General features: G+C 55.5%; 6 protein-coding genes across 18 annotated transcripts in view; 4 read left to right on the top strand and 2 right to left on the bottom strand.

Moving 5' to 3' along the window:
- Positions 1–1,663: 1,663 nt before the first annotated feature.
- Positions 1,664–12,424, top strand: Rapgefl1 (Rap guanine nucleotide exchange factor like 1). Its single transcript, XM_087202183.1, has 15 exons — positions 1,664–2,496; positions 4,945–5,023; positions 5,875–6,010; positions 6,198–6,295; positions 7,258–7,370; positions 7,462–7,629; positions 8,075–8,172; positions 8,378–8,500; positions 8,987–9,165; positions 9,256–9,346; positions 9,888–9,938; positions 10,157–10,244; positions 10,371–10,435; positions 10,734–10,788; positions 10,880–12,424. The coding sequence occupies exons 1-15, from the start codon at positions 2,007–2,009 to the stop codon at positions 11,002–11,004; spliced, it is 1,959 nt and encodes a 652-aa protein (XP_087058309.1). The 5' UTR covers positions 1,664–2,006; the 3' UTR covers positions 11,005–12,424.
- Positions 12,425–15,591: 3,167 nt separating this feature from the next.
- On the top strand, positions 15,592–51,715 carry Wipf2 (WAS/WASL interacting protein family member 2). Of its 5 annotated transcripts, none has more exons than XM_021239886.2 (8): positions 15,592–16,113; positions 33,168–33,296; positions 37,774–37,906; positions 38,448–38,564; positions 39,442–40,110; positions 46,806–47,009; positions 48,288–48,389; positions 48,712–51,715. In XM_021239886.2, the coding sequence occupies exons 2-8, from the start codon at positions 33,237–33,239 to the stop codon at positions 48,750–48,752; spliced, it is 1,326 nt and encodes a 441-aa protein (XP_021095545.2). In that variant the 5' UTR covers positions 15,592–16,113; positions 33,168–33,236; the 3' UTR covers positions 48,753–51,715. The 5 variants fall into 5 exon arrangements, with proteins under 5 accessions (XP_021095545.2, XP_021095544.2, XP_021095547.2 ...); XM_021239885.2 differs by having other exon boundaries at positions 15,594–16,074; XM_021239888.2 differs by having other exon boundaries at positions 15,599–16,074; positions 39,454–40,110.
- Positions 51,716–55,102: 3,387 nt separating this feature from the next.
- Cdc6 (cell division cycle 6) lies at positions 55,103–67,127 on the top strand. 2 transcript variants are annotated; one of them, XM_004859450.4, is made up of 12 exons: positions 55,103–55,254; positions 56,126–56,334; positions 57,652–57,933; positions 58,048–58,247; positions 58,443–58,618; positions 59,255–59,361; positions 60,543–60,682; positions 61,948–62,048; positions 62,986–63,050; positions 65,195–65,400; positions 65,701–65,841; positions 66,468–67,127. In XM_004859450.4, the coding sequence occupies exons 2-12, from the start codon at positions 56,163–56,165 to the stop codon at positions 66,555–66,557; spliced, it is 1,680 nt and encodes a 559-aa protein (XP_004859507.1). In that variant the 5' UTR covers positions 55,103–55,254; positions 56,126–56,162; the 3' UTR covers positions 66,558–67,127. The 2 variants fall into 2 exon arrangements, with proteins under 2 accessions (XP_004859507.1, XP_021095541.1); XM_021239882.2 differs by having other exon boundaries at positions 55,153–55,254; positions 56,147–56,334.
- Positions 67,128–72,201: 5,074 nt separating this feature from the next.
- Positions 72,202–111,993, top strand: Rara (retinoic acid receptor alpha). Of its 5 annotated transcripts, none has more exons than XM_013077738.3 (9): positions 72,202–72,300; positions 93,423–93,959; positions 105,476–105,624; positions 106,797–106,938; positions 108,652–108,812; positions 108,900–109,076; positions 109,691–109,895; positions 110,770–110,928; positions 111,328–111,993. In XM_013077738.3, exons 2-9 carry the CDS (start codon positions 93,782–93,784, stop codon positions 111,543–111,545), a joined length of 1,389 nt encoding a protein of 462 aa, XP_012933192.1. In that variant the 5' UTR covers positions 72,202–72,300; positions 93,423–93,781; the 3' UTR covers positions 111,546–111,993. The 5 variants fall into 5 exon arrangements, with proteins under 5 accessions (XP_012933192.1, XP_004859504.1, XP_087058312.1 ...); XM_004859447.4 differs by lacking the exon at positions 72,202–72,300 and adding an exon at positions 81,229–81,392; XM_087202186.1 differs by lacking the exon at positions 72,202–72,300 and adding an exon at positions 91,468–91,491.
- A 727-nt stretch (positions 111,994–112,720) lies between these two features.
- Positions 112,721–116,855, bottom strand: Gjd3 (gap junction protein delta 3). Its single transcript, XM_004859441.3, has 2 exons — positions 116,756–116,855; positions 112,721–116,514 (listed from the first exon to the last, which is right to left on the bottom strand). The coding sequence occupies exon 2, from the start codon at positions 116,508–116,510 to the stop codon at positions 115,668–115,670; it is 843 nt and encodes a 280-aa protein (XP_004859498.2). The 5' UTR covers positions 116,511–116,514; positions 116,756–116,855; the 3' UTR covers positions 112,721–115,667.
- Positions 116,856–120,403: 3,548 nt separating this feature from the next.
- The window catches only part of Top2a (DNA topoisomerase II alpha), a 29,185-nt gene continuing 14,129 nt past the window's right edge, over positions 120,404–135,459 (bottom strand). Inside the window, exons 18-36 of one of the 4 annotated variants that reach the window (XM_087202181.1) lie at positions 135,222–135,336; positions 135,000–135,121; positions 133,396–133,544; positions 131,747–131,978; positions 130,959–131,093; positions 130,654–130,854; positions 130,219–130,414; positions 127,809–127,900; positions 127,559–127,723; positions 127,359–127,442; positions 126,890–127,072; positions 126,454–126,544; positions 124,022–124,174; positions 123,581–123,704; positions 123,420–123,463; positions 122,940–123,062; positions 122,238–122,437; positions 121,373–121,507; positions 120,404–120,905 (exon numbers count right to left, since the gene is read on the bottom strand). In XM_087202181.1, coding sequence (XP_087058307.1) covers positions 121,379–121,507; positions 122,238–122,437; positions 122,940–123,062; positions 123,420–123,463; positions 123,581–123,704; positions 124,022–124,174; positions 126,454–126,544; positions 126,890–127,072; positions 127,359–127,442; positions 127,559–127,723; positions 127,809–127,900; positions 130,219–130,414; positions 130,654–130,854; positions 130,959–131,093; positions 131,747–131,978; positions 133,396–133,544; positions 135,000–135,121; positions 135,222–135,336 — 2,538 coding nt within the window. In that variant the 3' untranslated portion in view covers positions 120,404–120,905; positions 121,373–121,378. Of the gene's footprint in view, positions 121,508–122,237; positions 122,438–122,939; positions 123,063–123,419; positions 123,464–123,580; positions 123,705–124,021; positions 124,175–126,453; positions 126,545–126,889; positions 127,073–127,358; positions 127,443–127,558; positions 127,724–127,808; positions 127,901–130,218; positions 130,415–130,653; positions 130,855–130,958; positions 131,094–131,746; positions 131,979–133,395; positions 133,545–134,999; positions 135,122–135,221; positions 135,337–135,459 lie in introns of all 4 variants that reach the window. The other 3 variants (XM_087202180.1, XM_087202179.1, XM_087202182.1) reach the window with 3 other exon arrangements.

Here is a 135,459-nt window from a genome sequence, read left to right on the forward strand (position 1 = left end):
CACCCTCCAGGCTGGCACACAGGCCTCCTATCTTTGGGCAACTCAGAACAGCAAGGACTTGGAATCTCCCAGCATCTGCACCCTACTTGGCCTGGGCCGCTCCCCCAGGGCAGTGGTGTTCAACGCTGGCCATTGGAGCCACCTGGGAAGCTGTTCAAAATACCTAAGCCTTGGGCCTGCCTTGGATGCCTCATCTCACTGATCTGGGATGGGGCCTGGGCATCAGGGTTTCTGGAAAGCTTCCCTTCGATTCCAGGGCACAGGAGGACATGCTGGTTCCCCCTGATGAAAGCTCTCAAACTCAGTGACCGCCTGCTGCCCTTGAGTAGTTAGAGGGGTCCTCGAGTCCTGTACCCAAAGCTTTTAGTTTCCAGAAGTCTCAGTCCCTTTTATTTCCAGCTCGCACTGCCCCCACACTCCCCAATTCTTCCCCCTCCCTAATGACAATCCCAAATCCTGCCCAGAGAGGAGGTTACCAAGGCAACAAGCTTAATCTGGTAGCTGTGGCATGTGCTGGTTGAGAAGCCCTCCCCTCTTCCTGTTCGGTTCACAAAATGCTACCTGGGCAGCTCCAAGCCACTCCAGCCAGCATCACCCTTCAACTCCAGGAACACTGGGGTGTCCCGTAAAGGCAGCCCAGGAAGCTGACCTCAGATCTACCTTGTTAGCCATGATTGGCTGGAGCTCTCTGTTGTCCCCTCTCCAAATCCACAGATGGGTGTGCAAAGCTTCGTTTGTGAACACTTGCTCTAGCACACATGGGTCCAGAGAAGCACACATACGAGTCACAGGGTAGTGCACACCCTGTCAGTTCTGCAGCCACTCCCAGCAATTAGCGTTCCCGTCCGCACCTGGCTGGTGCACCATGACCGGGCGGGGCTCCGAAGGAGCCTCAACCCACCTCGGGCCTGGGTGTGTTCACCCCATGTCTCCATCCCCTCCTCCTGGGCAGAGCACCCTTAGGGACACACTGCTGTGGGCATGGGCATCAGAGGGTGGCTTGGAATCCCAACTCGGCACCGTTTTTCCCACACTAGGGTGGTGTGCACCGGCTCTGATTGGTGATGTCCAGTGGCAGTTCCGGGGCACTTGTCACCCATCTTGTGGCCCTGCTTCCCCCTGCTCAGTCTCCTCCCCTCTGCGTACTATCTCTTCTCACCCCAAGACCTGCCACAACCTGCTTCTCTCTACCTGCCAGTACCTGCTTCACAGGCCAGCCCTGCACCACCTACTCTGCCCTGCTGGAGAGGGCAGATGGGCACCGCCCCCGGTGCCAATGTCCGTCCCTGAGAGGCCTCGCAGCCCTCACGGAAGGAAGAGAAAGGCCACATATTCCCGCGTGGTTAGTGAAGGTGCAGGGGGGCAGCCTCACCGGGGCACAGATGAGCCCCCTGCAGGCCACAGACCTGCCCCGGCTCTTGGAAACAACGCTAAGCACCCCCGTCATCCCCTAAGTCATCCTTTTCCATTGCTAAGCAGCTCCCTCGCCTTTGCCCTTCATTTCTGCGCCAGCCCTGAACCCAAGCCCCAAACAGCGACCCTCGCAGGTCCGTCCTGCCGCCCAACTTCAAGTCTGGCGCGATCCGGGGGCGGAGCCACGACGGGGCGTGGTTTCCCTAAAGGGCGGGGCCTCGGGAAGGGGGCGCGGTCTGGGCTCTGCCACCTTCCTGGGGCCGGGAGCGCAGCCGCCGCCGCGTCCTCCCACGCTGCGCTCCTCCCGCTCCTTCGCTGCCGCAGCTCGGCCCGAAGCGCAGAGCCGGCGCCGGCCCTGCAGCCCGCGCGCCCTCGGCATGGGGGCTCGCTGAGAGCGCGCGTCCTTTGGCACCTGCGGCCCCGGCCCCGGGCTCTGGCCAGCGAGCCTCGGCCACCCTGCCCCGCTCCGGTGCCTGGCGCAGCCCTGCGCCCTGCGCCTCCGGCCCGGAACACCGGGTCCCCGCCCCCCCCCCCCGCCCGCGCCCGGAACACCTGGGTCCCCCGGCGGCCCCCGGGAGAGGGGCGGGGGGGGCATGAAGCCGCTGGAGAAATTCCTGAAGAAGCAGACGTCGCAGCTGGCGGGGCGCGCGGTGGCCGAGGGGCCCGGCGGGGGTCCAGGTGGGGGGCCCGGCGGGGGCGGGGGTCCGGGCGGGGGCGGGGGTCCCCCCGGGGGGCTGCGGGCGCTGCAGAGGCGTCAGAGCGTGTCCCGCCTGCTGCTCCCCGCTTTCCTGCGCGAGCCCCCCGCCGAGCCGGGGCTGGAGCCGCCCGCGGAGGAAGACGGGGCCGAGCTGGCGGGGGTGGCAGAGGACCCGGGCGGCGGGGGGCCCTGCTGGCTGCAGCTGGAGGAAGTGCCGGGCCCCCTGCGCTCCCCATCCTCCTATTCCTCCGACGAGCTGTCCCCGGGTGAGCTCCTGACTTCACCCCCCTGGGCCCCCCTGGGTGCCCCCGAGCGGCCCGAGCACCTTCTGGACCGGGTCCTGGAGCGCCTGGCTGGCGGGGCCACCAGGGACAGCGGCACCTCAGGTAAGGTGTGTCGGCCGAACACAGAGGGGCCCTTCATGCCCCCTTCATGCCCTTGGAGAGGGGGTGGCGCCAGTGCTGGAGCCTGGGGTGGGGTTGAGGGGTCCCCACAGTGTGGTAGGGGCCGAGCAGGGCCACAGACCCCCCAGGGGAGGAGCGACAGTGCCCACTGCCCCTCCAAGGAGGAAACTCGGCCTCCTTCCTCTCCTTTAGCCGCCCTTGCTCTCCGCTGAACATTTTAGCCATAGTCCCCAGTGAGTCTCTGACGCCTGTGCCCCAAAGTCAGGTCCTGACACGCTGAAATGGAAGTGTGCAAAGCACCTCGTGCCACCCTCAGACGAGCTCAAGGCCGCAGGCCTGACCCAAGCCCCGGCTGTGTGGAGGCGGAGGGCCCAGGCCAGGCTGCTTGGGGGACAGCATGGACAGGCAAAGAGCCCAGGCAGAGGGATTCGCTGTCCTTGGGTGGGGGAGGGCGCTCGTGAGGAAGGGAGGATGGCATCAGGGCTGCGCAGCATCAGGGGGGTCTGGGCCTTTCCATCTCCTCCCTTGCAGCACCGGCCTCTTTAGAAAGTAGAACCACACCCTGAGAGGTGTTTTCCTAAACAATGCTATTTCTCCCCTCCCACGGCACCCTGCCAAGGGGGCTGTAAGGCAACCCAGGCCCCAAGTTGCTTAGCACTAATGTAGAGACCCGGGGATCTCTAGGTCTAGTTCAAGGCATTGCAGTAACCCAGGAGGCTTTGAGCTTGGGGGACCCTCGTTGAAACCCTGATGATGAGGGGTTTTAGCCTTTGCTCTTAGCCCTCTGCATGGAACCCCCACTTAGGTGTTCAGGTAGGGCACCACTCCCAAAGATTTTTCTCAAGGAAAGTCTGGGTCCTTTCCTTTGGCGGAGGCTGTAGTTGCCCTGGGGAGCTGACACCTTTCAGATTTAATTAGAAAAATATCAGACACACACAGCTCTCCTAACCGTAACTTCCCGCCTACACCACACACCCTCTGTCTCTATGACACATTCCCCGGAGAGGCTGTGCCTTGGACCAAAGCCTGCTTTGGAAGAGACAGACGCCAAACCATAGCCCCCATATCAGCATCTCCCCACTTCTGCCCTTCGTCCCTCTTCCCTCGCTCTGCCTCTGCTCTCCCACCCGTGAATTTGCATTGGGGAAGAGGTTTTGAAGGGTGTCAGGCTCCCTGCTGCCCAAGGAGCTGGGGCCTGTTCTGGGCACACAGGGAAAGGGATCTGTCTTCCCTTCCTTCAAGGCCTGGTGCCAGGGATTCTCAGTGTCCCCGGGGAGGACAGAAGACTCCTGTATTGATTATCCCCACATATTATCAGGCTTGGGAGCTGGAACCTCAAAGAAACTAGTTTGGTAAACCCCGAACCAGTCCCAGAGGGAGTGAGAAGCTAATCGCCATTCTGGGGGTCCCGGTGTCACTCATGCTCTGTTGGTTTCCTTGGGTGTGTGGGAAGAGGGACTTCCAGAAGGTCGGAGCCTCCCAGAGGTCTGGGCAGGCCCCCTGACCCTCTGCTTGCTTTGGGCACACTGAGGAAAGAACAGACTCAGATGTCTCAGTTCTTCCACCTTGAAGCCTCGGTTTCTCCTTTGTGACATGAGATAGTTGATGGAGACGATCGCCAGTTGGTTCTCCTCTACCTCCACAGCTAGAATTGGTTGGCCATGGGGTGGCAGAAGCCTGGGTTGTGCCTGGAGCAGCACCTGGGGACCTGGCCCTAACCTGTCCTAGCAGAGACACCTGGCTCCGTCCCTGTGCCCTGCCTGCCTGCGAGTGCCAGGCGGCCCTGCCCCACCCTGGGGCTGGCTGCAAGTCAGGGCGACCTTGTACCTGGCTGACTGGCTGAGCCAGGCCCAGACAGGGGTGCTGAGGGGAAGGGAGGTGAGGAGAGCCCCTCCCGCCACCTGCCATCCTTAAAGGCCTTCGAGCCTGGCTCTGAGATCAAAGAGGGCAGTCACTCCTTTTCCCTTTACTGGGGCTGGTTCCCACCTGCTCTGTCCAAAGGCAAGGCTGGGAGATGGGGAGTAGGGAGGGAGGATGCACGCACATACAGGTGCACCGCTGACCCTAGTGTCTGTGCATGTGTCTAGAGACACTTGGGCTCCTCCTGTATTCAGGGGCAGTGTCCAGCTCCCGCCACCCTGCAGAGGAAAGTGCCTGGCCATCAAAGACGCCCCCTTCCCCCAGCTGCCTGGCAGCTGCCAGCCCCACCCCCGCAGCGGCTGCCCAGAACCTTCACCCTCCCGTTCTCCAGTGTGTGTGTGTGTGTGTGTGTGTGTGTGTGTGTGTGCGCCCGCACACACGCACATGTGTTCAGATCATGACGGGGCAGGTGGCCACGGCTCCAGCCTGGCTGAAGAGAACTTGGCCTTGGTGGCAAGAAAGGGGTACTGGGTGGCCCCCGACATCTGCAGCACCCACTAATCTCCACAGATATCCTGCTCGATGACATTGTCCTCACCCACTCCCTCTTCCTCCCGACGGAGAAATTCCTGCAGGCACTGCACCAGTAATATCCTTTCCTGGAGCTTCGAAAAGGGGAGGCCGGGAGAGGGTCCACCCTGCACCCTACAGGTGATGCCAGGCCCATGTGCACCCGTAGAAAACACACCCAACTTTCCTACTCACAGGGTGTGTGGGGTCCCAGCTTCTCCTATAAAAGGGCCCATGCCGTGCTGCCCCTGTGCTGCCAGCCATAAGGTCAGCGCTGTGGCAGGTGCGAGTCCTTAGGCCCTGTGACACCTAGGCCTGTATACATGGGAGGGGGTGCTGTTGCACACTGAGGTACTGTGGTAAACATCTGCATGCCAGCTGAGCTATCACAGGGCACAACACCCACACCAGGGTGTGGCTGTGCCTCATAGGGTCTGCCCGAGCCACACCACTCACTGGCCTGGTCCTGGGGACCCTTGCAAGCATAAAGCCTCACACTGAGTTTATTTAGTTAGTAATTTTTCATTTTTTTATTGAGACAGAGTCTCACTATGTAGCCCAGGCTGGCCTCAAACTCTCGGTGATCCCTCCGCCTCAGCCTGTAGCGTGCTGGGATTACAGGCGGGCATCACCACACCCGGCTTCGCTGAGTTATTTTAGAACCTAGTTGTAAACACAAGGCCACTGAGTAAGAATATCACAGACCGTCTTAGCAATGTCAGGCCCCACTCGAGGTAAAGTTGGGTTCATGGGCTGCACAGTGAGCTCCATGCCCTGGGCTGCCCAAGGTTGGATGGGCCCCGGCAGTGTATTCTCAGATGCAGCTTTACCAGGCATGAGCTGGCTGTGGCCAGAGCTGCCTGTTGCCTCCCGTCCCAGCTTCCTCCGGTCTGCCACCTGCCTAGGGCTTTTTCTTAACTTCAGGGTCAGCTTTGTTCGGGCAGGGGGTCTAGAGGACCCTGAAGGGCTGGGCCGGAAGCAGGCCTGCCTAGCCATGCTCCTCCACTTCCTGGACACCTACCAGGGGCTGCTGCAGGAGGAAGAGGGCGCTGGCCACATTATCAAGGTGGGCCTGGGGAAGGGGCCGTGATGGGCAGGCTGTGCAGCCAGAAGGGGCCCCTTGGGAGGAGCCACTGTCCTTGAGCTTGGTACCTGCAAGCAAAAGACAACTGCCGCAGCTTCTCTGGGTTTCTGTGCCCTGCCCGGCCCTGGGACGAGACCCCACCCTCACCTCTGCTGTGGTCCTCTCCCAGGAGCTGTACCTGCTAATTATGAAGGATGAATCCCTCTACCAGGACCTGCGGGAGGACACGCTGAGGCTGCACCAGCTGGTGGAGACGGTGGAGCTGAAGTGAGAGCGGTGGGGGCTTAGGGCTTCCATGTGGAGTTTTGGGTTGTGTTTTGAGACAGGGTCTTGCTATGTAGTTCAGGCTGGCCTAGAACTTGTCACACTGCGCGACACCCTTCCCTTTCTGCCTGCAACATCGCCCACGTCGCTATGCACGCCACGCCATGTACAGCCACTGCCCTCTCACCTCTGTGCTCCCCAACTTCGTGTGTTCCCCCAGACACCCTCCTCCCACCCCTTTCTCTTCCTCTTGTCCCTCAAGATCCACCTCCTCCATGAAAGTGTCCCAGATCTTCCCCGAACAGCGGGCTCTGTCCCCGATGCCAGGATCACTGTCCTGTACCCTGGTCACATCACCAACACCTCCTGCCTGGTGCTGGAAGGAGCCGTGTGCTGGAATCCGTCTGCCTCCCAGACTGCGAAGCCCTTGGTGGCAAATGTTACTAACATGTGACAGCCCTCGACCTACCTCGTGCTCAGCAGTGTCCTAGCCCCTGAAGGATGAAATAAAACTTCAGTCAGAACCAGTCACAGTCCTCAAAAGCTTTCCGTCTCACAGGAGAGATAGGCATGCAGCCAGCCATGGTGGTGCATACCTGTAATCCCAGCACTTGGGAGGCTGAGGCAGGAAGATTCCAGGATTGACCTCAGCCTAGGCAATTTAGTGACTCAGTGAGATCTTGTTTCAAAATAAAAAATACAAATGGGCTGAGAATGTAGCTCAGTGCAAGGGGCCTGGGTTCAACCTCAAGTACCACCAAAAGAGACAAAGGTCAGGGAAGATTCGTGGCACTGGACTAGGGTCGCCGGGGCGGCTGTCCCACACTGGGTCACCATCCTGAATTCTGACCCTCTGAAATGAGCTGGGGCATCCTTACCCACTTCCAACATGCCCACTTCCTGTCACCTGCCTGGCACTGCCTGTGCCCGGCAGCACTCAGTGATGCCCTCTGTGTCTGTCCCAGGATCCCAGAGGAGAGCCAGCCACCCAGCAGGCAGGTGAAGCCGCTCTTCCGCCACTTCCGACGCATCGACTCCTGCTTGCAGACCCGCGTGGCCTTCCGGGGGTCGGATGAGAGTGAGCATGGGCATCGGAGGCCTGGGCAGGGCGGGCGGAAGTGGACTCCCCCTGGGGCCTGGCCCACTGCCACGCTGTCCTGTCTCTGCAGTCTTCTGCCGGGTCTACATGCCCGACCACTCCTACGTGACCATCCGCAGCCGTCTCTCCGCATCTGTGCAGGACATCCTGGGCTCCGTGACTGAGAAGCTTCAGTACTCCGAGGAGCCCGCGGGCCGAGAGGAGGCCCTCATCCTGGTAGCTGTGGCCTCCTCAGGAGGTGAGGGCACCGGGGCCAGGGCCCCCTGGGCAGAGATAGAAACTGGCTTCTTTTTTCTTTCTTTTTTTTGGTACTGGGGATTGAACTCGGGTCCTTGCACTTGAGAGGCAGGTGGCAGAACTACTGAGCTAAATCCCCGGCCCAAGACTGGCTTCTAAATTTTGTGTGGTGATGTACACCTGTAATCCCAGCACTCAGGAGGCTGAGGCAGGAGGATCTCTGAATGTGAGGCCAGCCTGGCCTACACAGTGAGCTCAAAGCCAGCCTGGATATATAGCGAGACCTTGTCTCAAAAAACAAAACCAAACAAACAAAGGTAAATAATGAGTCTCATTAGTCTAGAATGCCAGTGTGGGGTTAGGAGCTTCTGCATGGGGATGGAGCTAACAGCCTGAGTGTGCGGGTACAGAGGGCCAGGGCCAGCCTGAATCCCGTTCTCCTGCAGAGAAGGTCCTGTTGCAGCCCAACGAGGACTGCGTCTTCACCACGCTGGGCATCAACAGCCACCTGTTTGCCTGTACCCGGGACAGCTATGAGGCCCTGGTAAGAACACCTTCCCTTCTGGGCATGGTGGGCACACCTGTAATCCTAGCACTCGTGAGGCTGAGGCAGGAGGATTTCTGATTCGAAGCCAGCCTAGGCTGCAGAGTGAGACTGTCTCAAAACAAAAGCTCTTTCACAAGGTCTTGGCTGGGAGCAGGGCCGAGGGGACCACAAGCAGCCCTTCACCCTGCCTTGCCGCCCCCAGGTGCCCCTCCCTGAGGAGATCCAGGTGTCTCCGGGAGACACGGAGATCCACCGTGTGGAGCCTGAGGATGTTGCCAACCACCTGACCGCCTTCCACTGGGAGCTGTTCCGCTGTGTGCACGAGGTGACTGAGGCAGCTTGGTAGGGAGCTGGTCCCGGAGGCCTGCATCCTGGCCTTCGTCCCCACATGCAAAGAGGTCCAGAGGGGGCTCCGGCAGGGTGGTTCAGGGCCCCATGCTGCTTACACAGAACCTCACTCAGGGTTAGTGTTTTTCAAATGGTCACTATTAGCCCGGTGTGGTGGGGTGCGTCTGTAATCCCACCACTCAGGAGGCTGAGGCAGGAGGATCACTGTGAGTTTGAGGCCAGCCTGGGCGACATAGTGAGACCTTTTCTCAAAAAAAAGAAAAAAATACTCACTATTGCCTAGCGTGGTGGCGCACACCTGTGATCCCAGCACTTGGGAGGCTGAGGCAGGAGGGTCATGGCAAGTTCGAGGCCAGCCCGGATGATGTAGGAGACAAATAATAACACAAAGATGGTGGCACCGCACTAACCTTGGTCCTTTCTGCTGCGCCCCGTCCCTCCCCCGCGTCGGCACCCGGCGCAGCTGGAGTTCGTGGACTACGTGTTCCACGGGGAGCGCGGCCGGCGCGAGACAGCCAACTTGGAGCTGCTGCTGCAGCGCTGCAGCGAGGTCACCCACTGGGTGGCCACTGAGGTGCTGCTGTGCGAGGCCCCGGGCAAGCGCGCCCAGCTGCTCAAGAAGTTCATCAAGATCGCGGCCATGTGAGGGGCGGGGCGGGACGGGGCGGGCGGGCGGGGGGGGAGGGGAGGGGGCGGCGCCTGACGAGCCCACCCGCGCCCCGCACCCCGCAGCTGCAAGCAGAACCAGGACCTGCTGTCCTTCTACGCCGTGGTCATGGGGCTGGACAACGCCGCTGTCAGCCGCCTTCGGCTCACCTGGGAGGTGAGAAGCCCCCCCCCCCCAACTGGGCGCTGGCCTCCTGGGTGACGGGGGGGGGGGGGGGTGGCGCTGGCTGCATTCCCTGGGCTGCCGCGAGGTCCTCGGCGTCCTTTCGCCGCCGCCGAGTGGGCTAGCGCTGTCTTCTGGCTGCACAGGCCCAGAGCACGCAGCTCTGCTCAGATCTGCAAAGTAAAAAAGCCGGACGTGGTGCCGGGCGGGTGTAATCCCAGCACTCAGGAGGCTGAGGCACGAAGATCGCCGGGAGTTGGAGGCCAGCCCCAACTGCATAAGCGAGGCTGTCTCAAAAAACAAAACAAAACAGGGCCAGGGATTTAGCTCAGTGGTTCCACTGCCTGCCTTGCAAGCACAGGGTCCTGAGTTTGATCCCCGGTACCAAAACAAAACAAAAAGCATGAATCCCAGTCTCAGTGGGGATGGTGGGGTTCCAGGGGTGACCTGCCCCTCTGCTCCTCTAATGCTGAGCATTGCCAGCCCGGTGCTCAGAACGGCTCTAATGGCCTTCTTCTTCCTCTGAATGCTGCAGAAGCTGCCAGGGAAATTCAAGAACTTGTTCCGCAAATTTGAGAACCTGACGGTGAGTGGGTTTGCCCCTGTCCTCGGCCCTGGGTCTTGCACCCCTGTTCCTGCCGGCTTTCTGCTTCCCTCGCCCGCTTCCCAAGCAGGGAGGGGGAGGGAGGGGCAGCATTTAGCTCCTCCCAGCTACACACCATCCACCCTGTCTGTCCAGGCAGGGCAGGGGTGGGGACATCTTGGAGCCTGGGTGTCCTTGACCCCTCTTCCATGGAACCCTAGGACCCCTGCCGGAACCACAAAAGCTACCGGGAAGTTATCTCCAAGATGAAGCCCCCCATGATCCCCTTCGTGCCACTGATCCTCAAAGGTGAGCAAGTCCCTCCCCCCCCCCGACACGCTGTCCCTCCCCCCGGGACGCGCTGTCCCCCCCATCTCCGGGCTCCAGGCTCCCCTGTGACGCTGCAAGTCCTGGTGCCTGATTGTCCCTCCCCAGACCTGACGTTCCTGCATGAGGGCAGCAAGACCCTGGTGGACGGCTTGGTGAATGTGGAGAAGCTGGTGAGTATGGTGCTGCCAATCCCAGGGTCTCTGGGGAGGGGCAAGCCGCCCCCTCCCATCGCCTCCCTGTGCTCGGCTTGCCTGGTACCCTACCCGCTGCCTTCCCGGTGGCACCTCGGTGGCAACCCCCATGTGTGGCCATGCTGACAGTCAGGGGGGCCAGTGCTGCCTCGCTGTCACCTGGTACCCTGCCCCCCGTTCTCAGAGAGCCCCCCAGAGTGGGGGCGCAGAGCAGAGTGTGGTACGGGGGGGCACGCCCTGGGTCCTTCTCAGGGGGGTGTCTCCTGTCGCCTTGCAGCACTCAGTGGCCGAGAAAGTGAGGACAATCCGCAAGTACCGCAGCCGGCCCCTCTGTGAGTCCCCGGGGCTACAGCTGGGGGGATTCGGGTTGGGGGCACCCTGCCTGACACTTGTCCCACGGCCTCTCCTCTGCCCCCCCCCCAGGCCTGGACATGGAGGCCTCGCCTCACCATTTGCAGACCAAGGCCTATGTGCGACAGTTCCAGGTCATCGACAACCAGAACCTCCTCTTCGAGCTGTCCTACAAGCTAGAGGCCAACAGCCAGTGAGGGGCAGCCCGCACGGGGGTCCTGGGACCCAGCACTCAAGCACTTTGTACCATGTCCCACCACCATGTTGGGCATTTCCCACAAGCAGAGGAAGAGTGGGATGGACTTCTAGGGAGGGACTCCTCATCATCCTACTGGAGCCCTCTCCCCCACGCCCTCTCAGCCCAAGCCACAGGAGGCAAACAGCTCATTCCTCTGTGCTCTCCCAGCCAGCGCTGTTCAGAGAGGGCTTCCAGCCTCCTCTCCCAGGCAGGAAGGAGCAGCCCTCCCGCTCCCAAAGTGAATTCCCATTCCCTCAGCTGTCTGGCCTCCCTCACTGGCCCTGTTCAGGGCTGGAGCCCCAATGTTGTGCCCTCCGAACATTGCCGTGGGTGCATGTGTGTGTGCGCGCACGCATGCGTGTAAGGAGGGGTCCCTTCTGTTTGGTGCTACCCTTGTCTGCACTGGCCCCTGGGTGCCTCCACTTCCTGCCCATCCAGGCCTGTGGGCCCAGGCCCCTGAGGGTCACTGTGAGCCCTTTGAGCCCCCACCCCCAGCCTCCCTGGGGCTCCCAGGAGAGGGTATGCTCAGGGAACACAGGCCCAGCTGCCTGTCGGACCCTCTCTCTGCTCTACAGTTGGCGGGGTGCCTGCTCCCCACTTCCCTGCTCCCTGAGGTCTCTCTGCTGAGGGGGCATCGTCATCCCGAGTCTGACACCACGGACAACAGCTCTTTGTTCCTCTCCCCCTTTGGCTCCCCTTCCTCCTCCTTGCAGTGCTGAGGTGGGGGGGCAGGCAGCCCCCCAAAACTAGGGAAGCAGGGCAGACTGTGAAGGTGAAACTGGACTCTGGAGAGCCCCGGGGACCTCTCTGTCTCCCTTCCCAGGCTGCGGATGGAGGGGTGCAGGGGCCCCTGGCAGCTACCGGGTGAGGCTTCTGGGTGCCGCCCCCCCTCTTCCTGGCACCCCCCCTTTCCCTTCTGAAGGGGCAGCGGCGGCAGCGGCAGCCGATGCAGCTCCCGCTCCCACTTCTGCTCTGGGGTGTATATATTTTTTACCCAAAGCTCTGGAATTGTAAATTTATTTTTTAAAACTCAAAAGAGGGAAAGAGCCTTGTATCATATGTAAACACTGTATCATAGGTCACGTGTACAGTCCCTTTTCTATGGTGTCCCTCTCATTGCCCGTCCCCTCTCGTGGCCATGGGTGTAAAAGATGTGCAAGGGCGACCCCGGGCCCCGCCCACCCCCGTCGCCCGGATGCCCCCCAACCTGCAGGCCCCCTCCTCCCTCCAGGCCCTCAGCCCGCCTGAACCCCGCCACCCAGTCCTGCCCCGAAGCTCAAGCCGCGTGAAGCTCGCTCCCGTGTTGTGGAGACCCGCTTGTCCTTGTCCTTGCAGACACCCCTGGGTGGAGAAAAAGCTGATAAAGTCTAAGAACCGCCTGCCGGCTGTGTCCTCTGTGTCGCTGAGGGTGGGGGACGGAGGGAGGGACAGGGAGGCTGGAGACGCCACAGGCTCAGAGAAGCTGCGATCTCAACCTTGGGCCTCGGAGCGAGCAAGAGCTCTCGAGCGAGCCCGCAGATCGGACTCTGCAGACCCAGGATCTGAGCGTCTGTACCGGTCCCCGAGCCCTGGCTGTGGGCGCAGAGTGCCTCGAGTCCCGCGCCAGAAACCGCCCTGCGGGGTGGGCAGAGGAACGGGGCAGCATTCTTGCCGTCCGCTAGGTGTCACCACCAGGAGTACGTATAGGGCGCCAGGCGGCAGGACGAAGGGGTGGAGAGCGGGTCCTGAAGGACCTCGGTCCCTCTGCCGGGTCTGTCCCCAGGGATAGCTCATGCGACCGGAAGAATGTCTTTCCTCAGTCTCTCCCACTCTGCTAGACCCGTCGCATTTAGCATCCAAATCCTCTCAAATCCCTAAGGTCTCATCAAGAGATCCTGCTGCCTCTGCTCCCTTAGGAACCAGACTGTTGCATTTTATTTGATCAATTGATTGTATTTATTTATTTTTGAGACAGGGCCTCACTATGTAGTCCACGCTGGTCTTGAACTCTGTGTGTAGCCCAGGCTGGCCCCAAACTCCAGTGGATCTTCCTGCCTCAGCCTCCCAAGTACTGGGATTACAGGCATGCAGTACTACACCTGGCATTTTTTTTTTTTTTTTTAGTACCAGACCAGGAATTGAACTCAGGTCCTTGCGCTTGCGCAGCAGGCGCCAAAACCGCTGAGCTAAATCCCCGGCCCTTGGCATTTTTTTTTAACAGTCTCTCTGCTACCTCACACTTGCTGGTCTCTGAACTCATAACATTACCATCTTTCTGCCTTAGCCTCCCAAGTGATAGGATTGCAGGTGTTTGATAACTATCTGAAAGTCGGTTGCAAACATTATCATTTCATTCCTTTTAAAGCCTTATCAACAATCTCCTAGGGAGAGTTTGATCCCCGGTACCAAAAACCAAAATCTCCTAAAAATGTCATTCTCCTAGGTACTTATATACAATTACCACACGTAAGGAAATCCACAATGGTTCTGTGATCTCGTGCAGTACCCAGTACCCACTTAGGCTTCCATGGTTTAGCAAACGTTAAAAAAATAAACAACATGTCGGAGCCAGGTGCAGTGCCGCACACCTGTAATCTCAGCCCTTGAGAGGCTGAGGCAGGAGGATCGCTTGAGTTTGAGGCCAGCCTGGGCTACATAGTGAGTTCAGAGCCAGCCTGAACTACAAAGCAAGACCCTGTCTCAAAAACAAAACAAAACAATCAAAAAAACATTCGGAGTGCAGTAGTGCATGCCCATAATCCCAGCACTCAGGAGGCTGAGGCAAGAGGATCACCATAAATTCGAGGATAAATAGTGAGTTTAAGGTCAGCCAGCCTGGACTGCACAGTGAGGCCCTGTCTCAGAAGACCAAGGAAACATTTAAAAATGGACATAATCCAACCAAGGTTCATACATTGTATTTGTTTTTTTGTTTTTGGTAAGGGAACAAACTTGGGACCTTGCACTTGTGAGGCAGACAGCAGAACCACTGAGCTAAATCCCCGGCCCTCTAGATATTTTATGTATAGGTACAAATTCTCTATGATGAATGTGATCGTTATGTATATCAAAAGTGTACCAATTTTAAAATTAATTTTAACCCCCAAAGAAAAAAGTTTAAAGGCCAACACAATGAGCATGACACCTCCACCACCTTAGGGCTGAAGCCCCTGGGACCCCCTCCTCAGCCACATCTTGTCTCCTGAGATGACTGCTCTCCCACGTTTCTGGACACACTGCACACATAATGAGCACGTCTCAAACAGTGTTTCCCAGTTTGGAGGTTATCATCGTATTGAGATGTAACTCACACACCATATAATTCATCTTTTTTTTATATATATACAACTGTTTTATACAAGTTTTATAGAACTGTATATATACAGTTCTATGTAGTTCAGATTGGCCTTGAATTCACTGCAATCCTCCTGCCTCAGCCTCCCCAAGAGCTGGGATTCTGGGTGTGTGACACCACACAAGGCTTCTATGAATCCACTTGAACGAAGTGTCTAGAACAGGCAGATTCACCGTGACATAAAAATGGATCAATGATTATCAGGGCCTGGGAGGAGGTGGAGAGGAGGGTTTAGGAAAAATATTCTGGGGCCAGGGATTTAGCTCAGTGGTTCCGCCACCTGCCTTGAAAGCACAAGGTCCCTAGTTCGATCTCCGGTACCCGCGCCCCCCCCCCCAATTTTTTAAACTATTTTATCCTGGGATTACAGGCATGCACCACCACGCCCAGTCCTCTCATTCCTTAGCAGGAATTAATCATGCCTTGCCCTGACACCCCATAGTGCACCTCTTCCCAGGGCACTAGCCACCTGCTGACGTATTCCTCAGGTAGCTGCTGACATGCCAGTCTGCCCACCAAGACATTAAGTCTCCTGAGGGCTGAGGCCGAGCCCAGTGTCTGGCCCACACCAGGGTCACATTGTGACATCTACTTGATCTGTGGGTGAGATCCGGGACTACTCACGGTGCAACGGAAGGAAAACAAGAATAATGATGTGTGGCTTATCACGCGCCTTGCCCTTTATGCCTTGATCCTTCTAACAACCCTATGACACAGAAGGGACAGGCCCAGTAGCTCTCCCTGTATAGACAGTGACCAGGGTCCTGCCCACTCCTGTCCCCTTCCTTCGGGCTCAGTGCGAGGAACGGAGCTGACCCAGAGCATTCGGAGAAGAGAAATCCATGCAGCTGGCCATAGTGATAAAGCGTTTTAATGTACGGACTGGGAACAGATCCTGAGGTGCCGCTAGCTGAGCAGGTGGGCCAGGGCGGGTACAGGAGTCTTGATCCTGCCCCAAGCAGCATCACTCATTCCAGGAAGCTGGGGAACCTAAGCTCACTAAAGAAGAGAAACGTTCTGACCGGGTGACTAAGACGACCTAAAGGACGGCAGTAGCTGGGCCCAGCCTCTCCGTTGCTATGACAACCACAGTTTGCCGGCTGGGCCCTTGCAGGGTTGGCTGACGCGTGATTCTTACCTCGAGATCTGGGAGACACTTAAGGGACAGGGTGTGTGTGAGCGCGGTCAGGGTAAAGACAAAAAAAGTATATCCAAGAAACTGGTGTTTATTCACCTCGGCGACACGTTAGAATCACCTGCGCAATTTTAAAAAGTCGCAACGCCTACGCTGCACTGGCCCCATTCAATCAGAGTCTCTAGAGGATGGAACTCTGGCATCCCTAGTCATTTAAAGATCCCCAGGTGGTTCCAATTGCAGCCAAAGACCCAAACCCCACTTCCTGCGACCTTCCAAAGATGGCGGAAGATCTGGCCGCTTCCGCTTTTAGGTGCGCCGCCAGGGGGCGGGCTTCCCGCGCGCGTGCGGCTTCCGTCTTTTCGTCCCCTGTTCCCTCCTCCGGTTTCCCCCGCCTCCATTTTGTTCGCGGACGCTGGGGACGGTGGGAGCAGATCCATTTCCGGGTTGGCAAAAAGGGAGGCGGCGGTGAGAAAGAGAGGCCGCCCGGGGGCTAGCGGGATAAGACGAGAGCAGAGCAGAGGTGGTGGAGGATTCGCTCCCGGAGCAGCTGTGACCAGGTCGGAAGGAGGCTGGGGCGGCTGGGGTCCGGCGCTGAGGTGATCTGCGGCGCTAAGTGGGAGGGAGAGCGGGGAGGGGGTTGGGGGCGGGGCCTGCTGGTAGAGAGGGGACGCTGGGGGAGGGGCCTGCGGAGAGGGGCCTGCGGAGAGGGGGCCTGTGGGCGGGGCCTGTGGGCGGGGGCGGGGAATCCGAGCTGGAAGAGGGGTCCGGGCTGGTATCCGGCGGGCGCGCCCCGTGGACCGGGGAGCGAGGTTTTGGGGAAGGCTGGGCCAGGGCAGGAGACGGCGACGAGGGGCGAGCAGCGAGGTCACCTGCGCAGGAAGGTACTGGGCGGGGAGGACCTGTTGGGAGCGAGTCCTGAGCAGGATGCTCGGGTCGGGGAGGCCAGTGTGACATTTTGGAGATCGGTTTCGGTGACGTTCTCGGGAGAGGCAGAACCGGGTTAGAGGTTCGACTGAGGGATGCTGAGATGCGCCGCCGCGGGGCGCCCAGGGTTGAGGGGTCTCGATGGAGGGAAGTGCGCGGAGGTGGGGATCTTAACGTGCAGTCTTAACATGCGCACAACGTGTGCTCCAGTCACGATCTGGAAGGAGAATCCGGAAAAGGTAACATCGGATGAGGAGTTGGAAGAACCTGGTGTGTACTGGCTTTTTCTCCTTGTCTTTCTTTTCCTTGGTGGCACTGGGGATTGACCCTAGCCCCTTCACACTGAGCTACGTCCCCGGCCTTTTAAAAGTTAATTTTTTTTCAGACAGGGTCTCAAGTCGCTAAATTACCCAGGCTGAGTTTGAACTTTACATATTCCTGCCTCAGCCTCTCAGAGTGTTAATGTAACAGATGTCTGCCACCTCCCCTGCTTTTCTTTTCTTCCAGTACTGGAGATTGAACCCAGGGCCATCACACTGAGCTTCCTTCTGAGCCCATTTAAAAAATTTTTTATATTGAGGCAGGGTCTCGCTGAGTTGCCCAGGCTGGGCTGGAACTTGAGATCCTCTTGCTTCAGCCTCCCAAGTAGCTGAGATTGCAGGTGTGTGCCGCCACACCTGGTTCTAGTGTTTTCTCTTTTCTTTTCTTTTTTTTTGGTACGGGGGATCGAACTCAGGACCTTGCTTTTGCCAGGCAGGCGAAGTGCCACTGAGCTAAATCTCCAGCCCTAGTGTTTTATTTTCTACCCACTTGAGGTTTTTTTTGTTTTTTTTTCCCCCTGTACTGAGGATCAAACTCAGGACCTTGGGCTTGTGAGGCAGGCACGGTGACACTGAGCTAAATCCCTGGCCCTCGCCTGAGTTTTGTTTTGTTTTGTTTTTTGGTACCGGGGATTGAACTCAGGTTCTTGCGCTTGTGCAGCGGGCAGCAAAACCACTGAGCTAAATCCCTGGTTATAATACCTGAGTTTTTAAATCTTGACAGATTGGGACTTTCTTTGTGAACTCTTGAGAATTCACTGAAGACTTTTTTTACAGTTGAGCCTTACTTGTTGGGTTGGTCCAGTCATGGCCTGTGGCCTTGTCATTTGGTGGAGACCAGTGTGCTTTGGATGATTTTAGCTGCTTTATTGTTAATTCTTCATCAGGAGTAAAATCCTGACTCTTAAGTTTTTACTGAGCCCTGATACCCTCAACACTTGTCCCTAGGTCAGTCTGTCACCTAAAAGCAGCGTTCCTGAGAGTCTCAGCATTTCTGGGTGCCAATGTGGACTTGTTGGCGCGAGGGTTCCCATTCATGGTGTTTACCCACAGTGCTGATTAGTTCCGTAGTGTTGGCACAAAGGTGAAATGCAGGTGAGGCTGCAAACGAAGCTTTAGGTTTTTCCGATGCGTTCGAAGGAGACCAGAGAAAGTTACCAAGTGTTCTCTCTGACTTGGCCTCTCAGACTGGCTTTCTAGTACACTAGAGTATGCTTTGCATTGCTCTAAAGTGATCCTGAAACTTGCAGCTGTTTGTTCAGGCCCTTTGAGCAAACCACAGTCTTCATAGCAAGTGCAGGAAGAGTTGCAAAGCATGTACACTTATTTGGGGTAAAAATCATGGGCAGTAATAGGCCGATATTTTAATGTACACAGCACTTGTTTTTTTTCTCTTCATCGCAGGGATTGGAACCCCTGGTCTTGCTAGGCAAGTGCTCCACCCCCAGCCCACCTTGGCTTTTTTTTTTTTCTGAGACAGGGTCTCACTATGTAGCCCAGGCTGGCCTGGAACTCAAACTCCTGGCTGTCCTCCTGCCTCAGTCTCCTGAGTGCTGGGATTAGAGACATGTGCCACCATGCCTGGCTCCACCTTAGCTCATTTTTAAGGGGTTTGGTGATACTATGGAGGCTCAGAGCTCCCAGGTAGGCTGTTGGTATAGCCTGTTTCTTTACCGGAATGATTTTCCATTTTCCTCTCCTGTCACTGTTTCCCATTGTCCAGCTTATTCTGGTCCTGTGTGGAAAATGAATGGCAAATCACAGTTCCCCCCTTCCCTCTTAGTCTCTGGTGGACATCTTGTCGGTGTCACCCTTTGCTGCCACCAACTTGAAGGCTTCTCAACTGCTTCTGTTGCGAGGGCCACAGAAGCTGAGCTGGGTTTTCTGGGGCAGCGAATAACCTCTGTCAGAGCGAAGAACAGTTGCTGAGACAGAAGAACAGTTGCTGAGACACGGACCCGGACCTTGAAGCTGTGACTAACATTTTGGCAGCTCGCATCCCTCTGCCGAATGACTCCTTTTCTTCTGGAGTGTGATTGTTGATCTCCTTCTCAAAGTGGCTCTTGTTGCCACTGCTCTTCACCCAATTCCAGGCAGAAGCTGGCAGGCGTCTAGCTGGCTCCTGGCTGTGTCCTGAGGACTGTGGCCCGGAGTGGGGGTGCTGGGGTCCCAGCAGACCCTACGGTCTGCTCTGCAAGAGACAGGGGCAGTACGCTCCTCCTCAACGCTGACCGTGCTGGCAAGCCTTGACCTTTTTCCTGAATTCCAGTCTGTTTCTTATTCATGTGGTGATTAAACACAGAGTCTTTGCCTCTGCCTACCCTTGCAAGTCCAGAAAGAGAAACAGTATTTCTGGCTCTTCCCCTACCCTCACTCCTAAGCCCCAGAGCCGGAGGAGCCTTGCAGGTTAAGCTTGAAAGCTTGTCTTGTCTTCCTTTCCTTTTGTTTTTTCGTTATTGGGGATTGAACTCGGGACCTTGTGCTTGCGCAGCAGGCGCCAGAACCACTGAGCTAAATCCCAGGTCCTTTCCTTTCTATTTTATTTTTCGGTGGTGGTAGGAATGAAACCCAGCATGACCATGTTGGGAGAGTGCTCTGCCATGGACCTCCGCCTCTAGCTTGAGAGGCAAGCGCCGGAACCACTGAGCTAAATGCCTGGCTAGTCAAAGGTTCTTGATAGCATGCATGGAGGGGGATTGGAAATTGATATATAGTTTTGTGATGTTAGCAGTCCTTTTTATGTTTTGAGACAGAATCTTCCTAAGTCAGTTGCCCAGGCTGGGCTTGAATTTCCTGTCCTCTTCAGTCTCCCAGAGTTCTGGGATTTCAGGGGGACACCAATTAGGTCTTCAACCTTAAATTATGTTATTTATTATTATTATTATTAATTTTTTTTTTTTTTTTCTGGAGACAGGGTCTCACTATGTAGCCTAGGCTGGCCTGGAACTGAAAGCAATCCTCCTGCCTCAGCCTCCCAAGTGCTGGGATTACAGATGTGCACAACTATGCCTCGCTCAAACCTTAAGTAATTTAAAATTTGGTTTGGAGATTAAGATTATTTGGGAAGATTTTTTAGATTATGGGGGATGATGGGATTGTTAGTTTACAAGGTTTGTTATCAGGAAATAGAAAATCTGTTTACTTCTGGGGAATATTGACTCTCTTTTGCGGTCCTCATGGGGCTGGGAGAGAGCGCAGATGTTCTTGTGAGCATGCCATCACACCTATCACCTGGGTCATGTGTCCTAACGCGATGTGTAAGTCTTTATTATTATTATTTATTTATTTATTTGCACCGGGGATCGAACTCAGGTCCTTGCACTTGCGCAGCAGGAGGCAAAACCACTGAGCTAAATCCCCGGCCCCAATCTTTATTATTTTTTGAGACAGGGTCTCGCTATGTAGTCCAGGCTGGCCTCAATCTCTTGGCAATCTTCCTGCCTCAGCTTCCCAAGGCTGGGATTACAGGCCTGTGCCCCCACGCCCGGCACTGTGCCAAAGTCTTGGTGGACATGAGGGGGAATCAGTAACTCAAGGGTTATTCAGACTGCATATATGAAAGCGCTTTTACCTGGGCCGTGAGCTCTGGCTGAACGCAAACATTTCAGTCCGCAGGTGTGTGCTGACTTTTGTTTGCAAAGCCCAGCTTTTGAGGCTCAGATGGTCCTGTTGACATAGGTCCTTTCTTCAGTAGTAATTGGAGCAGCCTGCCTGCTTTAGCAGCCCATCACTAGTAGTCAAGGACCAACAGTGTCCACATCCCACTAACATTTCAGTGGGAGACACCTGTGTTTCTGAGTGCTTGTGGTGTTAGGATGAAAGTGTTCAGGGGAAATAAATGTCACTCCCAACCTGCTGGATGTCAGGTATGCCGAAGTTGTGTTCCCCGAAATCGAAGGATTAACTCTAAGGAACAACGGAGGTTAAGAGTAGGAAAAATTTACTGAGAGAGAGCAAGAGCGCTCCTGAGAGACAGAAGGGGACCTGAAAGTGGGTTGCCAGCAAGCCCACTTTCTGAAGTTTTATAGAGCAAAATCGCAAGGTGGGTACAACGTGGGTCAAAACTATGATCAACCAGTGAGGTTACAAGTATAGCGGCTTAGGTAATACTGATCCAAGGGGGGAAGCACGTCTTGAGGCAGCTGTACATGAAAGAACAAGACCTTTTTGGAGGAGCTGGATCAGGAGGTTCTGGTCATCCCCTGGGTGACTGACTGATGTCTAGCTAGACTGTTGGACCAGGTGATACCAATTATAGTGTAATCTTCAGTTTATTGCTTATCCTTAGTGAGGCAAGTGGGCCAGGTCATTCTGTCTGTATTTTGAGCCTGGCCTTTGACAGATGCGCCTCCAGCTGCAGTTGTGATGTGTTCTCACCCTCTGCACTGACTCTTTCAAGGGTCCAGCCCTGTCTGCCTAGAATATTTCTACCTAATTTAGCTGTTTTGTCTGTAAAAGGAGAGACTTTTCCACCAGGGAAGTCCCCTCTTTGCTCCTTGCTCCCTCTGACGAGTGGGACTTTGTACATTGTCTTTGATGTCTGGTTGGCATCTGAGGAGCCACTTCTACTGGAGACTGTGGTCCTGGGAGTGTCCTCGTCCCCGACTGCTCTGTGCCTCTCCACTCTGATTGGGGGTGGGGGGTGGGGTGGGCAGGCTGTCCACAGAGCTGGGGCTGCCTTAGGGTGAGAGGAGCCCTTTTGTTATTAATATGCTTTGTAGCAGCCTTTTAATCTGTCCTTAGAACTTCAAAGATGTTTTGACAACAAATGTTGATTGTTTTTAGCAGTTGGTAGCATTAAATTAAAAGCAATAGGGCCGGGGATTTAGCTCAGTGGTTCCAAGCTGCCTGCCTGGCAAGGGCAAGGTCCCCAGTTTGATCCCCACCACCCCCCGCCACCAAAAAAAAAAAAAAAAAAAAAAAAGCAAGATCTAAAAAGGGTAACGTAGTGATTTTAAGAGTCATCCTTCTGTTTTGTGCTTATCTTAAGAAACAGTCTGGCTAGATTGCCCAGGCTAAGCACAAACTCCTGGGCTCACGTGATCCTCTTGCCTCAGCCTCCCAAGTGGCTGGGACTGCAGGCGTGAGCTCCATGCCTGGCTTGTTCTTGATTTCTTAAGTGGCCTGGAATTTGCTCAGGTCTCCACCCCCTGTTAGCACTCAGGTTAGTGATCCTGGTGCGGCCACTGCCTGTGGCAGTTTCGGGCCCCATCAGGCTGCCTGCCTCCATTAAGTTAAGACACAGGCTCTATCTAGCATAGGAGGTATTGCTTTGTTTAAATGTTCTACTCTCACTGGCTGTGGTGGCACACGTCTGTCATCTTAGCACTCAGGAGGCTGAGGCAGGAGGATAGATGCAAGTTCCAGGTCAGCCTGGGCTATGTAGTGAGTTCAAGGCCCGTCTGAACTACATAGTGAGAAGCTGTCTCAAAAGACCAAAAAATAAAAATAAATAAATAAGTGAATTTTCTATTGTCTTTATCTGTTTTGGTAGCAGATCCAGAATTGACCTTATTTTTTGAAATTTTGGTCATTTTGGTCATCTAGTGATTTTTCTTATACAGAGTTAGATTTTTTTTTTTTTTTTTGGTCAAAATACTAAGAATACATAAAGAGTCAAATGGTACTACAAGGCTTGTAAAATTTACTTTTTTTTTTTTTTTTTTTTGGTACCAGGGATGGAACTCGGGACCTTGCGCTTGCAAGGCAGGTGCTGGAACCACTGAAATAAATCCCTGGCCCAGGACTTATAATATTTTAAAAAGCTGCTCCATTCCTTCTAGTATATTCACTCAGTTTTTTGTTTGTTTGTTTTGGGGTTTTTGGTACTGGGGATCGAACTCAGGTCCTTGCACTTGCGAGGCAGGCAGCAGAACCACTGAGCTAAATCCCCGGCCCACCTAGCTACATTTTTAAGATACCCTTTTTTTTTTTTTTTTTTGGTACCGGGGATCAAACTTGGGACCTTGAGCATGCAAGGCAGGGCAGGTGGCGAAACTACTGAGCTAAATCCCTGGGCCCACATCACAAGCACAAGGTCCCAAGTTTGGTCCCTGGTGCCGAAAAAAAAAAAGTGAAACTTTTTACTTTAAGCTTAAAATTCCATATTATATAAATATAATAAAAATAATATATGTATTTTTACAATTTTGAAATAAACCTATTCTTGGAAAAATTTTAAAAAAGAAAAAGAAATACAGGCCTTTCTTGGTATCTTGGAGGATATTAGACACGCACAGAATCATTGGGAGGCCAAGAGAGCTTGTCTGGGAAAGCCATGTTGCAAGGATTTCAAGAAACTCTTGCCGTTAATAATCTCAGCTGCCATAAGCATCAGAGCAGGGCATTTGCAGGAGAACAGTGGATGCTGCTGCACACACCCAGTCTGCCATCAATCCGCTCCTTGCTGCTGGAAGTGGCATGTGCTTTTCTCCCCTCCTATAACTCTTGGTGGAATGTAAGCCACAGCCCCATTGGCAGAGGATTCTGGGAAATGTAGTTCCAGGGCCTGCAGCCTGTCCCTAGCTCAGAGGAGTCTAGAAGGGAGTAGAGGTGTTACTGTAAGAGTGTGAGAGTGTGTGTGTATTTTATTTTTTTGTTTTTTGTGGGGTTTTTTGGTACTGGGGATCGAACTCAGGACCTTGCCCTTTTGAGGCAGGCGCCAGAACCACTGAGCTAAATCCCCAGCCCTGTGTGTGTATTTTAAATAAGCACCCTACGGTGCCTCTGTTTAGGCCACTTTGAATGCTAGACCATTAGTGCCATCTTCTACCTCCATGCAGACTCCTTGGGCCAGTCCAGTGTTGGTGCTATTCAGACTGTTTAGTCTGCCTGGCTTCAGTCTGGATTTCTAAATTAGTGTCTTTCATCTGGTTAACGCCTCTCCCTAGGATTAAATCCAGCTGACGGTAATAACGTTGGCCTTGTGTGACTCCCATTTTTCTAGCCAAATCTCGAAGCCTCCTTGTTCCTGTGATGTGGGAGGGGAGGAAATTTTAATTATGAACATGGAGCCACTCTGTATCATTTCACTGTCTAAATTCAGGAATCTGTTCATGTTTTTGGTAAAATGGAAAACTGGCGCAGGCTGTGAAAACATGTACCCATCATCTGCCTTGGCTTGGGGCAGCGTCTCCGTGGAGATGTTAACACCCAGTGATTGGAAGTCAGGTGCTGACTTTGACAGTGAGAAGGGCACGTTCTCTTCTTTCTGTATTCGGATTGCCAGGCCTAGAGAAAGGAAACAGTGCAGCCTTTTATTGCCAGTCCATAGAGTGTCTAGGAGAGTGTGTGCCTCTGTTCCTTGGCTGCAGTGCACTGCTCAGTCAGGCGTGGGGCAGTCTTGGTGGTGTTGCCGAGGGCCAGCCGGTAGGTAGCCTGGTTCTTGGAACTTGGAGATCCAGAGGCTGGTGATAAAGCGCGAGGTGCTGTGTGGCTGACAGATGCAGAGGGGCATTCTGAGATCGGGGGCCCTATGGAAATAGCTCTCATTAAATTTTGGGGTGCCAGGGATTGAACTCAAGGCTTTGTGCATGCTAAGCACACAGTCTACCACTGTGCCACACCACCAGCCACTTCCCTATATGTGTGTGTGTGTGTGTGTGTGTGTGTGTGTGTGTGTGTGTGTGCTTACATATATACAGTACTGGGGGTTGAACTCAGAGCCTTCTCACTGAGCTACAGCCCCAGCCCTTGTACGTTTTTTTGGAGGGGAGTGGGGGGACAGCATCTTACTAAGTTGCCTAGGTGGAACTTGAACTTGTAGTCCTCCTGCCTCAGCCTCCCAAGTGCTGAGATTACAGTTGTGCCCACTGTGCCTGGTTTACTTTTTTACAACTTCCGTTGAAACAGTTTTGGTGAACAGTCACACAAACAGCACTCAATGAAAGGTAGGCCTGTCTTGGGCTGGGGATGTAGCTCAGTGAGTGGTGGAGTGGTTGCTTTGCATGCACAAGGCACTGAGTTCAATTCGCAGCACCAGGAAAGAAAGGAAAACTGTTATGTTATTGACTGTCACTCATTGAGGGTTTTAAGGCACGCCTTCAAAATGTCCCTGTCTGCTGCTGCTCGCTGCAGTATTTTGTGTCCATGTCTGTGCTTTCAGGATGACAGGGTTTTCTTTTCTTGCCTTGAAGAGGAGTTGGGTGGGAGTGGAGGTGTTTGGTGAGGTCATCTCCTGATCACTTTTGGATGCTTTTCAGGTCCTTAATTTATAGCAGCTCTTATGTTATTATCTTTAGTAATCCTTTTATGAAGCCATTCTTTATAGCTGTGGTTATTTAATTGACATGAGAGTAGACTCCTCATTGATTTGTCGTCATTTTAGATAGGAGGACTTGGCCCTGCGTTGCCCTGTATCTGGGAACTACCTGTGGTGTCTGATCCTTGCCACATGGAGTAGGATGTGAATGAGCACTCTGCAAGCGTGCATTTTGAGGGCTTTTGAGAAAGATCTGTCAGGCTCAGTAGTGCACCCTTCTCATCCCAGCCACTAGGAAGGATGAGGCAAGGATCAGAAGTTTGAGGCCAGCCTGGGCAAAGACCTTCTCAAAACAACATTACAAAGGACTGGGTGGGCGTGATGGTGCACACCTGTCATCCCAGCACTCTGGAGGCTGAGGCAGGAGGATCCCTGCAAGTTTGAGGCGACCCCGGACTACCCAGTGAGTTCAAGGCCAGCCTAGACTGCACAGCTGGCCCTGTTTCAAAACAAAACAAAACAGAATTTAAAAAGGGATAAGGATGGGGCCAGGGATTTAGCTCAGTGGTTCCACTGCCTGCCTTGAAAGCGCAAGGACCCAAGTTCGATCTCCAGTACAAAAAAAAAGTAAAACATCCAGATTTCATTTATTTATTTATGTTTTTTGGCACTGGGGATAGAACTCAGGGCCGTGCGCTTGTGAGCCAGGCACGGCGCCACTGAACTAAATCACCAGCCCAGGTTCAGTTTATTTTAAGAAGTCTAGGGTTTTCTATTTATGGTGGGCATGTGATTTTTTAAAATTACTTGTTGGTTCTTTCAGATTTGCTGCATAGTTGAATTTCTATGATGAAAAAAATGCCTGTAGCTGGAAAAAAATTTCCTTCATCAAATAACCATGGAATTGTAATGAATTCCATCTCTGCGTGGTGGGGTCCGTTTTACCAGAAGCATGCCTGGTTGGGCTTCAGGGAGAGGTGGCCCCTTTGCCACTGAGAAGTCTTTGGACCACAGAAGCCTTTTACATACTTTCCTTGAATTCTAGAGCAACCAGAAAGGGTCAGTGGAAACCCACTGATGCATCCTAGAACACAGGGCAGCATTTTTTCTTGTCCTGAGGGTTGAACCTGGGTGCTCTTAGGTCTGAACTACATCTTCAGGTCTTTTTTTTGGTACTAGGGATGAGACCTTGCACTTGCAAGGCAGGTGGTGGAACCACTGAGCTAAATCCCCGACCCTTCTTTTCAGCTCTTTTTTGACAGAGGGTTTCACTAAGTTTCCCAGTCTTGGACTTGAATTTGAAATCCTCCTATCTCAGCCTCCCGAGTAGCCAGGGTTGTGGGCACAACTACCATGCCTGGCACAGAGGAGCCATGTTTGTGATTGGGTGTGGAGCCCTGTGGGCCCATGCTATCAGCTTGTCCCCTGGTGTGGTGTGGCGTGGCATGCTCTCCGGCAGCTCCAGGCCTTCCCCAGCTTGGGTTCTCTGCCTGGGGACTGGATTCTACCTGTGGCAAGGAGCTCCTGCCTCCTGGTGTCCAGGATCCAGGGTGACGGCAGTGAGGGGACAGAGTCCTAGCAGGTGACTTTAGCCCTGGGAGGGCTCTGGTTAGCGCTGGAGAAATGACTTGGGATCCCTGGGCTGCAGAGGTGACTGAGCTCTGGCTGGCTGTGGTGAAGCTCTTGGCTCAGGGACTCTTTGGTGCTTTGGCCCCTGGTGGGCAGTGACCGTGCGACATCTCCTCCCTACTGGCCACCCCACTCCTGCCTGCTCACTGGCTCCTTGCCACCCAGCGAGCTCCCACGATGAGCACTCCTGTCCCTTTGGGTTGATGGCCCCATATCTCGCAGACCCATCTGAAATGATGCTCCAACGCTCTGTGCCAGCTCCTGCGCCTTTCCATTCCTTCCACAGGAATGGGAATACCCAGATGATGCTTGTTTCCTTGTCCTTCCACTGTGATGGAAGCTGCAGTATCATAGAAACTCGGCTCCCTGAGCTTCTAGGGCAGGGTTTATCAGCCTTGCCCGATGAGTGCTGTGGGCTCTCCTCTGGGGCATGGGTGACAGTGGCCTCCTTCATCCACTGGGTGCCAGCCAGAACCCTGCTTTAGTTTTGGTGATCGATCCATTGAGGGTCTTCACGGTGCCACACATCTCTGGGGACCAGAAGCCATCCCCAGTGGGCACTGTCATCCCACAGCAATCCTCATCATCCAGGGACACTTGAGTACTATGGATGACACTGCGAAGTGGGGGCGATGGGTGGACAGTGGTGAATGAATGGAGTTTGAAAATGAGAAGTGTCTTGAATTCTGCTGAGCACACAGTGCTTGTGCCCTCTTTCCTCTTCCCACAGATGTCCCCACTCTCCGTCCTTTCTCTGTGGGCTGTCAATCCTTCCTGCGCTGCGCTCCCTCTACTCAGGCTCGATGGATCGTTAGACACCCCCCCACCCCCACTCCCACCCCCACCCCCCACTAGCCACACCCACCCTGGACTTTGCTACTCTAGGATTTCCTGTCGTTTTCTTCGGCAAGTGACTATTGACCACCTACTGTGTGCTTAAGAGTTTATTAGGTGTAGCCTGGTGTGCTGATGTATGCCAGCGACCCCAGCACTGGGGAAGCTGAGGCAGGCCTGGGCTACATAGTGAGTTCAAAGCCAGCTACAGAGTGAAACCCTGTCTCCAAAAAAAGAAAAAGAAAGAAGAAAAGAGCTTATTGAGTAAAATAGACAAAGATAGAGATGTTGCTGCAGAATTTACTTTTCATTTCAAAATAATGTGTAACCTGGCACCAAATGGGCCATCATAGGGGTATTAAGAATCAAAAGTTAGGGCTGGGGATTTAGCTCAGTGGTTCTGCCGCCTGCCTCGCAAGCGCAAGGTCCTGAGTTCGATCCCTGGTACCAAAAAAAAAAAGTTAAGTACTTATCAGACTGGGGTGAAATTGTTCTTGAATTTAGACTCCAGTTTAACAACTATCCATTCAGTTTATCTTTGGTTTCTTGCTAAAGTAACTAAACTTGGTTGAGAAATTATACAAAGTAGGCCTGGCCTTTGCTTTTTTTAATTTATTTTTTTCCAGACAGTCTCACTATATGATTCAGACTGGCTCTGAACACTTGTAGCTTAGGCTGGCCTTGAACTCATGATCCCCCTGCCTCAGGCTCCCTCTCCCCCAGTGCTGGGATCACAGGCCTGTGCCACCACGACCAGCAGACATGGTCGTTTTGAATTTGTTCAGTGTGAATGAATTCTAGAGACAGTTGTGTAGAAAGATTATGAATGGCTGATTCATCCATCAGTGGGTTTTAATATCCATGCTCAAAGTTCTATCACCCATCTGGTTTGGTTTTGTTTGGTGATACAAAGGATGGAACCCAGGACCTTGTATATGTTAGGCAAGTGCTCCACCACTGAGCTGTAGCCCCAGCCCTTTTCCTTTTTTTTATTTTGAGACTGTCTCACTAAATTGCCTAGGGTAGCCTCGCCCTTGCCACCTTCCTCCCTCAGGCCTCCCCAGAAGCTGGGATTATAGTTGTGTGGAACCACACCCAGCTCTTACTGAGTTATTGAAGCCCTGTTCAACAAGATTGCAGTTCCTTCTGGGCGAGATTAAAATACACAGAACAAAAACTCCATTCTCTATTAAGATGGGACTTTGTTTGTCACAGAGGAACTGGCTTTCTCTTTCCACCAACTGTTTGTCTTCCATCTTTGTGCTGTGCGGAGAGAGCTCATCACTGAACAGCGGGGTGGAAGAACACGGTTCTGGGGGGTGTCTGGAACCCCATCCACTGCAGACACAGCTTTCTCTTCCTCAGGTTATTTAGAGACCATTGCGATCTTTCAGAGATCCTGGATGTGTTTCACCTTCATCTGTGTGTGTGTGTGTGTGTGTGTGTGTGTGTGTGTGTGTGTGTGTGTGTACTGGGAAAAGACCTAAGAGGATGTTAAATACTTGAATCTGTATTGAGATGATTCTCTTGTCGAGATCCGAACTTTCTGTTAGTGTGGCTCAGTCTCCCAAGGCACAGCAAGGCCTTTAAGACTTTGAGGAACAGGGGCCGGGGATTTAGCTCAGTGGTTCCGCTGTCTGCCTCGCAAGTGGACGGACCCGAGTTCGATCCCTGGTACCAAAAAAAAAAAAAGACTTTGAGGTGCAAGAGAGGCAGCTTGCTGTGTATATTTAATTTTATCATTTTATTTTGCAGTACTGGGATTGAACCCAATGCCCTCCCACAGAGCCACGTCCCTAGCCCTTTTTAATTTTTTATTTTGAGACAGGGTGTTGCTAAGTCACTGAGTTTTCTGGGCTGGGCTTGAACTTTTGATCCTCCTGCCTCAGCCTCCCAGAGTGCTGAGATTGCAGGCACGCACCACCCTGCCTGGTCGCAGTTTACTTTTTTTGTGTGCCGGGGATCGAACTCAGAACCTTGTGCTTGCGAGGCAGGCGGCGGAACCACTGAGCTAAATCCCCGGCCCCACATAGTTTACTTTTGAAGTCATTCCTTCTCCAGCACTTTAGGATTTTGCTGGTTACTTTGAAAACTATAATTTACTTTGTAATCTAAACTGAAATAAAAGGAAAGGGCTGTTTCCTGAGGTATGAAAGTAGAAGGTAATACTAAGATTTAGAATGTTTTTTTCTTTTTAAAATAACCTGCAGTTTTGTAGCAGCAAAATGCCATTTGAATAAGGCTCCAGATTGTAGTGGTAACTAGGATACCTCTTAGATAATTTTAAGTATATGAAAAAGCAACAACTAAATTGGATCCTTCATCTATCAAATGCAAAGACAATAGTTGGTGTCTGGACTAAGGAAGTCTCCTGTTCTTCAACTGTAGGAATATTTGCTCTGAAACATTAGGAAATTAAGTAGAAAAGTGAGTTTTTAGAAGGAAGCACTTTTTTAAGTTACATTACTCAAGAGCTGTGAAGACATATCTCTGAATTCTGATATGTTTGATATTGGGATAATGTAAATAATGCCTTCATCTTACTCAAAGACCTGACTCCTGAGGACGTGGAGGGCTCACCAGCAGGGCTCACCAAGGACATGAGAAGCACTGTGCTGCTGAACTCAAAATGTTTCTGAAAATCAAGGGCCCTGAAGAGCCATGGATGAGGCTTTAGTTCTAATTTAATAGATCGGAAAAGAAGTAATTCTGTAGAGAGCTTTCTAGTTGTTTCAGGTTTAACCTCACAATATTAGATTCTCATTGTAATAGACAGTGCTCTCAAAAGGCCTGAATTTGTCTTTTTTGTGTGAAGTACTGGGGATTGAACTACTCAGGGCCTTTGCACGGAGCTACATCCACAGTCTCCCCCACCCTCTTTAATTTTGAGACAGGTTTGCTAAGTTGTCTAGGCTGGGATCCTCCTGCCACAGCCTCCAGGGCTAGGGTTACAGGTGTGTGTCACCATACCTGGCTATATTTTGATCAGTTTTTAACAGCTGTTGTGTTAGATCCATATGCAGAAATACCATTTAGCTTTGAAACCAGAACTGAGAAGGTGTGGAGGGGGTTAAGACACCCTCCCGTGAGAGCCACCAGCTGAGTACCATCGCTGCTGTCTGTGTCTGCGCGCACAGCTCCGGGCGGCCCAAGGCCACTGGCAAGATTGGAAGCTGTGGTGATTTCTGGTCACAAGTCTCATCAGTTCTCTCCTGGTTTACAGAACATTAGGAATATTTTCCCTTTCATCGTTCCCAGGGCATAGAGCAAAGTTGAGGTCAGTTCCTTATTTAAGAGGTCTCGGTTACCCTGCAGGGAAATCATCAGAAAGAGCCCGGCCTTCCCAGGGGTTTGCTGGTTTGACCCCTTCATACCACCTCTGGTAGTATTGGGGATGGGACCTAGGGCCTTTGCAGGGAGCTGCAGCTGCAGCTCTTTTATTTTTTTGATACAAGGTCTCAGTAAGTGGCCACATTGCCCAGGCTGGGTTTGAACTGGTGATTCTTGAGCCCCAGCCTCCCTCAGGGTGGGGTCACAGGCATGGCCACTGTGTCTGCTGCCGGTTGATCTTGAGGCCCGCCTCGGTGCGTTTGGTCTCCCGTGTGTGCTGCAGGTGGCCTGTGAGTCCTGTGTCTGAGCTCCTGAGTTGCCTTGCTCACCACTGCTCCTGGCGCATCCATGGCGATGCTGGTCACCTTATGTGAGAGCCATCTCACTGTTTTGGCTTCCCTTTTTGTTTCTGTCGAATGGAATTTCCTTGGTGCCGAGCTTTTTGGAGAGATGTGTGTACTCTTCCTCAGTTCTGGTTCCTCTGGTTCCTTACTTTCACGTCTTGGGTGAGTTAGGCCTCTGGGTTTCCCCTGCAGACTGGCTGAGGGACAGCTGCTGAGTGTGAGTGTCAGAGTTGCGTGGCCTCGTGTGGGGCCGATGCCTGCCCATGCTGTGTGGCTGTGGCTGTACCAGGTACCAGGGAACTCTGGCCGGTGGGTCCCATGCACTACACCGGCTGCTTTTGGGTGGCTCACAAACTGAAAATGGCTCTCAGATTTTAAGGGGTTGTAAAAATCAGGAGAACGAGCAGACAAGCCACAGACCAGGAGAAAAATTTGGAAAAGGCGTATCTTACGCTACACCGTCATCCAAAATGTACGGAGAGCTCTTAAAACCTCACACTGGGAAACCAAAACGGCCCAGTTTAGAAAAGGTCAGTAGAGCCAAGGGTGTACCTCAGGGATAGAGCAGCAGCCACCAGGAAGGAAACCGAGGCCAACAGCCTGAAGTAGACACCTCTCCAGAGGTTATAGATGACAAGAAACACAAGAACTCGCAGCACTCGGGAGGCTCAGGCAGGAGGGTCACTGTGATTTTGAGGCCAGCCTGAACTGCATAGCCAGACCCTGTCTCAAAAAACAAAACAAAGCATAGAACAGGTATTCACGATTACACTGTGTGCTAGGGAACTACACACAAAAACAGAGTACCGGACCGGGGATGCAGCTCAGTGGTGTCACACCTGCCTGGCAAGCACAAGGTTCTTAGTTCGATCCTTGGTACTAACCCCCTCCCCAAATACAAGAAAAACAGGATACCAACCTGGAGGCTGAGGCAGGGTTGTGAGCTTAAGGCCAGCCTGCACTGCAGAGTGAAACCCTGTTTCAAAAAACCAGCATCCCATTCTGTACCTACCGGAACGCCCAACGTCGAGAATGCCCACAGCGCCAGAGGCCGGCGAGGGTGTGGATCCACAGAAACCACCCTCTCCCTGTGGGTTCAGAGTGTGCAGCCACGCTGGGAGGAGTGTGCGGAGCTGGCAGAGCTGGACATGATCCCAGCATGTGGTCCAGCTGTCCCACTCCTTGGTATCCACAGGAAACCCTGCACACGGGTGTGTCTGTAGAAGGACATGGCTAGTCCGAGGTCCATCTGGACAGTGGACTATTACTCAACACTGAGAAGAGCTGTAAGCTGGGTGTGGTGGTGTGTATAGGCAGGACAATCACTAGAGCCCAGGAGTTAGAGACCAGCCTTGATACTGTGGTGAGACTCCTGTGTGGGAGAGAAAAGAGCTCTCAAGCTGTCATGCTGTGAAGGCAATGGGGGACACTTCAGTGCAGGGTGCAGGGTGAAAGAAGTCCTCCTGACAATGCTGCTTAGCCTGTGGTTTCATCTCTGTTTGACAGTTCACAGAACACTGACATTCTGGAGAGGAAGAACCAGGAAGCAGGTATAGAGAGGAATAGGCAGACACGAGTCAAAGGACTGGAAATGGCCGGGGATTTAGCTCAGTGGTTTCGCCACCTGCTGAGCAAGCACAAGGACCCGAGTTCAATCCCTGGTACCAAAAACAAACACAGGACTGGAAACAGCAGCGGGGGGTCGTATCACTGCATTGTCACCGACACGGACACGTGCGTGCACCAGGAGGACCCTGCAGTGCTGGAGTCTGGGCCTGAGGATGTGTCTCTCTGTGCTTTTCAGTAAGGAAGAGCTGGGCTGGGCTGGGCTGGGGCTCGGTTGTGCTTCCATCCACCGTGCTGGCCTCGATGTTAACCAGGCGTGACCTGCAGCAGACACTGTGTCTCCCACAAAGCCTTTCCCAGAGAAAATGCCCCATGGCCTGGACTGTGTCCCGGTGGACCCAGGACATGAACACTCAGTCCCTCTCGGGTGCTGTGCTTGGTCCTCCTCGCACTCAGTGACTCTGGTGGTGCTGTTTGTCTGACAGATTCTCTTTCATTTGCAGGTATATGAGTGACCTAAGGCTGCAGGGGGAGACGGAGAGAGAGCAGTGCCAACTGGGAGCAGGGCAAGGATGCCAATCCCGCCGCCCCCGCCGCCCCCGCCTGGCCCCCCGCCCCCCACTTTTAATCAGGTGGGTGGTCCTCCGCCAGGCGCCTCTGCCTGTGGAAGCAGGCCCTTGGTCTCACTGCCTGCTTTGGCCAAAGCTTGCAGGTGTTCCTGCCATTCTGAGCTCCAGGGTCGCGGGGCTTCAGTGCTCGTATTGTCGGCTGCTTAGCTGTTCACTGCACGGACAGCGCCCTCGTGGCCTGCTCGCGTGGTGAGTGTCCCTGCCCTGGCTGGTCCCACACCGTGGGTGCCCAGCCTTGGCCTGACTGGGCCATGCTGGGTGAGGAGGAGGAGCCTTGGGCAAAACATATGATACACAGTTCACGTGTAACTAGTGGACCGGCCTTTATTTTTTATTTTTTATTTTTTAATTTTTTTTGTACTGGGGCTCGAACTCGGGACCTTGTGCTTGTAAGGCAGGCACTGGAACCACTGAGCTAAATCCCCGGCCCGGCCTTTATTTTTTAATTAGCACATCTCCAGTCTTGGTGATGTCATTAGAACACTGCCTTGAGCAAATAAACTTTTTTTTTTTTTTTTTTTTTTTTTTGTCAGTACCAGGGATCAAACTCTGATCCTTGCACTTGCGCAGCAGGCAGCAAAACCACTGAGCTAAATCTCCGGCCTGCAAATAAACTGTTTAATACACTTTTGTGCTTCCTTTACCACAGCTGCTAAAAAACCATTTTTTTTGTGTGTGCTGGGGTTTGAACTCGAGTCCTGCGCTTGCGCAGCAGGCGGTGGAACCACTGAGTTAAATCCCTGGCCCCTAAAAAACAATTTTAACATTATTTTATGAGATAACAACATGCCCAGGTTTAACGATTAGGTAAGAACGCTTCCGAGTCTGCTCAGTAACGGTGAGTGCCTGTGTTCGTCGGCACACATGTCAGGAGGGTGCAGCACTGTTTGCAGGAATCGCTGGTCACACACACATGAGTGCCTGGGACACACGGGTTTCCACTCTGTGGCAAGTGTGGAGCGCTGACCCCTGCACCTTGCTCTGTTGTCACCTGCACAGTCTCTCCCTGAGCACCATGCAGCCCAGTCACAGAAAGTCCCAGTAGCAGTGCTGATGATGTTGAAAGGTTACAGTCCTGTGGGCCATGCTGTCCCTGGGCCACGCTTGGACAAGCTTGTTCCTGATGGAGATTTGGGCCAGTGGCCTTGCAGTGGGGATGGGGGTTTCTCCCTGAGCTATTCTCTCTGCAAAGGTCCGTGTGCCATTTCTCTGGGATCCTTGAGAAAAGGGATGGTTGTTCCTGGGGGTGTGTTTATTTTATTTTGGGGAGGGGTACCGGGGATCGAACTCAGGACCTTGTGCTTTCAAGGCAGGTGGCAGCACCACTGAGTTAAACCAGTCCTGAGACCAGCTCATTTTACAGCCAAGGCCATCATGCTTTACACCCTAGCAAGGAAAGAAGAGTTGGGCCAGGGATTTAGCTCAGTGGCACTGCACCTGCCTTGTAAGTGCAGGTTCCTGAGTCCAATCCCCAAAACCAAAAAAAGAGAAAGGCTTGGGAAGCAGGATGTGGGGGTGCAGGCATATCATCCCAGTGCTCTGGGAGGCCCAGGCAGGAGCATTGCAAGGTCAAGCCCAGCCTATGAAACTTAGCAATTTAGCAAGACCTGGTCTCAAAATAAAAACGGGCTGGGGGTATAGTGCAGTGGGAAGGCCCTGGGTTCAGTCCCAGTGCCACACCCACAGGGACAGGGGACATCAGGTAAGGAGTGTATTGGTAAGAAGCCTGAAAGGCTCAGTGATGGAGGAAAAGCTCTGTAGGTTCTGAACCCAGGAGGCGGCCACCTGCGCCCTACCTGGGTTGTGACCCCTGGGATCACATTGGAAGGAGTCTGTGCCTTCTTACTGGGGGAAATCTCGAAGTGAGAGTAGTTCCAGAGAAAAGGCCCCCAGGCCTGTGTGCTGCTTCCCAGTCTCCAGCTGGTGCTTGCCGGGAAGACTCTGGCCTGGAGAGGAAGGGCTGCCAGCCGAGGGTTTCCTGCAGCCTCTGGGTTCACATGCATTGTGTGCTCTTGGACATGCGTGAGCTCCCTTGTGGAGAAGATTTTGTGCAGTATGTGAGGCAGTAGGAGAGCTGCCTGCTGTGGCCTGGGCAGAAGGGGCAGAGGGCACACCTTCGGGTTCATCAGCCCTGCACAGTGAGGATGCAGGCCAAGACTGGGGTTTCCTTCTGCCGGGGACATGACCTCCTGACTCCAGGAGGAGTGGCTTGCTCAACTGTGTAGCAGAAAAGTTACTCTGGTGTGGATGGCCAGGTTGGAGTGGGGCTTTGAGACAGGACAGGAAGACTGGGCTGTGGGAGAGCGAGGCTCAGCAGAGTAGAGACGAGGTATTTCGAAAGTAAAATCTTGAAGAGTCCAGTACCGGGCACAGTACTCCACACCTGTAACCCCAGCACTGTGGGGGCCAAGGCAGGAGGATCAAAAGTTCAAGCTCAGCTTGGTCCGCATAGCAAGTTCAAGGCCTTGCCTCAAAATTAAAAATTAAAAAAGGCCTGCCCTGCAAGCTCAAGGACCGGAGTTTGATCCCCAGTACTGAAAAATTAAAGACTGGGGATGTAGCTCAGTGCAAAGGCCCTGGGTTCAATCCAATACTGCACAAAGAAACACCACAAGTCAGTTTGGTGACGAGAGAGAGAGAGAGAGAGAGAGAGAGAGAAAGAGAGAGAGGGAGAAGAATAAGGTCGAACGACTGTGGTGTGAGGGTTTGACTGGATGACGGTGCTGTTCACAAAGCGAGCAGCTTTACTGAGGAGAGTAAAGCTCAATTTTGGATGTGCCCAATAGTATTTAATAATTTTCTCTTTACTAAATCATTATGTGCAAAAATTGAGAAACTGGGCCGGGAATGTAGCTCAGTGGTGCCTTGGCTGCATCGAAAGCGTAAGGTCCTGAGTTTGATCCCTGGTACTGGAAAAAAAAGTTAGAAGCTGTGGCTAAGCAGAAAGCAGCTGTCACCCGTCACGGCAGCTGTGTGTCCGTGCTTCCTTCTTCCCCGAGGAGCTGCTTTTGGAAAGATGTTGTGCTGTAGGCACCTAGTTAATTTCTGAGCTGCTGCCCTACCTGTTCCTACATTGAGAAGGACTTGGTAGATCACTGAATGTTCAATAGTTTCTTTCATTTGCTTTTGGTCTTTTAAAGAGTAGCTGTGCGCGCATGTATATGTGTGGTGTCTTTGAGACAGGCTCCTTCTATCTAGTTCAAGCTGGCCTTGAACTCAAGATAACTCTCCTGCTTCAGCCTCCTGAGTGCTGGGATTACAGACATGCACCGCCACGCCCCAATAAGAGTAGTATTTTTAAAACTTACTGTACTAAAAATGTTTGTAGAAAGTTAGGAAATACTGATCAAAACAGAAAACAAAATATAATTAACCTGTGTTAACACAGTGTATGTTTTGCATATACAAGGCAGGCACCGGAACCACTGAGCTAAATCCCCAGCCCTCATTTGTTTATTTTTGAATGAATGAATGAAGGAATGACAAGGTCTCGCCAAGTCACCAGGCTAGGCTCCTGCTTGTGGTCCTCCTGCCTCAGCCTCCTCGAGTGCTGAGCTTACAAGCCTGTGCACAATGGAGTCTTCCCCTCAGGTCCATGTACAGCACAGATGCTCACATAGAAATGTCCTGTGGACAGTGGTGTAGATGGAAATGACACTCAGGGCAGACACAGGGGAACCAAATGGAAGCATTGGAGCGTTTGGGGCCCCTGTGTGGTGTACAGACCTTGCTGCTGGATGAGCTTGCTGCAGAACAGTCAGACGAGGCAGAGGGTATAGCTGCGGGGGACCGCGCTTCAGAGGAGATAAAGGCCTGAAAGACAGTGAAGGGGCAGCCGGGGCGCAGAGAAGGCGGTCAGAACAGCATGTGAGTCAGGCTCTGCTTGCCAGTCACACGATGGTGACTTTCCTGAGCCTTTATTCCCCGTCTCTGGGATGGGAATAATATAGTCTGCTTTCCTGTTTAGTGGTGGGAGCAGCCAGCCTGCACGGGTTGAGATAAGGTAGGGAGCTGGAGTTCCTGCTGGCTGGGGGACCGCGCTTTGCTTCCCGGTTGCCCGGCCTTAGGAAGCTGCTCAGCTCAATCCACACTTTGCAGATGGGGATGATGCTGCCAATGCCCTTCTCCTAGCACGACTTCAAGACTTAGATGAGGTAGCACAAGTAGCGTCCTCAGTCCACAGCTGAGGCATAATGGGTCTTGGTAAACACTTCCCAGGTGACAGTGCTGTGTGTGACACAGCGCCCTGCACAAACCCCAGTACCAGCGCAGGCTTCCTTCAGAACCCGGGACCTGGGACGGGGATCTGTGCCCTTCACAGAAGGCAGAGAGGAGTGAAGAGGCAGAGAAGCTGGTGGTGTGTGCATTGCTATTCAGCACGTGCATCTGAGCAGGGTGCACAGGTTGCTTTGGGGAACCCAGACAGGGCTAAGCCGCGTGCCGAGCTTGTGACATCTGTCTTCTCTCCCTCCTCCTCCAGGCAAACACAGAGCAGCCCAAGCTGAGCAGAGATGAGCAGCGAGGTCGCAACGCACTCTTGCAGGACATCTGCAAAGGGACCAAGCTTAAGAAGGTGACCAACATTAACGACCGGAGCGCTCCGGCCCTGGAGAGTAAGTCCCCACTTCCGCTGGTGAGCCTCGGGGTCCCAGGCTGACTGGAGCCTCAGCAGGGCTGCTGCTGTCCTCGATGTCCTGGAGGTTCTGCCTGGGAACAGTCCTTGTCCCCTGCATCTTCCCGGCTGCTCACTTGAGCACCTGAGAGGTTTCTCCCACCTCTGGCTGCACTAGTGCTTGTTGGGGCACGTCCCTGGCTGCTGCTGTCCGAGGAGACGCATCCTTGGGAGCCTCTTGGCCACCAGGGTGGTTTGAGAGTTGCTGAAGTATCATTCCTCAGCTGGGGCCTGGCCCTGCTTCACTGGCCCCTTACTGTCTGGGACTCGCAGAGGAGGCCCTGAGAGCACCGGGAAGAGGGGCTCCGTGTTCCCTCTGTTCTTTCTTCCATCACTGTGCTAGCTTTCCTCTAATGCAAAGGCAAAGCAGAGTGGTTTGTTTGCAAATTGCAGCCCAGAGAGAGGCGGTGGTTTTTCCTCAGGATCGCCTTGGTCCCCAGCTCAGAGCTGTGAACTGAAAACGCTCATGCTGTACTTTGCAGAGCCCAAAGGAAGCGGCGGCAGCTATGGCTCAGGAGCCGCTGCCCTGCAGCCCAAGGGAGGTCTCTTCCAAGGAGGGGTCCCAAAGCTGCGGCCTGTGGGGACCAAGGACAGTGCAGGTATGTCCGCCTGGGAGGGGGCGGATGGCAAGAGGAGGGCGGGGCAGAAGGAGACCGTGGAATAGAGCAGAGGCTGAGTCTAGGAATAGAAAGGGCTTCCCGTCAGTGAAGGACACTCGTGTACACACGAAGCAGGGTATTCAACTGGCCTGTAACCCAAGTAACCCGACAGCATGACCAGACCCAGAGGACACACAGGCGACACTGTGTGACCTCACTCTGGTGTGTGGGATCCAAGGGCTGGAGCCTGGAAGCAGGGAGCCGAGTGGCGGTGCCAGGCTGGCGGGCAGGTGTGGGGCACAGGATGGTTTCGGTAGCGAGCTGCTGTGCAGCGTGACGGTCGTCAGTGTAGCTCAGACTTCTGAAAGAGCAGATTCCAAGTGGCATGACAGGTAAGCTGTCAGGTGATGATTATGTGAGTTAGCTCTATTGAATCATGCTACAATGCAGACAGATACTATCCCATAAATATGTACAATTATTTGTCAGTTAAAAATTAAATCAAAGGGGCCAGGGAGGTAGCTCAGTGGTTCTGGTGCCTGCCTTGCAAGTGCAAGGTCCTGAGTTCGATCGCCGGTACCAAAACACAAAAAGTTAAATCAAAGTTTAAAATATACTCAGCTTATCTGCAGTATTTGTTAATGGGCTCTGAGGCTCAAGCCAGACTAAAGCTCAGAAGTAGGTCCCAGGGTGCAGTTCATGGTGGGACGAGTGCTTTGTAAGCAGGAGGCCTTGGTTCCCTCCCAGATGAAGACAGGTGAATGAGAGCAGAGCCAGGAGGGCCTCAAGGTGTGTAGGTCCTGTCCCTGTGCTGCCCCATGGTGGAGGCTGGGGACACGGGCTCCTCCAGCTGGGAGGTGGCCACTGACCCTGTTAGCTGTGTCCGCAGAGGGGCTGCCGGGGAAGCCAGCCCCGCACACCCCCGCATCTCGAGCGGCTGCCCCGAGGCCCCCGGCGTCTGCAGCCAGCGGGCGTCCCCAGGACGACTCAGACAGCGGCCGCGCCTCCCTCCCTGAGCTGCCCCGGATGCAGCGCCCCTCACTCCCCGACCTCTCACGGCCCAGCGCCACCAGCAGCACAGGCATGAAGCACAGCTCCTCGGCGCCCCCGCCCCCGCCCCCAGGCCGGCGTGCCAATGCGCCCCCCACACCCCTGCCCACGCACGGCACCAAGGCCCTGGCCTACAGCCGGGAGAAGCCCCTGCCACCCACCCCGGGACAGAGGCTGCACCCTGGGCGTGAGGGGCCACCTGCGCCACCCCTGGTCAAGCCGCCACCTTCCCCTGTGAACTTCCGAGTGGGACCAAGCGGCCAGTCTCTGGCCCCGCCGCCACCGCCTTACCGCCAGCCTCCGGGCGTCCCCAACGGGCCCTCCAGCCCCACAAACGAGCCGGCACCCGAGCTGCCGCAGAGACACAACTCTCTGCACAGGAAGACACCAGGGCCTGTGCGGGGCCTCGCACCTCCTCCGCCTGCCTCGGCCTCCCCCTCCTCACTGAGCAGTCGGCCACCTCCCCCAGCCCGGGAGCCTCCTGGAAGAGGGGCAGGTAAGTGCCCGTCTGCTTCCCCAGGTCCCTGGAGGAGAGTTCACGCCTCCCTTCTGCTGCACTGAGCCCCTTTCCATGTGTCACCCTCTGTTATGAGGGAAACAGCCATGACGGAAGAGTCAGGAAATTCTTTTGGAGCAACAAGTGAAATGCATAGTGTGTAGTACAGTGTGCTTCAGAGACCCCGGAGCTGAGGGGTGGGGGGTGGGGGGGTGTCACCCTGCAGGGGGCAGCCATGTATTCTGAGCTGCAGAGAGGCCGTGCTGGCAGAGGTAGAGGGATGCAATGAGTAAGCCTCCAGCGTGGCTGTCCCCCAGGGGCTGGTGACCCAGAGGAGCACACTGGGGAGAGGTTAGGGCCTGGCCTGCCAGAGCCTGGCGGGGAAACCCAGAGCCCCTCTTGAGAGCATGAAGGGAGCATCGCCTGTGCCCTGTGCTGGCCAGGCTCCTGTTGGGCAGGCTCCGGAGTTGCAGAGCAGGAACTGTGCAGGCAGGGGCCTTTCTGAATAGGCCCAGGGGGATGGCCGACAGTGAATGTGAGGGCTTAACTTGGAGTGGGTTCAGTGGCTGGGTGGTGGTGCACGCCTGTAATCCCAGCTCTGGAGGCTGAGCCAGGAGGATCACCTCAAGTTCCAGGCTAGCCTGGGCTACTGAGTTCAAGGCCAGACTGACTATGTATAGGGACTCTGTCTCAAAAAACCTAAACAAACAAAAAGGAGTGGATCCCAGTGACTCAGGAGGCTGAGGCAGGATGATCGCTTGAACCCAGGAGTTTGTGGCCAACCTGGGCAATGCACTGAGACCCCTGCCTCAAAAATAAGCCAGAGGGGGCAGGGGAATTAGTTCAGTGGTGTCACCACCTGCCTTGGAAGCACAAGGTCCCAAGTTCGATCTCTGGTACCAAAAAAAAAGCCAGAGGGCCTGGGTGTGGTGACACATGCCTATAATCCCACCCAGCACTGAGGCTGAGGCCGGAGAATCTTCACAAGTTCAAGGCCAATCTGAAGTACATAGTGAGACCTTGTCTCAAAAAACTCAAAACTCAACAACAAAACAAGCCATGCATGGTGATACACTTCGATGATCCCAGTGTGATCCCAATGTCTGGAAGGCTGAAGCAGGAGGATTGCAAGTTTAAGCCCAGCCTGGGCAGCTTTGCATCTTAGCAAAAATGTCTCAAGATTGTAAAAAAAAAAAGGGCTGTGCATGTAGCTTAGTATGAAGGCTGTGTTTTCAATCCCCTTTCCAGAGAAAACAAAGATTGTAGGAATTGGGCCGGGCATTTAGCTTAGTGGTTCCACCACCCGCCTCTCAAGTGCAAGGTCCCGATTTCAATCCCCGGTACCAAAAAAAAAAAAAGAATAGGAATTATAGGTGGCAGTGTAGGTATTTCTTGAGTGTGTGTAAAGGCGGGTGTATATGCATGTGAGTACACATAAGGGAGATATTTGCTAGAGGAGGCCACGGGTTTCCACCCTGGGCGGGCCCTATTTCCACCCTGAAGGAAGAGTACATAGCATGAAGCAGTCACAGGGAGTGGCTCTCCTGAGCAGGTGGGGAGATGGTGCAGGCCTGGCAGGGAGCGGCCTAGGCAGCAGGTCAGTCTCCAGGTTGGTCTCCATCTGACAGGGAGAGGGCGGGCAAGCTGGAGGGGAGGAGCAAGCATGTGGGGTTTCTTCTAATTCGTTTGTTCTCTCCCAGAAATTGAAGTGAGCGCATCAGCTGTGGCCTGGGTCTGGGAGGAGAGGACAGGAGATGCCATGGTCACTGGGGCATCCGTGGCTCTGGGAGGGTGGAGCAGGCTGCTGTCTTCATGGACCATGAAGCCTAAGCATTGCCACTGGGACGGAGTACTTGACACTAGCATGGTACAGGAGGAGAGGTTGTTTTGCAGATGTTTCAGTCCATAGCTGGGTCCAAGCCAGGGGTTGGCAGACCCAAAGCAGAGAGGCGAGGGAGGAATGGAAGGGGGCCGTGGTGCCCCTTCCAGGCCCACCCTCACCTTATCTTTAGCTCTGCACTCCTCAGGTGAGGAACCCACTGATGAGCATCCCGCCTCCAGGGTCCTGTCACCTCCCCAAAGTCCCACCCATGAGCACAGTGGGATGTAAACCATGACACGGGGGATTAAGGAATTTTAGGGAAGAAGAGAGCCAGCATGGCTGCACACACCAGTATTCTCGGCACTCTGGGAGCCCGAGGCAGGAGTGCAGGTTTGCCCCAAGCCCAGGCAACTGATTTATCAGGGCTCTGTCTCAAGGTGGGGGTGGGGGAGTAGCGGAAAGAATTTGTGGGATTTTTATTTTTATTTTATTTTTCCCAGCACTAGGGATTGAACCCAGGGCCTTTGCATTGAGATACATCCTCAGCTCATTTATTTATTATGTATTTATGAATGAATGAATGGGACACGGTCTCCCTAAGTTGCCAAAGCTGGGCTAGAATGTGGGATCCTCCTGGTTCAGCCTCCTAGAGTGCTAGGATTACAGGCATGTGCCACCACCTCTAGTTTTATGTGCTCACTGAACAAAATAGCATGGCTGAAGTTTGACAGCAGGGGTGACCATTACAGTTCTTCGGGGCCTAATTGGACCCATAAGCTTGGCTCCCAAATCCTTGTGTGGACCTTGACCCACACTTTTCTTTTTTCTTTCTTTTTTTTTTTTTTTTTTTTTTGGTACCAGAGATCGAACTCAGGACCTTGCACTTGCGAGGCAGGCACTGGCGCCGCTGAACTAAATCCCCATCCCAAACCAGACTTTTCTTCACGAGTGGCTTTTGAACTGTTGTTTCAAAGTCATTCTCAACAGCTGCAGAGCACTGATCAGGAAGTTGTGTCATTGGACATGGTGGCGCCACCTGCAGTCTCCCTTTCTTGGGAGACTGAGGCAGGAGAATCACTTGAACTAGGGATTCAAGACGAGCCTGGGCAATACAGCAAGACCCTGTCTGAAAATAAAATAGAAGTCTTCCAGAAGCACACCTTAAAAGCTCCTGACCAGTTGGGCACAGTGACATGGTATAATCCCAGCTTCTCAGGAGGCTGTGGCCAGAGGATTGAAACTTCAAGGTCACCCTTGGCAACTCTGTAAGACCTGTCGCGGCATGAGGTTGGGAAAGGCTGAGGGGACAGCACAGCAGGAGAGGCCTGCGCTTGGGCCTCAGCAACCCACGCTGCTAAGTTGGGGCCCTGTGGGTCTGCACCCCAGAACTGGAGGCCAGCACCATGTCAGACAGTGGCCCGGGCATTCTTGCTGCACAGAAGGCTACGGTCAGGCTACGGTGGCCCCCGGCCCCAAGTTCGGGGTTAAATGGTTTTTATTTAAACATAGGATATTTAAATAGATGCCTCGTCTGAGAGAAGCCTGTCTTTCTGACCTCTGGGAGAGCAGCAGAAGAGACTGCAGTGCGTGCAGGTTGAGCTGCGTACCCATCATGTCTGGAGACTTCTCTCTCCTGTCTCACTTTTCTCTCTGTAATTGTCTTGGAAAATTTGAAATTGTGAGCTGTGTTCCTCCGTCTAGTAGCCATCACCATTGTTCAGGCTTGGAAGAGGCCTCCACTTGCTTCCCAGATTGGTAACCAGAGCAGTGATTCCTAAGAGTGGCGAGTTAGGGTATGGCTGTTATCCTGGGACTCTTGGAGGCTGAGGTAGGAGGATCTCATGTTGGAGCCCAGCCTGGGCAGTTAGTGACTTAGTGAGACAAATACAAAAATATAAAAGGGCTGGGGATGTAGCTCAGTGCAGAGGTCCTGGGTTCTATCCCTAGTATCACCAAAAAAATAAAAAAAGAAAAGAAAGTGATGCATTAGGGCACCTCTCAGCTGAAAGCTGCCTGTCAGGTGGCTGACAGATGGTGCAGGCTTTGTGCGAAGGGCTCTGGGTAGTTCAAGGGCTTAGCTTTGTTAATTCATAGCGTGGAGGTATCACACGATGTTTATTTTTATTTCTATATCGATTGATATTTAAAAGGATATGGAATCTTTCATCTTCTCTGGGTGCTCAGTAATTAAAAACTGTCATTTTGGTCCTTTAAAAACTGTCATTAGAGAGAGAATTGATACCATATTTTCCTCAAATTGGGGTTATCTTGGATTCTACAAAGTGATCTCCTACTCAAGGGGTTCTTTTGCAATTTATTGTTGAAGGTTCTTAGGTTCTGGTTCCATCGCTTCAATTTTTTTTTTTCTTTGAGACAGGATCTCTCTATGTAATTCAGCTTGGCCTTGAACTCACTGTATAGCCCAGGCTGGCCTCAAACTTGTTATCCTCCTGCCTCAGCCTTCTGAGTGTTGGGATTACAGGGGTGCCCACCACGCCCAGTTTAGAACACTGTTATAACTAGAAGGTGTCTGATAGGCTGAGTAGTCTCTGCCTGTACTGTTTGGGGAACAACTACTTATCAGATGTGGTCTGTGGATGTGGTCTGTGTACCGAGTGATGAGCTGACAAGCTTCCAAGTCGCCGTTGTAAATCTAGGTGGGGAGGTAAAGTACACGTGGAAGTGATTAGGAAAAGCTGGGAGTGTGGAGGGCACACCTGTGCTCAGTCTGATTTTATCAGGGCTGTGACCTTCGTCACATAACCTGAGTCCCAGTTTATTCACTTGTGACTGGGGTGAACTGCATACTTTTGGCAGGTGTGGTGCACACACCTATTATCCTAGCACCCAGGAGGCTGAGCCAGGACGAGTGCCATGAGTTTGAGGCCAGCCTGGCCTACATAGAGCCTGTCTCAAAAAGAAAAAAAGGGCTAGAGATTTAGCTCAGTGGTGCCACCGCCTGCCTTGCAAGTGCAAGGTCCTGAGTTCGATCCCCAGTTCCACAAAAAAAAAGAATGATGATTCAAAAAGAAAAAAAAAAGCCCATGTACTTTGTGGGGGTAGCTTTAAGAGTTTAAAAAGATGAGCCGGGGATTTAGCTCAGTGGTTTCGCTGCCTGCTGCGCAAGCACAAGGACCAGAGTTCATTCCCCATACCAAAATAAAAAGAAAACACCTAAGAGTTTAAAAAGATGAAATACATAGTAAAATGCCCGGGTTATAGTTTGTCCACAGTAAATGGTACCTGCTGCTGCTGTTACTGAAGAGCCTACAGACTGACTAGTAATGCGTGAGGCTCGTGAGCGTCTGCCCAGAGATGTTGCCACTTTTTTTTTTTTTTTTGGTACCAGAGATCGAACTCGGATCCTTGTGCTTGTGAGGCAGGCGCTAGAACCACTGAGCTAGATCCCCGGCCCCCGATGTTGCCACTTTTTAAGCATGCTTTTGACTGCCTTCTGGGAGGGAAATTGTGTCTTTAAAGGGTGAATTGGGTTTTTGAAAATGGCCAAGAAGCAGAGGTAGAAGTGTTCGGGTTGGAGGTGAGATGTGGCCCTCGTGTAGTGCTGTCCGTGGTTCCGTGTGACAGCCTGATTCCCACGCACCTTAAAAGAGACCTCCCAGGTTTTCTGAGCAGTGAGTCTGTCACTGGAGATGCATCCCTGGGGGCAGCAAATGCTCACTTCAGTCTGTTCTGTCACCCCCATACTCAGTGACAGTGTCTCTGCTGGGGCGGGGTCAGAAGAGAGTGGGTAGCCTTTGGGTCCCCTGGGAAGGGGGACTCGAATGACCTTGAGGGTTGGTTGTGGTGGGGGCAGGAGAGGGAGCCGCAGAACGAGGCCTAGGCGGTTCGGCCTCCTAAGCCCTGTGCCCAGCATTGGCTCATTGGCTGGGCTCGGGCACCCAGGTGAGGGCCCCGGACACCAAACCTGGGGAAGATGAGTTGCACTGTGGTTCCCATCCAGGCTGTGCAGACATCTGATACAGCCTAGGAAGTGAGGGAAGTGGCAGGCGAGCGCAGCCTCCAGAAGACTGTGGCAGGTGTAAGCGGGATGAGGGAGCTGGTGGCTGCTGAATGCATCAGAGGGGTGCGAGGTTAGAAGCACTGGAAAAGCTTTTGCAGAACAGGCTGAGTGTGGGGTCTGAAGTAGAATTGTGGAGGAAGGCATGGAAAAGCAGAAGAGGCAGCAAGAGTAGATAGGGCCAGGGGTGGTACCCAGCTGTAGTGCCAGCTCCTTGGGAGGCTGAGGCAGGAGGATGGAAGAGGGCAGCCTGAGCATCTTAGGAAGACCCTGTCTCAACATAAAACATTAAAAGTACAGTGCTTGCCGAGCGCACGCAAGGTCCAGAGGGTAGGAGGGCAGAGTTCTTTTCTTCCCTCCCTCGTTTGTGGGCATGCATGCGCATGTGTGTGCATGTGTGTTACTGGGGGCTGAACCTAGAACCTTCGCACTGAGTGACCTCGCCAGCCTTCGCTCCATTTTACTTTGAGGCATCGTCTTACTGCGATGCCCAGGATGGGCTCAGCTTCTCAGAGCGCTGGGATCGCGGGCCTGTGTGCTACCACGCCACTAAGGGTAGGGGTGTCCCCCCCCTCCCCGGTACTGGGGATCGAACTCGGGTCCCTCTGTTTTCAAGGCAGGCGGCGGAACCACTGAGCTAAATCCCCGGCCCCAAGGGTAGGGTTCCTGACTGGGTTGCAGAGCATGAGTACAGGGCATAGGTTTATCCCCCAGTTCACTGTGTGGAAGAAAAGTTCAGGAAACCGTCAGGGCAGGCGGCGTGGAGTTGCATGTGCCGTCCTGGGGAAGCCCGCATGGTCCCCCAGCCCCGCCCAGCCTGACCCACTGCCTTGCGTTTGTGCGTTTTCTCCGCAGCGCCCCCGCCCCCGCCCCCCACGGTCCGAAATGGTGCCAGGGACGCACCCCCGCCGCCCCCGCCCTACCGCATGCACGGGGCAGAGCCCCCCAGCCGCGGGAAGCCCCCACCTCCACCCTCCAGGACGCCCGCCGGGCCGCCGCCGCCGCCGCCCCTGAGGAACGGCCACCGGGACTCCATCACCACGGTCCGCTCCTTCTTGGGTGAGCTTCACTGTGTCCGACCCCAGGGGCGTGGCTCTGGCGTCGACTCGGTGCGGACGGGGCTGGGGCTGGGGCTGCCCTAGCAGGTTCTCTCGGGGCTGTCGCCGACCCTCAGACTGCTGTGCCGGTCCCTTGACATCCTGACCTTAATGTGGCGCCTAGGCGTGGTGTCCTGGGCCTGGGCTGAGGTGAAGCCAGCAGGTGCTGTGCTGACGCCGAGCTCCTCACAACCCCCCAGGGTCAGTTTCTGGTTATTTGACACTGGAGACCGCATCCTTCTCAGGATCATTCAGGTGGGAATTATGTTTCCTAGGAAGCAGAGCTCCTTTCTGACTCTTTACAGACTAAACAAGCTTATAATCCTGAGGCCCTGGGTTAGATCCTCCAGCACTAAGATTAATCATCATCATAAACTAAAACCACTGCACAGCTGCTGCTGGCTGTTACTTGGAAGAAGTCACTTCATTCCTCTTCCCTTATCTGTAAGACAAGGAAGTTGACCAGATCAGGAACCTGTCACATGAACTGCCAAGGTCGTAAATGTGGGGCTCCACCTGAGAGACTGCGTGAGGTCTGGGATGTGCCCAAAGTGAAGGTTGTCCAGAGGCTGTCCAACCCCTCCTGAGCACCCTAAGAGGGTCCCTTTCGGCCCTAAAAGTGCAAGATACTTTAACGCCCCCTCCCATTTCATTCTGCCCCGTGGAGTGCACCAGGTTCTGCCTTGAGCATCCATCCTGTCATAAAACCTTTGGGATGTGAGCCAGCCACGCCTGTAGGAACTTGAGCAGGAGCCACAGGGAGGGAGCAAGGTTGGAAAGGTCACCCAGGTGTGGTACAGAAATAGATGGAAGCAGCCCAGGGTGAAAGGTTAGGTTGTACTGTCCTCTTGCATCTGTCACAGCTAGAGACAAATATTCCCATTCAAGATTAATCACCAGTTTGTAGGTGCTGTTCGGTTGACTCCCCTTAATGATGGTCTCTCAGATGGCCGTGTTCTTGGGCCAGAACTGCATTTCTCTGCTTTCTGCTTCTGTGCAGACAGATGCCCTCTTCCTGGTTACACACCTGATTTCTGGTGGAAAGTGGGAGAGCCGCAGCTCAGACTCCCTGGGATAACCGGCCTTCGAGCAGGTCCCCTGTGCAGGGTGGCACCTGAGGCGCTGCTGTGCCTGGAGACCGTGGCTGAGCAGTCGGGGGATGTGGTGCATCTGAATGTGCCACAGCTTAGCTTGGGGAGGCACGAGGGGGGCGGGACCTAATGGTCTGCTCATTTCACAGATGACTTTGAGTCCAAGTATTCCTTCCATCCTGTAGAAGATTTTCCAGCTCCAGAAGAATATAAGCATTTTCAGAGAATATATCCCAGCAAAACACACCGAGGTGAGGCAGAAGTAAAGAAGCATTTCCCATAACTGCATGTAACGTAGAGTTTTAATGTTTTCTTAGTTCACATTCTACTCATTTTCATTTTCATTTTCATTAAAAGAAACACTGGGCCCGGGATTTAGCTCAGTGGTTCTGGCGCCTGCCTCGAAAGCGCAAGGTCCTGAGTTCCATCCCCGGTACCAAAAAAATAAATAAAAATTTAAAAAGCACAAACGCTAGTCCCAAGGTTTCATAAAGGTGAAGATCCTGTCTCCTGTCTCAGGCATGTTCAGGTTTTTCCGTGTTGCCGTGACACATGCATGTGTGTTTTTTCCAGCTGCCCGTGGAGCCCCTCCCTTGCCACCCGTTCTCAGGTGAAGCCTGGCTGGTCCCGTTCCTCAGGAAAGGACAGACCCGCTCTTCTCAGACGGCCCCCACCCTGAAACCTGCATGAGCACTCCCGCTCGACTCCAGCATCCTCAGGCTCGCCTCCATCTCTGCATCTGTCCCGGACTTGTGATGGCTCCCATCAGCATCGGGTTCACACCCGCCTTCCTCTGTCCTGGCCAGCCCTGCTGAGCAGAAGAGGAGAGAGCCCCACCTCTGCTTTCCTGGGGAGGGTGCCTTGTGGACAGGCAGGCAGGGTGGAGCCATCTGCTGTCACCTGCTGTCAAGAGGCTCCACAGTCAGGACTTCTGTGGTGAGGAAGCATTTGCCGTAAAGCAAGGGAGGAGTTCAAAGAGTAGTGATCTGTTTTAAAGGTCAGGTTTGGAAAAGGAGAGGAAGTGGCTCTGCTTTATTTCCAGGGGTATTTTGTTCTGTTCTCACCTCCCCCGACCCAGGGCTAAGGTAGCTACGAACACTAAGTACTAATCAGCTGACTAAACAGTTAATCTGCAGAGAGGGTGAAGTAAACTGAGGACCACTTAGAGCCAGTCAGTTCTGCTGCTAAGGGACAGCACCATCCGAGCCCTGGGACTCCCTGCCTCCTGTCCTCAGGGTGCTAGCCCGAAGGGTGTTCTCCCCCACCCCAAGCCCTTCTAGGGGACATGAGTCACTCCTGTCACAAGCCCCAAAAACCTCTGGTGGGAGATAGGAAGGTGGGGTCTGGGGCCCCGCCTCTGCCCTGGTGTTTTCTGACTGGCCCTGCTGCCCCCGGAAGTGCTGCAGGCCACAGAGGACCTTGGGGCTGCCTCTGCTGGAACTCAGCTGTCTGCCCGGCAGGCTCTTCTGGCTCCCTGCTGCACCACCCTCGCCTTTCCAGGGCTGCAGGGCAGCCCAGCAGTATGGGGCGGGTGAAGGAGGGAGTAGACCCTTGGGGCTTCAGGGTTCTCTATGCAGGAAGCACAGACTTCAAGACGTGTCCCTGGTCCAGGGGTCTGCCTGGCAGCCAGCAGTGTGATTGTGTCTTCCAGGCCCTGGCCAGGGCATGGAGAGCGGAGGCTCCAGCTGAGGCGGGAGGGTGGGGCAGCGGCTTCCCCTCCTGCAGTAGCAGCATGGGCTCCTGGCTCCACATACCCATGGGTCAGCTTGCAGAGGCTGCCTAGAGTTTGGCAGCAGAGCAGGGAGACCAAGCTGTCCTTGTTGCTTCCGCTGGGCCATAGGCCAAGGGTCCAGGCCAGCTGTGCACGGCGCCAGGCCACGGAGGGCTCTGGGTTGCGTGTCTGGAGCCTGCTGTCCCTTGCCATCCTCTGGACCACGCTGACGGGGCACAGACCATGGTTAGATCTGTCCCCGGACTGGTTTTGACCATTCTTTGTTTAGCGCTGTTGTTTTCTCATCTATTAGCAGCCACCTCCCGGAAGTTCCCCCAGCACCCCGAGGCAGGGAGGGCACAGAAGCTGCCACTGCAGCAAGTCCCAGGGCAGACACTGACAAGTGACTGAACTTTGACTGTGAAGTCTTCCCATTTATTTTTGAAATGGGAGTCGATGCCTTTTGTACAATGTTCTCAAAGTGTGTCTTTTTTCCCTTTACTCAGACATAGAGCATCCAAGTAAGTATCGCAAATAAAGCCAAACCCCAGCTTTTCATTGGGGCTGCTACCTTCCTCCTCGTGACCTGCTGGCCCTCCTGTTCCCCAGCGTTCAGACTGCGTCACGTAGGCATGGACTGTATCTCCACTGCTGGCCTGGAGACAGAGGCCCGGCTCTGGTCTGATGGGGTGGGGCTCCTTCCAAACAGGCCGGTGACGCAGTGCCGTTGAGCTAGCTTTGCCTTACACGCTGTGTGGTTCCGCTGTTAATAACAAATTTATTATGTATATTTGCTATTGAAGACGGGAATGTGACCCGCATAGTTACCGGTCTATTTTGTATGTTGTACAGAGCTTGGACTATAGGTTCAAAGTGGGCACTGAACTTCTCACCTCCCAAACTGCCCCTGGGCCCTGTTGGTGGGAACGTCCTCCCTGGGAAAGTTGGGTGGCCTCATGTTGAGGCTGCACCCGGCCCTCTAACCTCCCTTGTGCCCTCCCAGAGGGAAGTGATGTCACCCAGCTTAGCGTGGAGAAGCTGTGTGCGTGGCCTTCGTGTCGATTTGGCTCATGATGTTTTTCCTAGCTGGGAAACTTGTTAGTCGCTTCTGTTTAAACGTGCTAGGTGCCCCTCTTCTCTACTCCAGTTTCTGAACCCGGACCAAAGCACTCTCAATCCAGGTGTGGCTTCTCTCTCTTGGGGATCTGCTCCAGCCTTGAGCCCACGCTTCCCACAGCTGGAGCAACAGAGTCTGGAGCTGTCCCAGCCCTGGCTGTCACACTGCCCCCCCCCACCCCCAGCTTCCCAGCTTGGATCCCACGTTTACCTCCCGAGAGAGGTGAGGAAAAAGTTGTACATAAGACTTGCTACAGAGCAACTCAGGGTTAGGGTGTGTTTTCATTCTCCTGATAACTTGAAATAATCTAGGCTGAGTGCTTCTGGGGGTGGGGAGAAGCATGACTCGGGGCCCTTCCCCTCTGTGGCACTCGGGGTGAGCAGGGCCTTCCAGAGCCCACCCCACACCAGCTGCAGCCGGATTCTGCACATGCCGCTGTCCTCTGTCTTCCCCTGTCGCCTCGGCCCCTGGCTCTCCAGCCAAAGTTAGGGCTGTTGAGCCACCCAAAGTTAGGGAATGGGAGATGAGAGGGCCTCACGACTCTGCCTTCAAGGTTCATCTCTTAAAATAACAACATTGTAATCACCTTCAAAACCACATGCAAAAAAGAAAAAAATGAGAACTGTGTAACTGAAGGGAGGGTTTGGTTCCATTTAACTCCACGTTCATTGTGCCTTTACTTGTGTTAGATTTCTGTGCTTTTCTCCTCTGCGTCTTGGAAGTAATTAAAATCCTCCTTGAGAAGTGCAGTTTCCTCCTTTCTAGTCTTGTTTCTGACACTCGCTGGGCTGCTTCTCCCTGTCTTCACCTAGTTACGGTGGTGGCAGAGGGTCCTGGCCTTCTCAAGACTAATCTGACCTTTTCTGCAGTGAGCAGCGTGGAATTCATAGTCAACACTGAATAGAAGATGAGAGCAGGTGTGTGTGTGTGTGTCTGTCTGCATGTGGATCAGTTTCTTTTTAAAAAATAATTTATTGTATGATTTATCTTGGAGTTCATTCTGATTACAGTGCTCCGTCTCCTAAACAGCACTGATTTTTTTTCCACCCCTAAAATGTGTAATTGGGTCTCAGGTTGGATCCTTTGGTACATTTCTTTCTTTTGGATGCCATGCAGTTTAATTAAACCTTGCAAAAAAAAAAAAAAAAAAAAAAAGAACCACACACACAAAGCTGCAAACTGTGTGCTCTTTGGAAAGTGATCTCGGTGGTGGCATAGGGAGGGGACGAATCCTGTAGCGTCCTGTTCGGGCAGCTGGTGGCTTCATCCTCTGCCCCAGCAGCAGACACGCTGACCCCGAGCTACGCTGTGCCTGTTCTGAGCCACCAGTGGCTCTAACCGCCTCGGCCCTGTGCCCTCTCCTCGCGTTCCTGAGGGTTCTTTCTACCTGCGCCACACAGCTGATTCTCAACGAGTGAAGAAGGGGGCGCAGAGCATCCAGGCCTGTGGGGCTCCATCTGGGTGTTGGCTGTTTTCTCGCTGCTTTTGAAGCTGTAATCAAAGCTGGCTTTCTTGAACTTCGACTGCAGGTGTAGAAATTTCAAGCAGGCATTCTTTGCTTCCTGTGGTCAGCTGGCAGAACTACCATCTAGGTGTAATGAGCTTAACTTGCACTTTCTTCGCTAGCAAAGGTCTTGAAATTCCGTCCTACGCTGATTCCTCACAGGTGTGCGTCTGAATCACTCTCATACTTTAGATTAAAAATCTAGGAAGGGGAGGGAAAGAGGAGTAAAGGACTCCATTTTTATCCCGACTTATGGGTTTTTTGACCAATCATCATTATTAATATGATTAATACACTGCCTGTTGATTTAATTGCTCTGATTTTAATTAGCCTGCGAATGAAACTGGCCTGCATCACCCTTAGCTTCCTGACAGCGCTCTGCTCGGAGGGCTTTGCCGGTTTCCGCGCGTGCGCACTCAGAATGGCAGGCAGGTCGTTCCGGTGTAGCCTCATTCCTAAGGACTCTCAGTTGCTCACTAATTACCACTGAGGCGCAGCTGCTCCTGGGAATGGGCCTCAGGTATTTCCCGATCCAGGATAGCTGGAAGGGAGCCGCCCATCTGGCATCCTAGTACTCTGCAGCAGAGCAAGAAGACAAAAATGCCACCCTCGGGATCCTGGCCACCCGGAGGATGACTGAGGAAGGGCCTCCCCTCTGAGATCACCAGAAACCACAGTCAAGTTCATCCACCACGCCCAGATTTGGGGTGCGCTGCTCCCGACCAGAGGAAGCGCCCGGCCAAGGACGCCAGCGTGCCAGCCCCAGCTCAGCGAGCAGCTGCTGCGCACCCTTGGGTGCAGACGCCGGCGCTCAGGACACCCAACTCCTGGCCTCCAGAATCCGTGGCTAGCAGACGCCTCCAGCAGCCTCCAGGGCAAACTGCAGGGTTTACAGTGGCCGGGTGGCCGGGAGGGGAGAGGGAGGATGTTGAGCGGCGTCGGCGGCGGCGTCTGGACGTTAACAACCCCGCTCAGAATGGTCAAACACACTTGAGGGAATTAATGGTAATATGTCTTCCTAGGATAAATTTTTAAATTTAAACATCCATCATCATTTTGATCATGCCTCGAACATTTACTTAATCCTATGATTAAAGGGTCAAGCGTTTGATTTCCCGTCAAACTCTAGCTTTTCCAGTTACTAACTGTGTCACTTTGGAAAGATTACTCACCCCGATACTCTGGTTCTTTCCCCATTTGTAAAACGGATATAAATACGGACTTTGTGGGGTCCCGGTGAGGAGTAATACAGGGATTACAAGTAAAATACTGAGCTCAGCCTCACCTACACTGCGTGCTGTGTGCGCTCTAATCTCCTGCATAAACTACAACTAACCGAGGAGTGTAATGACCTTGCTTTCCTGTTTCTCAGCTTTATGGTTCTATTTTATTTGCCATTTAAGGATAAAAGATAAATATTTGCCACCACCTAGAGTTGGGCGCCAGCATTTAAAGGGACCTGACGGGTCATTAGCTTTGGAAACTGCCCTGCAAACTACTGCTCTAATTTATACTTTTCATTAAAAGCTCAGCTTGCCTCTTCTAGAACTGTCTTCCCTGCCTTGAAACCATAGTGTTTGGCCATAAAATATTTTAAAATTAAAGAACCATAATTCTTTCCAGTGTCCACAAAGCGTGGATTAATGTTAAGTGGAAAGGTGCATGGAAGATAACATTCTCACACTAAAAAAAAAAAAAAAAAAAATAGAGGGTCGGGGATTTAGCTCAGTGTTTTCGCCGCCTGCTGCGCGAGGAAGCGAGTTCGATCCCCGGTACCAAAAAAAAAAAAAAAGCGTTGGTCCTTACCACTTCTTGAGCACAAAAGATACTGCCATGAAGTGTAGTTTTTTGCATAACCTAAGATTGAACCCAGGAAGCCAAGGAGCGCTAAATTACATCCCGAGCCCTTTTTATTTGAGACAAGGTTTTACTAAATTGCCAAGCTGGCCTGGAACTTGAAATCCTCCTGCCTCAGCCTCCCAAGTAGCTAGGTTTACAGGTGTGTGCCACCACGGTTGGCCTGATTCTTTATATAGCTACAGAATTTCATCGCGGTGTCAGGAGCGAATGATCCTAGTACAGCTGCCGCCGCCACCACTACGCCAAGATGCCGTGACCTCTAACCCCGCGAGCACTGCACTCCCTCAAAACCTTGCCTTACGAGAGTTGCGCAATAGAAGTGAGCAAGGCGCACAGCATCGCTCCTGGCCTACAGAGTTTACCAGTGTGGTCGGTATTACGTACTAGCTCCATGGAAATGCAGCCCATCAGGATAATGAAACTGGGTACGTGTGGCAGAGAAGGGACAAGGACATCGTGACTTGGGCGCAGGAACACAGGAGAGTCTCATGGAGCATAGACTACATCTCCCGTCAGGATTTGCAGTGGGGCGAGGCGTATTCCGTCGCGTCAGCTGTCTCCGCGCGCCTTACGAGGAAGCCCCGGATGTAGGTGCCCTCGCCCGCTGGCCTGGTGGGCGTGTCCTCACGGTGGCTCTGAGAATCACGGCCTTCTTATTGGCTGTAGGTCTTCCAGCGGGATTGGTCGCGGAAGAAGGGGAGGGCCTCGGGGCGCTCGGCGCGGGCGCAGCGGCCAATCGGAAGCCGGGCTGGGTTTTGGCGCGAGACGGGAACGCAAAGGCTGTGCAGATTTGGCGCGAGCCGAGCTGGGTGCTGCCGGTGTGGAGTCTGACAGTGCTAAGGCCGCGCACCACACACGAGGGAGCCTGCCTTACCCGACGCCGCCCGAGCAGCGGAGAGGAGCGGAAAACCCACGAGGAGACAGGTCTGGTGCCGGGAGCGAGCGAAAGGAAGCCGAGATCCGGCCGGGTCGGGCTTGGAGGGACTGCGCGGAGGTGGTGGTCGTGGGCTCACCAGATCCGCGGGCTCGGGTGAGGGGCTTGGAAGCGGTGCCGAATGCCTGTCATCGCAGCACTCGCGAGGCTGAGGCGGGAGGATGGGAAGTTCCAGCCCAGCCTGGGAGACTTGGGAGGCCCTGTCCAAATAAGAAATGTAAAAAGGGCTGCGGATGTAGCTCGGGGCACAGGCCCAGGACGCAGTCCTCAGTATTGCCACACACACGGACACACAAGTTACTTAAAATGAACTTAAAAAAAAAAAAAAAAAAAAAAAAAGAACTTGGGCCTGGGATTTAGCTCCGTGGTTTGGCCGCCTGCTGCGCAAGCGCAAGGACCCGAGTTCGATCCCCGGTACCAAAAAAAAATAAAAATAAAAATAAAAAGATGAACTTTCCTCGCCCTCAGGTGGTTAGGAACTTGGGTCCCCGGGCAGAAAGCCTGGAGCTGTAGCCCTGCTTCTCTGAGCATCTCAAGGCGGGAATAAAAATACAGTAGTGCCTGCCTCTAGGTAGGGCCGCGCAAAACTTCAGAGGGTGAATACATGAAGTGCTCATCATAGCTGGAAAAACAACAGGTGCCGGTTCTTATTGCATAGATTTGGGTGTGAAAGAGAACTGAATGCTAAAATAACATAATTTACTTTTTTTTTTTTTCTTGGTACTGGGGATCAAACTCGGGACCTTGGGCTTGCAAAGCAGGAGGCAGAACCACTGAGCTAAATCCCCGGCCCCATAATTTACTTTTGACTGAGTGTCAGTCATATAAGTCCCCTGTTGGTTCTTTGCCCTTCACTTACAGGTTGCTGTTTTGTGTATCCAGCTGCCTTGCCTGCATCATGCCTCAAACCCGATCCCAGGCACAGATGACCATCCGTTTTCCAAAAAAGAAGTTATCTCGGACATTGGACAAGACTCAGAACTCTAAGAACAGTAAACTGGTGCTGACAGATGTCCAAGCCACACCCTGTTCGGCAGAAATTCTGCCGCTCAGCCCCAGAAAGCGCCTGGGTAAGCTTTCCACTGTAGAAGTACAATTCTTTTTTCACCTTTCTCTTTTCAATAAAATGCCAGTCCTTCGAGAGACTTAAGTTCAGTTAAGACTGCTGTATTTGCTTTATTTCTTTTCAGAATGGTTGCTGAAGCTTACTGAACTTCAGAGTTCAGCCACTTACTTAGTGAGATCATTTTCTGAACTATTTAATAGTTCTGGTCCTCAGTTATGTGATATGAAATTTGCCTCCATATTTGTGAAATGAAGAGAAATGGGTGGCCTTCTGACTATTCTCAATCCTTTTCTTGTTTTAGTATAGTGGTCATTTCTTTTTTCTTTCCAGTGCTAGGGATTGAGGCTAGGCCTTGAGCATGCTAGGCAAGCACTCTACTCCTGAGCTGCATCTGGCACAGCGCAAGACCATGTGTTCCACTTTATCTTTTTTATAAATGCACGTTGGTTGTGTAGATTGATGAGTTTCATTTTGGCAGACTGATAAGTGCACATAACGTACTGTGCCCCCCCCCATTAGTTTCTCCTTTATGTGCTGAGGATTGAACTCAGGCCAGGCAAATGCTCTATCACTGAGCTGCATCCCCAGCCCTTTTATATTGAGGCAGGGTCTTCCTAAGTTGCCCAGGCTGGTCTTGAACTTGTGATCCTCCTGCCTCGGCCTTCTGAGCAGCTGGGATGACAGACTTGTTCTACTGCACGCAGCTGAGGGTTTGGTTTTGTTTGTTTGTTTGTTTGAGACAGTGTAGAGCTGTGTGTTTCAGGCTGTCCTTAAACACAGTGTAGCCCAGGCTGCCTTTAAACTTGCAGTGATCCTCCTGCCTCAGCCTCTTTAGTGCTGGGAGGAGAGTTGTGCACCACTATGCCTGGTTTGAGCATTTTGTTTTTGTTTTGGTACCGGGGATCGAACTCAGGCCCTCGCACTTGCGCAGCAGGTGGCGAAACCACTGAGCTAAATCCTCAGCCCTTGAGCATGTTCTTAGTGGGAAGTGTGGATTGTACATCACTGGAGACATTTTTGCTTATCACAGCTGAAGGTTTGCTACTGGCATAACCGGTAAACACCAGTGGGGCTGGTAAGCATCACACAATGCATGTGACAGGTTCCCCTACCCCCCAACAAAACATCATTTAGTCCAAGGTGTTAATGTATGAGTTGAGAAACGCTGTTTTAGAACAGTTTTGGTATTTCATCCCAGGAGAACCCATCTGTAGCAAAACTCAGTGGCGCCTTCTGGTGGCCATATTTGCACAGAGAGATGAGAATTTGCCTCCTTCCCCGGAAGCAGAGAATGAGCACGTTTCCACTTTTAATGTTTCAGGCGAGGACAACCTTTGCAACACCCCCCACCTCGCTCCCTGTTCCCCACCAAAGCAAGGCAGGAAGGAGAACGGTCCCCCTCGATCACGGACCCCGAAAGGACGCAGATTGGTATTTGACGATCAACTCCCAGTGAAGTCGCCCAGCAAAAGTGAACAAGCCAGAGTTCACCAGAACAGGGTCCTCTCCTCAGTCCGGAAAAGTCAAGAGAGTCCAGGCAGTTGTGAGCAGAAGTGTCCACCAGAGAAAGAGCCCACCTGTCTGAGGCTGTTCAAGCAAGAAGGTAGGGCAGCTGTGCGTGCAGCCACGGGACACCGAGCCGAGGCTCCCAGTGAAGCCTGGGCCGTCTTCTGGTCGCCATCTGCTGGGCCTGAGTGTTCTTTTCTGGCTGACGCAGGTACTTGCTACCAGCAAGCGAAGCTCATCCTGAACACAGCTGTCCCGGACCGGCTGCCTGGCAGGGAAGCGGAGATGGATGTCATCAGGAGCTTCCTGAGGGAGCACATCTGTGGGCGGAAAGCTGGAAGCCTGTACCTTTCTGGCGCTCCCGGAACTGGAAAAACTGCCTGCTTAAGCCGAATTCTGCAGAACCTCAAGGTATGCTGAGAGTGGAAGGAGCAAGTGTTAAGGAACTGAAAGTTTCCTCGGCATTGGAGTTGTCCATCGTCTCAATCTTTCCGAATGAAAGTAGAGCTTCCTCTCTCCGGTGCTGCCAGCTCTCCAGAACAGTTCAGGTCTCCTCAGGTCTTCGCTGAGCCCAAAGTAACACCCATGTTTGCATTTTTTTTCTAGAAAGAAGTAAAAGGCTTTAAAACCATCATGCTGAATTGCATGTCCTTGAGGAGCGCCCAGGCTGTCTTCCCAGCTATCGCCCAGGAGATTTGTCAGGGAGAAGCGTCCCGGCTGACTGGGAAGGACATGATGCAGAAACTGGAAAAGCAGATGACCGCAGAGAAAGGCCCCATGATGTAAGTGTTACTTGCTGTGAGGCTGCAGGGCCTGTGGCCCACAGAAAGAACACACCCTATGTCCGCTCTGAGAGGTGCTTACGTGCACTTGAAGGAAAGAAAGATACACTTTTAAATTTGAAAAAAAAAATGTCTTTAAGGGGCCGGGGATTTAGCTCAGTGGCTCCGGCACCAGCCTCGAAAGTGCAAGGTCCTGAATTTGATCCCCGGTACCAAAGAGAAAAAATAAATGTCTTTAAAGTAATTGCTTGCAGCTGGGGATGGGGATGTAGCTCAGCAGTGCAGCACCTGCCTGTCAAGCTTGAGGCCCTAAGTTTGATTCCTGGTACCAAAAAGAATACAAATAAAATAAAGTAATTGCATGCAAGCAAGGGAGGCTGAGCCGGGAGGATTGCCATGAGTTCTAGGCCAGCCTCGGGTACATAGTGAGTTCAATGCCAGACTAGACTACATACTGAGACCCTGACTCCAAAAAATAAAATAAGCCAGTTGCTTGAAAAGCCCTGGATTGTGCTTGTTTGCAGTGGGGGCTGCAGTTCTACCAGGGACTAGAGACAGGACCAGAAGTGCTCTTCACTCAGGTCTCCGTAGGGCTCTGAAGGTGCCTGCAGCCTAGTCCTGTCTCTTTTCTTGCAGCGTGTTGGTGCTCGACGAGCTGGACCAGCTGGACAGCAAAGGACAGGATGTGCTGTACACACTGTTCGAGTGGCCATGGCTCAGCGGTTCCCGATTGGTGCTGATTGGTTAGTGCTCACTTGCTAACGTTGTGTGGTGCTTCTGAAGTTTTTGGTTTTGATCTTCAGTTTATTTATCACCTACTGTTTTCTTAAACTCGCTTTCTGTCTTCTTGTCAAATTAGTATATCAAATGACAGTAATCTGAGTAAAAATGACACAGGAGCTGGCTGCAGTGTTGTGTGCCTGTAGTCTCGGCTACTGGGAAGCTGAGGCAGGAGGATCACTATTTCGAAGCCAGCCTGGGCAATGTAATGAGACCCTGACTTTTACAAGGGTTTGGGATGCAGCTCAGGGGTAGAGCACTTGCCTAGCGTGTACAAGGCCCTGGGTTCAATCCCCACCACTGCAAAAAAAAAAAAAAATTAAACAAAACAAGCAAATGACATAGAAACTAGGGCTGTGACTGTGGTAGTGCATGTGAGGAAGCCCAGGGCCACCCTGACCCCCCCCAAAATATGTGTGTATATGTGATTTTTTGTTTGTTTTTTGAGACAGTCTCACTGTGTAGCTCTGGCTGGCCTCAAACGGTGATCCTCCTGCCTCAGCCTCCCCAGGGCTGGGATTGCAGGTGTGCACCACCTCACCCAGCAGAAATATACATACACGGTACACTGGACCCTCGAGTTATGACCGGCCTGACATACAAACAGCTTGAGTTACTTCTGGGATTTTAGTTTTAACTTACAAACAGAGTCTTGAATTATGACCTGAATGCCGGCCACTTGTGCTTCCAGATGATCTCACATACAGATTTGACCCTTAAAGAGTCCTGGAAGGAACATGACAACGTCCTTTCCTATGTGGGGTTAACGGAGAAATCCTGGGCCAGGGTCTCTCTAAGGACTCTGAGATCTGCCTGTGCAGGGGAGAGGCTTTGAAGGCTGTGTAGAGGAGCCCGAGCCTTCAAATTGACCAACTTGAGTTGGCCAAGGGTCCACTGTATATTAAGTGTATATGTATGTATAAAATGCTATAGCAACAGTAGGTTTTTTGGAACAGGTAAACAACTCTAAAGCAAACGAGCATTCTGTGGTGGCTATGCACATCTCCTCTATTGGAGTGGGGTGGAGGGAAAGAATTAGAACCCCAGGTTCTATCTGGAAGTTTGATTCTCTTTGCGAGAGTTTGCTTTTTTCTCCTACGGCAATTTGCCTGATGCTGGGCTGTGTTATTTATCCCTTCCTCAGGTATTGCCAATACCCTGGATCTCACAGACAGAATTCTGCCTCGGCTTGAGGCAAGACAGCACTGTAAGCCACAGCTGCTGAACTTCCCGCCGTATACCCGCAGTCAGATAGCCGCCATCCTACAGGATCGGCTTCATCAGGTGAGTGCCAGCCCCTCCGCTCCCTGGGTCTCTCTTGTTAAGGACACCCAACAAAAGTTCGGGAATATTTTGGGGTTTTTTGTTGTTGGTTTTTTTGTACTGGGGATCAAACTCGGGTCCTTGCGCTTTCGAGGCAGGCAGTGAAACCACTGAGCTAAATCCCCAGCCCAGGAATATTTTGTTTTGATTGCTTTGCTAACGAAAAAATCGTAGTGAGAGCACTTTTGGGTTAATTTGCACACATGGCCCATTTATTGGATGCCTCAATGTGGAACTGAAGGTAGGCAGGCTGGCTGTGGAGGCATGAGCCTGTAATCCTGGTAAAAGTTCCTACCTAATCCCACCACTTGGGAGACTGAGGCAGGAGGATCACTGAATTTGAGGCCAGCCTGGGCTACATAGTGAGAGCCTGTCTCAAGAAGAAAAAAGTCGGGGGGGAAAGAAAAGGAGATAGAAGAAGTATTCATGTTGGTTTTTTTTTTTGGTACTGGGGATCAAACTTGTGTCTTTGTGCTTTCGAGGCAGGTGCCAGAGCCACTGAGCTAAATCCCTGGCCCAGTTTTGTTGTTTCGTTTTTTTTTTGCTACTGGGGATCAAACCGGAGACCTTATGCTTGCGAAGCAGGCGTCAGAACCACTGAGCTAAATCCCCAGCCCTCATGTTTTCTTAACGGCCTATAAACTATAGGGCCTAGGAAGAAATTTTGTTTTCAATGTAACTGAATAGATTTTTTTTTTCTAGTGCTGGGGGTTGGACTCCAGTACCTGGGGAGCTCTGAGCCACATCCTCGGCCCTATTTTAGTATATTTTACTTTGAGGCAAGCTCATGCTAAATTGCGCAGGCCAACTCCGTCTCAGAATAAAGAAGGAATAGGGATGTAGCTCAGTAGTAGAATCCTGGCCTAGCACGCACACGTCTGGGTTCCATTCTATTTTTTGTTTTGTTTTGTTTTTTGGTGCCGGGGATTGAGCTCAGGACCTTGCACTTGCAAGGCAGGCGGTGGCCCCACTGAGCTAAATCCCCAGTCCATGGGTTCCATTCTTGGTACCAGGGAAAAAAATATTTTTCAAACTTGCTCATTTAATAGTAGTGTTCCTTAAATAAACCTTACATTTCACAAAACAATAAATAAATAGCTGGCCATCCCCACCCCGTCTGTTCTGCGCAGAAAGGCTCTCAGGTCCCAGTGGTTGCTCAGTCAGGCCTGGGCGGCGTCAGGGTGGGGCTATTTATGCGTGGAGCCTGAATTCCGTCTGGCCCGCAGGTGTCCGGAGACCGAGTCCTCGATCCCGCTGCCCTTCAGTTCTGCGCGCGCAAGGTCTCCGCCGTTTCCGGGGACGTGCGGAAGGCGCTCGACCTTTGCAGGCGAGTTCCAGCACCCTTGGCTGCCTCATTAGGGACGAGAAGAGAAGGAAAGAAATGCCGCTGTCTCTCCTAACTCAAGCGAGCGGCTTTGGAGGAGGCTCCATCCTGCTAGTTTGGGGGCTCAGAAAAGAGGACTTGTTCCTCGGCGGGGAGCCCTGGCTTTCCACGGCGCTAATGTCTGAGACATTACCAGTCCATTACCTACAGGGGGAGAAACAAATGAGATGTTGCGGGCGCTCCCCGTGGTGCTTCTAGATTGGTTAATTACATTTGTATTAAAGACTCTGCTTCGCTTCTCCATTAGCTGGTCTCAAGCAGGTTTATTTATGGACCTGAACTCTCCTCCTCTTCCTTTCCTTTGGTGGGTGCCGCAGTCTCCCCCGGACCCCTTTCTCCCTCCCGAGCCCAGTGATGGAATTCCTCCTTCCTCCCAGTAGAGACCCGGGCTCCATTAAGATGGGGCAGGCCGCTCCCCCTCCCCTTCTGGCTTCCTGCAGGCAGAGCCCTTGGAGAGAGCGGTGGGAGAGGGCGCTCTCCCTGTTGCTAGCTTGCGAGAACCTGGCTTTGGAAGTTTCCCCTGCTCAACAAAGACAGCCCCGAGCAGGGCCACAGAGCTGCCAGTTCTCCTCCACCAGCGACCCGCACCATGGACCCTCCTTCCCTGCCGTTTGTCCCATCCTGTCGCTACTGACTCATGGAGTGACCTACTTGGCTCTGAGTGGAAACCATGGAGTGTTGAAGTTTCTCAAATCCCTGGCCCATGAATTATTTCAAGGCAATTAAGTCCCCTTTAGCTGAGACATAACCCAGTTCTCTTTGGAGGCTTTACATTTTTAAAACATGCTGTTTTTAAGTAAACATGCCTGCTTTTGAGCTTGGTGGTTTGATGTGGGGTTTGGTTTGGCTCAGACTAAATTAATTTTAAACTTTTTTATAGGAGAGCAATTGAAATTGTAGAGTCGGATGTCAAAAGCCAGACTATTCTCAAACCACTGTCTGAATGTAAGTATTTATCTCCTTCCTGTCTTCTTTTTGTTTGAGACAAGGTCTCACTGTGTAGTTTGTGCTGGCCTTGACCTCCCAGTGATCCTCCTGCCTCAGCCTCCCCAGTGCTGGGACTACATCAGCCCTGTCTTCATGGTTGGAAGTTTCACTTTTCTGAGGGAGGTGATAGAAAGACTAAGTGAACCTAGTCAAATCCGTACTCAAATCTTATTTTAATCTTCCCTCCCCATACCATGATCCATGCATGATTAGGACTAGTCCCCCTTAGATAAAAGACAAGGATAAAGTTCTTTCCAAGCTGGAATGAAAACTAGAGCTTGGTTGGATCAGCCTTGCTAGGTGTTTCTGTTGAATGCACTTTTATCAGATGGTGAAAGCACATCTGATAAATAAGAGACAAGGGAAAGAATTTTTTGAGTTGATATTGGGAAGTCTTAAGCCTTCCAACAAGCCTGGAAGGGCGGAGGGCCAGAAAGCATGTGCTACAGTAAACTGAGGGCTGTCCTAAGTAGCAAAATTAATTCTCCTTTCCCTCCAGGCTGCTCTCTTATCTGTGGCAGATGTGAAATGGCCATGAGCGCCATATCTCATCAGTGTTTAATATCCAGTATTAATCTTTAGAAATGCGGAGCAGTCTGGCTTCATCAGTTCTGTCTTTGGGGTGAGGGTAGGCAGCATATGCTGATGCAGAGGTGTAGACCTGGTTTCTGCTTCCTCTTCACCTCTGGGTTACTTTCTCTGCTCGTCCCCTGGGTGTGACATTGAGCTCGTGCCTGCCCTCTGACAAACACGTTGCTAAAAGAAGTCCTTTTAAAGGCTCTGGAGAGCTGTGGGGACCTTGAGTTCACCTCCACAGAGGAGGGAGCTTTCTAATGCGGAGGACTCAGGCTAAGTCCCACCACTGAAGATAACACGAAAGCTGCATAGAGACCGCTCCCACTCATTTGCTTGTTGGACAGGAGACCCGGCCATTCGGTAGGGGGTGAGCATAGATCTTTAAATTCCTTTTGGTGTTAAGATTCTGTCTCTTGATCTCGGAGCTCTGTTTCCCCATTTGTCCTCTGAGTATCTTCATGGCAGTGGAACAGAGCAAGGTGTTGTGGTCCGACAGGAAGTGACTTGGGGTGCGGGTTGCTGGGGCAGCTAACCCTGCTCTGCCCTGTGGGTCATGTGTCCCAGGCAGTGGGGCCATGGTGCCCTGGAGCTTCCTGGCAAGCTCCCAGCTCCGGCTCTGGAGCGGGTGCTAATCAGTGCCTAGTCAGTGACATTTTCTCCAGTGTTGTCCCAGCTCAACTTGGGCAAGTGAAGCAAACCTCTGAGGTCACATGGGTGCCCTCTGGGCAGGGAAGGCGCACTCATTCTGCACTCCTCCATGCAGACCCTGGATCACTTTCCACCTGTGCTCCCCTTTCTCCCAGGGCTCGGTCAGAACCCGGCTTCCAGGGTCTGTTAGTCTTCACCTCTGAGACATTAGGAACTTGCAAGGCTGCAAACTGTAGTTCTCTTGTCTGGGCTTTTTAATTTTTATTTTATTTTATTTTATCTTTTGGTACCAGGGATTGAACTCAGGACCTTGCACTTGCCAGGCAGGTGCAATGCCACTGAGCTACAATCCCTGGCCCCTGGGCTTTTTTATTTCACAAGGTGGATTTTGTTCTTCCAACATTAAATTACAGGACAAAATAGCTTACTATTCAGGGAAAGAACAGCCCCATTTTCCAAGTCATCCCACATTTTTTTGAGACAGGGTCTCCCTATTAGCCCAGGCTGGCCTCAAACTCATGGGGATCCTCCTGCCTCAGCCTCCCAAGTGCTGGGATCACAGGCATGCACCACGACACACAGCTCTTCATCCCACATTATTTTGGCCTCTCCCTGAGCACAGCGCCATGTTTTCCTGGGCTGCTTCTTACAGGCTGCCCCTCTGCCCCTCTGCATCTGACCCCACTTGGGTCTCCTGCCGCTGGTGCTCAGCATCATCTGTCCCAACACACACAATATTTTAAAAATCTAAGGACAAGGGATGTAGCTCGGTGGTGCAGCGCCTGCCTGGCAATCAAGAGGCCTAGAGTTCCATTCCTGGCACCAAAAAACTAAAATAAAATCAAAATCTAAGGGAGTTTGTCTTACTCACCTCCCAGGTAAATCACCCTCAGAGGAGTCTTCAGTCCCCAAGCGCGTGGGTCTTGCTCACATCGCCCGAGTGATCTCCGAAGTGGACGGGAACAGGATGACTCTGGGCAGAGAGGGGGCCCAGGACCCCTTCCCTCTGCAGCAGAAGGTCTTGGTCTGCTCTTTGCTGCTTTTGACCAGGCAGCTGAAGGTCAGAGAGGTCGCGCTGGGGAAGGTGAGTCCGGATCTCCGAGGTGGAGGTACGGCGACGTTGGCAGTGCGCATCTTTGCCGAAAGGCCTGCGGGGCCCCAGCGGCTAGGAATCACAGAGGATCCAGACTCGCTTTTCAAAAAAGATTGTGAAGCAATCAGAGATGTGACTTGGGCCGGGGATTTAGCTCAGTGGTTCCACCGCCTCCCCTGAAAACGCAAGGACTTGAGTTTGATCCCTGCTACCAAAAAAAAAAGAGGAGAGGGAGAGAGAGAGAGAGAGAGATGGGACTTTTAAGCAAGGCTTGTTCTTGTTTCCTTCCAGTTGTATGAAGCCTACAGCAGCGTCTGTCGCAAACAGCAGGTGGCAGCCGTGGACCAGTCCGAGTGCTTGTCACTCTCGGGGCTCTTGGAGTCCAGGGGCATCGTAGGGTTAAAGAAAAACAAGGAGGCCCGCTTCACAAAGGTACGACTGACTCCCTGCTTCTTTAGGCCAGTGTTTTTAAGAGAACTTACCTTTTGCTAAACTACAGATTTAAAAATGACCACACTTAAACCCGGCAGGGTGGCACAGGCCTGGAATCCCAGCACTCCAGGAGGTTGAGGCAGAAGGATTAAAAATGTGAATTCTGCCCGGGCAACTTAGCAAGACCCTGTCTCGAAATTAGGATTTGAAATAAGACAGGGGGCTGGTTACCTAGCACTCCTCGGTCAGTGGCGGTGAACCTACGACACATGTGCTCCGGCGGACTGTTTCTATCATTGAAAGTGCGACAAGGTTCTCCGCCACAGCCGTAGGTATTCTCGCAGGACTGCAGCCAGTCAGTAAAGTAAAAACTAAAGAGCCCAATTAGGTAAGCAATTTGGTTTTTTTCTTTTTTGTTTTGGTACCGGGGATCAAACTTGGGGCCTTGGGCCTGCAAGGCAGGCAGCGGCACCACTGACCTAAATCCCCGGCAGCGGTTTGGTTTTTGTTAGGAGGGGTTTAAGGTGTGAGGGGCTGTATGATAGGAATATGGTAGGTGTCTGTATAATAGCAACTTTGTTTTCTGTGAGTTGTGCACCATGAAAAAAATCCACTTCTCTTTCCAGGTGTCTTTGAGGATTGAAGAGAAGGAAATAGAGCATGCTCTGAGAGACAAGGCTTTCATTGGAAATATCTTAGCTACTGGATTGCCTTAAATTCTTCTCTGTTCCCACCTGAAAATACTCAGCGGGCCTTTCGAGAGCTATGGAGCCTTCGTTTTAACACTTTACACTCTTGGGTCTGAAAATAAATACAGCCTGTTTTACTTGAAGCCAATTAATTTTAATCACAAATATTAGTGCAGAGTATTATCTTTGGGCTTTATTATTTTTACCCATAAAAATGTAGTAGATCCTTTTTAAATTATATTCACTACCCGCCCCACTTGAGTGTCTCTAGCCAGTATTTTTGCAAGCATACAGATTTCTGTTGTGCAATGTGTACATATTTACCGCTAAATTCCCTCGGACATGGTATATTTTCTTAAGGACTTTGAGGTCAGGGTAAGAAGAACACAGTGATGCAGAAAAATAAGCTCATCCGTGTGGACATCAGAAGGACCCTTGGATCAAGGAATTTCTTTCTCTTTGGAGTGTGCTGTGTAACTCACCGGTGACCACGCTGTGACATTCTAAGGACTCATTGCATTTTGGGGGTACTCCTAACATTGCGGGGTGGTAAGGAGAACGTAACTACATGTTGTGAATATATTTATTTTCAAATTGCGTTCTTTGTCTTTTTAAGCCATGGTGTTGTACTAGAGCGTGGGCTTTCAGGAGGCAACGTGCAGACTGCCTTGAAGCCCTAGTCACTCTCCGATGAAGCCAGTTTCTGGGTGGCTCCACTCGGCCTCAGGTGTTCCTCTGAGCACATATTTCTCCAGTCTTATTAAATAAATTGATCCATGTGGTTACTCCAGATTCCTCCTCCTGGGCTTTGGTTTCCAGTGGCATTCGTGGCACTTTGTGGCAGGAACACCAGAGGGCACCATGATGACGCTGTTTGGAAAGTGCAGGCTTGGGGCTGGGGTCCTGTGGAGGGAAGGGGCACGCAAGGCCCTGGGCTGGGTTTGCTTGGGAGGCACCCGAGCCATCTCACTCAGCTTTCGCACAAGATGCAGATGCCCGGAGAGCCAGGCTCCACCCTCTCCACCTGCCTGGTGCGGCCGGGCCTTGCATGGGAACTTGATCGGTGGACAGGTGATCTGCGGGCTGCTGGTAGCTCCCTCTGCCCGCTGTACTCGTGTAAAGCGATCTGTGCCACAGCAGGTGGAGTGGATAGGAGGGCAGGGGGAGCTCAGAAAGGAGCACCAGCCCCTCCCGGGTCAGAGCATCTGGGGCCTGAAGGGTTAACGAGAGCACCAGCAAGGGTTGTCCGAAGGCTGATGGGGAGCAGAGACGGCATGGATTGAGAACAGATGCAGGCTTGATTTAAATTACATTTTATTGGATGCTGCAGCCTTAAGAGACGTGACTGCTTTACAGTTTGTTTCCACACTGTGGGCAGCTGCTGTCTGTTCCGTGTCCACAGTAGGAGCCTGCCCAAAAAGGAGCAGGCAGCCTCCACCTCACTGTGCTGGAGGCCTGGGGCCTCCTCACAGTTGGGACAGGGCTGGACTCAAGCTCCTCCCTGGCCCCTGGCCAGGATCACATTTGCAGATTCAAAGGGGCCACATCTCTCCCCCTCCGCCTCCTGTCTCATTCCCCTGCTATTGGAAAGAGGGCTTTCTGGGTACTGGTTTGTTGGTTTCCTCTCCACTTCCCCCGCCATCAATTTCTAGGTCATTGCTACGCTTAAGACTTCAGCAACTAGAGCAGGCTTGGCTCCATCAATGATGCGTGAAGCAGATGAGGTCCCCGCCTGGCTCCTGCTGCCCTTTGGGGAGCAAAAGCTGATGGACGTTTGTCAGTGAAGGAGGAAGAAAGTCCTTGCTGCTGAAGCCCAGCAAGGTGGGAGTGTTCTAGGATGGGCCTGTGGTTCAGAGCTTTTGCCAGGGTCTGGGGCCACTGCCCATGGAGTAGTGGCAAAGGTGCTGACCATTCCTCCTTCTGAGCGGGGGGCTGTATCCTGACTTACCCTTCTTTTTTTTTTTTAAGTAGATTGTGCTTCCATGGAGCGTTGGGTATCAGCCATGGAAAGAACACAAACAGTGAAGCCGGTGTTGGCTTCAACACCAGAGCTGTGGAAGACAGACCATTACAGGAAGTGTCATTGTGGGAGGCTGAGGCAGGAGGACTTGAAAGTTTGAGCCCAGCCTGGGCAACTTAGTGAGACCCTGTCTGAAAGAAAACTAGAAAGGGGCCGGGGATTTAGCTCAGTGGTTCCACTGCCTGCCTCGCAAGCTCAAGGACCCAAGATCGATCCCTGGTACCAAAAGAAAACCTAAAAAGGACTGGGGATGCAGCTCAGTGTGGAGGTCCTGTTTTCAGTCTCCAGTGCCCTCCCCGCTTAAGAAAAAGCAGGAAGTGAAAATATGATATGACTTAGGCCATATTTTCCAAAATCTACCGCGAGCTGTTCCCTAACTACTGTGAGAGAAAAAAGCCCAGGCTGAGGCTCCCCCAGCATCCTGAGGCTCGAACCCAGGCCTCCCTGCACACCAAGCTTCTTTACCTTGGCATCTGTCCCCAGCTGTTATGGTACCTGGTGAGTTCTGGATGATTGTGCAGTGAACAGATAAAGGGACCGAGGTTGCTGCCCTGCCCATCTGGCAGACGGTGGAGGAATCCCCATCGCTGTCACACGCTGAGCTGATGGGGAGCAGCCTCGCGGTGCAGGGGTGCTGGCCTTAGAGGCGTCATGGATGCCACCCCATCACCCCCTCGCTTTGGCTTGTTGCTGGTGTTCCTAGAACTGGCCTGCAACCTCGCCGGCTCTGGCTGGCACACGGCTGGGGAGGAGCCCACCTTTGGTTTGCTGCCCCTTCACCCTGGGGGCCAGCGGCCCATTTCCTGTGGAAGTCAGTTCGGGGCTCACTCACGGCAGGCACCTGCGCTTTCCAACCCCAGCCCCAAGGCACCTGCAGGAGGAGCTAATTGGGTGTACGGGGCCTGGGGAAAGGGTGAAGCTTGGCAAAAGGACCGAGGCAGCTCCGTTTTTGAAAAAGCCCTAATTGAATTCTGATTCAGCCCCGCGCGCTTTGATCCCGCCTCTGTTTCCCACACTGCCCGAAAGAGCTGGATCAGCACTTTCCCGCGGGGTGCGCCCCGCCCCACCCCACCCCCCGCTCCTGCCTCGGCGCTGCCACCATCCACCGCTCGTCTCCTTCGGTTAAGATAATGAAGATGCTGAGAGATAAAATGTGTATTTAATAAGGGTGGGGGTGGGGAGGCGGACGGGGCAGCCAGGGCCTTCCCTAGTTTGGGGCCTCGCCAAGCCGAGCAGAGCCGAGCGAGCAGAGCCGGAGTGAGACTGGCCCCGGGGCGTGGGGGTTTCTGGGCCTCCATCCAGCTGACTTCACGCCTGCTGTTTGCCCTAAATTCCCCACCTCCACCCTCTCACCCCACTCTGCTCTCCTTCCGCCCTGCTCCCCACGGCGACAGGCAACCCGGAGCCCGCTCGGCTCGGACTCGCTTTGCGCCGGTGACTTGGCCTCGCCCCGCGCTCGCTCGGTGGCCCCAGCCCGGTGTCAGCCTGGCCGCGAGGTCGGACTGGGCACCCCAGAGCCCACAGGCCGGCTCGGGGCTCGCGGCGGGGTGCGAGCGCTGGCGTTAATGAAGACCAGCTGCCGCCCAGACGGGCGCGAGGAGGACATCCTGCGGCAGGCGTCTCCTCCGCCCTCCGCCCTCTCCCCTCCGCGCAGAGCACGGGCCCTGGTCTCCCCGCTCGGGCTTTCTGGCTGCCTGGGGCCCAGCTGGGATCCGAGAGCTCCCAGCCCTTCTGTAAACACTCATTAACGGCCTGGGAATACCCGGAGCCCTGTTTAGCAGCTGGGAGAGGACCGGGCACACTAGGGTGAGAAGCTTGACCTAAGCTCACCCCAGGCTCCACCCCTGGGCCCCGGCCTGGCGTCTGCGTCCTGGGCCCGGGCCCTCCGCGCTTCTTCCTGGAAGACAAGGGCGGAGGCGCTGTTAGTGCCTTCTCCCCTCCTGAGAAGAAGCGGCCTCCCCTTTCCTTCCAGTCTACCCTGGACCTCCCCCAGCCCTTTGCCCAGTGACATTTGCCCTGCTCTATTCCCAGAGATAATGGCGCAACTCTCCTTGCAAAACGCTCTCATTACACCCGGGCCTGGTGGCGCACACCTATGACCCCAGAGCTCTGGGAGGCTGAGGCGGGAGGCTCCTAAATTCAAGGTTCAGCCTGAACAACTGAGTAGCGTGGCGTAGAGAGACCCTGTCTCCAAAAAAAAGGGTGGGGATGTAGTTCAGTGCAAAGGCCCTGGGTTCAATCCCCAGGTCCACCCCACCACAAACGTTCTCAGACCAGCACTGTGCAACCTTTCACCCACTTTTCCCTTGCCTGCCTTCCCTCAAACCTGAAGGCTCCCATTGGAGCCGAAGGGAAAGCTGGTACCCGAGACTGAGCCCATGGCCTTGAAGCTAATCTATTGGATTCATCCCTCGAGTGCTTACACAGCATTCACGAGACTCTGGGGTTAACTACCCTGCACCTTAAAAAAGCCCCTCTGGGCCAGGCATGGTGGCACACCCCTGTGATCCCAGCCCTCAGGAGGCTGAGGCAAGAGGAACATCTTGAGTTTGAGGCCAGCCTGGACTACATATTAAGTTCGAGGCCAGCTTAGACTACATAGCAAGACCTTATCTCAAAAAAACAAAACCAGAAGCCCCTCTGCCCCCTATATTTATTCAAAATAATCCCTGCGTAGGGCCAGGGATTTAGCTCAGTGGTGCCACCCCCTGCCTCGAAAGCTAAGGTACCGAGTTCGATCTCCGGTACCCAAAAAAAAAAAAAAAAATCCCTGGGGAAACACTTGCTAACTTCCTCAGCCTGTTCATAAAGGCTCAGGACACTGTGACAGCAGGGTTGGGGAGCTAGTCGCCTGTGACTTCTGCGTCCTGTCTACTGACAATTGCCATTTCTAGGTTTTGTTTTTTTGTTTGTTTGTTTGCACTTATTTATTTGAGATGAGGTGTCACTATGTAGTTCAGGCTGGCCTTGAACTCGTGGTGATCCTCCTGCCTCAGCCTCCTGAGTGCTGGGATTCCAGCAGGCCTCCTGGCCATTTCTAGCCGTGGACATAAACCTGAGTCCTTTTGTGGTTGTCCACCTGTCCCTTAGCCCCACCTGCTGGGATTCTCGCCTGTCTATCTGCATAACCCGCACGCACGCTCGCCTCAGTCTAAGGATGCAGTTTCCAACACGGTCTAAGTCATCTGTCCTTTTCACGTGCTGAAAGTCAAGGTTTCCCCAGGTTGGCCTCCTGGACAGAGGAGTAGTGGGACCAGCTGGGGGACTGCTGTAGTCTGAGGAAGGGGACAAAGGGGTATTCCTACCCCTCAGTTCTCCATGCAAGGGCCTCAGGAAGGGAAGGGGAGAGACCTAACCCTCATCTCCAGCCCAGACCCAACTCCCCCTGCTCCCCTTAGGCAGGAACCAGTGTCCCTTGCTCCTGTCCCTTGCCATCCTATCTTCGGCCCGTCCTTCACAGGTTGGGTCTGAGCCCAGGGATCGTCCCCGGCTCCTATCTGGTCCTGGCCTAGGGCCCCTCTTCCTGCTGTGGGCCCCTCTCCCCTGCAGTCTCAGTGCTGCACCCGCTGACCTAGTCAGGGCTGCCAGGGGTGGGGAGAGCCTAGCTCGGAGGGTGGACATTAGGACCCGACGGGAGCCTGTGCTCCTGCAGCAGCCTAAGCGGGAGCAGGGGGGAACCCTGAATCGAGCTGAGAGGGCTTCCCCGTCCTCCCGGGAACCCGGCGCCCCTGCCAGCGCGCACCTGAGCAGGTAGGACCCGCACGCCCCTCCCCGGTGGCCCCTCGGCCGCCCCCAGGCCCCTTGGCTGCTTTCTGGCCATTTCTTCCTCCCCAGTTTGGGCTTTGCCCACCCCTCCTCCCCCACTGCTCCCTGGAGTCCTGCGGTGGGCGCCCAGCACAGCGGGGAGTCTGCAAGCTCTGGCCTCCACACCCCAGGGCCCCTCTGCCCCAGAGCCCGCCCAGGCCCCACGCCCTTGCACCCTGCTCTGCGGTGCTGCCCACCCCTCCCCCACCTCACCTAGGTGCAGAATTGGCAGCGGGGTCCTGGGGTCTGGGGGCGCTGGGGGTCGGCTCCGTGGGCTTTCTGCCCTGCTTCCTCTCCACCTCCCAGCCCAGCCCGGGGATCAGGACCCCGCCCCAGCCCTTCCCCTCCTGGTAGGGCACAGATGTCCCCCAAAGGCTGCTCTCCCACTTGGGTGGCCAAGGGCTGTGCTGGAGGCGGTGGAGAATCCAAGCGCTGGGGTGAGCTCTTCCTGCAGGGAAAGTTTTCAGCCCAGACAGAGCCTCCATCCTTGCCAAGGCCTCACACCTCCTGCAGACGCCCTGCCCTGCGTGTGCATGTGCGTGTGTGTGCAGACCATGTGGCCAGGCAGCAGTAAGTTCTGGACACAGCTTCCTGGAGGGATGGCAGACGATGGCCCAGGCTGGAACAGGCTGGCTCCAGATGGCCGGGAGGGCATGTGGACAGATCAGGGAGGTCACACGCCATGCCAGCTTCCTGGGCTCCTTGGCTCTCGGATCCTCGGGCTCCGAGCTGGGAGGTCCCCGGGGTTTCTGCCCCCTTCAGGCGTGCTGGAGAGGACTGGGTGGCACCTACTGCTGATGTTGGCTTGTTTCTCTCTCCCGTGGTGGCTGCAGGCCCTGCTCTCTGAAGACCCTAGGCATCTCCCTTGGGCTGGGTGGGTGTACAGGAAGGGCCAAGGACTTCGCTGAGTAGCTATATGCCAGTGTCTCACCTCTGGGTAGCAGGCTGGTAAGCGTGGGAAGAGACTGGACTCACTTTGAGGGAGTCCCCGTGTATGTGTGTGTGTGTGTGTGTGTGTGTGTGTGTGTGTGTGTGTGTAGCCCTCTGTTAGCTGTCTAGGGGCAGGGTGTGCTCTGACCCTGCAAGGTTCCTTTGGGTGGAAGGGTGGATGTCTCAGTGGCTTCAGACTCAGTTCTGCCCTTGATCGAAGAAGGAAAGTGGAGAGTCCCAGTGGACTGGGGATCTGAGGCCTAAAGCGGAGCTCTGCTGGGAGTGGTTGCTGGCGGGCCATGCCACCGTACAGAGCCCCCATAGTGCGCAGGAAGGCACTGTGCAGGTGGGAGCCAGGTTGGCAGGCTCCAGGGTGGGCAGCTCTCCCCGAATCTGGGTCACTGTCTCTGCCTCCCATTTCCTTCCGGCATCCCTGCCCACTGGGACGACAGGGCCACAGGCACAGCTGATGCCCAGCGTCTGGAGAAATTCTCACACGCGGGGTCACTGTTGCTTGTGCCACCGTCAGAGCCCGGCAGGCTCTTGCTTCCTCCCTGAGCCCTGTCTCCACCTTTCCCCGCCATGCCCGCTGCTCCCCTCCCTGTCTGTCCCTCCCTATCCAGTGGCCTCCTTGTCCGGCCCACTGGGCAGGAGCCCTAATTGGATCCGACAGCTGAGATCTGTGTGGCGGGTGGGAGGGCAGCCAGCGGAAGGCGGAGGAAGGCTGCCCCTGGCACTGCCGGCGCTCTCCACACCTCCGTGGGCCTACTGACTCCTCACTGGGCTTGGCCCCAGGGGAGGGGTGCCAGGGGCAGCTCAGCCAGGAGCAGGCGAGGGGCTGGAGGTGAGGCTGAGGGAAACACTCGGTCAGGCACCAAGGACTGGGTGACACACGGTAGCCTGCCTCAGTGTCACCTGTCAGGGCCTCTGACTCTGGACTGCCTCAGTTTCCTCCCTGCTCTGCAATTCCTCATCTAGAACTTTGGCCTAGAACCCCCTGCGGGTCACATCTGGGAGCTTCGGGTGGCGGCCCAGGTCTGCCTCTCCTCTGAGCTATCCCTCTCCCTCCCTTTCTGGGCCAGGCGCCAGGGCTCCTGCTTTCCCGGCTGTCAGCCTCATGGAACAGGGCTCCCTCGAGGGTCTCCAGAGAGTGGCTGGGCTGGTTTCCTGCCTGCCTGGTGCTGGGAGGCGTCAGGGATCCCAGGTGAGACAAGGTGAAGGGGATAAAGGCATCTGAGTCCCAGCTTCTCCCTCAGGGCCTCTGACTCAGCTCAGCTGGAGGCCAGCGTAGCCCCAGCCTGGCATAGCCTGTCCTGGCCTCCGGGCTTCTGTCTTTACATGCAGATAAAGGTTTTTCCCCCCTGTGACATCGGAGGGTGGCCAACCAAACCCCTACATCTGTACCCACATATTTAGGGGAGTGGGAGTTTAGCATAATGAGGCTGGGGCACTGTTTTGCCTCTCCTCCAACTGGGCCAGGATGAAGGAAACTGGCACAGGTTTCTCTATGCCAACCCCCCGCCCTCCAAAGACCAGCCGGGGAACCAAGCCCTGGTCTCTTCGTGCCCACAACGTGGTCGGCACTGATTTGTCAGGAATTGGGAAGGTTTCCCTCCAGGCCGCCCGCCTTCTTTCTCCACCTCCTGCAGGGCAGGGCAGCTCCAGAGGCTCGAACTGACACTGACCTGACGGGCCGGCCTCCCTCCAGGGAAGGGGCGTGGATGCCCCAAAGATGGCCAAGTTGGCAGCAGCCCTGGCCGGAGTGCTGGGCCAGCCTGGGAGCGGGAGCAGGCAGAGGAGGGCTGGCCATGAGCCCCCCTGGCCCCTTGCTTCCTGCTCTCCGGGCAGCTGTGGGCGAGAAAGACTGTAGGGACTATTTTTAGTCGCCTGTCCGCTGGCAGGAGGAACGTGCAGAGGAGCACGGGGCAGGCCAAGGGGTGTTGGAGGTGAGGGTTGGCAGGTGGGCAAGGAATGGGAAGGGCCCCGGGGCCCAGGTGTAGGAGGAGGCAGGCAAGCTGCAAGGGGGCAGACCCGGGCAGAGACGGGAGCTCAGACCTGGGAGGGGCCAGGAAGACACCTGGATGGCACCTCCACTCACAAGGGGAGACTGAGCCCCGAACGCGGATGTGGGTTGTGCTAGGGCTCTGCCAGTCTGTGGCTCCACTAGGACTCAGCCTAGCCCCTTCTGCTGCTCTTCTTGGTCAATGTTCCTCGCCGCCTCACCTCGCGGGGTCCACAGGCCAGGTGGGCGCGCGTGCGCGAGCACACACACACACGCACACACAATGCACACACACACACACAGCCCTTTCCCCCTCTGCCTGTGTGCAGGTCTCTTGGGAGCACGGGCTTGGCTGGGGAGGCTGCACTGGGGTTTGTTTGGGTGGCCTGCGGCTGCTGGTGTGAATGAAGCTGCTGGACAGGGCCCAGCACACTCATGCTGACAAGCACTGGGGCGCGGAGACACCTCCCAGAAGGGGCGTCCTGCCCAGTTGCCTCCTATTAGACCAGGGACCCGGCCAGGGACCCGGCCAGGGATGTGTCCACAGTGACAGGACCAGTTAAGGACAGGACGACTAGGATTCCCCAGCTCAGGAAGCAAGCAGGGCTGATTGGCAGGGAGACAGGACAGGTTTATTTGTTAGTTTGTTTTGGGTCTCGCTCTGTAGGCCAGGCTGGGCTTCAACTCACTATGTAGGGTAAACTGGCCTCAAACTTGTGGTGATCCTCTTGCCTCAGCCTCCTCAGTGCTGGGATCACAGGTGTGGTTTACCTCGGCCAGCTCAGGCTCTGGGCTTCTGATTCCTGGTCCAAAGGGATCCCTTCTCTGAGGCCTGGAGGCAGGGGTGGGTGCTGTGGGAGAGAACTGGGAGCATAATCACAGCCCCTTGGGGTCCAGCCTGAGTTCTGTCTCCCTGAGGGCTGCCGTGTTGTACAGCTACAGGGAAACCTGACCTTGGGCTGTGAGTAAACAACGCCCCCTGGAGTTGTTCAGGTCCCTCTGCAGGCAGACGTGGTACCTCTGTCCCCTGCTTCGCCTTCAAATTGACTTCAGGCCCAGCTGGGAGGTGTCCCAGACAGGCCTTAATGCAACCCCTCTCCCCAGCCAGCCTCCCACCAGCCACTCAGCTGCTCCTGCCCCTCCGCTGTCCCCTCCCCAGTGGCCACAAATTACGGTGTGGGAGCTCCTCCCCGACCCATGGCCCCTCTCAGGGGGGCTGATTTATCTCGACCCCACTGCTGTGAGAAATCGATAGTGCAAATGGACTGAGGCTGTTCAGGCTGTCAACTCCCCTCAGGCCCCACTGACTCCACAGGGACTTTCAGAGTCCTCCATCCCCTTCGGCCTCGACACACACAAAGATATCCACACCTAGTGGTTGGTTGCAGCTGGAGCACAGAGCACAGGAATCCCGTCTGTTTGTCTGTCTGTCTGTCTGTCTCCGCCTTGCTGCTTCTCTCCTCTCCTGGGCTGGTCTCCGCATGACAAATACTCTCCAACGCTTACTTCCTACACTAGGTGGACTGGGGGTGGGGGCCGGGCTCCAAGGGTAGTGGGCTGCCTGCCAGAGGCTGGAGGGAGGCCGCGGGAGGGAGAAGGGATTGGGTGACGGCCCACCCCCTCGGAGCTGGAAACCCAATCCCTGCACCCCACCCTCCCGGGCTCCCTCCTGCTCAACAGCTCTGGCAGCTGCTGGCAGCGTGCGGCTGGCAGAAGCGTGTGTGAGCGCATGTGTGTGTACGTGGGGCGTGGGGCCGGGGCAGGGGTGCTGCCAGGACACGTTAAAGGAGACTCGCGCCCCGGTACAACCTGGGTGGCAGGAGGAGGTGGGGCAGGTAGGAGAGGGGGTGGTGAGTGGTGGGCAGGGGGCAGAGCGGCCCAGGGGTCTCACCAGCTTGTTGCCACGGGAGCAGGGTCCGGCGAGATGGGGGTGGGCAGTGGAGAGGGGCAGGAGCGGGCCCAGCCCCGTGGGGATGCTAAAGCCCGCCTGTCTTCACCAGGGGGCGCCTGTAGGCAGAGGGCACAGCCCCTGTCCCGATCGCTGGCCACGCCTGCGGGCAGCGCAGTCCCGGTGGGTGGTGACTAAGTCGCTTCTGTCCTAGGCTGGCAGAGTGCCAGGCTCAGCTCTTCTCGGTAGGTGAGTCACTGCCCTGGCATCTCCCCCAGATGCGGCTGAGTCACCCCGCCATGCCAGCTAGGCGGGTGGGCACCACGCTTGGAGTGGGGGTGAGGGTTCGCGTGGAGCCCCCGATGCCCGCTCTGATCTCTCTGTCAGGTCCTGGGACTGCCCAGAAGCCCACAGAGCCTGCAGGGCTGCTGCTTCTCCCATACCCTTGGTAGAGGGGAAGGAAAGAGGCAGTGGGCAGCAGAGGGGGTGGATGTATTTGACTTGGAGTAAATTCAGGGTAGAGAGGACTGTGGGTTCGAATCCCAGCTCTGGTGTGGACAGGCCACATGACATTGGCAAGGCAGTTTACTTATTATTATTATTTTTTTGGTGGTGGTGGTGGTGGCTCTGGGAATTGAATGAAACTACCTCCCAGGCAGGACCTTTAAAAGAAATTTTTTTTTTTGGGTACTGGGGATCGAACTCCGGACCTTGCACTGGTGAGGCAGGCGGTGGAACCACTGAGCTAAATCCCCGGCCCTAAAACTTTTTAAAATTTTGAAGCTAAACATGGTAGTGCATACCTGTAATCCCAGTGCTTGGGGGTCTGAGGCAGGAGGATCTCCATGAGTTCAGTTTCAACCTGGGCTACACAGTGAGTTCAAAGCCAGCCCGAATTGCATAGTGAGACCTTGTCTCAAAACACCCAGAGAGAAAGAAAGAAAGAAAGTTAAAAACTAAGATTTTTGAGACAGGGTCACTAAATTGCTTGCTCAGGCTAGATTCAACTTTTTTTTTTTTTTTTTTTTTTTTGGTGTAGTTCAGGCAATCCTCCTGCCTCAGCTTCCCAAGTGCTGGGATCACAGACATGCTCCACTATGCCTGGGTGCAATATACTTTTCAAGCCTCGGTTTCCTCATCTGTACAATGGAAATAGGAGCCCTGCCGTTCCTCCTTGGATAAGCTGAGAGGCGGGAGAGGGGTGGTTGGGGTGGGTTCTAGCAAAGGTCTAGCCTGCATCCAGGGGGTGGCAGAGGGAGGGACAATCGCTCCTGGTCTCTCCTTCAGCCTCCACTTACTACCACAGCCCATGAGGGAAGTGCGGGCCTCCCATGGCTGCTTCACAGCTCTTCCGACTACTGAGAGCCGTGTGTAGCCACTGCTTACCCATGATCGCTTTGCTTCCTCTTTTTTTTTTTTTTTGGTACCGGGGATCAAACTCGGGAACTTGTGCTTGCGAGGCAGGCGGCGGAACCACTGAGCTAAATCCTCCCCCCCCCCCCTTTTTTGTACTGGGAACTGAACCAGGATTGCTCTGACACAGAGCTACATCCCCATCACTTTTTATTTATTTTATTTTATTTTATTTTGCAGTACCGGGGATCAAGCTCATGACCTTACACTTGCAAGGCAGGCATGGCATCACTAAGCTAAATCCCCGGCCCACTTTTTATTTTTAATTTTTTAATTTTTATTTTTTGGTACCGGGGATTGAACTTGGGTCCTTGAGCTTGTGCAGCAGGTGGCGAAACTTTTTATTTTTGATTTGGAGACGGGATCTCGAAAAGTTGCCCAGATTAGTCTCAAACTTTCGTCCCTCCTGCCTTGGCCTCCCTCAGTAATGGGCTTCCAGGTGGGCACCATTGCACCTGGCTTCCTCTGTTGAGAAGGATCCTTGTCTGGAGAAATCAGCCGCCAGCTCTTCCCCAGCCTCTGTCCTGCAGGGAAAGGGTAGGCCCCACTCCTGAAGAGCCCTGCACCCTGGGCCGTGCCCTCCTCCCTCTGCTAATTTGCTGAATTCTGCAGTGAACCTGGAGCTCAGCTGCTGCTGAGGCCTGAGGGTCCTGGCCCCTACCTGGGGACTATCCTGGCTCCTGGAGTGGAGCTTGGGTAGGGCTAGGGCTCGGACAGGTGGAACTGGGTGCCCGGGGTGGGAGAGGGTGCTCCCAAGGTGCTCAGGCTGTTTGTGAGGGTGTCTGACCCTTACAAGGATGGGTTTGTGTGTACACGGATTCCTCCTCTCCTTCTCTGGTCTGCACATGGGCTGCAGCTGTGTCTGTTCAGGAGCTCGAAGACCCCTGCTTCGTGCCCGTGTGTGTACACTTCTCTTTGCAATGCTTGTTGGAGCCGCATGTGCGTACACATGCTCGGAACCTGATGTGCATGTAGGTGTGCATGTGAGGGTGCCTGAGCTGCGTGCAGGGTGTACCTGACTCCCTGGCAGGTGGACGTGAAGGTCTCCCCGAGGGAGGTGGGGGGCTCTGTCCACGCACAGCACACTCATGCATTTTCTCTCCACCAACCTCTCCCCTGGCCTCACCTGCAGCATCTAAACTGGGTGGAGCCGGTGGGGGTAGGAGGTGGCAGGTGGTGAGCCTCCTCCTGGGGCCTGCCATTGGTGGGGCTCAGGCTACAAGGCCCTTGGGGTAGGGGTGCTGGGGGAGAAGGGGTTAAGGTCGGCGTCCACATCTGGGAGCCATTGGCGCATTCCTGCCCGCTGAGCGCATGTTTGCGGATGGATCTGGACGGGACGGGGAGGTAGGGCGGCGCGGGCGGTTTGCACTGGCGGACGGAAATCCAGACGGGAGCCAGAGACTGCCCAGGGCACGGGCGGGAAGGGACTGGGAGGCAGGCACTGCCTGCAGTTTCCCCTGCGCCGGACCCCAGGACCGAGCTCCAGCGGCCGGCTGCGCTCCCTTCCCAGGCTGCGGGCGGGGCGGGGCGGGGCGGGGCGGGGGCGGGGCAAAGCGGCAACAGAACCTCAGTTCTAGAGCCGGCTCTGCAGGCAGTGGAACGAGCACAAAGCCTAGTGGCCGCCTCTGGCCTCCCGGTCCTGTCTGTAAAGCGGGGGCCCGGGGACTGGTGGGCCTGAGGGGTCTGCTCGGGTCACCCCGTGGGCTCCTCCCCTGGGGCGCAGGCCCGGGCGAGTGGCGCTGCCCTTCCTCGTGGGAATCCTGCGGGCACCTGCGGCGACGGCTCCAACCGGGAAAGGTGGGGACGCGATCGTCCCCAAAAGGGCAGCAGGTGGGAGGGGCTTGTGGCCGCGCTGGGGCTGGGGCTGCAGATGGAGCGCGGCTCAGGTCCCATCGGGCTGGAGCTCGGACGAGAGCTGCTTCCCAGGCTGCAGGCAGGAGGGGTGCTCCAGGGCGCCCCTGCCGGGACCTCCAAGTGCTGCCCTGGGCGAAGGGTACTTCACGGGGACCAAGGATCCTGGCTGGGCCAGATCCCCCGGCCTAAGGAAGGCGTGCATACAGGAGACCCGCTCTCCCTTTTTGGAAATGAGAAAATTAAGGTCCAGAGAGGGGCAGTGACTTGCTCAAGGTCACACAGCTGAGCTCCAGCGGGGACCTGGAGGACTGTCATCAGGAGAGATGGGGTTTGGCAGCGGGGAGGAGTCACTGCGTTCACTTCCACATTCACCACCTCCTTTCTTCCCGGGTTTAAGGGTGTGTGTGTGAGTGAGTGTGGGCGTGTGGCTCGGGGAAGGGAGTGTGGGTTACCACACACTGCGGGCCTTTCTCCACCGAGCCCTATTTCCATTCTTTCCACAGAACAGCGCGTCCCCGCCCCCCGCGCGCTATGCATCTCCCATTCTGGCTCAGAGGGAGGGAATCTCTCAGATTCCCACGGTCCAGCCCTCAGCCGCGACCGGCTCCTTTAAGACTCGCCCTTTCCCCGGGTCTGTTAAGGAGACAGGGGCGGGCTCGAGCCCAAGGCCCCGCCCCCTGATTCTGATTGGCTGGGACGATCAGGGGCGGTGCCAAGGAGGGCCGCCCCCACCCCTCTCGGTCCCCGCCGCCCCCCCAGTCTGGGGCTCCGGGTAAAGTTTCAGCCTCCGCACGTGACTCGCCATGGCCGCGGCCGTCGCCCCGCGCCCCTGAGCCCCGGACCCCGAGGTCGCTCTCCCGGGACCCCGCGCCCCAACACCGCGCCGAGGCGCCAAGTGCGGGCGGACGCCGTGCCCGCGGGCACCCGGACGGGCTCAGCCCCCGCCGCGAGGTAACTGCTCCCCGGGGATCTGGGGAGCCCTTGGCTGCTGCCGGGATTGGGGGCCCGTGGCCTGCCCGAGATGGGAGCTGGGGCGGGGACCCGGCGCGGGCGGATCCCCAGGGCGCAGGGCTTCCCTGGGCGCCCCAGCCCGCCGCCGCCGCCGCGTGCAGGGCGGGGAGCCCCGTCTGCGCCCAGCCCTCGCGTGCAGCCTCGAGGCTTGGGGCGCCCTCCGCGCGTGTCCCCGGCCTCGAGCGAGGCAGACCTGCCTCCGGGAGCTCCTTTCTCTTTTCTCTTCAAAACCAAGCCAAACAAAAAGACTTTCAAACCTGTTTGGGGAGAGATCAGATGCCCACCGGACCGGCCCCTCCTCCTCTCCCTCCGGTTACCTGAGCCGCTCCGTGGTTTGGGGGAGAACCCGCCTGCTCCCCCAACACCGGAGGGACAGGCTGGGGGGCGGGGCCCGCTCAGCTGGTGCCCCCGTGGAGGCGGGCGGAGATTGGGGTGCGGGGTGCGAGCTGGTGCCGTTGGGTGGGGTGTCCCCGGGTCTTGTGCTGCGTGGGGTTGTGGAAGCCTTTTGGGGTGAGTGGAGGCGGAGGAGCAGACTGGCCGACCTTGCTCTGCTGAGCATGTCTGGGACCGGGTGCTACCCACGAGGCTTGGAAGCTGCTAGCCAGATGTGTGTCTGCTGGGGGCGGGGGCCGGAACATGGGCTTGGCTGAGTCCCCTACGCGCCTAACTGGGCACGGCTGTCAGGCTGCTGCTGGGCAAGGAGTCAGCCCCCCACTGTGTGCTAGGTGGGGTGCCCAACAACTCTCGGAAATCTGACGGAAAAGCCCCTAGGCTTGGAGAAGTCTCCCCAACCTCTTCTCTGTCTTAGGGTCCCCAGTGTGCTGACATAGAGGGTACCCTCTGCTCCCACCCTGGACCGGCCTCCCTCTTCTGTAAGCAGCTGACCTCCTGTGGCTGCCTGTGTACAGGAGTGTATATGTTCTGGGGGGGCTGGTGAGGTCCCGCTACTCTACCCCAACCCTCATTCTGCTGCTGACCCCCCCCCCCCAAGTGGAGAGACTTAGGCATTGATTTCTCATCCCTTTCTCTGGCTGCAGTCTTTGTAGGGCAAGATTGTTTGGGAAGAGCTGGTTCAGTAAGGGTCCCCCCTCATCTTGCTAGGAAATTAGGGCTCAGGCCCTGGACCTCCTCAAATCCCTCCAGGGCTCTATGGGGAGGCTGGGCAGGGACAGCCCCACGTTGGAGTGGGGGTGTCTTAGAGCCTTGGGGCTTCCCCTGGTGGGTAGAGATGAGTCTGGGGGAGGGGACAAGGGAACGAGTACTTGGAGCTGGATGTGTGGCTCTTCCTCCTGGGGGAAGAGGGACAGTGAGGCCAGGGAGTCTGTGGCTGTGGAATATGGTGCAGAGGAGGGGCTGGGAGCCTGGGCCGTGAAACAGAGGTCAGAGGGGTCAGACTGCAGGAGGCCCACGGGACCAGGGAACCTTGGATTTGCAGGGACACTGGGGGTGTGAGCAGGAGGCATCATCGCAGGCTTCTCCCATCAGACTTGGGGTTCTGGACCCGTGCAGCGGTAGATTTGAGGGACCCTGGACTCGGCCACCTCCTCCTGCAGCACCCAAACCCCTGAGTCTTTAGTGTGACCCCAAATGCCCTTGCTGCCACTCTGGGGCACTTCTCTACTTCCCCTCCTACCACTTCCAGCCATGCGGCAGCCTGGCAGGAAGCTAGCTGTAGGCAGCCCCATCCTGCCCGCTCTTGTGCCTCCCCCACTGGGCACAGTCACCCACATATGCCATGACGCGGTTCCTGCCACCCCGTCTCGTGTGGGAGAGAGGACACTGTGTGGCCTTCGGGTCTGTTCTGGAGATAGTGACTTGGATCCCAGTTAGAGTGCTCCCCTCCCCTAAACGATCTGATCTCTGAAGGTGGCGGGTCTCCAAGGATCTTTCTCCCCAGGCCACGTTGAGGTCCTCAGAACTGTGTGGTGTGAGTTCAGTGCGGCCTGTCCCCCAAAACAAACCTCAGTGCCCGGTCCCAGTCCTCTGGGAGGCAGGGGCAGGCAGGACGCACCTCCAGCCAGGCTGGAGGGGATGTTGTGCTGAAGCCTCCTCCGTGTGGTCTGGGGGAGGGAGTCCGACCCTGTGACAGTACTGGGAGTGTCCCTGTGCCCTGTCTGGTGTGGTCTTTGGGAGTGTGGGAAGCTGGCAAGGCCCCTGGCAAGATGTCTGGACTGTCTTGACTTAGCTGGGTTTGGGAAAGGAGTGTGGCAACTGATACTCCTGGCTTCCAGGCTCTGGCCGCACACCCTCTCTGACGCCTGCTGTCTTCCCTCCCTCCACTGCTGTCTGGAGCTCACACGGTTTGGGGGGGACATGGGGTGGGAGGCAGGGCCCGGATCTCCGTGTGTGTCCAGGGAGTGTGCTGGGACTTGGCAGGGTTGGCTGAGGGCGTCTGGGTGTCCCTCCAGGGCGGGTGGTGTGCAGGGACCTGGCCCCGAGTGTGAGAATGTGTCAGCGTCGGTGTGTCTGTCCTGTCTGGCTTGGGCGTGGGTGTCTCTGGCTGTCTGGATCTTGCCTCCCGCCCCACTCCGGTCCTCACCCCTCTCCGGCGCCCCCAGCTGGGACCGCCCACCTGCTCCCCGTCTCTCCCCGAAACTGGAGCCCCCCTAGCCTGTTCCTGGAATTTGGAGAGGAGGAGGAGGAGGAGGAGGAGGAGGAGGAGGCGGCGGCAGAGGCAGACGGGCCTCCCACACTCTAGCCCGCCTGCCTGGCACTGTGGGGATGAAACAGGTGCTGAGGAACGAGGTCTTCCCTGGCTCCCCCAGGGGCTCTAGCACACCGGGGTGGCCCGACCGAGGGGCACTGTCCACCCCGGGGGACAGCGATGACTCCTTCCATCTCGCATCCTGCCCTGGGGGGCCCCTGCTGGACCTCCAGGCACCGCCGTCAGCCCAGGGAGCTGGTGGGGGGATTAGCCTGCTGCCAGCCTGGCCAGCACCTGTTGCCAACCCCAGCCCTGTAACTGGAGCTGGCGACAGAGGGGGCTGCAGAGTGACAGGTGGAATTTCTGCAGTCGGGCAGACCCCTCCCCCTGCCCCCACTCCCCAAGGGTCACCCCATCTCGGGCTCCATGCCCCTGACCTGCCTGAGGACCCCCACACTGGAGACTGCAGGGCTGGGAGTTTGCAGAGCCCTGCTCCTGTTTTGGGGCGGCGGATGGGCTGGTTCTCGGTTAATGTTTTAATTGCATAAAAACTGGGAGCTCAGCTCCAGGCCAGTGGGGAGTCTGGGTTTGGCTGGCCGCCCGGTTTGGGCTAAATATAGTCTGGGACATCTGCAAAGAAGGGGAGGGGGCGGAGGGAGGTTCCATTCCCCACCTCCGGCCAAGGTGCCCTCGCCTGGGCGGGCACCTTGGAGGAGGGAGGGGATCCCTCAGCGCCAAGGGCAGGAGAGGCGCATGGGGCTGGGCACGGCTGGGACCTCGGCTGCCCGGAGGCCAGGGACACCTGAGAGGAACCCTGAGGCCCGAGGGGTGTCCTGGCGGAGCCTGGGCCCCGCCGCTGCCTCTGCAGAACTGCCGAGGTCAGGCAGCGCGTAGGTCACTGGGGCCCACTCTGTGCCGTGTGCACACACCTACCTGGGAGTGGCTTCCTCCCGGCCCCTCCTCCTGGAGCCTCCAGCCCCCGGGTCCTACTGCGGGTCCCTAGCCCTCCTTCCCTCTGTCCCTTGCCCCGCAGTGAAACCCTTCAGTCCAGGAATCGAGACTTGAGAAGGGGAAGCTGCGGTGAGGAGTTCTCTGATCTCCAGTCACGGCAGGAAGTGAACAGGCGGGGGACCGAGGGGGGCAGTGAGTGGCAGGCAGTGAGGGAGGCCCAGCCACTGCACTGACTGACCGTGCACACGGTGTGCGGGGGGCGATGACCACCCTTCTCGAGGCACCCCCTTCCCTCCGGCTCCAGTGGGGGAAACCTGGGGGCAAGCTGATTCTCCAGTGGCTGCGAACAGTTTTCGTCACTCCCCCTCAACTGTAAGAGAAAACTTCTTCCTGTCACGTGGCTGCCACTTCCTGTCCCAGTGTGGTTCCCGGGATGTTTGTTGTTGGTTGTCATGGTGATGGCTGCCGTAGGCACTACCCCTGTTTCTTGCTGGGGGAGAGCTGTCCCTCCCAAGGCCTGCAGTTGGGAGGGGGACTTGGGGGGCCGTCTAGGGGCCCTTTCAGGGTGAGTGTGTGTGGTCTCGGATGCCCCGGTTCCCCCAGGGGCCCCCAAGACTTCTGTCTGTGGAAGGAGTCACAGTCACCCACTCAGACTGAATGTCGGGAGACTGTGGCTGCGGCTGGCTGTACCCGACTGTGGCTGTGACCATGAGTGACTGATCTGGCCTTTGCATCCCCTCTGCCTCCTAAGGCCCCAATTCAGCCAGGAGTGGCAGCACGTGCCTGGATTCCTAGCACTCTGGGAGGCTGAGACAGAAAGATCACAATTTTGAACTCAGCTTGGGCAATTTAGTGAGACATTGTCTCAAAATTAAAAAAAACCAAGGGTTGGGGATGGAGCTTAGGGTTCGATCCCCAGTACTGCAATATATATGTTATATATATACATATATGGGTTTTTTTTGGTAGAGGGGATTGAACTCAGGACCTTGTGCTTGCTAGGCAAGTGGCAGCACCACTGAGCTAAATCCCCGGCCCTAATTTTTTTTTTGGTACCAGGGATCGAACTCGGGTCCTTGCATTTGCGCAGCAGGTGGCGAAACCACTGAGGTAAATCCCTGGCCCTAATTTTTTTTTTTTGAGGAAGGGTCTCACAGTGTTGTCTGGGCTGGTCTTGAACTCACTGTGTAGCCAAGGCTGACCTCCAAATCATGGAGATCCTTGTGCCTCAGCCTCCTGAATGGTGGGATCACAGGTGTGCATCACTACATACAGTTTAAATAAAATGTTAAAAAATATCCCATCTTACCATCTCCTGCACAGTTTGGAGACCTCTTCCAACCTGCACTTGGTGGTGGAAAGGCACCTTCCCCAGGGAGTTTCTGCAGCTCCTTGGGACTCAGTCTGGGCGGGGTCCCCACTGTGTGTTTTGGGGCTGGGGGTGCAGCTGTAGCGGCTCTGTCCCTGACCCTTGGGGAGGCAGTAGCACATTGTAGACAGAGCTCCTGGCTCAGCTGGGGAGGAGAGGGGAGGAGGTTCCCCCTTTGTAGCCCTGCGGAGGGGCTGGGTGTGGAATAGGAAGGCCCGGGGGGGTCCAGGGTGGGGGTGTGGGCGGGGCACGGTCTGACTCAGGCCTGCTCTGGGGCCCGAGCCAAAAGGATATCCTGGCTGGGAGGCTGGGAGGCTGGGAGGGGGCTGTTCCTGGCTTCCCTGCAGCTCTGTCCCCCGGGAGGGAAGGGAGGGGGCTGGTGGCCACAGGCCTGCTAGCAGTGTGCCTGGGAGGCAGAGTCCTGCAAGCTGGGGCGACCAGCTGGGGGAGAGCCCTGTGCTCCGTCCTGTCCCTCTGCTAAGCCCCTGGTCCCCTGACTGTGAGGTGCCAGCTTCCTGCATGGCGGAGGGGGGAGGCAGGCTGAGGGGGCAGCCGGCAAGATGAGGGTGGGGAAAGCCCGTGCCAAGCTGGGTGGAGGCCGGTGGTTTCCAGCTGGGGGGTCCCCTTTGTGCCCCATGGCCCCCCAGACAGAGCTCCCGGTGTGTGGTCCTGCACGCCTGTGGTCTGGCTGTGGCCTGCAGGCTCATCTCTTCCTCTTCCTGTTTTCTTCCTTCCCCATGGGCAGCTCCTGCTCCCTGGGCGGGGGTGCCCCTGCCCTTTCACCTACTACTGTGTTTCCAAGGGGGAGCCCGATGCCGGTCTGGGCGACTCCTCAGTGAACTGGGGCCTCGGAGATCCTGAGTTGCAGAGACCCCCACCTCTTCCTCTGGAGCCTGCCCTGCCCTGGGGCTGGGGCTGTCCAGCGCCCCTCCTGCTGCTCAGCCATCTGTGCTGATACTGTGGTACCTGGGGACCAGGCAGCTCTGGAGCTTGAGCAGAACTTGGGCTTTGGGGAAGCACACAGGGGTGAGACTTCAGATACGTTCTTCTGAGATGAGGCGGGGCAGTGGCCACACCCAGTGCCAAGATGGTGCACGTTGTAATCCCAGCACTTGGCACTGAGTGCTGAGGCAGGAGGATCACCGCATGTTCAAGGCCAGCCGGGGCTACATAGTGAGCTCAGGGCCAGACTGGATGATGTATGGAGACTCTGTCTCAAAAAAACAAAACAGGGGCCGGGGATTTAGCTCAGTGGTTCCGCCACCTGCCTCAAAAGCCCAAGGACCTTGAGTTTGATCCCTGGTACCAAAAAAAAAAAAAAAAAAAGCTTTTACACAGCAAAAAACTCCCCACAAAAGCTGCACTTCCAACGTCCCCAGTCCCCCTGGAGGGCTCAGGGTTCCCATACCTGTCCTAGCTGGAGAGCCCCAGCCTACCCCTTCCCCAAGGGTCTGGGCTTGCTGGGAGGATGGAGCATCGAGAACTGAGGCCAGAGGCCCGGAGAAAGGGGAATAAGGGAGCAGTGGTCAGTGCCGCTCCCTCGCCCCGTCTGCAGATGGGGACGAGGGGGGCAGCTGTGGCTTTCTGTGCACAGTGTGTTTTCCTGGAAAGTTTATAAATAGTTCCAGCCCACTGTGCTGGTGAAATCGGCCTGTCCCGCCCGGCTTGGCCAGCCTGGCCTGCTCCTGGCAGGGTAGGGGTCCAGGGAGTGGGCCTGGAGCCTGTCCACAGGCCGGGCAGGCTTGGGTCCATTTGCATATGACTCAGTAACTGTCTGAACGCACGCGTAGGGAACCCCCTGTCTCCCTCCCTTTCAGCTCGCCAGTCCTCACCCCTCTTCTCAGCCCCCCAGGGGGGTGACTGACTTCCTTTGGGGGAGGAGAGAGGAGGGAATGAATGAAGAAGAGAGCCCCTGCCCAGCTGGGTTTGGGGACCCCTGGTTCCTGTCCCCCAAGGAAGGAGAGGGGAGGAAATGGTCTATTTCTCTTCCCCTTCCCTCACCAAATCCAAAGATTTCCCTTTTTTGGTTTGTGAAATCCAAGAAGAGAATTTGGGACAGGGTTTCGGTCAGCCCCCCCCCCCTGTTATCTCCAACGTCCCTCTGCTCTGTCTGGGGGGAAGCAGAGCCTGGACAGCGGTAGTTTCCTCCCGGCCCTGGTGAGGAGAGGCTGGGAAAGGAAGAGCAGGCTGCAGCCCCAGTGTCCAGCTTTCCCTGCACCTGGCCAGTCAACATCGGTGCTTTTCATGACTAAGTGTCCTAAGTCACACATAACAGGCACGTAAACACGCTAAGGCCGGTGAAGGGATTTGCCACAGGTCACCCAGAGTGGCAGAGCTGAGATTTGACCCTTCAGGCCTCTGGGTTTTCCTACCATCTTCTCAGCCAGGCAACTCACCCCTTTTTCTCTTGGGGGGTGGCCCTGGGGTATGATGTGTGGGCAGCTGGGACACCTGACGCTGCAGCAGTGATCACGGCAGCCTTTATGGGTGAGAGAGGCCCAGACAAGCAGGCGCTCCAGCCCCTACCCCTTTCTGCTGGGCGCAGTGCATTAGAGGTGTGGGCCTGTGGTTTTCTCTCTCAAGGGAGGGTGCCTGCCCTGGGGAGTGAGGGTGGTTGGCACAGGGTGGAGGTTGGATGTGGGTAGTTTGTTTTCCCTCTCTCTAGTGCTGGTTTCAGTTCTCCGAAGGGGCCTTCCCTACCCCTGGGTGCAGGGGCCTGGGGCCCTGGTGTCTCCACGAAGGTCCTGGCTCCCAAAGGGTGGACTGAGGCTGGGGCTCTGCTTTCTGAGCCCTGCCCCGGGCACCCTGCCCCAGCCCATCCTTGTTCCCTGGTCACCCTGGCCCTCGGCCCGTTTCTGTGACCTTTGCACCTCACTCGGTCCCTGCCACTGTGAGTGAAGCTTGCAGGGAGCTGGGTCGGGCTCCCAGGGGTATAGGCCCTGAGACTCTCCCTGGGTGGGTGTGTAGGGAAAGTGCCATTGTGGTCCAGTTACAAACTCTCAGGGTCAGAGTTGAGACATTCTTTTTTCAGTCCTAGGGGTTGAATCCAGGGCCTTCACACTGAGCTGTATCTCAGCACTTTTAAAATTGTTTATTTTGGGGTAAAGTCTCACCTTTATCCCAAAATAGGCTGGCCTTGAATTTGTAATCCCCCTGCCTCAGCCTCCCCGGTAGCTGGGATTACAGCCCCGCACCACTGTGCCCAGCTTGAGGCATTCATGCAAAGGTGGCTGTAGTTATCTCTTCTCTGGAGAGCAAGGCCCGGCTCCAGCAAGCCCCAGCTGGGTGCCCACCCCCTAAAAGTTGGGTTAGGGACCTGGGGTCTGGAGTGAAGAGACCCTCCCCAGGGCCTGGGCCTCGGGGCCTCTCAGGGCAGGTGGGGCCTCTGTGAGGCACTGTGGGTCCCTGCGAGTGGAGGGGCCGGTGCAGCTGTGCTGGGCCAGTCCCCAGGGAGGACCCTGGAGGAGCTGGCAGAGTAGGAGGGTCGGTGGCCCGCTGCAGAGCGAGCAGTTAGAAACTGGCTGCAGCCAGGCGCATGGTGCTTGCCTGTCATCAAGCCCCGCACTCAGGAGGCTGAGGCAGGAGTTTGAGGGCAGCCGAGGACACAGTTCACGGCCTCCCTGAGGTACATGATGAGACCCTGTCTCAGAAAAAGAAAAGAGGAAAAGAAAGAAAAGAAACGGTGGTCGTGTGGAGTATGCGTTCTGGGAGTGTGCAGGAGGGTCGTGCACAGAGCTGGGCTCCCTGTGCGGTGACACAGGTGTGTGGAGATGCTGTCTCAGCCCCTCGCTCAAGCGCGTGTCTGCACACACAGGCTGGCCCTGCAGGCGTGCGCTCGGCCACCCAGGTGTCTGTTGCAGGCCTGCCCGTGTGCGCTCCCGCGTGTGAGTGTGCATGTGTGTGTGTGCATGTGTGTGCAGGCTCAGCCAGTGCCTCGCCCTCCCCCAGCCGAGTTCCCATTGTGTGGGGCCCGGAGGGGGGCTGGGGGCTGGGCAGCAGCTGTGCGGTGGGCGGGGCCCGCGGCTCTGACGTCAGCCCTCTGGGCCGGGAGGGGCTCGGGGCTGGCGTCACGGGTAGGAGTGGAAGTCCTGGTCACCCGCGAAGCCCAGGCTCCACTCCAGGGCCACCGCCTCCTCCCCGGGCGGGACCTGGCCCTCCCCGCTCTGGCCCTCGGTCCCGCGCAGGCCGGCGGGCTGGGCCAATTGGGCCGGGACCCCCGTCCCCATCGCAGGCCCGGTGAACGCATCGCCTGCTCCCCAGGCCCGGGCCGGAGCCTCCTGAGGTTGGGGACAGGGATGCAGGATGTTAGAAAGGGACGAAGGCTCCGTCCTTGTTGTGGGTCTTTGTGGGCCTGTTGGTTTTCTCAGTACTGGGGATTGAACCCAGGGCCTTCGTGCTGAACAACGACCCCAGCCCTTCTTATTTATTTTTAAATTTTGGAACAAGATCTCACTAAGCTGTCAGTCATGGGATTCGAACTTGTGAGCCTCCTACCCTAACCACGCAGAGTGGTGAGTTTATAGGGGCCCCCAACATTACCTGGCCTGATTCTTCTCCTCTTTTTTTTTTTTTCTGAGACAGGTTCTCCCTGTCTAGATCAGGCTGGCCTTGAACTCATTATGTAGCCCAGGTTGGCCTCAAACTAGCAGTGATCCCCCTGCCTCATCCTCCTGAGTGTAGAGATTACAGGTGCTGGCTCCTCCTCCTCCTCCTCTTTTGTTTTGAGACAGGGTCTGGATATGTAGTTCACTGCATAGCCTCCTGTGTAGCCCAGGCTGGCCTCAAACTTGAGATCTTGCTGCCTCAGGCTCCCAAGTGCTGGGATTCCAGGTGTGCACCACCATGCCTGGGATGTTCTTCATTTTTTAAAAAAAGTTTTATTGTTATGTAATTCACATTTTAAAAAATTTACCCACTAAAGCATATGATTCACTGGTTTTAGTATATTCACAGAGTAATACAGCTATTTCTAAGTCAGTTTCTTTTTTCCAGACAAGGTCATGCTACGTAGTCCAGGCTGGCCTCGAACTTGAAGCGATCCTCCTGCCTCAGCCTCCTGAGTTCTAGAATTATAGGTGCGTGCCACCCCACCAGGCATCGGAGTCAATTTTGGGGGGTTTTTTGGTACCGGGGATCGAACTCAGGACTCTGCGCTTGCAAGGCAGGGGGTGGAACCACTGGGCCAAACCCCCAGCCCCCAAGTCAATTTTAAAGCATTTTCATCACCCCCCAAAAAGAGCCTTCATATCATCAACCTGCCATTTCCCTCAGGTCCTTGTGCCAGCCCCTGGTAACCACAAATCTGCTATCTGTGCAGACTTGCCATTCCTGGGCATTTCATGTAAATGGAACTACACAATACACCACCCTGTGTAACTGACATTGTTTTCAAGGTATTTCATCCCTTTTTTCAGTCAAATAATATCCCATTGTATGGATATACGGCATTTTATTTATCCATTCATCAGTTAATGGACATTTTGGTTGGCTCCACTGTTTGACTGTTATGTGCAGTGGTTCTCTGAACATTTGTGTATGGGTCTTTTTTCTTTTTTGGTGCCAAGGACAATCTGGCCTTGCACATGCTGCACGAGTGGTCTACCCCCGAGCCTTATCCCCAGCCCACGTGGAGGTCTTACTGACTTACATCTTGTCTGTCTTTTGGGTAGAGACCTAGGCGTGGCCTTGCTGGGTCTTGTGCTAACTATGTTTCGTCTTTTGAGGAGCTGCCAAACTGTTTTCCAAAGCAGCTTGGCCTTCTGTAGTCCCACCAATGGTGTTTGTGGGTTCCAACTTCTCCCATTCTCCCCAGGGCTTATTATCTATCCTTTTATTATAGCCTTTTAGTGGGTGTGCAGACATTTATTAGGGAACATTCTTGAGGTCAGGTCTTGGGGGGAGAAGGGAGGGAAGACGCAGGATTGGGAAGAGCTCGATGAAGTGTTGATCAGTCGTGAATTTTTTGTATGTCTCTCTTCTTTCATCATATATTGTGTATGGATAAAATACCCGTCACATGTCTACTTTTTATTTTACGTTTTGGTCTTCTTGAGGCAGGGTCTCGCTGTGTAGTCCAGGCTGGGCTTGAACTCATTATGTCGTCCAGGGTGGATGTGAACTTGTGGCGATCTTCCTGCCTCAGCCTCCCGCGTGCTGGGATTATAGTTTATATGTCTCCTTATGCATAATTACATGCAAATAAACGTGAAGCCTCCTCTGTGGGTCTGTTTCTCTTCCCTTGCTCTGCTCTGTCACTGCCTGTCTCCCTATGACCTGGAATCCAGGTGCTTCTCTCTCTTCTGTCTATCCCTGGTGCTGTCTACGCATCCTCTGTCCAGCTGTTCACAGCAGGGTGTGGATCTGGGTGCAGTGTGAGGGGCGTCTGGCCTTTAATCTTCTGCCCCCTTCCCACGCTGTCCCATCACACCCCTCCGGCCCTGCCTCGAGGGGATGGGTGACTTCCGTGGACCGCAGTGCAGTGCTGTGTGGCGCAGGTGACGCCTGAGAGTTTCTGGTTTCCATTTCCCCCCGCCTGTGGGACCGACCCATCTGGGGTACTTGGATTTGGGGGAAGTGGTGTAAGCCAGGCCCCTGGGCTCAGGAGTTATTTTTCTGAGAAGTTCCAGTGCTTTGGGGAAGCGGCTTCTCCTCCCTCCTCCTCCCGGCGCACGTTCTGTCTTGACCTCAGGTAACCCAGACTGGGAAGGAGCCAGCTGCCTGCCTCCGGGGCCTGCCCCTTGGGTGGCACCGGGGACCCTTCCCTTGGGGAGCCTGGGTGAGAGGCCCGAGTTGCTCTGGGCCGTGTCCTCACCTCTCCAGCCCAGCTGTGCTCTCCTGCCACCCCCAGCTGCATCTGGGCCCTGCTCCCAGGCTGGCTCTGCCAGCCGGGCACTGTGCCAGTATCTGCTCAGCCGGGGGCCACGGGAAAATCTCCGGCTGGCAGGTTAGGGAGGCCCACGGGACTTGCACTCCCCTGTGCCCACTCACCTCTTTCCTCTTTCTGCAGCTCCATGGGACATGGCCGCCCAGGCCGCCTTGCTGGGGCTCATCTAGGAGTGGCGTTCCTCATGTCGCCCTGAAGGCCAGCTCTGGACCTCCCCAGGAAAGTGCCACCTTGCAGAGCTGCTCCTCCGGAGCCCCGACCCTTGGGACACCCTCCAGCCGGCGGCCCCCAGTGGAGTGGGGGCTCCAGGAGGCCAGGCCTGGCTTGCTGACCTTGGACAGCAGCTGCAGGACGGAAGAGGGGGGAGGCTGCCACCCAGACCCCCTCTGGGCCCAGGCCCCATGCCCCAAGGAGGGGCGGCCTGAAGCCCCTGCAGCCCGTGCGGGCCTGTCCACCTGCCCTTCTGACTGTGGCTTCTTGGCATGGCCAGCAACAGCAGCTCCTGCCCGACACCTGGGGGTGGGCACCTCAATGGGTACCCAGTGCCCCCCTACGCCTTCTTCTTCCCCCCGATGTTGGGTGGACTGTCGCCGCCGGGCACCCTGACCTCGCTGCCGCACCAGCTTCCCGTGAGCGGATACAGCACCCCGTCCCCGGCCAGTGAGTGCGGGTGTGCAGGGTCCGGGGGGCCACGAGCTGCAGAGCTGCTCAGATGAGGGCGCCGGAGCGGGGCTTGCCCGAGAAGGTGGTTGTGTCTGCGTGGGAGGCGCAGGGAGCGGTGGAGGCCCAGTGAGCGCCTATAAATAGCCGCAGGAACTGGACTCAGGGGCCGTGGTGGTAAACAAACCTCTTCAGGTTTGGTGCTCTGCCCCATGGCAGCTCTGCCAGGGAACCCGCAATCCAGGCCGCCACACCTATGCTCCACCTCTGCCTGGGCTCCCCGAGCATGGCCCTAGCCCCCGGCTTCCCATGTGCCGGGGTTCGAGGGAGGCACCATGGGGCAAGTCCCTGCAGGGCACCCGGCCTGCACTCTGGACTTGGCAGCGCCCCTGTGGCCTCTGCCCTCAGCCAGGAGGTCCCACGTCCCTGGGTGGGGGTCGCGGTTGCCTTCCCTGGCCGCCCAGGCCAGGTAGTGGGAGGTGGCAGCAGTGCTGGCCAGCTGGCAGTGGCCCGACTTGGGGCTTGCCAGGCCGCTTACAGTAACTCTGGGCCCCAGGGCCCAGCTGGGCGCCAGGCCAGGGCCGGGAGGAGGGAGCTGGGCTGGCCGGGAACGAGAGGGGGAGGAAGCCGTCAGGAGCAGGCCTCTGTGGGCGGGCGGTCAGCTGCTGACCTGGGAAACGGCCATCTCCCAGCCGGCGGGGCCCGAGCGCCCAGCCCTGCCTCGAACCCAGCACCCCACACACAGCTGCGGGTGAGCTGCCGGGCACCGCCACCCTAGGTGCCAACTGGGCTGGGCCAGCACCCCCATCTTCATGCGGGGGCAGCGTTGTCTCCCCGGAGCCAGGGAGTCTCTGTCCCGGGGCAGGCCCTGGCTGGGCGCCTCACCACCCGCACTGGCCGACTGCCCACCGCCACCGCTGCTTCCTGGATCGCTGCCTCTGGCCTGGCCGCAGCCCCTCCCTCCCAGGTCCACCAGCTGCCAAGAGCAGGACTTCATGTCCGCGCTCCTCTAGGTCCCTTGCCCTTGAAGCCCTGAGCTGAGAACGGACAGGTGCTGCCTCAGTTGCCCTGGCGGCAGCCGTGTCTTAAACCTTCGTCTTCTGCTGCTGCAGCCCTCCTCTCCACCCCACACAGGGCCCTGGGAGCCCCAGTTCAGGTCTGGTGCAGTCTGTGCTGGGATGGGCAGGCCCTGGGGCTCAGGGCTGCTGGCCATTAAGTGGGTGCATCTAGCGTTTGGAGAGAGCGGGAATCATATTGTGGTCTTGGGTCACTGGAGCTGGGAAAGTTGTTTGCTTCCTGCCAGGGAGGGATTTTTTTTTTTTTTTGCGGGGGGCGAGGGGTTCTGGGGATCGAACCCGGGGCCTTCACACTTAGTGCGTCCCTAGCTCTTTTTATTTGTTTACTTTGAGACACGTTCTCATTTAGTTGCTCAGGATGGGCTCCAACCTTCAACCCTCCCGCCTCATCCTCCCGGAGGGCTGGGACGGCAAGCTCGTGCCAAGATGCCTGGCAGGGTGGGATTTTTTTTACCGGAGTCAGGATCCTGTAACTGGTGTCTGTGGACAGCTCGCCCTTCCCTAGGTGGCAGGAATGGAACTCCCACCGGGCGTGGGCTCCCTGGAGGGCTGGAGGTGGGGCCGGGGCCTGGCTCCCTCCTTGTTCGCCCGCTCGGTGCCAGCCCTAGCAAATGCTTTGCCTTCCCCAGATGTAGCAAGGTCCTTCCTCTTTCTTGGAGGTGGATGGGGTGGGTGACCTTCTACCCCCAGGGCGGGGTGCCCCACTTGGTGAAAGTGGCCTTCCCCACCCTGTTGGGCAATGCCCCTTCCTGCCCCTCCTCCTCCGGGAGCCTTTGGTTTCCCAGTCCCGCCCCCTTTCTCGTAAACAACAGCACCCCCCTTCCTGTGCAGTCCCCCAGCCTGAGCTTCCGACCTTTCTGCTGGGGCCTGGAGGTGACCTTGTGCTGAGGGTGCTCATAAAGGCTTCATGAACCTGCCTTGCTAGAGCAGTGAGAACTGGTGCCTTCCGCTCCTGCTCATCCTCTGCCATCCTGTTTATGTATTTAAAAAAATAATTTTGGTGGTACTGGGGATCGAATCCAAGGGACTCTACCACTGAGCTACCTCCCTAGCCTTTCATTTTGAGATGAGGTCTGACTAAGCCATCAAGTTGCCTGGGCTGGGCTGGAACTTGTGATCCTCCTGCCTCAGCCTCCCAAGTGCTTTGTTTACAGGCCTGTACCACCATTTTAGTGGGAAACTGATGAGGCTCCCTCCTCCCCTTCTCTCCCTCCGAAGCTGTTGGGACAGTGCCTCCTTCCCCCTCCCGAGCCCTCTTCCCAGGCGGGTGGGAGGCAGCTCCTTAGGTCACTGTGGGGAGCGCTGGGTGCCGTCCTGCCGTGGCCCAGCGACAGGGTGGGAGGTGCAGGGGCCAGGACGAGACTCCCCTGGCCCTCCCTTCGGTGTCTGCAGGTGGGGAGGCCCGGTTGTGTGCTCAGGGGCAGGGGGCAGGGTTGAGCGTCTGTTGAGAAGGGGATTAATGGCTGTGTGTGCTGGTGAGCGGGTCCAGGGCTGAGCTTGCTAGGGAGAATCCAGTCTGCTGCCTCTGGGGAGGGCTGGGGTGGGGCAGGCCTGAGGTCCTGCGGTTCAGGGGTGCGGTCCTCAGGTTGTGGGAGCAGAGGGTGTCAGTGTCTTGAGGTCTTCGAGGCTGGAGGGAGCACTGAGCTGCTGAGGTGGTTGTAAATCCTGGGAATTTCCTTGGAGTGGACACGGAACCTCTCAGCTGGAGCCTGGCACTTGCTGCCACCTACCGCGTGTTGACTCTCTTGACCGCGTCTCCTCTTCCCTAAGATGCACTGGAGGAGGGTGAGGCAGGAGGATCGCCTAGAGTTCAAGGCCAGCCTGGGCCACATAGGAGACCCTGTCTCAACAAAAACCAAACCAAAAGAAAAACAGCTGAGAGTAGCAAGGCCATTGGATGGTGCGCTCAGCTGTGACCCAGGCGTGGGATCTGGAGCCCCGGGTGTGGTAGGCTGTGGTAGGCTGTGGAGCACCTGTCTGGGTCTGGGACTTTATGTTTTATTAACTTTAATCCCTGCAATCCTGGGACAGGGACTTCACCCCCATGCACATGGAGGAGAGGAGGCAGGGATGGAGCCTGCAGAGCAGGGCAGTTCGGGAGGCACCTGGGGGAGCCCCCAGGTTCAAGGCCCCCACAAGCCCCTTCCCTGTTTTGGAGGGAAGAGCCGGCTGTCTCTGCATCCCATTCCCCCCGGAAGTGGTGGATCCAGCCTGCTCAGCCCGCGGGGGAAGTCGCCGCTCTTATTCCTACTTTGTTTCAATTTGTGGGGTGGGGGCAGGGAAGCTGGAAGCCATCAGTAGAGGAGCCGGGAATGCGAGGCCTTAGGGGGAGTCCATATTTTCTGTCCATGTTTGCTCGTGGGCTGGACATGGGAAGGGCCAGGGTCTGGGGGAGCAGGCAGGGGCCCGAGCAGGGGACAGGCTTTCTCCCCTCCACTTCCTCCCCCGTTGGTGGCCACCTTCTCCCTCCCTCTTCCCACTCTCGCTGGACAATGGCAGGGACAGGCTGGGGGAGGGGGTGCTGCGCAGCCCTGCCTTTCCTGGGGTCCGGAGACTTTGGGGTGGCTTCGAAGGGAAGGGGGCCCCTCACCTTTTATCTCACAGCCTGGATACTGCAGGGGCCCCCGGCCTGAAGCCCAGCGTGGCCTGGGGGAGGGGACTTGGGAAGGAAGCCTGCCTTCCTCCTGGCCCCAAGGCATTGTGTGCGCCCTGTGTCCAGGGGTGTGTGGCCGCTGGCTGTGCCAGGGCAGGCCTGGGCTGCCTGTGGGGGGTGGCATCTGCAGAAAGAGGAAGTGGTGTCCATCTCCTGATCACGGTGGGGTGCGGTGCTGCCTTCCTTCCCCTCCACAGCCTGAGCCTGGAAGCTGCTTGGTGCTGGGCAGACCAGAAATGGAGGTTCTTGTGTCCACACCTGGACTTCCGGGTCTGGAGGTGACCTGGCCCCTGCGCCCCCTCCCCATGGGCACAGGTCTTCCGGTGCATCCGCTCTGCATCTGTCTCTCCCTTTTGCAGCGAGATTCCTAATCCGCCCTGGCCACACATCATGAGGCCTCAGGCGTCTTGGTTGTCTTGCATGGACAGTGGTGAGGAGGGCCAGCACGGAGAATGGCCACTCCGATGTCCAGAGCCTGGCACACAGCTGGTGCCCACTGGGTCTCGTGATCTGTTTGCTGTTCCCTGCAGACAGGTCAGGCCAGGAGGGGGACTTGCTTGGACAGCGGGCCAGTCCTGCCCACAACTGCTGAGGGCTGAGGGGCCGGGCGTGGCTGCCACCTGAGACACAGCCGTGCTGCAGGCCTGGCCAGAGCCTGGCTTTGTCCCCCTGTCCCAGGGTGCTGTTCTGCCTCGCCTTGTGCGGTGGCCCTTGCTGCTGCCAGGGCCGGGCACCACGCCTGTGTCATGTCATTCCCCTCGCTGCGGAAAGCCTCCATCCTTCAAGGCACATCTTGAGCGCCGCCTCTTCCCGGAGCCTCACAGATGTTCCCCTCTTTCTTGCCACATGCCTCCCTCTGAACGCCTGGGGCTCCTTTTTTTTAACTCTCATTTCTCTGCCACGCAGCTACTTCCCTATCAAGTGTCCTGAGCTGTATCCCTTTGGGAGACATCCCTGGTCACCTGATCCCTTAGGACTCCACAGCTGGGGCACAAGGCCACCCCGTAACTGGTGCCCAGGAGCCAGGGGGAAGACAGTGAGGACACAGGACTCTGCTCCAGGCAGCGGAACCACTGAGCTAAATCCCTGGCCCATGAATTATTTTGAGACGAGGTTTCATTATGTAATCAGCTGGCCTCGAACCTCCTGCCTCGGCCTCCTGCGTACTGGGTTGACAGGCATGCGCCACACCTAGCTCCCATCCCTTTTATAAGAATTGTATTTTGGGCTGGGGATTTAGCTCAGTGGTTTTGCTCCCTGCTTCGCAAGTGCAAGGTCCTGAGTTCAATCCCTGGTACCAAAAAAAACCCCAACTATTTTGAGAGTGTCTAAACTGCCCAGGCTGGGCTGGAACTTGCAATCCTCCTGCCTCAGCCTCCTGTAAGCTGGGCTTACAGGGATGTGCCACCACACCCAGTTGATTCTACCTTAAAGATATCCCCTGGCTCACACTGTCCATCACCATTAGTTTCCTGGGCTCCTCCCCAGGCGGCAGCTCCTAGGTAGTCGTTGGCCCTATGACCCATTTTCCACGCAGCTGCTGAGATACCAAGATATCGGGGATCGAACTCAGGACCCGGAGCTTGGGAGGCAAGCACGTTGCTACTGAACTAAATCCCTGGCCCTTGCTTCTCTTGGAGCCTTTCTGTTGGCTCCTGGCATCCACGGTGAAAGCCCCTGGGAATCTGTGTGTCACCCTGTCTGGGCTCAGCTGGTCTCCAGCCCCGTTTTGCCTATCTCTTGCTGCTTCTAGCACTTCCCGGAAGGCACTATCCCTCCTCCGAACCCCAGGACTTTCCCACAGTCTGTACTGGGACTGCATCCCTGCCCTTGGCCTGATTTCTCAATTTACTGTAGGTCTCCGCTTCATACACTAATTCACCTCGGACTACACGACAGCACTTATCTGGGTGCAGTCTCTCTCTGAGCTATCTGTATTTTTGATTATTTGCTCAGTGGCTCGGTAAGGGCAGGCTCACTAGGACGCTCAGGCGCTCAGGAAATGCAGTCTGTCCTGAGCCTCTGGGGAGAGAGAGCAGGGGCTTTGGTGGCCGAAAATTCTCGCTGTCTGCTTTCTGTAACTAGTGTGATCTTGGAGCACACGTCTGGCCTTCCTTTATTTGTAAGAATTCACTGACAACACGTGTGAACAACCCGGCGTCTGGGACATCCTGGGGTGTCGAGTTCCCATCCCTGCGCTGTAGAGAGCGGGCAATAGGATACCACCTCCTCCGGGGATTCCCTTGTGCCTGGGACCTACCCACCCAGGGCCTTTCTTCCCCGGAAATAGGCATCCCGAGAGCTTCCGGGAGGAAGTGGTCGGCGGGAAGGCAGCCGCCACTCCTTTTCTCTGCCCGGGCCGGACGGTGCGCGGCGCATACCCGCCGGGGAGACACGGGGCGGGGCCTTGCGCGCCGGAAGCGCGCAGTGCGGGGAGGCGGCCTCCTCCGCCGCGTGTGTGCCCCAGCGCCGCGCGGTGGTTCCGGCGGGGGGAGGCCGGAGTCACACATGATGTCACAGGCGGTGATACAAACCGGGTGTCTCGTTTCTGCACCGCGTCCGTGGAGCTCACGCCTGGCCACGTGCACCCGGGGCCTGCGCCTCCCGCCAGGACTCTGGGGGTGCGGGCCGGGCAGGACCGGGTAGGGGCCGGCGGGCGAGCCCCGCGGGCGGGCCGGTGAGCGGGTGCTGTCGCGGACAGCGGTGGGTGGGTCACCCGGAGGTGAGGCGCCGCCGGGCGAGTTCACCGAGAGTTCAGCCGCATTGCATTAGGCAAATGAGGCCGGGGCCGGGTGGGGATGCACCAGGGGAGGACACCGGGACCACCCCACCTCCGCCGCCGCGTCGCCCCGGCCAGGGCTGGACTGGAGCTCGGGGGCAGCTGGAACTGGGGTGGGGGCAACGCCCGCCCCTTCTTCCGTTTCTGCCTCGCGTGCACCCCCGTTCTGCTAGCGCCCTGCTTGCGTCTATGCTCGGCGTCTTCTCCTTCGGGCCCTCGTCCTCTTCCTGCTCCTCTGATCTTCCCGTCGAGGCCCCCCTCTCCCCGCGCCGAGCCGTCCGCAGCCAGACCGCTGAGAAAGGGTTAAGCGGGGGCGGGGTCCGGCGGGGCGGGGCGGGGCGGCGGGGGGGGCGCGGGGGGCTGGGGGCGCGGCCCGCACACCGGACTGGGCTTGGCGGAGGCGGGGCCGCGCGGGGTCCCCACCCCCACCCCCCAGAGTCCTCGCGGCGGAGAAGCCGAGGAGTCCCGGCGGGCAGGAGGAAGTGCTCGTGACCCCCGCCCCCCTCCCCGGCCCGATCCCGCCCCCAGCCTGCCGACTCGGGGAGCCGCCGGACTCTGCCTCGGACACCGGAGCCTCGCGACGGGAGCCCCCTCGAGGTGAAGCCGGCCGGGCGTCCCCCTGGAGCGCCGAAGGACTCCTCCGTGAGCGCGCAACTTCCCGCGCCCACCCGGGACTCGGACGCGGCCCTGGGGCCGGGGCGCCTGCCGCCGGGGGCGCCAGTCGGGGCCCGGGACGTGGCCCTCGCCCCCGATGGCGTCGCCGGCGGAGTGAGAGGCGGCGCGCAGGACTTCCCTGGCCGGACCCCCGTCTGCACCGGGGGAGATGTACGAGAGCGTGGAGGTGGGGGGGCTCGCCCCTGCCCCCAACCCCTTCCTGGTGGTGGATTTTTATAACCAGAACCGGGCCTGTTTGGTCCCGGAGAAGGGCCTCCCGGCCCCAGGCTCCTACTCCACCCCGCTACGGACTGCGCTTTGGAATGGCTCAAACCACTGTAGGTACTGGGCTGGTCCACCCCCATCCCCGGGGCGCGCCGTCTTCCACCTTGGGTCAGCTGTGGCTGCAGCTCGGGGCTCTGCTGGGCAGCGGCCCCCTCCGTAACCCCGGGGCACTATTTGTTCTGTCAGGGCGAGGAACTTTGCGGTTCTTCCTTCCAGGACACACTAGTCTTCTTCCACTTTCCTGGGGGACAGGAATCCCGCTCCCGGCCCGGGCTTTTTGCTCTGTTGCTCAAGTCTCTGAGCCTCACAGTGGGCTGGAGGGTGGGTGCGGGACCAGCCGGAGGCCTTGTCCGTTCCCAGGACCCAAGGCCTGGGGGGGGGGGGCTCCTGGGCGACACTGCTGCTCCCAGCTCTGCGCTCGGGTCATCATAGTGGGTGTCGGGACGGGGCCCTGTCTTTGGGCTGGGCAGGGTGGCAGAAGGGCATCTTCACACTCGGCCCGCCACCCTGGCCAACCCTTCCATCTCCAGGAGGGGCGCTGTCCCTCGAGGTTGTCCCGAGGCCGGCCCCTTCGCAGCTTTCCTCTCCGCGCTGGAGGGGAGTAGGATGCTGATCTGGTTTGTTCTCTGGGGGAGGAGTTTGCTGCGGGGGGGGGGGGGCTGCTCCGGAAATGAGGGTGCAACCCTCCGAACCCTATGTTTCCTGAGTCCTTTTGTTACTCGTCCGGGAATAAATGGGACCAGCCTTATGCTGCCCCTAAGAATGGCCCTATTGGGGACCTTCTCCAGGGTGGGTCCAGGCTCCTGAGGAAGGAGAGCTGCAGGCACACCTGGGCGTGTTGCTGCCCAGCTGGGAGGAGCGGGCACTGGGTGTCAGGGGAGCAGGTGCACGGGGTTATTGGCAGGTGACTTGGGTTCTCCCCCTGCCTGCTCTGCCCTGGGCTCAGCTCTTCCCAGGAGGTTCCCCACCGCCCCGGACTTGCTGCCACTTGCCTGCCTGCGAGTAAAGAGGACTGGAGAAGGGCCAAGGGCCGGTCCTGCCTTGAGGGACCTCAGGGGGGATTGCCAGCCACCTCTGTCCTCCCAGGGACACCTTAACCCCAGCCTTTCCTATTGTCTGCCCCCCCCCCCCTGCCTTTGGGCAGAAAGGCAGGGGTGACCCACGATGGTCCATCATCCCAGCCCTGGAGGAAGGGCCCCTAGCCTCCCCCTGGGGGATCAGGGCAGGGCTGCCAGGCCCACCCCCTCCTCCAGTTGGGAAGCTGGGCTCTTCCCGTCCCGGGGGACAACTCAGCTGTTCCTGGCCCGGGAGCTTAGAGGAGGATCTTGGAGGGGGAGGCAGCCGGGCTTCCCCCCGCCCTGGACGGACAGGGGTGCCTCTGCAGCCTGGGCTCCTCTCCCCAGGAAGGGCTGGGGCTGGACATTAGCCCCTGCCTGGGGTGTGCAGGACCAACGTCACCGCCTTGGCGGGCCCCCTTTGCCAGGGGAGGCCCTCCTGTGACTGGAGTCGCTTGCAGCCCCCTCCTGGGCAGGCTTCACTCTGCCTGCCTCCACTGGCGTTGGGGACAGAGCGGGGCCTGGGGACCCGCAACCCCAGTCTCGGTGCACCGGGGACAAGGGGTGTGCAGGATGTGCCATCCTCGGTGCCTCCTCCCCGCCCGTCTCGCCCCTCGAAGCCTCACCAGCTCCCAGACGTCTAAGAATGCGAAGCACGTGGGTGCCGTGGGGGAGGGGAGGGCGATGCTTATCTGGTGGAGGCCCGACCTTCTTCCGCCTGCGCGGACCAGGCCACCGCGGCCTCCCGGGAGGAGGAAGGGCGGTGGGAAGGCTGGAACTCGCTGGCCGCCCTCCCCGGGGCTGTGCGGGGAGCTGGAGCGGAGGGCGCCGGCTGCACGGGAGGGGGCCGCTGGCTGGCCGGGAGCCCGGCCGGTTTCCTGCCGATAGACTCCAGGAAACAGGCCCCTCGAGAGCGGGCCGAGTTGGCTGCTCCGGGGGCGTGGGGACTCCCGTCCAGGGAGGAGGGGACCCTGGGCTCAGCCCTCGCTGGGCGCTGGAACTTTGAGCCCAGAAGGTGTGGCGCAGCTGCAGTGCGGCCCACACGCAGGAAGGGGAGATTTGCGGGCTGGGGCCCCTGGCGGGGAAGCCGGGTGGGAGGGGCCGGGGGACCCTCCCTACCCCTGTGTGTAGAGCCCCTTCGTTCCCCAGCCCTGCAGAGGCCACTGGTCCACACCTCTGCTACGATCCTGGGCTGCTGGCTGGAGGCCTGGGAAGGTGCCGACTGGGCCCCCAGCTCTGGGTTCAAAGGGCAGTGCGCGAAAAAAACCTCGGAGCCGTTACCTGGGTGACAGGTGGGAGGGGTGGGCTGGGGTACAGAGGTGCCAGCAGGCTGCTTGAGGGTAGGGAGGAGCCCTCACCCTGCCCACACTGTAGCCGGCCTTGGGTCATCTGGCCCCTCCTGCCAAAAATCTTCAAAAGTGCATTCTTTGGGCTCTGTGCGCACCCTGCAGACTTGGCCTAGCTCCAGAGTTCTGTGGGCCTTTGCCCCTCTGGGGCGTCCTGGTGGAGAGCGGCCTGGCCCTCCTCCCCCGTGCCCCGCCCTCCACTCTGAACCTGGAGCCCTGTCCTCTCCTGGCCAGCAGGAGCTGGATGCGCAGCGGGGGAGGCCACCACTGCCTTTTGGAATGCCAGTGTGAGGGGACTGGGGCACAGCCCCACACCCTGTCCTTGACCCCCCCCCCAAGCCTGGATTGTCTATTGTTACTGCTTTTACGTCTTGGAAAAAGTTAGCACAACAAAGGGCTCCTTTGTGGCTCACCCCTCTACCTCCTGGCCCCCTGTCTGTCCCAGCAGCTGCTCCTGGCCTCTGTGCTCTGAGTTTCTTGTCTGGCCTGGGGAGGCCGAGGTGGAGGAAACTGAGGCAGGGCCACTTGGTCACTGGGGTGGCAGTGATGATTCTGCCAGGCCCATAGGGGTGCGGGTCTGGGGCAGGGGAGGGGACATGGGGCTACGGCAGAGCTGCTGGGAGCAGGCTGGTGGGGAGGTGCTGGGCAGGCCCTGCAGGAGCCCGCAGAGCCCTGGCAAGGCTGTTGGCCTGGTTCTTGTCACCTGCCCCCCGGCAGGCGCTGGTGTGTCTGCAGGCGAGGGGCAGGGGCCGCCTCCTCCCTCTGCCTTGACCTGGGGCCACAGGATAGGACGTGTGTCCGAAGGTTCCTGGGCTCTAGGCATCAGTGCCCGGGGCGCGGATGAGAGCGAGCTGGAATCCACCCATGGCGGGGACACGGGGACACCCTGGCCCTTGGGGGAATCTGGGTTGCCTCAGTCCTGTTCTTATCTGGCACCCTGGGCACACAGCCCCTCCCAGGGCAGCCTGGTTCCGCCCGGGGCGACGGGCACGGGCCAGACACGGGGAGGTTTGGCCAGTGCTCTGCTGGCTGGGTCGCCCCGCCTGGCTGCCCTCTTGGAGCTGAATGACAGGAGGGGTGGGACCCGGGACTGAGGCCAGACAGACCGGGCATTGATGGGAACAGAACCCCTTTGTGGTGCTGGCTCCCTCCAGACATGGGCACCCAGAGGATGGGGGGCCTCTCGTCTCGGGATCCCCTACCTGCCTGTCTGCGCGCTGCCCCGCACTTGTGCCTCTGCGGTGCACACCCTGCCCAGTCCCCGATTGTCCATGGGGGAGGGGCTGTGGCTGCTGGCAGAGGGGCAGGAGGGGAGCGGACGCAGAGGGGTGAGCTGGCAGCCTGCTTGGAGTATCCTGTTGACCCCCGTTTCCTCTGCCCTGGCTCGTGTCCTCTTCCCTGCTCCTCAGGCCTTAACGCCTTCCTGTCTTGGGGGAGCCTGCCCAGGGTGCCCCGAGCCACTCTGCACCCTAGAGTGCAGCCTGGCCTTCGCACACACCCGTCCCAAGGTTTAAATCCCATCTTCCTGGTGTTGACAGTGGGGTCCCAGGGAAGCGGACAGGAGTGGCCGGGGGTTAGACACCCCCTCCAGGCTCAGCCCCGGGAGGCAGGTGGGCGGGGCCCTGCTGGCCACCTGGGTCCCTAACTGCCGCCTCTCCTCTCCCCCAGCCATCGAGACCCAGAGCAGCAGCTCCGAAGAGATCGTACCCAGCCCGCCCTCGCCGCCACCCCTGCCCCGCATCTACAAGCCCTGCTTTGTCTGCCAGGACAAATCCTCAGGCTACCACTATGGGGTCAGCGCCTGTGAAGGCTGCAAGGTGAGCGGGGTCTCGGGGGGGCCTCAGTGAGGCGCGGTTCGCCGCTGCTGCCTAGGCCTGAGTGTGCACAGTCCCGTGTGGCTGGCCCTGAAGTCTCCCTTCTCTGGGAGTTGGCAGCAGCCTGGGAAGGGTCACAGGCCACCTGCCCTCCGTGGCAAGCAGGGCTCCCCCAAACGGAGATCCTCTCTGGGCTCAGCCCCTCTCCACGTCTCCATCGCCCGGCTGGCAGGGCGTGTACCGGTTCTGCCACCGCTGCACAGGTTGCCATGGTGAGCTGGCTGCCGATGGCTCCTGGCCGCGGACTTGGGAGGCCTGCCCTCTGCCGCTCTCCTGAACCTTGCCGTGCAGCCTGGAGGAAGGTGGAGAGTGGGCACCCTGCCTTGGTCTTCCCTTCAGGTGCCCAGGCTATGGGCTCCGGGTGCAGGTGTGGCTTGGCTTCCCAGCAGCTCTGGGCCGGGCGTCCCCTGTGGCTCTCCTCGGGGGCTGCACAAGATTCCTCTGCCAGGGACCAGGGCTTAAGTGCTGCCAGCGCGGCCAGGGGTGGTGGTGCACACCTGTTATTTGGGGGTTGCTGAGGCAAGAGGGTCAAAAGTTCAAGGGCAGCCTGAGTGATTTAGGAAAATCCTTGTCTCAAAATAAAATAAAAGGGGCTGAGGAGGAAGCTCAGCGCTCCTGGGTTCAGTCCTCAGTAGCACCATCAAAAATTAGGAAGCGGCCCAGCTTCTGGGCCAGGCTCCGGGCCACCCCTCAGCCTGGAGCGGCCATCCCAGTGGCGAGACAGGCCCGGGGCCATGCACAGGCCTCACGCGGGGTCTGCTTGTCCCGAGTCTGCCTGTCTGTGCAGCCCTTGCACATCCGCCTGGTCACTGCGCTGCGCCTGAGTGTGCACGAGGGTGTATTTGTTCCTCTGTCCTGCTTTCTCCACCTCTTCCTGCGTCCTGAGGCCTGGGGTGTGGGTTCCAGGTGTCTGCGTCACATGCATCCAGCCCCAGTGTCCGCGTTCTGTCTCCTCAGCCCTGCTGACATCCTGTCCTCAAAAGAGAGGACGTGGGTGCAGCTGGGGTCCTGGGTCCCCCCAGGAGCATCCTTGGGGCCGTCACCGTTCAGGTGGGTGATGGGCCAGGCCCCAGTGCCAGGCCATGGCTGCCTGACTCCCTTCCTTCCACACCCAGGGCTTCTTCCGCCGCAGCATCCAGAAGAACATGGTGTACACTTGTCACCGGGACAAGAACTGCATCATCAACAAGGTGACCCGGAACCGCTGCCAGTACTGCCGGCTGCAGAAGTGCTTCGAAGTGGGCATGTCCAAGGAGTGTGAGTGCACAGGGCTTGCGCTGGGCAGGGCACTCGGGCTGGGCGGAGGACAGGCTGCGTGTGTGTGGCTGTGGGTCTGAATGTGGGTCCCTGCTGTAGGGTAGCGTGCACGGAACCGTTGTCTTTGCATGCCCAGCTGTGTGTGTGCTTGTCTGCACCCAGTGGGTTCCATCCCGGCCCTCATGGCTTTGCAGCGGGGCTGGGAGCCTCTCAGGGACAGGATCTGAACCCTGGGCCAGAAGCCGTTGTCTGAGGAAGTCTGAGCCTGGAGCTGCAGAAGAGAACTGGGGTCCTTGAGGCATGGGGGTGTCCCGGTTGGGCCCAGCTGAGGCCCCTGCAGGGAGGGCGGGGAAAGCTGGACAGGGAGACCCTCTTGTGTTGAATCATGAGTGTTGCTGTGGTGACCGGTGATTGATGATGTCAGAGATAAATGACGCTGACAGACGCCTCCTTGTCTGCGTGGCCGTTGCCATGGAGCCTGAGCCTTGGGGGGATGCAGTGGGGGAGGGGGCTGCAGGACCCCCGAGCTCTTTGTGGGGAGGGAAGTGGAGAGGAAGTGGGGCATTAGGGAGACATGGGGCTGTGGGCCGACTCGGCCTGGTGCCCCAGGAAGGAACTGAGGGGACCTGGGCATGTGGACACCTGGAGCCAGGGGAGGCAGGGCCCTGGCAACTTGGACCTGCGGGCCTGGAACGCGCGGCTGACGGGGGCTGAAGGGCCATCACCTCCTCCGTCCCTCCCTCTGGGCCACCACCTTCTGCTCTTCCCTGCAGAAGGACCCGGGTGCGGACCCCTCTCCTGTCCAGGCACAAACTCCCCCTTTCTCTCCCTCCTTCCCCTCCGGCTGCTCCTGCTCGTGCCCGTGCCCGGAGCTGAGCAGCTGCCATTTCAATAGAATTAAAGCTTCCGAATGATAAACGTCTTGTCACAGCTGCAATTTTCTCTTCCCAAATTATCCCCCCACTCTCCTGCTCCCTCTCCCTTCTCTCCCCTGCACTTTATTGAATTTGCAGAATCGACATGAGTGATCTCCAAATTATGCGGGGGGGGGGGGGCGGCTCCCCGGCCCCACCCCCCACTCCCTTCCTCCCTGTCAGCAGCCTCCGCCTCTGGCCCAGTGAGTGATTGTGTGTCTGGTATAATCGGCTGGTAACGACCCCATCGCTTCTTTAAAGCCGAGTGGTGTGTGCGGCTCAGCGCCCCTGGTGATTTGTCAGCTCTCCCGCTAATGGGCCCAGAGTCTCCACTTGCCCCCCACTCTGGGCTGGGGAGCCCCACTCCCGCCGGCTGCCCCAGAGCGGCCCCAGAGTCAGTCCCAGGGCCCCCGGGAGGGAGGCTGTTGTTGGGAGGGTGGTGGCCGTGCGGGCTCAGTAGGTCCCTCCCAGGGGACAGAGCAGGGAGGCAGGCCGTGTGCAGGATCCCTGCCCCATGCCAGGCGTGTGTCGTGTATGTGGCCACCCCTGTGTGTGTGTGGGTCCGGTGGACTTGGAGGGCCAGAGCGGTGAGTCCTTGCCTGCCTGTGCACGTGTGTGCACCTGAGCGTGCTTGCGTGTGCATGTGTGTGCGTGTGTGTGCATGCGCGTGCACTGGCCGGGGTGGAGCAGCGGGGAGCTGGCCCGTGGGGCACACTCAGGCCGTGCCTGACCTAGACATGGGGTGCACGCTGTGGCTGCCACCCCCTGACCACTCTGCGCACTCCTGCATCCCCCACAGCGGTGAGGAACGACCGGAACAAGAAGAAGAAGGAGGCACCCAAGCCAGAGAGCTCGGAGAGCTGCACGCTGACGCCCGAGGTCGGGGAGCTCATCGAGAAGGTGCGCAAAGCGCACCAGGAGACCTTCCCCGCCCTCTGCCAGCTGGGCAAATACACTACGGTACGGCGCCCGTCGCCTCTGGAGGAGGCCAGGCCCGGGGCCAGCTGACGGAGCCGCGCGGTGCATGCTCACTGTCCCCTCCCCCAGAACAACAGCTCGGAGCAGCGTGTGTCACTGGACATCGACCTCTGGGACAAGTTCAGCGAGCTGTCCACCAAGTGCATCATCAAGACGGTGGAGTTCGCCAAGCAGCTGCCTGGCTTCACCACCCTCAGCATCGCCGACCAGATCACCCTCCTCAAGGCTGCCTGCCTGGACATCCTGGTGAGGCCCCGCCCCGTCCACGCCCTGAGCGGCAGGCTGCACACGCGTCCACCCACGTCCACACCGTCGCCGGTCACCTGGTGGGGTCATCTGGTGGGGCTGGTCCTAAGTGGGGTGTCGGGGGCCAGGTCCCCACACCCCACATCCCATCCTGACACCTTCCTGCATGTGGCCTGGCTGGGAAACAGGCCACACGAGTGACAGGGACCCTGGCAGCAGGGGCCAGTGTCCTGGAGCAGTGATCTCTGGGGCTGCTGTAGGAGGGAAAGGGAGAGGGCGTCCTTCTTAGGAGAAGGCTGGTCAGGACAGCAGGCCTCGGGGCCACCAGGGCGCCTGTCACCGAGCACGAGCTCGGTCCATCTGCTCCCTCTCCACATTCTGGGATGGGCAGCTGGGGTTGGGTTTGGGTAGGAGCGGGGTCCATGTGGCTGGGCCAGGATGTCTTCACAGCCCCTGTGCTGCTTGCATCTGGGAGCTGGGCTCCCCCAGATTCCCTGGCTGGATGCAGGGCCTGTCAGCCTCATCTCCAGCGCTCTGGGCCACCTCGAGGGTCCCCGGGGGTGCGGGCTGCAGTGCGGGGGAGGTCAAGGCCTGAGCTGCGCCCTTCACCCCAGATCCTGCGGATCTGCACGCGGTACACGCCGGAGCAGGACACCATGACCTTCTCCGATGGGCTAACCCTGAACCGGACCCAGATGCACAACGCTGGCTTTGGTCCCCTCACCGACCTGGTCTTTGCCTTCGCCAACCAGCTGCTGCCCCTGGAGATGGACGATGCAGAGACGGGGCTGCTCAGCGCCATCTGCCTCATCTGTGGAGGTGGGCAGGGGCCCGGGGCACGGCTCTGTCCAGGCCCCCACGGGACACTGAGGCACGGGGGCCAGACCTGGTCTGGCCATGTGGGAAGGCAGTGACGGGCGGCCCGAGCTTGGGCGCCCTGAGTGTGGGCAGCGCGTGTGCAGGGCATGAAGAGCTAGGCCTGGAAGGCAGATGCCCATACTCGAGTCCTGGGCCACTGCGGGAACTTAAGCAGGTTGCCAAACGTCTGGAAGCCTCCCTTTCTGTCCAAGGGGGCATGACTGGTCTCTACCTCAGTAAGCTGGGTGAATGTTGGCTCAGTTCGTGTTCATTGCTGTTATATTTATTTTTAAATTTTTTCTTTTTTCTTGTTTTGGTATCGGGGATCAAATTCGGGTCCTTGCTCTTGTGCAGCAGGCTGCAAAACCACTGAGCTAAATCCCCAGCCCTTCATTTTTGGTTTTTTGAGACAGTCTCGCTATGTAGTGGAGGCTGGCCTCGAACTCACAGCGATTCTCCTGCCTCAGCCTCCCGAGTGCTGGGATTACAGGCGTGCGCTCCCACGACAGGCATTTGTTACTATTTTATTGTGATTTCCACCTTGTCACCCAGGTGTTCTGAGTACTGATGGGTGTGACTGGGCAGCCAGCTGGGAATCCTTTCCCTGCGTGCGGGGGCATCCCAGCCGCACAGGCTGTTGGGGGCAGCCCCTGCTCCCAATCCTCTGTCCCCACCAGCCACGCGAACCCCTGCGCCCTCTGCCCTGCCCTGCCCTGCCCTGCCCTGCCTTGCCCTGCCCTAGGAAGCGGGGGCCGCCCTGACCTGGCCGGCGCACACGCGCCCTCCGGTGGCCGAGGCCGGGAGTGCAGCTGAGCTCTGTCCTGGCGCCTCCTAGACCGGCAGGACCTGGAGCAGCCCGAGCGGGTGGACCTGCTGCAGGAGCCGCTGCTGGAAGCGCTGAAGGTCTACGTGAGGAAGCGCAGGCCCAGCCGCCCGCACATGTTCCCCAAGATGCTCATGAAGATCACCGACCTGCGCAGCATCAGCGCCAAGGGTGAGCCTGTCCCTGCCTGGGCCCACATGACGTCCTGCTCGTCTGGACCCAGCCTGTCCCGTCCGCGGCAGTTAAGGGCTCAGTTCTGGAGTCAGGTTGCATGGCTATCACTCACATCTCTGAGCCTCAGTTCCCCACCAGAGGAGCGGGACAGTGATAGTATTTTTTCTTGCTGTGTAGCCCAGGCTGGCCTAGAACTCATGGTGATCCTCCTGCTTCAGCCTCCCATCCTGGGATCACAGGCCTGAGCCGCCACGCCTGGCTTAGTGATAGGATTTTGAGGCTTTGCTGCCCTGTCCCAAGCCCCAGTTCAGGGGCTCCAGGGAGCTGCACGCGTGAGGTTCCGCGGCCCGAGCAGGCCTCCTGCCGGGCCGCCCCTGACTCGCCGCCCTCCCCCAGGGGCTGAGCGCGTGATCACGCTGAAGATGGAGATCCCGGGCTCCATGCCGCCGCTCATCCAGGAGATGCTGGAGAACTCCGAGGGCTTGGACACTCTGAGCGGACAGCCGGGGGGCGGGGGGCGGGAGGGCGGTGGCCTGGCCACCGCGACGGGCAGTTGTAGCCCCAGCCTCAGCCCCGCCTCCAACAGAAGCAGCCCGGCCACCCACTCGCCGTGACCACGACCGCGACCGCGGCGCCCGATGGACACAGCTCCCGCCCCACGCTCCGGCTTTCTCCGCCTCCCACCGACTGCGTGACCCCCGCCAGCGTGGACGCCCGCGGCCCAGGCTGACCTGGGCACCTTCCGGGGACGGCAGGGGCGGACTGTGCTCTCCCGCAGCCCGGCTGGTGACCCCTGGTGGCGGGAGGACCAAGCCGGGACCCCGCCCGCCGCGCCCACCTTCATCACCAGCAGGTGCCTGGCCGGCTCCCTATCCCGAACTCAAGCCATCGCTCCCCGCTCGGGGACCCGCCCTGCCTCGGTTGGTGACGGGGTGGCCGGGGTGGGGTCCCCCCTGTACATACCCCGCCATACCAACCCCCAGGTATTCTCGCTGGTTTTGTTTTTATTTTTAAATTTTTTTTGTTTTGATTTTTTAAATAAGAATTTTCATTTTAAGCACATTTATACTGAAGGAATCCGTGCTGTGTATTGGGGGGAGCTGGATCCAGAGGTGGGGGTGGGGAAGCTCCCAGGGCTCCTTCCCCTCCTTGTCCCGCGCCCCGGCCCCCAGCCGCTCCTCCTCGGTCCTCTTAATACTGTGAAGTGCTAACTTTCGAGGCCCGAGACCCTCCTGCAGTGGCACCCGGCCCCCTCTGCCTGCCGCCCGCGCCGGGTGTGGACGCCTCGGCCTGGCGCGGGGTGCGGCGTGGCCGGGGGCTCGACCGCAGAGCACGCGGGGCCCCCATCATCCGAGGGGCTGCCCGGGGTCCCTGCTGCCTCGCCCCAGCCTCAGCCACCAGCACCCCTGCCCCCAGACACACGCGCGTGCACACATGCACGCGCACACACGCGCACGCACTGTGGACACAGGCGGCCGACACGAGGCCGAGTCCCGTCCCGGCCCCCCCCCGGCGCCCCCCTCCCTCCTTGACCCGCCCCCTCCTTGACCCGCAGGCCGGGCCTGGAGGCCCCTCCGTCCCGCACTGGCCGGGCGCGGCTCCTCTTGCAGCCCGGAGCCCCGGTGCACCTGTTACTGTGGGACTCCCACTGAGATCTACTGGATAAAGAATAAAGTTCTATTTATTCTACTGCCTCGCCTCCGCCTCCGGGCTGCGCTCGCGTCTGGGGGGCCGGGGGGCGGGCGGCCAGCGCACCCCGCTCCCGGGCGGCGGACGGAGGTCGGGTTGCAGGGGAGCTGCTCAGCTCAGCACAGACCCAGCTGCTGGGGAAGCTGCGGGTACCCGCGCGTTCCTTTCCAGGAGCCTCTGCCATTGCCGCTTCGCCCGCCAGGGGGCAGCAGCTCCTCACTAACTCCCTGGCCGTGTTCCCGCTGCTGAATACCTCCCTGCACCTGCCCTGCGAACCTGAAGTGGGACAACACCACGCGCCTCCACGCGTGCCTGCAAAACAGTCTGTTCCCGGGAGTGGTGGCGCACGCCTGAGATCCCAGCACTGGGGAGGCTGAGGCAGGAGGATCACGGAGAGTACCATGCTGGGCTAGGCCAGCCTGAACTAGATTGAGACCCTGTCTCAAAAGATAAAAACAAAACAACCAAAACCAACAACAGTAACAAAAAATATGCTATCACAGCTGTATTATAAAGGAGAAACGAGAGAAATGCTGTGTGTTTCAGTACATTAACAGGAGCATTATTATTACAGTTGTTGTTTTTGCGGTGCCAGGGATTGAACGCTGGGGAAGTCCTGTACCCTGGAGCTCCAACCCTCAACCGTCTTACATTTTATACTGAGATGGGGTCCGCTAAGTTGTTCAGGCTGGCCTGGGACTTGTAATCCTCCTGCCTCAGCCTCCCCGTAGCTGAGATTACTGGGGTGTGGACCTCCCTGGTTCTAGCAATGTTTCAAAAAGACCTTGAATTGAAAAGAAGGAAGAAGGCGAAGAGCCCTTCCGCCCTCGAAGCCTGGGAATCCAGAAGGGTGTGGGTGACAGTGAAGGGCTCCAGTGGGATTTGGAGGCCGGGACCCAGGCGGTGTGAGCCCTCTAGGTGCTGTTGACCGGCTGGCCCTGGGCAGCCCGGAAGGGGGGCACTCGGACAAGAGCAGGGAACACAGGGTAAAGTGGGTGGCCAAAGCAACTCTGAGCTGTGGACCCCAGGCAGCGGCACGATGCAGGTGGCCCTGGGGGTGGAGGAGTGCAAGCAACTAGGGAAGCTGGGGTCACCTCTGGGTTGCTTTTCACCCTGCCCCATTGCTCCTTGCTGGCTTCCGCACATTTCTGCCACAGGCCCTTTGTACCTGCCAGTTCCTGCACCCAAATGCTCTTCTGCAGGCAGCTTCCTGGCTCCCCCTTGCCACACTGTGTAAGTGTCACTCCTTAGGGACATCACTCTCTCCCTTCTGACTGCCGCCTGCCATATATTGTGTGCGTTTATTGTCACTACAGCCCAACATCCAGCAGCTGCAGAAGGAGCCTATTCCGAATGGAAAAGCCCTTAAAACACAGTACACGCCAGCCCTGGAAGCCTTCGTATGAACAAAGAACGCTTTTTAATATCAACCTCAGGTTGAAACCATGCCAGTCTGGATATTCTGGAGTAAAGGAAATAGACACTAAAATCGATTTCCCATCTCCTTTTGCTTTGTCCACGCAGCTAATGTCACACATTTCATCAGATAGCTCTATCTCCAATACCTGGCACCCAGCAGGTGCTGAGCAATGTTTGTTGAATGAATATGTCCATGGCTGACAGAACGAATGGCATCAGAGATGGAGGCGGTTCCCGCTGGGAAGGGCAGGAGGCGCCAGGGCCCGCAATGCCTTTTACCAAGCACCTCCACGGCCACGAAAGGCGAGGGACACTCTCCTGGGGGCAGCTGGCTCCGACCTGGGGTGCGGGCCCTCAGGGAAAGCCTTTCCTAAAGCTGTCTGTTTCTCTAAAACGGGCTCAAAGGCAGCAGGCAGAATTCCAGAGGCTGAGGCAGGAGGATAGCTTGCAAGTTCAAGGCCAGCCTGAACTGCATAGGGAGTGCCTGTCTCAAAAAAGCAGAACCAAAACCAGAACCAAACAAACCAAACAAACCAAACAAACCTGAAGGCAGCGGGCAGGCATGAGCTAGCGGAGCTGCGGGTAGCAGAGAGGGCGGCCCCTCAGGCCTAGCCCAGCCTGCCCGGCTCCAAGTCCGCACAGCTGGTTTAGGGGCCAGGCGCAGGGGCCGGCGGGCAGGAGGAGCACAAGGCTGAGGGGAGGGGGGGTTGGCAAGGCCGCCATGGCGGCCCAGGAGCGCGGGGACATGGCCGTGGCGTGTCACCTGGTCCCGGGTGAGCTTATCTAGGGGGACCCTACTGTGGGGTGCGTAAGGAGGCCAGTGGAGCAGACCAGGGCAGAGGGCTCTGCGTGGCTGCAGGTGGCTTTGAAAGCCTGGGACAGCCGGGAGCCTGTCTTGGGGGCGCCTGAGCACGGAAGGGACTTAGCAAGGTAACAGCCCGGGGCGGGGGGGGGGGGGGGGACAGCGGTGGGAAGTGGGGAAGGCGCAGGCCCCGCCGCCCGCCCCCCAAGGGCCTGGCTTCCGGGCGGGCACCGCGTGGAGCACAGCACTGCGCCTGCGTGTGAGGGGCCGCCCCCCCCCCCCCCGGCTTCCTGCGTGGCCCCCAGGGGAGGGGACGCCTTCCCTCCGACCAGGGGCTGGGTTAGGTCCGAGCGAGGAGCCCGCGTGCAGAGACACGCGCCCCACCCCGTGTGTATGTGCACGCGCGCTGTGGAGATGCAGGTGTGCATGCAGTTACACGCAGGTGTCGAGTCCCGGCGAGAGGCACTTGTGCAAGTGTGCACCACGAGAACACACACAGGCTCACTAGGATGGGCGTGTGGGCTCGAGGAGGCACGCGGGACACGTCCGGTGCGCACGCACGCCCTCACGCACACCTCCCGAGGAACATGCGCCCATGCACAGGTGTGCACGTGCACACCGGGCGCTCACACGGGCTCCACGCGCACGCGCACGCACACGCGGCTTCCTACGCGTCCACTCTCACGAGGGTGCGCGCTCCCCCGAGCCAGGGCACCGCAGGCGCCGCTGTCGGTTTCGTCCCCGCCTAGGCGGGAACCCGCGTGTCCCCTCGCGGTTCGAGCCCGGGCTGGCTTCGTCTGGGGCCTCGCAGCGCGCAGGATCGCCGCTAGATGGCCAGGTCGCGGCGGGCGGCGGCCAGGGTCGCCTTGCTGCGGCCGCTGCTGGCGTCTCCGTCGCTGGGTGCGCTGTGTGCGTAGGCGGGGGGCGCGCCGGGGTCGCGGTCTGGGTCGGGGTGGGAACTCGGGCTCCGCGCGGCCCGGGACGGCGGCGGCGGGAGCAGCTTGCGGGCGTCCTCCGGGTCGCGGTCCCTGGTGCGCGCGCGACCTTTCCACAGCAGGTGGCCCAGCTCGGCCACGCTGAGCAGCGCGGACAGCATCCCCACGGCGAAGTAGAAGAGCACGAACACCGTCTTCTCCGTGGGGCGGCTCACGAAGCAATCGACCGTGTGCGGGCAGGGCGCGCCAGTGCACGCGAAGCGCGGGGCCACGCGGAAGCCGTAGAGCAGCGCCTGGCCGGCCAGCGAGGCCGCCTCGGCGCCCAGGCGCAGCGCCACGCTCAGCAGGTAGCAGCGGCGCGCGCGGCGGGTCGGCGACCCCGGCCCCCGCGCGCCCCCAGCCCCTGGCGCGCCCGCGCCGCCCGGCCGCTTGCCCGCCCGGTGCCGGGAGTAGACGGCGAACAGCACGGGCGGCGCCGACAGCAGCAGGATGTGGAAGAGCCAGAAGCGGTAGTGCGACACCGGGAAGGCGCGGTCGTAGCAGGTCTGGCGACAGCCGGGCTGCAGCGTGTTGCACACGAACTCCTCCTGCTCGTCCTCGAACACGGCGCCGCCCACCGTGGCCAGCACCAGGATACGGAAGATCAGCATGACCACCAGCCACAGGCGGCCCAGTAGCGGCGACTGCAGCTGCACGGCGTCCAGCAGCGAGCCCAGGAAGGCCCACTCGGCCATGGCGCTGGGGACGGCGGCGCGAGTCAGGCGCGGGGAGCCTGCCCACCCTCGGGGGAGCCTGGCAGTGGGTCCCCGCACCTTGGGCCCCGCCCGGACTCTCAGGACCCAGAAGGCCCCACCTGCCTGGCCATCTCCCACCGCACGCAGGACGGGGCTAAGCCAAGGTGGCCCCGCTCCAGGGTCCCCCACCCCACTCCCACATCCCGCAGGGCCCTGAGCCCCCAGACCCACCCCACCCCACTCACCCAGGGCCGGGCTGGACCCTCACGGGGCAGCGGGGCAGCAGGGACGCCGGCTGGGACCTGTCCCTCCCGGGCCCTCTTTCATTTTCCCTTTCGGGTTGGAGCCGGGATGGAGGACAGGACAGGGTGGCTGAGGGGCTCACCTCCCCCTTCTCTTAAAGGGACAGGGACAGGGTGACCCTGCTGATGGCAGCTCCACCCTGGCCAGGCTGTTTCCATCCCCCGTGCCAGCCCCTCCCGGGTTATCACCGCCTGCAGATGGGGCTGGGGTCACCCGGAGCTGCATCCTGTGCCAGGTGACCGGGGCCCACCGCAGCTGGTGTCCCTGGCATGTCTCGGGGCTGGCATTTAGGTGTCACCTTCTGCCCCTGCTCCCACTAGGCTGTGGCCACTCTGGGCCGGGATCGCCCGGCAGTCACCCGAGGAGGCCGGCCAGCTGCCCCCAGGATTTGGTCTGTCCAGCACCGTGTTCACACTCAGGTTCCCACTGTTGCGGAAAACCCCAGAAAGCACTGTGTGGAAACCCAGGAGGTGCCCAGCAGGGCCAGCCTTGGGCCTAAACAAAGGTTCGGCTTCTTTCCTGTTCCCTGACTTGCAGTTGCTGGGATGAACACCTTGGTTGGTTGGTTTTAAGACAGGCCGGGCAGTGTAACCCAGGAACCTGCGACCTTGTGCTTGTGAGGCAGGCGGCGGAACCACTGGGCTGAGTCCCTGGCCCTGCCCCTGAGCTCTTGATCCTCCTGCCTCAGCCTGCAAGTGCTGGGATGACAGATGTGTCTGTGTAGAGGTGCAGGTGCTCCTCTGCTCTGGGGGAGGGTGGCCGATGCAGACTCTGCAGGGCGAGGGGACCCCCGCACCTCCCCAGGAGCCTCCCAGCCTGCACAGCATCCTGAGCCCAGCACTGTGTACATCAGGGAAACTGAGGCCAGGGGGTCATGCAGCAGGTGTGCTTCAGCCTGGCTGGCTTTCCCAGGGGGCGTCTGGGACCAGGCTGTCCCTGGGGCTTGCGTGGGGCTGGAGGCTGCCACGTGGAGGTGGCCGGACCCTTCCCTGTTCCTCTTCGGGGGAGGACACAGGCCCTGGGCCCCGCCCAGCCTGCAGCGCTCAGGGTTGTGCCCGGGTGGGCTCCCGCCTGGTCTCCTCCCGCCTCAGCACTCGCTCTGGAGTGGCCTGGGTGGGGGACGCCACCCTGGCCAGAGTCCAAAGGCGCAGCAGGAGCCCGGGCCCCACATGCTGGAAACAGGATGTGGGGGGGCTCCGCGGGTCTCCCCTCTCCCGCTGAGGCAGAGCTGTCACCCGCGCCCCTCCTGCTGTCCCGGGCCTATCCCTGCCTGGCCCAAGGCCCAGCCTGGAAAAACCCATCAGACCCCGCCTGAGTGGGGCGCAGAGGGGTCCAGGCGGGCGGGTGGGGAGCCTGGGCCACCCGCACTGTCCCCCAGCGCGAGGCCACAGCGCGGGCACGGGCACCTGCCCGATAGCGGAGGTGTCGCTGATGCTGCGCAGAGCTGACCACAGCGGCCTCCCGCGCGCGCCCCCCGGCGGTTAAGTGTATGTCTCATCCGGCCTGGGACAACCCACGGCCTTGGGCGAGCAGGGCCGAGCCACCCAGCTGATCCCCGGCCCTTACTTCTCCTTTTCAGTGGGTTTCTTGCGTAAAAACTCCCAAGGACCTGCGGTCATGCCAGGTGTAACCGGGTCAGGGTCCGGCTGAGTGGGACAAGGCCTCCCGGCCCACCCGCTGGCTGCCACCCAGTGACTCGCGGGGCGTGGTGGGTGTCCTCAGCGGGCAGGTCGGGCACCACGCTGTGCAGGGCGACAGACCGGGTGGGCGGGTGTGTGGGAAGCCTGTGAACGCGGTTCCTCCGGTGCTGTCCAAAGAGGGACCGCAAGCCAGCCTCGCCTGTCAGCCCAGAGCTTGGGAGGCTGAGGCCGGAGCATCAGACCGAGTTCAAGGCCAGCCTGGACTAGACTCTGTCTCAAAAGAAGAGGAGCTCCCTGTGACCTGGCCCGAGCACCGGGTCGGAGGACGCTGCCCCCTCGCCCGCACCCTGGGTGCCTGGCGCCCCGGCAGCCTGCTGGGGTCTGGAGAGGCTCCGGGCTGTGGAAATCGAGGAACATCTGTGATCAGTTCCCGGTGTGGCCCAGTTCTTTGCTTCCGAACCAGAACTGTGTTACTTTTATGAACAACAACAGAAAAGGCATTTTTGTTTTGATAGAAAATATTTGCTGGTTTGAAAACTACAGAAGAGTCCAGAAAAGAAGATAGAAACCACCCAAATTGCATCCAGAGAAGCAGCTGAAGTTCGGCTGTGACCGCTGTGTGCCCATTGGTGCCCAGGGCAGCGGTTCCCAACATCATGGCACTGAGAATCAGCAGGACGGCTCGCTGAACAAAGGCTCCCATCCTAGCCCTCGGAGGCTGCGGCAGGAGGATCGCAAGGCCAAGTCCAGCTTGGGCAACTTTGTGACACGCTGTCTCAAGATACAGAGGAGAGCCTGGGTTCAGTGACCAGCAGCGCAAACCCAAGACAAGTGCTTCTCAGCCGGCGGGCCTGGGTGGGACGGCGCCTGGCGTCTCTCACTCCCGGGCCCAGGGAACACACGGCAGAGTGACTGGCCTTCGGGTTATGCCTTCGTTATTTCAAGAAGGGGCCACAACCTGTGGTGCTGGCATCACTCGGGAACTTGTGAGAAATGCAGAATCTGAGGCCCCAGCCCAGCCCCATTGAATCGGAAGCTGTACTTTCTCAGCAGGACCCCTGAACACTCTGTAGCTGGCGTGGTGCTGCACGCCTGTCATCCCAGCGCTCAGGAGGCTGAGGGAGGAGAGTTGCGTTTTCAAGGTCAGCCTGGGGTACATAGTGAGACCTTGCCTCAAAAAGAAAGCACCGATGTGCGCAGGACTGGCTTATATTTTGAGCATTATACTGTGTTACAGAGCTTCGCCCTAGATCACTGATACAATTTACACACAATAAATGTGCCATTGTGGAGCTCTGATAAAATTACACAGGACCGTCTCCCATCTTTTCTGTCTGCTCACCAGGACTTTCCTGTACAGTTAAATGTTTTGGGAAAACAGGATCTTTCTTTGCAGTGCAGGTTGTCCCTGAACTCACTGTGTAGCCCAGGGTGGTCCAACTCAGTGATCCTCCTGTCCCAGCCTCCTGCATGCTGAGATTAGAGGCATGCAGTGAGCGATTCGGGACACATAGTTTTTGTTCTGGTTATTTTTGTACTGGGAATTGAACCCAGGGCCTTTGCATTGAGTGGTATTCCCATCCCTTCTTTAAAGTTTTGAGACAGGGTGTCACGAAAGTTGCCCAGGTTGGGCTGGAGCTTTTGATCCTCCTGCCTCAGCCTCCCAGAGTGTTGGGACTACAGCCATTCACTCACACCTGATATTTAAATATCATTTAAATATTCTAGACTGCCTGCAGTGGTGGAGCAAGCCTATAATCTGAGCAGTCGGGAGGCTGGGGCAGGACTGCTGTAACTTCGAGGCCAGCCTGGACTACATAGCCAGAGCTTGTCTCAAAGACAACCGAAAAAGAAAAACTATTTCTCGTTCCGCATCCAGTCACAGAGCCCCAGCTCCTGGACTGCCAAAGCCCATCCAGCTTGTCAGAAAATGAACAGTCTGCAAAGGGCTTATTTTATTCATTTATTTTTTTGAAAAGGACTTATTTTAAGATGAGGAAAAGGCTTAGTACAGGTTTAAAAAAGGGGAAGCATTGGGGCCGGGGATTTAGCTCAGTGGTTCCATCGCTTGCTTTGCAAGCGGAAGGACCCCAGTTCGATCCCCAGTACCAAAAAAAAAGGGGAAGCATAAGTTGTGATGTTTAGATCATTTTGTTACAGTATAAAATTTCTGGAAATGAGCTAACTAGAAAGACAAAGTAAGTATTTACAGAAACATCGACGACATCAACAAGGAACACGGAACAGCACAGGTCTTGAGGTTTCCAGGCTGGATTCTGGAGACTTCCAGGAAGGTCGGGCGGTCGCCAGAGCGTGGGTGAGCACAGCGGCTGATTGATGCTGGCCGGGCAGTGGTGGGGCGAGTGGAGTGGTTGGGCACGGGTATAGTTCCTCCCGCCTGCCCACTGTGTGGAGGTCACGTGGACTTAGCCGAGGTGGTTTTCTTCAGCCTCTGATGAATTTAAAAGGATACAAGCAATTTCTCATTGCTTACACAGAAGTTCAGCACATGATAGGCTGAGCGGATAGCATTCGTACAGAACCGTCAAGTCCTATGGGATGGCACACTGCCTGTAAGCCGGGTGCTCCATCTTGTAGTGACAGTAGGAGCGGAGGCAGAGGGACACTTTAAATCAAAGCGCTCGCATAAGTCTGGGAGAGATTAACATTAACATCACCTTTACAGATGAAAGAAAACACAAAAGACAAAGACAAAATGGGAGATAACAGTGCCCAGGTCCCTGTGGGAGCTGGGAGCTGCCCGCTGCCCTCCTCGGTCCTCCCTCGGGCTCCCCTTCCTTCCCTCTGAGGTCCCGTTTAAAATACCTTCCAGCCTGAACCAGAGGAAGGGGACTAAGACCTTAGGGTAACTTTAAAACTAGTCTTGGGCTCAGTAAGACTATTCCGTAAAGCAATCACCGCAGTTTAAAACAGGTCATCATCGTCTGAGTCTTCTAGGTACTTTATAGGCTTCTTTGTGCGCCCGGATTTTGCCCGAGGAGTCACGGAGGAGTCGAGGGCCATCTGGAAGTCATCGCTCTCGGCCTTGGATTTCTAAAGAGAAAAGCCACGTGATTTGTTTTTTGGTACCGGGGATTGAACTCAGGACCTTGCGCTTGCGAGGCAGGCACGCTGCTGGAAGCCAAGTAATTTGCACCACATAAACCCAACAGCGTAATTTCTACCCTGCAATCTGGGCTTTCCCCTTCCACCTAGTAGTAAGAAATAGATGCAAGGGGAAAAAAAAAAAGAAAGAAAGAAATGCAAGGTAGAACTGTCCCAGTGCTTAAGTTGGGTCATAATTAACTTTGTAACAACTAAATAAACTTTGTAATAACTACACAGGAAAAATTAATAGATTAGGAGTTTATTGTATCAAAAATATGTCAAATTATTAGCAAATGCTCACGTGTCTCAAAACATCTACAGTGGGGCTGGGGGGTTTAGCTCAGTGGTTCCGCCGTCTGCCTCACAAGCACAAGGCCCCAGGTTTGATCCCCGGTACCAAAAAAAACCACAACAGCAACAAAAAAACATACACAGCAAGCTGGGCATGGTGGCACACACCTCTGATCCCAGCTCTAGGGAGGGAGAGGCAGGAGGATTGGAAGCTCGAGGACAGACTGGGCAACTTATCGAGACCCAGTCTTAAATTTTAGAAAGGGCTAAGGATGCAGCTCAGTGGTACGGCACCCCAGTTCAACCCTCAGAAGCATCCCACCTCCTCCCAAACCCCCAAACCAGCAACAAAGACGCAACAAAAGGATAAAACGGGGATAAATACCTTGCTTGTGGCTCCTTTAGAAATGATTTTCTCAAAGTTAGAATCCGAATCATCCGAAGTGGATGGCTTCCTTTTGCGTCGATACTTGGTTTTGGCGGGATCGGGCTTTGCAGAGGCCTCAGAATTCAAGGCTGGGTCTTTTTTGGCTCCTTTTGGTGCTGCCCTCTTTTTGGTTCCAGCAGTGGAGGCAGAAGACTGACCTGCAAGTCAGCCCAGGCATCATCATCGTCATTCTCTATACTTTCTCTGTACTGGGGGTTGAACTCAGAACCTTGCGCTTGTGAGGCAGGCGCGATCAGTCATTCTCTGGCTTTCTCCTCACTGTGAACTTTCTTTAGCCACCTGACTGTGGACATCTGACGTAGGAAAAGGATCTGAGAGAGCTGGAAATAGTTACTTCTAGAGAACTGAAGTACTCTTAAGCATTCCGTTTTTAAATTATGTTTTAAGATCGAACATTTGCAACTGCTTATATATATTTTGTAACCCTGTTACAGAAATGAGCTATATGCCTGGCATTCTGAGAAGCATGCTGGCTTTCAGCTTCCTGACTATACTGTTATAAAGATCTAAAAGAAACTGCTTCCATTTGGAAAATGTCTTACTGCGATGTCAGTAGCAAGTTTTCACAGAAAAAGGAATAGGCCTGGGGAAGCCGGTCGGGAACTCCAGCGCTGACCTGAGCCAAAGGTCTAGGGTTACCTTTTGCTGTGGTCTTCTTCATGGTCGCGCTTCTCTCAGGAGGTGGCTTTGTAGCCTCAGGCTGGGCTGGGAGGTCAGCAGGTGGCTCCCTGTCCTCAGCACCTGCAGCCTCCAGGCCGGTTACTTTACGTGGCCAGGAGAGCGGGGAAAGCAGCACATGAGAACCCTCTCACTGCGTGTCCCTGCTGCCCTGCCAGTTACTGTTTAAACACTCTTCCCCAACACTTTAACCACACTCCGACAGCTTTGTTCTAATTTCTGAACTCTTCACAAGAGCCCTTTGTATCTTTAGCATCTCTAGCACCTAGCACGGTACCTGGCTAGTGCTGTGATTACATTTAGTACATTAAGTTGGGAGCCCTAATAAACAACAGCGAGAGTGCTAATGAGAACTCCAGTTCATTTTCAAAGTACTTGGATAATGTGGACCCGAATGCCCCGGTGAAAGCAGACGTCTTACTGTTTCTATTAAATACACACCTGACACGGTGATTTTCTGTGGCTTTGGTTCTCTTTTTGTAAATCTAGAAGAAAAAAACAACAACATCCTGAGAACCAGCTGTTCAGTGTATCAAACAACACAAATCATATTGTCTACTATGAGAAACAAGGCTGACAAAATCCGCCTTAAAGGTGCTTACTTTGGGGGAGTTTTGGCCTTAGGAGGACTAGCATCTGATGGGACAAAATCGTCTTCTTCAGCTTTTTCATCAGAATCTGAGAAATCTTCATCTGAATCCAAATCCATTGTAAATTTGGTTTTTGCTGTTAAAAATATACATGTAGGGCCGGGGATTTAGCTCAATGGTTCCACTGCCTGCCCTGCAAGCGCAAGACCTGAGTTCGATCCCCGGTACAAAAAAAAAATACGTATAAGGAACCAGAGGGCAAGAAAACCACTTAGGCACATACTGATGTAACACTTCACGTGCATGTAAACTTCCATTTAACCCCCTAAAAATGTTTCAGTTTTTCAAACAGTATAATTTACCACTCAGAAACAGTGATTTCCAGGACTAAGCCCCCTCAAGTTCTTGGCCGGCTTACATCAGCCTATCTGGCATGTTCTTCAGCTTCCTTACCTGCAGCTCTCCGTGGCTCTATTTCTCGTGGCGGGACATCAAAATTACTTTCAGTACTACTCATATCTGATTCTGAATCAGACCAGGGGTTTCTCTTCTTTCCTTTTCTGATAGGTTTAAATGGCAAGGTAGTTTGTTTCTTTGCCCGGGCACCTAGAAGGGAGACAGAAATGAATCAATCACTTGTGGACCTCAGACTCAGCTTTCTCCATCCACCACTCGGCCACACTTCCGAGGCTCCCTGAGCACGGAGGCGGTGCCGGGAGCAGGCTGATGAGAGAAATGGACAGGCTGCTCGCTCAGCACAGACACGATGTAAGGCATGTCGTGCATGATGGCTCCTTCCCACGCCCACCGTGGTCACACACGCCCCGCCTCCCACCCCTCATAACTCGGGCAGCTCCGGAACAGCTCCGCGTGGCCCTTTCCAGTCTTGTGGGGAATTTACCTCTGGTTCACCTAGTTCCTGTTCCCTAATCAAATCTAACCAATCTCCCCCACAACGCAGTGCTTACCGACTTTCTGCTGTTTTCCAGTAGAGAACTTCCCCATTGAGGAGACCTCTGTCCTGTGCACACCACACGCTCATGTTTCTTCTCCCAGTCTTACCAACTGTGCAGGTTCTAACCGAGCGCTGTCTTTATAAAGCCTTTGTAATCAGTAGGAGCCCACGCTGACCTCAACCTCTCTGTAGACCCCTACAGTGCCCACCGTGCAGTGCCTGCTTGCCCTCCTTTCTTTCCTCCACTGAGGAGTGAACCTAGGCAGTGCAGACTACACTCGCTACCCCTTGTTTTTGGTAGTGGAGTTCAAACTCAGGACCCTGCGGTTGCCAGGCAGGTGGGGTGCCACTGAGCTAGATCCCCGGCCCCCACCCCCCTTTTTGAGATAGGGTCTTGCTAGCTACCCAGGCCGGGCTCCAACTCATCCTCCCAAATGCTGGGTTCCAAGTGTGCACCACCATACCCAGCTGGTGTCTTTTGTAGAACCCTCCACAGCAACCTCTCGAGGTTTACTAATGCCACACTCTCCCGTTTCTTGTCCCCTCAAAATGCTGGGTACCACGGATGCTCAAAGCGCCGAACTGACTGGTTATGCACCGTACATGACAGATAGCAAGGGTTAGAGGTGCATGTGTGTGGCAGTGTAGGGCCAATATATAATGCTGCAGAGCAGAGCATGGACAAAGTGTTTTCATTACTTTTTAAAAATACTGATATTTTCATTTATTTCATTCATCTTGTTCTTTTTTTTTTTTTTTGGTATCGGGGATCAAACTCAGGTCCTTACGGTTGCACAGCAGGCGGTGAAACCACTGAGCTAAATCCCTGGCCCTTCATTCATCTTGTATATGAGCTGATATATGTGTGTGCCCTGGAGCTGAGCACAAATTATCTGTCAAAAGGAGATCTACGCAAGATGCATAGGCCATAGATCCTACTTAGAGAACAATTAATGGAATGGAAGTGCGAGTCCACAAATAAATCTTTTCATTTAAAAAAAGTTTTTGGTGGTCCTGGGGATGGAGCCCAGGGCTTTTGGCCTGAGCGCCACCCCCAGCCTTCTCCTAGCTTTTCTGTTGAGGCTGGGTCTCTCCAGGTTGCCAGGTTTCACAGGGTGGGGTGCAGCTTGCCATGCTCCACCCCAGCCTTGCAGAGTGCTGGGATTAGAGGTGTGTACCCACAACTGGGAGGAGCCCGTATACCAAAGGCAAAATGGGTGTGGCTATTAATGGCTAGTGTCCTTTGGGGGTGATAGACTGATCTAAAACTCTGACTAGCTAAAATCACTAAAAGTTAATCTTCAAGTAGATGAATTTGGTATGTGACTATCTCAATAAAGATGTGAAAAAGGTAAACACTCAAAAAACCCCCAACAAAACATAATCTACTTTTTTTGTCGTTTTTTTTGGCTTTTGGAGCCAGCATGTCTCACTATGTAGCCCAGGCTGGCCTTGAACGCAGGGCAATCCTACCTCAGCATCTTGTGCTGGGATTATAGGCATGTGCCAGCACGCCTGGCTAAACACATAATCTGTTAGTTAACAGAACTGTCTTTTTGCTTGGCTTACTGAGTGTTACCTATATCCCAGGCATGATGCTGACTGAACTCTAAAGATGTTCTCAAGAAACTTTAGATACTGGGACCTCATAGTTAGCTACAAAGTGAGATCTAATAACTGTTGAGTATCTTCATAGATCCTACCTAAAGAATTCAAGTTGTCAAATCAATGAACTGTCTCATTACAAAATGATCTCTTCTAAAATGAGCCAAATCCCAGGGACATGATAAGGATGGTTAAGTGTAACTCAGATGTGGTCCTCCTCCATGTCACTTATACCAACTCAACAAAACGTGCCATATGTGGAAGTGCTAACAGACACAATTTCCGCTTTGCCTTCTGCCACTATCCTTAAAATGCAATGCAGTACCTGGCTCTCTTTTCTGTTTCTTCTCTAGCCTTTGTTTCAGGCTTTCCAGTTCCACACTGTCCTCCGCAGGGGTTCCTTCAGTATTTTCACTCTAAAACACAGCAAGATGTGAAAACCAAAGCAAACAAAAAGACAGCAAGACACAGAGCTGACATTCTGCCACCTTAGAGTTTAGAGTAACAAACAGTTAAATATACAAATATATACACGCTCAAGGAATGTTTCTTCTTTGGGTTTTGGTTAAGAGCTCGAATAGTGGTACATGTATAACTTTTTTAAAGATAGTTAAACGTTAAAAAATCAGGTGCTTAAGAAAGTTATAGTCAGATATAGGATAAATTCCAAACCATGGGGTTAGAAATTTGATACAACTCATTCAATTCTAAGTGAAAATATGCTTAAAGTATTTACATGTACTGCTTGCCAGAGTATTCACCTTGATTTTCTTCTTAATTTTCTTTTCTGCCTCTGCTTTCATCTCTACCGTCACCCGAGGAATAACCCTTGTTCCTTGTTGAGAAGGCAAAACTTCAGCCATCTGTGCTTTTTTCCCTTTTGGTTTCCCTCCTTTCCCAGGAAGTCCTACTTGTTCATCTTGTTTTTCTTTGGCTTCAACAGCCTACAAAAGGGTTGTAAGAAAGCAAGTTTAGAAGCGAAGGAAAACCTGTACCATCTAAAATGCAACAGCTAAACTGATTTCAGCCTGTTACACCCTAAGACAAATTTGTATAAGCTATTCCACAACCAAGCACATCATCAGTAGTGAAGATGTAATTTTTTTCTTTTTTAGTACTGAGGATCGAACTCGGGTTCTTGCGCTTTCGAGGCAGGCGCCGGAATCACTGAGCTAAATCCCCGGCCCCTCATTGAGAGAACTTTTAACCTGGGCATTACAGAGTGCCTACCTCTAGTTCCTCAACAAAAGCAGCCAAGTCTTCTTTCCACAGATCTGACGGACTCTTTTTCTTCAGTGTGTGCAGCTCTTGCTCCTTTATAGGGTCACCAGAAAGCTGAGTTAGTGGGTGCACAGCAGCGTTTTTACTCACACACAGCTGTTTCCTTTCCCTCTGCAGGAGCAGTATCAGGCCCGTGGCGGACAGCCCACCTTTTCGCTTCGCTGCTTGCACAACTCGTCTTTCTTTTCCTTGGTCAGGTACCAGAGGGGCATGTCAAGGAGGTAGGCGAAGGTCGGCCCGGTATCTGCGGCGGAGTCGCCCTTGGCAGTCTCCTTCTCGCTGTCACTTTCTTCATTGTCTTCTTCATCTGGAACCTAAAGTGCAGAGGAAAATGTCAACTTGACGGGCGATGTGAAATGCAACCCTTGTGGAACCAGCGGGTGCTAAGCCAGACGCTACCTTTTGCTGGGCTTCTTTCCAGGCCTTCACAGGATCTGAATCATATCCCCTCTGAATCAGAACTTTAATTAATTCTTTCTTAGGTTTATTTTCTATTTAAAAGATGTAAACAGAGATAATGGTTTTGAGTAAGATTTCAGGAAATGGATAAGGTTTTACCACATTAAGTCAAAAAACTAAAACTATGAATCAAACTGTTTCTGTTTTGCATTCATTTGTACATTCTGGTTTAGAAAGGAATGTTTTCCCCAAATCAGTAACAGAAGTAAATTACAAGGGGGAAGTCAAATCATAAATGAGGCTGTCATCTAATCATGACTCTTGAAAGAATGAAGGGAATCAAAACCTTTTTTCATATACCTCTACGTCACTTAGGTTCCTGTCTTTTTAATTAATTTTTTTTTTTTTTTGAGACAAGGTCTTGGTATGTAGCCCAGGGGTGGCCTTGAACTTGAAGTCACAGAGATGCTCCTGCCTCAGCCTCCCAAGTGCTGGGATTACAGGTCTGAAGCACCATGCCCAGCTCCAGCTTGTTGTAACACTTGATTGGGCCAGTTTTCTGTTCCACCCACCCAAAGATTGACACTCTCTTAATCATGGTCCTCCATGATACATTAATTCCCTCTTTTGGCATTATCTCTGTTTTAGTGCTCAGGACAGTTAACTTACTACACTTTGAGGCCCAGTGAGAGTCACTCGCTATCTGGAGCTTTGTACCACCTGTTATGGCTGAGATCTAAAATGTCTCCCAAATTTTTCATGTGTTCACAGGTGGGGCTTTTAGGGGTAAGTGGGTCATGGTGGTGCCATGCTCATGAGTGGGATTAATTCACTGAGGAGTTGGGGTGTTGAGGAGACAGGGCCTGGTTGGGGTGGTCCCTGGATGTGCTGGGAAGGGTGCATCCTCGTCCTGGCTCCTCCCACCTTCCTCTGCCTCCTGGGTGAGCAGCTGTCCTGTGCTGTGCCCTCTGGCTGTGCCTTTCCTGCCTTACAGCCAGCTGACCATGGACAGAACCCTCGAAACCGTGAACCCAATAAACCTCTCCTCCTTTAAGTTGTGGGTGTCAGGGATTTTTGTCACAGTGATGGGAAAGTGACTAATACACGACCTTTCTTCAATTAACTTAAATTTGATCACATATTTAGACCCTGATATTTGCTCTTCAAGAAGACTCCACAGTCCCTAGAATTTCCTAATGCCAGCCAAGGAGAAGTCCCTTTTTCCTTCAGGTCATGTCCAGTACCATGCATTTTAGGTTTGCCTTAAGCAGTATCTTTGAAATAAGAAGGCTGATATGCTGGCGCTAGTTCTGTAACTATGTATCCAAACAGACATGTAATTATCAAGCTAAACATTTTTGTGTGCCATCAGAAACTATGCCTTTGCTCACTAGGGTTACTGTGTTTTGGGGTTTGCTACTATAACTCATTAAAACTAGCTGCCTTTCCCAGCCCAGCTCTGTCCTTTCTCTTCTTTTTCTGACAAGGTCTTGCTATGGCGCCCAGGCTGGCCTCAAACTTCTGAGGTGCTGGGATTATAGGCATGTACCACCACACTGGCTCTGAGCTATTTCTTTTAACCTTCCTTGTATGCCAGCTTGTCAAAACTCTTCTTCCTGGTCACTTAACCCCTCACTTACTTCTTATAGATTTCTTAAAAAAAGAATCTTTAAGACTTGATTTTTTTGGGTGGGGCATTTAGCTCAGTGGTTCCACTGCCTGCCTCGCAAGTGGAAGGTCCCGAGTACAATTCCCATTACCAAAATGACTTTACTTTTTCAGTTTTGGGTGCCATTTACTTATCAAGTCTCTTATAATCCCCCTTCCTGCCTTTTCTTCTTCTTTTGTTTTGGTACCGGGGATCGAACTTGGGACCTTGTGCTTGCAAAGCAGGCAGCGGAGCCACTGAGCTAAATCCCCAGCCCTTGCCTTTTCTTCTTTGTCAGCTGGGATCTTCTCTTGTGATAAACCAGTTTACATAGTCTTCTAGCTCTATTTTCTTCCTGTCTAAATAGCAAGTAAATCTTTGTTTTCCTTTAGCATCGAGCCTTGAATTCAGGACCTTGTGGTTCTGAGGCAGGTGCAGTGCCACTGAGCTACATTCCCAGCCGTAAACTTTGATGCTCGGTCTGGGAGATGGGGATGTAACTTAGGGGCAGACTGCATGCTTAGCCTGTGCAAGGCTCTGGGTTTGGTCTCCAGCACAAGAAAAAAACTACTCAATCTAGGAGAAGCTCACTTTCAAAGTGTAAATTCCTAATCAAATATTTTAAAGAAATTCTTGCCTCAGCAACCAGGTGAGCTACATGGGATTCTGCCCTCCCTCCCACCATCACTCTCAGCAGCAATGTTTAATGAAAGATTAGCATAACTACATTTTTAGTAGAGAGGATTATTACAAAAACATTACCAATGATTATTTTGCCATCTATTTTCTCTAAGATAAAGCGAGCTTGATTGTTCAGTTTAGCAGATTCTGCACCAAGCATTCCTAGGAGCCATTCTTTTCTTAATCCATAATATTTGAGCCTGAGTTCAAAGAAGTCTCTTAGGATGTCCAACGCTGTGTCATATTTCTTTAAGCAGCCTACATGGTCAAAAAGCACCTGGGAAAGGAGAAGAAGGTTAGAGCTATGAGCCAATAAATTCAGTAAAATTTATAAAAATAGCAGAAGATATCTTTAAAAATTGATATTAATCTTCAATACAAGCTGAAGTACACATCTTTCACACAATAAGACATACCATAGGGGCCGGGGATTTAGCTCAGTGGTTCTATTGCCTGCTTTGAAAGCTCAAGGTCCTGAGTTCGATCCCCAGTACCAAAAAAAAAAAAAAGACATACCATAGAGTTGCAGGTGAGACTTGTTTGGAGTTTGAAGACTTTGTGCAGTCCGGCTCGCTCTGCCTCTGCCAGTTTTTCTTCAGTCATCTTCACAACAAACTTGACAGTGGTATCTGTGTGGTATTCCCTATAGTCTGTTATGAGAGGCGGTGTCTTCTCAGTGCCATTCAGCATGGGTTCTAGAACCTGCTCTTTATACGTCTAAAGAAACAAACAATCCTTTTGTAAGGAGTCTCCTCAATGACCAAGAGCAATAGTGCAAAAAGTCTGCCAACCACAAAATCAAGAAAGCCACAGTTACTTACCTGGGTCCATGTTCTGATGGGAAGCTCTGAGATTTCAATGGTTGTAGAATTCAGAATAGCTACTTCACCATTAATCACATACTGATTTGGAGCCAGCTCTTCAATAGTACCTCTGAAGTTCTTGTAACTTGGAAGCTAAATTGGTTTTCAAAAAAATAATGTTTTGTAAATATGATGCTAACGACAGAAATCACAAGGTGTTTTCATGGCTTACACTCACAGGTGGGCTTTTGGAGGTGTCTGGATCACGGGTGTGTGATAACTGGATCATTCCATGGATTGGTTTAGCATAGTTGTGGGTGAGGGGGTTACTGAAGAGGAAGCCCCACCGTGGGTGTGGGTGGCACCAACCAATAGGCTTGTAGCCTGGATGGAATGAAAAGGGAAAGGAAGGTTTGCTGCTTGCTGCCAGATTGTTTCTCCTTTACCAAGCCCCACTGCCATGGCGCACTACTTTGGAGCAGCTGAGTATGGACTGAAACCTCTACAAACTGTGAGTCAAAATAAACTTCTCCTCCTTTATCGTGTGGGTGTCAGGTATTTTGTCTCAGCAACAGGGAAGTAAGACAGTGTTCAACAATACAACTAACAGGGCTGGGGATTTAGCTCAGTGGTTCCACCACCTGCTTTGCAAGCGCAAGGACCTGAGTTCAATATCCGGTACCAAAAAAACAAAAACAATACAACTAACAATAAAGGGTGAAATAAATTTTCATCCTCTTTAGTCATATAGTCCAATCAACTGAATCCAGAGGAAAAATAAGGTTCCTAATACACATAATAGTTACCATCGGCAAAGGTTCTTCTCCATCCATTAAACGCCTGATGTTATTCACAACTTCGCGAACATCAAAGTTGGGGATTTTGCAGGACCACCCAGTGCCAATCCCTTCAGCACCATTCACCAGCACCATGGGGATGATAGGGATGTACCATTCAGGCTCCACACGTTGGTTGTCATCGTATAAGAACTTCAATGTATGATCATCTTTTGGTGGAAATAACAACCGAGCCAAAGGGCTAAAGAAAACAATCAAAGGATATTATTTTACAAAATTTTATGGAACATACATTTTGTTAAGTGGTGGGGTAAATACTTAGCCTTAGAAGAAAACTAGAGTAGGTATGAGCAGCGTGTGTCAGTAGCCCTGGCTACTCAAGAGGTAGGAGGATTGCTTGAGCCCAGGAATCTTGAGGACAGCCTGGGCAACACACTGAGGCCCTGTCTCTTAAAAAAAAAAAAAAAAATGTGCTAAGAAAAATCAAAGCCTTTCTGATAGGATTATATTTGAGCAGAGAAAGAAAAAAAAACCTGGCGAAAAGAGCCATGTGGATAACAAAGTGTTGCAGACAGACTGGAGGGGAATGTGCCTGGCACATTTGAGCGAAGGCTGAGGCAGCAGAGCTGGAGTAGCGATGGCATGAAAAGGAACCCGAAGATATTTGGAGTGGGGGTACAGATCGTGTAAGGCCTGGTTAGCTAAGCTCACTCTGAATGAGCAGGTGGAAGGTTCTGAACCAGAATGACCTACTTTTGAAAAATTGATTGGCTGCTATGAGAAAGGACAGTAGATTATATGATAGTCATTTACATGAGAGGGGGCAGCTTAGTTTTCCCAATGCAGAGCCCATAGGATTTGCTAATGAATTGGGTGGAAGTGGTAAGAAAAGGAGCCAAGAGCAACTCCAAAAGTTTTAGTCTGAGTGAACAGAATGGTAGAATTCCATTACAAAGGCAAGGAAGGAGTTGGTTTTGGACTTGTGTCTGAGGAACTTATTAGATAGCCAAGTGGGAGATGTTGAAAAGGTTAGTCACACACTAAGGGCTGTCAGAGTTCTGACGAGAAGTCAGGAATGGAATTGTTTTTTTGGTGGTGGTAACGCAGACTGAACCAAGGGCCTTGGCACTGAGCCACATCTCCAGCCCTTTTAAAACTTTTAATTTTGAGATAGGGTCTTGCTATTTTGCTAAATTGCCCAGGTTGGGCTTGAACTTCAGACTGCTGGGATTGCAGGTGTGCAAATGCCATGCCAAGTGATAATTCTTTGTTGTGAGAAGCTGACCTGTATCCTGTAGGGTGTTTATAGCAGCAGCCCTGGCCTCTGTTCACTAGATCCCAATATTCTCTAATACATTTAATTTTTAAAAGTTTTGGTTTCACATTGCTTCAACATTGGAAACAGGCTGGGTGTGGTGGTGCATGCCTCTCATCCCAGCACTCAGGAGGCTGAGGCAGGAGGATTGCTGCATGTTCGAGGCCAGCCTGGACTACATAGGGAGTTCAAGGCCAGCCTGAACTGCGCAAGACTCTGTCTCAAAAAGCCAAAAAGATGCCTCGCAAGCTAAAGATCCTGAGTTTGATCCCTGGTACCAAAAAAAGAAAAAAGAAAAAAACATTGGCAATAGCAAGTGACTAGAAATGGAAAGCACACTCACCTGAGCATGGTGAAGATGTATCGAGGACTAGCAGAATCCTTGCCACCATGCAGCCTGGTACCAAACTGACCAATGGGCTGCAAGAGGTTCAGATTATTGCTACCCACAAAGTTCTGAGCCAAATTGATGATGGTCATCATTAGTGACATCTGCAAGGAGAAAGATTCATTACCCTAGATAATGTATATCCATCATGATGACTAAGCACAAACATTATGAGGTTCAGACATTTATACTTTCTTTTCCCATGTAAATGGATGGTGGAAGTGGCCCAAGTTCAGGGCTTTTGCCTTCCATTAATTTCTATCAAATTTGACTTAACTTTGAAGGGAAAGTTCCTGTCCTTCCCTCAGGAAAATGAAATGTTTCCACGTCTATCATAAGATGAAGTTCATTTCTGTTCTAGCATGCAGATATCTATTCACTCTACAGTATGTGTTGGGCCTCTGGCTAAACTGTGATTATGCCTTGAAGGCAGGGAACACATTTTACATGGACTTTTTATATACCTGGTCTGTCTAGAAGGTTACATCCCAGATTGGTGGATGGATGGTACAAGGCAGGCATTTAACATATGTAAGTTGGGTAAATACTTCGAGTTCTCACTGTATAGTGATTTAAAGCTGTAAATAGCACAACCATTACATTTAAATTTTCTAGGAACTTGCAAATAATGTTTTTGTTTTGCTGTGGTACTGGGGACTGAACTGAAGGCCTTCACATTGAGCTATATCCCCAGCTCTTTTATTTTTCATTTTGAGGGAGGTTCTTGCTAAGTCGTGAAGTTGCCCAGGCTGGACTCTAATTTAGGATTCTCCTGACTCAGTCTCCCAGAGTGCTGGGATTAGAGGCGTATGCCACCACACTTGGCTGGCACTGTAGTTTTTAAAAATGGTTATTAGGGGCTGGAAATTTAGTTCAGTGGTGCCACCACCGGCCTCGCAAGTGCAAGGTCCTGAGTTCGATCCCTGGTACCAAATAAAAAATAAAAATGGTTATTAGTGAAAGTGAACAATTCAGGATGTATCCTCCTAGGCATTTTGCATTCAATATTCTTCTGCCTTTTTCCCCATCTGGCAACAGACTACGCACAGTCTTCAATGTTAGTGCATTTTATTTGTGTCACTGATTCCATACACATATACAATACAACTTATAGCAAATAAACATCACTAAATATGACTATAGACCCAAATGTGAGTATGCTTGTAGGAATATTTTTTCTAAAACTGTAAGTGTTAGGGCTGGAGATTTAGCTCAGTGGTTCCGCTGCCTGCCTCGAAAGCACAAGGCCCCAAGTTCGATCCCCAGTACCAAAAAAAAAAAAAAAACAGGCACACTTTTATAGTTTGATATAGTTTACCAAATTGTTCTCTACTTAGCTTTTGCTTACTCCACTTGTACTACTACAACTTATACTCGCACCTAATGTGTCTGGATAATGTCTTGCAGTTATTATTATTATTATTTTTTCAAAGTAGGAAGATATTTATTGATAGGAAAGCTCCCGAGGGGCAGGAGGGCCAGGAGGGCCGGGAGTGGGCGGCCCTGTCTTGGGTTATTCTGCTGCAGCGCTTCCTGGACACACCCTAGACTGTGCTCACCTCACCGTGATGGTAAGAAGACATTTCCGCCACTGACCCAGCCAGCTGGGCGACCTTCACCTCTCGCTTGTCATTCCGCTTGAAGCAAGTAAACAAAACTTTTCTCTGACCTGGTTTCAAACCTTTCAAATTGAAAGAAGGGAAAACATTAGCACTTTTAATTTAACTGTTTCTGAGCACCAATTTCCATTTCCTAAAACAGAACATCAAACTGGAACTCACCATCCACCATAGATGGGATAGATCTCTCATTGTCAGAATTTGAGAACAGGATAAGCTCCTTGTTTATGAAGTCATTATATGTCAGGTAAGTGGTAGTTTGCCCATACAAATAATCCTGAGGGACCCAAACAAACTGCTTAGAACTATCATTTCTTTTTTAAAAATTTTACTTTATGAAAAAATAAATGAAATTTCCTAACGAAATAGTAAGAGGAAAACAACAGTTAATACACTGTGT

The sequence above is a fragment of the Heterocephalus glaber genome, unplaced genomic scaffold (assembly GCF_053883595.1).
Source record: "Heterocephalus glaber isolate CG9 unplaced genomic scaffold, H.glaber_assembly_v1.0 deba00001773, whole genome shotgun sequence".
Taxonomy (NCBI): Eukaryota; Metazoa; Chordata; class Mammalia; order Rodentia; family Bathyergidae; genus Heterocephalus; species Heterocephalus glaber.

What these genes read in the sequence shown, in the direction of transcription:
- Rara (XM_013077738.3), top strand. Translation starts at nt 93,782, where the DNA reads ATGGCCAGCAACAGCAGCTCCTGCCCGACACCTGGGGGTGGGCACCTC. An exon ending in GCGCCTGTGAAGGCTGCAAG is followed by an intron (nt 105,625 to 106,796) that starts GTGAGCGGGGTC and finishes TTCCACACCCAG; the next exon opens with GGCTTCTTCCGCCGCAGCAT. An exon ending in AGCTGGGCAAATACACTACG is followed by an intron (nt 108,813 to 108,899) that starts GTACGGCGCCCG and finishes CCCCTCCCCCAG; the next exon opens with AACAACAGCTCGGAGCAGCG.
- Rapgefl1 (XM_087202183.1), top strand. Translation starts at nt 2,007, where the DNA reads ATGAAGCCGCTGGAGAAATTCCTGAAGAAGCAGACGTCGCAGCTGGCG. An exon ending in GCGCTGGCCACATTATCAAG is followed by an intron (nt 6,011 to 6,197) that starts GTGGGCCTGGGG and finishes GTCCTCTCCCAG; the next exon opens with GAGCTGTACCTGCTAATTAT. An exon ending in CTTCCGGGGGTCGGATGAGA is followed by an intron (nt 7,371 to 7,461) that starts GTGAGCATGGGC and finishes CTGTCTCTGCAG; the next exon opens with TCTTCTGCCGGGTCTACATG.
- Cdc6 (XM_004859450.4), top strand. Translation starts at nt 56,163, where the DNA reads ATGCCTCAAACCCGATCCCAGGCACAGATGACCATCCGTTTTCCAAAA. An exon ending in GAGGCTGTTCAAGCAAGAAG is followed by an intron (nt 57,934 to 58,047) that starts GTAGGGCAGCTG and finishes TGGCTGACGCAG; the next exon opens with GTACTTGCTACCAGCAAGCG. An exon ending in AAGGCGCTCGACCTTTGCAG is followed by an intron (nt 62,049 to 62,985) that starts GCGAGTTCCAGC and finishes ACTTTTTTATAG; the next exon opens with GAGAGCAATTGAAATTGTAG.
- Wipf2 (XM_021239886.2), top strand. Translation starts at nt 33,237, where the DNA reads ATGCCAATCCCGCCGCCCCCGCCGCCCCCGCCTGGCCCCCCGCCCCCC. An exon ending in GCCTCCTGGAAGAGGGGCAG is followed by an intron (nt 40,111 to 46,805) that starts GTAAGTGCCCGT and finishes TTTTCTCCGCAG; the next exon opens with CGCCCCCGCCCCCGCCCCCC. An exon ending in CACGGTCCGCTCCTTCTTGG is followed by an intron (nt 47,010 to 48,287) that starts GTGAGCTTCACT and finishes CTCATTTCACAG; the next exon opens with ATGACTTTGAGTCCAAGTAT.
- Gjd3 (XM_004859441.3), bottom strand. Translation starts at nt 116,510, where the DNA reads ATGGCCGAGTGGGCCTTCCTGGGCTCGCTGCTGGACGCCGTGCAGCTG.